This window comes from Rattus norvegicus, chromosome 9, assembly GCF_021556685.1.
Source record: "Rattus norvegicus strain SHRSP/BbbUtx chromosome 9, alternate assembly SHRSP_T2T, whole genome shotgun sequence".
Classification (NCBI taxonomy): domain Eukaryota; kingdom Metazoa; phylum Chordata; class Mammalia; order Rodentia; family Muridae; genus Rattus; species Rattus norvegicus.
The window spans coordinates 20033430-20177608 of NC_141542.1; the positions used below are offsets into that span (position 1 = coordinate 20033430).

The 144179-nt window shown below is 41.9% G+C and overlaps 5 protein-coding genes and 3 pseudogenes across 7 annotated transcripts; all 8 read right to left on the minus strand.

Annotated features, from left to right (window-relative positions):
• Window positions 1-10734: 10734 nt before the first annotated feature.
• Window positions 10735-18399, minus strand: LOC148003426 (disks large homolog 5-like). Its single transcript, XM_087567912.1, has 5 exons — window positions 18339-18399; window positions 17975-18134; window positions 16512-16643; window positions 15659-15842; window positions 10735-11538 (listed from the first exon to the last, which is right to left on the minus strand). Exons 1-5 carry the CDS (start codon window positions 18397-18399, stop codon window positions 11533-11535), a joined length of 543 nt encoding a protein of 180 aa, XP_087424038.1. The 3' UTR covers window positions 10735-11532.
• Window positions 18400-21647: 3248 nt separating this feature from the next.
• Window positions 21648-64416, minus strand: LOC148003427 (uncharacterized). 3 transcript variants are annotated; one of them, XM_087568652.1, is made up of 6 exons: window positions 64230-64416; window positions 33145-33413; window positions 28887-29046; window positions 27426-27557; window positions 26574-26757; window positions 21648-22435 (listed from the first exon to the last, which is right to left on the minus strand). In XM_087568652.1, the coding sequence occupies exons 2-6, from the start codon at window positions 33233-33235 to the stop codon at window positions 22430-22432; spliced, it is 573 nt and encodes a 190-aa protein (XP_087424778.1). In that variant the 5' UTR covers window positions 33236-33413; window positions 64230-64416; the 3' UTR covers window positions 21648-22429. The 3 variants fall into 3 exon arrangements, with proteins under 3 accessions (XP_087424778.1, XP_087424779.1, XP_087424777.1); XM_087568653.1 differs by lacking the exons at window positions 33145-33413; window positions 64230-64416 and adding an exon at window positions 31625-31683; XM_087568651.1 differs by lacking the exons at window positions 33145-33413; window positions 64230-64416 and adding an exon at window positions 29774-29955.
• On the minus strand, window positions 45252-53152 carry LOC148003428 (disks large homolog 5-like). The gene is made up of 5 exons (XM_087568654.1): window positions 52976-53152; window positions 52097-52256; window positions 50630-50761; window positions 49777-49960; window positions 45252-46044 (listed from the first exon to the last, which is right to left on the minus strand). Exons 1-5 carry the CDS (start codon window positions 53103-53105, stop codon window positions 46039-46041), a joined length of 612 nt encoding a protein of 203 aa, XP_087424780.1. The 5' UTR covers window positions 53106-53152; the 3' UTR covers window positions 45252-46038.
• LOC148003429 (reticulocalbin-1 pseudogene) lies at window positions 59018-59890 on the minus strand (annotated as a pseudogene).
• A 22224-nt stretch (window positions 64417-86640) lies between the features above and the next one.
• Window positions 86641-87446, minus strand: LOC148003430 (reticulocalbin-1 pseudogene; annotated as a pseudogene).
• A 7167-nt stretch (window positions 87447-94613) lies between these two features.
• Window positions 94614-101092, minus strand: LOC148003431 (disks large homolog 5-like). Its single transcript, XM_087568655.1, has 5 exons — window positions 100870-101092; window positions 99992-100151; window positions 98526-98657; window positions 97673-97856; window positions 94614-95405 (listed from the first exon to the last, which is right to left on the minus strand). The coding sequence occupies exons 1-5, from the start codon at window positions 100997-100999 to the stop codon at window positions 95400-95402; spliced, it is 612 nt and encodes a 203-aa protein (XP_087424781.1). The 5' UTR covers window positions 101000-101092; the 3' UTR covers window positions 94614-95399.
• A 6034-nt stretch (window positions 101093-107126) lies between these two features.
• Window positions 107127-108161, minus strand: LOC148003432 (reticulocalbin-1 pseudogene; annotated as a pseudogene).
• Window positions 108162-132550: 24389 nt separating this feature from the next.
• LOC148003433 (uncharacterized) lies at window positions 132551-140758 on the minus strand. Its single transcript, XM_087568656.1, has 5 exons — window positions 140569-140758; window positions 139695-139851; window positions 138574-138705; window positions 137726-137909; window positions 132551-133635 (listed from the first exon to the last, which is right to left on the minus strand). Exons 1-5 carry the CDS (start codon window positions 140696-140698, stop codon window positions 133630-133632), a joined length of 609 nt encoding a protein of 202 aa, XP_087424782.1. The 5' UTR covers window positions 140699-140758; the 3' UTR covers window positions 132551-133629.
• Between the last annotated feature and the right edge of the window lie 3421 nt (window positions 140759-144179).

Below are 144179 nucleotides of genomic sequence, written 5' to 3' on the forward strand. Positions count from 1 at the left end.
GTTTATTATATAGAGCTGGCCAGGAAGCAGGGCTGTTGCACAGGGAAACAAGTAGGTGGGCATTACATGCAGATAAACAAGGAGGGGAGGACTATGCATATGTAACTGACAAGGGGTAGATTTAGCTAATCTCAGTAGGAGCAGTCTCTGCAGGGAGCAGTCTTCAGGCTGTAAACATCCAGATGGGGCCAGGGAGAAAGGTAGAGTAGACTTTTTCTGCACACGCTATCAATGTCATCCTGGGAAGGCTTTTGCATGTCTCTGAGCCTCAAGGGGCATGGGGGCCTTTGCCTTTTCCCCATGGATAAACGGCTTTGGGTCCATGGCATGGTCATATCAGGTTTATAGCACACATCCACTTAGGGCTGCACTTCCTCAGGGCTTCCTCTGTTCCCACAGTGAGATCTCAAAAGAAAAACAGAAACCAACAAACAAAATATGTGCTCAGTGAACTGGTTAATTCCCTAACTTATATGGATCCAGTGTCCTAAGTCTAGGACTTCCTCAAAGGCTACAGAAAATCCTGTGGACCTAAATAAGCAAGAAAAAAAAAAACAAAGACCCTTGTCCCCTCCACAAAAAATGAATGGGAGAAAAAATTATTAAAGTTTTCATAGAAAATTGTTTAAGAAAAACACACGGGAATTGTACTTAATAGAGTTAGTGTGCTGAGATGTGAGGCCCACTCACAGCATGCAGCATTTGGAAGTCTCAGACAACTTAACAGAAGAGGACTCCTAATTATTTTTTGTGACCACTCTCCATATACTACTCACAGCTTAATACTAACCTTCATAATTGAGTTGGGGACAGTATTCACCATAGCAGATAATTGAAGCATTTGTGCACACAGACACATACAAACACACACACACACACAGACACACACACACACACACAAACATGCACACAAAACACACACACTCACACACACACTCACACACATACACACACACTCACACATACACACACACAAAACACACACAAAACACAAAAAAAACACACACACAGTCAGGAGCACACACAAGAGAAATGCATATTCTATGAAGTTTCTTGGCATATTTTTATTTGTAAGCCTCAATGCTGGAGTATTCTTGGTTTTGCATAAAGTGGGGGGAAAAGTCAGGCTTCATTTTCCCCCTTTTGAAATGACAGATATCTGTGTGTTAAACAGACTCTGATGGCTGTCCAGGCTGCCTCGGCCTATTTGACAGCATCCAGGTCACCTTGGTCAGGACAGTGGTTGCTCTTCTTATTGGCAACTGGTTTGCATCACAAGAGTTTTCCACATCCTTACCAATATTAGAAGTTTGGTGACACAAGCAGCTGGACAAACAGTAAAATTATTGTGGTTTTGCCTTTCTGGAGGACATTAAAATTTACATGGTTTGCATATGGCTTTTTTTTCTTAGCATTTAGTCCTGCTTTAGCACTGTTCAAATGTGGCCATGCAGCCAGCATCCCTTTGCTCCCGGCTCTCAGCACCCCATTCCCGTCACTGATCTGATGCATACTTGGTCCCAGAGATGGACAGCAGAGGGACTTGACACACAGCGTCCACTCTGCTCCACTGCTTTGCTTTTTGTAAATTCTTTACAATGGCTATTTCTTGATTTAGTATTCCTATGACCATGACATGTCTTGATATTTTGAGATACGATCTTATTACGCAGCCCAGGGTGGCCTTGATTTCCCAAATCTCTGGCCTTAGTCTTCCACCATTCCCTGATTCTCAGTTTGTTACTAGAGGTAGTTAAATGGCCCCATTTCCAAATCAAATGTTCTTCTGGCTTCATGACTTTGCCCTTTCCACAGACTTTTATTAATTATGCAAAGTAGATGGTGTTTAATGTTTAAATACTAGATATATTAACTCGTCAGACCCCAAGACAACTCTGTGAATTAAACACTCATTATCATCCTCACTGGGCTGATAAGGGAATTGAGTCACACAAGGTAAAATAACTTCTCCAGGGTTGAACATCCAATGGGTGTGAGAGCCAAGCTTTGAGTCCAACTACAAAGTAGATCGGCCTATAATATGTCTGCTGCTGCTGTATATTCAAATGGTAAATTCTGTACCCTAAGGTCTCGTTGCTCCAAGACAAGGAGATCCTCATGTATACCAGATTTTCTTTCTTTTTTTTTTGCCTCCTAAGTTATCCCTGATTGGTTAATAAAATCCCTACAACATGGGCTGGGCAGAAGAGAGGGGACAGAGCAAAGTTTCCCTGGGCCTGGGGGCTCAGGCAGGGTCCACAAGGAGAGGGAAAAGACATGGAGGAGAAGGAAGGAGACAGCACCCCATAGGGTAGGTGGATCGTGAGTGTATTACCATGAGGGGCAGCCTGTCAGAACAGGAGTGAACCAGGCAGAGCATGGCAAGCAATACCTTGGGGTTATGGACAGGGAAGCAGAAAAAATAGCACAGAGGGTTGATGTCTGCCCAGCTCTAGTACTTTAAGGCTTATTCTAAATCTAAAAGTTTTGTGTCTTTTATTTGGAAACTAAATGATCTACGGTGGGGGAGAAACCCCCTAATAATATTTACTGTAGCAATGGCCACTCAATTATTGTGGTATTTTAAATATAACACACATTGAATTTCACAATTCAGATGCAAGGCTTTTTATATTTCCAATGTGACTGTACACCTGAGGTCATGTCTAGGTATAGAGACAGAACATGGCAGAAATGCCTAGAACATTTTAAGGTCATCACACTGACCACATGAAAGCCACAGGCTATACAGACTATGATGGATGGGGAGAAGGCTTAGTGCTCTCTGGAGTCCCCTTCCCTAGTCTTGGGATAAGACTTCCAGTAAGCCAAGACCATACTCCTCTTTCATTTCTCAAGGAGCCAGGGGTAGACCCACATATATGATTTCTTTGCCTGCAGTGTTTTTTTCCAAGCGCTGCCCTGTTTGAGGACTTGGCAAAGGTAAGCACCATCAGAGGAAGGCCAGCATATGAATTCTGTATAACTCTGCTCTGACAGCATGTAGCACAATCCTATCATGTACTGGAAGCCTTGCTAGAAATATTAATCAACCTCTAGGATCAAAAGGAAACAACCCGAGGGCCATATGGCTGTAAATCAAGTCTGAAACCATAGCCCAGTATGGAAGTTCAGCCTTGGATCTTACATCAAACAGCGATAGCATCCAAAAGAAAAACGAAACTGAAATGGCAAGGTGACTGGTAATGACCTCATGGCAAGGATATCTAAGTCATGTGGAAAGATCCCAGTGCAAAGACACATGTCCACGAAGCTTTCACCAAGAATCACTATTCTGTGTTCTACAACATTATATATACACACACACAAAGAATACTCATTTATGGTCAGTTATGGGGATTGATTCTCTGGGAATCTGACTTTGAGATTGACATAGATGTATAAAGGTGTTTGACAAGTGCTCTTGGGGACCATGGCTGTGACAAAGAGGAGAGAAGAGGATGGGGCAGAGAGCACTCTGGCTCTAATGCAGTCACAAGGGTATGCAGGCAGCCCTGTTTGGGGCTCAGGAGCTGGCCTGACCCTGAAGTCTTAGCCTGCACTGGAACAAGCAGGAGGCCCGGCCTTAAAGTCTCCATTGGCTAAGGACGAGGTTCCTGGTCAGAACCCAGTTACCACATTGTAACCACATAGCCATCCCTTCTCCAATATCATTCTTCCTGAATTTCCAAGTCCTATCATGAGGATATTTGGAGCTCCACTCTGATCTTTTACTCATAGCAAACATAAAAATCAGGTGGATGGGCAGGGAGTGGAATGGCCTAAGGTTAGGCTAAACCTCAATTTTAATGTGTCCATAAGTTCCGGAGGGAGTCCATTGGCATTGTCATGTGTGGCTTCTGTGTTCTTATCCCGGGTGAGCTGACTCTGTGATACGATGCCACCTCACCTCACAGATGTCAGGGTGAAAATCATGTATGACTTTTCTGGGAAGAACTCTGCCTTTTCCTACCATCTGGAGTTATACAACATCTCTATGCACAGCTCAGAAGAGAGGGGTGGAGATTGTGGAGGCCTTAGAAGTTGAGGATCTTTTCTGATTAAGGCACATATTTTTTCCTATGTAATTTTCCCCTTGTTCTTTCCCTAATGATGGTTGACTTCATTCCTGGCCTGAAGTAAACTGGATTCCAAGGTATTGGATTAGGGAAGCCCCTATTTTTGAGATGACAGGCCCAGCAAGGGATCCCACTGCATACAGGTTCCTATTCCCAAGGAAGTTGTTGCTCCAGAATCACAGCATGGGGGCAGCAGCACAGGATATCTCCCAGCTTTCTCTCCTGCACCTGCTGCAACTGTAATAAGGCTGTTTGTTTGTTTGTTTGTTTGCTTTTTATTGGAAATACCTAAAAGCTGGTCAGAGTTAATACATGCCTTTAATACCAGCACCCACAAGGTATTTTTGTTTTTGCTTTTGTTTTTGTTTAATTTCATTTCATAATTTCTCTATATTTGTTGTTAGGATTCTTATTGTTTTCTTTGGTAATTCCCTCTAGCTATTCAATTTGTATATAGAATGTAAAGCCATGCTCTGCATGGTCCTCTTATTCATGTTAAGGATTTTATTCTTACCACCAATGCCACAGATGAACACAATATTTACTTTCAAATCAGGGAAACAGGCATAAAGAGGAGAGCTATGTTGTTTGGTCTCAGGTAAGCAGGCAATCAGGAGTGTAGGATGGCTTCCCAACGTTTTGGATTAGGTAAGCTTCTGTTATTGAGATGAAAGGCCTCTGCTGAAACCTTCAGTTAAGTAACAGAGAGCCTGGAAAGACTGAAAGAGTGGTTGCACCTTGAAGGTGAAGGCTGGCACTTCAGTGCCTCTGCAGCCTGAGGCAGAGTAATTTTGGGAAGACAAGAGCACTTGGCCAGAGATCATAGGGGACTGCATTTTGCTTGAGCCCTGAGACCTGGATGAGAGGAGGCATCCACATTCCTGATAAAGGGAAGCAGAGTCACATAGATGTGAGGGAACAATGGATCTGTGATCTGCATGTTATCCATTTCATTTATCTTTGCTGTGTACATAGTATATGTAAACGACAAGGGCATCCTACTTTATCACATCTAGTCTCTCTAGATGTTAAAGCATGTGCAAGTGTAAACACAGTAGAGTTAGTTCAGCAATACATTGTGTCCCATTCTGTTAAAGACCTTTATTTTATTTCTATTTATATATTTTTTCTTTTTCACTTTACGTTCTGCTCACTGACTACTGATACTTAATTACTCTCTCCCACAAACCTTCCCCAATTCTCCTGGCACAGTCTTCTCTGAGTGTATGAGGGCCAACTGTCTCAGTACCTCCCTTCTTTTAACAAAGCCTTTCCTGGGGGCATTGGTGAGGATGCTGGTTTTGAATGCCTTGGTCTTGGCTTTGTTCATGCTCCAGTTGGCTGGCTTTGAGAAGTTTGTGAAGAACTGTCTGTGAACTTGGTACTTCATCCAGGTGGTACACAAGAGGTAGTGGTTTTGTTAATATTTTTGAGAGTATATTTCAATCAAACCTCTCCTACTAATATCCTAACAATGACAAAGGTAATGGGAGGCTACACATCTATTTCATTAGTTTTCAGTTCTTCTCAGAGCAGCAGTGTAGAAGCCCACAAAGCTGGCATAGTGAAGTGAGGTCACGCAGGGGTCCTAAGAGCACAGTCCTACTTTCTTAGAGTAACTCCTAGGGACTTACCATATCCATACACCCGTAGCTCCATATGCACTGGACCCCAGTGAAGTGCTCAACATTCATTGCTTTTTTACTCAGTTTGCCACAAATGTTAGAAATCTGAAAAGTTCAGCAAATTTGAAGGTGTGAAAAACTCCCAGTGACTGGAGTAAGCTCAAACAGTCTGTGACAACGAAGAAATGATTAAGTATCCAAGAGAGAAGACCCTCACCAGGATCGTAGTCCTATTCCAGTAAGAATATTTAATAATAAGGCTTCAGGTGAAAAGATAAATTAGGAGGTCTAGGCCAAATATTTTATCCTCTGCCCTCAGGGTTGCAGCCATTCTGTCAGACTTTCCTGGCCCTCTCACAGGATCAGAGTTCTCACCTGGAAGCAGGAATATCTGGAAGGCACATAATACATATCCACAGACTCCTCTTTGGGTTCAAACTGACAGGCAACTTCAAGGCTTAAAGTTATTCTCTCTCTCTCTCTCTCTCTCTCTCTCTCTCTCTCTCTCTCCCTCTCCCTCTCCCTCTCCCTCTCTCTCTCTCTCTCTCTCAGCTTGAGGCTGCACACACTCTGCATTCTTTTGTGCACTCTGCCTTTTTTATTGCAGTTTTCTTTTCTCAAACTCCCACAATCATTCACACATCTGTTCATTACCCTTTCATTCTCACACACACTCTTCATACACACCTAACACATATCTCACACACACCACATGCACTCTCCTGTCACGCACACACGCACTCTTCATACACACCTCATACATATCTCACACACACCACATGCACTCTCCTGTCACGCACACACACAATCTTCATACACACCCCACATTCTCCCCTCACTCACTTTCACATTCTCTTCTCATGCTCTCTCTCTGGCTCTCACATTTGTTCTTACATTTGCTCTGTGATTTACTCTCTCATTCACTCCCTCATGCTCTCTCTCATTTACTCTTCACATGTTCTACAGAACTACAGCCTTTCTCTTAACCCAGTCCTTTATTAATAATCCAAAAGCAGGTAGAAAAAAGAGATTTTATAATCATTGCCAAATCAAATGCAAAGAATGACTACATCACACCAAGAACTAAGAATTACAACTGTTCTCCAAAGTTTCAGGCTTGCCCTATACCAAGGCCTGTGGCCAATATAATAATAATAATCGTAAACTTATCATTATTTAAACTTTAACTCTTTACTTTTATACTTCAGAGTCCAAAGCTCCGAGGTCAGCTACCTGCACTTTCCTGTGAAGCTCTAATGATAAATGACATAGGCAAAACTGCCAGGCAGTGGCCAGAAAGAATCAAGGTAACCCTTAGCACACTAATTCCACTAGCGTTCTGTTCCTTGCACACAATGACTCTCATAAGGGTTCCAGTAGTTAGACTTAGTTTACTAGTATATTATTTTATATATTCTATACTTCCTTAACCAGTCTATAATATTATGTAAAACTTACTTCCTAACTTCAATAACTTTTTCCTTTCTTAGGGTCCCAATGTTGGCTCAAATTCATTTTCTCTCATTTTCTTCAAGCTGTCTTTGCAAGTCAAACCCTAATCTAGAACTACAATTCTGCAGTTATTACATTTTTTCCAAGATGAGAATACACAGTATCCACCTGGGCCACTAGGGCTGTGCTGTGCTGTGCCCCTATGCATCAATTTCCAATTGTCTAAGAATCATAATATCAAGGAACATCTAGTTTCACAGAATTCACCAGAGCAGAAGGAGAAAGAAGTAGGAAAGTCAGATATAATACAATAATTGTGCACACCAAGGCCAACTGATAGGCAGTCACACAAATGAAATCTATACAGCCGTTGTCCAGGGCTAAGGTTTGGAGAAATGGAAACAACCAGTTTTTACAAAAAGCTACTGCGGGCTACTGAGATGTCTCCATTGTATGTTGTCCCCAGCATTAACCAAAACTCAGACAACAAAGGGAGGTCAAAAGGATACAGATTGGAAAGGAAGAAGTCAAAATATCACTGTTGCAGAGGATAGGGTAGTATACATGGGACACCCCAAAATTTACAACAGAGAACTCCTAAGCCTGATAAACAACTTCAGCAAAGTGGTTGGGTATAAAATTAACTCAAACAAATCAGTAGCCTTCCTCTACACAAAAGATAAACAAGCTGAGAAAGAAATTAGGGAAATGACACCTTTCATAGTAGTCCCAAATCATATAAAAATACCTCAGTGTGACTTTTATCAAACCAGTGAAAGATCTGTGTGACAAGAACTTCATGATATGAAGAAAGAAATTGAAGAAGATCTCAGAAAATGGAAAGATCTCCCATGTTCATGGCTTGGCAGTATGAAGATAGTAAAAATGGCCATTTTCCCAAAGTGACCTACAGTTGCAATGCCATCTCCATCAAAATTCGATTCCAATTCTTCATAGGGTTAGACAGAACAATTTGCAAATTCATTTGGAATAACAAGTAACGCAGGATAGCTAAAACTATCCTCAACAATAAAAGGACTTCCTTGGGAATCACCATCCCTGAACTCAAGCAGTTTACAGAGCATTAGTGATAAAACTGTATGGTATTGTTACAGAGACAGGAAGATAGACCAGTGGAATAGAACTGCAGACCCAGAAATGAACCAGCATACCTATGGTCCCTTGATTTTTGACAAAGGAGACAAAAGCATCCAGTGGAAAAAGGATAGCATTTTTAGCAAAGGGTGCTGGTTCAAATGGAGGTCAGCATATGGAGGAGTACAAATCATCCCCTTCTTATTACCCTGTGTAAAGCTTAAGTCCAGGTGGATCAAGGACCTCTACATCAAACCAGATCACTCAAACTAATAGAAGAATCTTGAACACATGGACACTGGAAAAAATTTCCTGAACAAAACACGAATGGCTTATGCTCTAAGATCAAGAATAGACAAATGGGACCTCATAAAGCTACAAAGCTTCTGTAAGACAAAGGACACTGTGGATAGGACAAAACAGCAACCAACAGACTGGGAAAAGACCTTTACTAATCCTACAACTGATAGAGGGCTTATATCCAAAATATACAAAGAACTCATGAAGTTGGACTGTAGGGAGACTAATAACCCTATTAAAAATTGCAGTTCAGAGCTAAACAATAATTCATAGCTGAGGAATATGGAGTGGCTGAGAAGCACCAAAAGAAATGTTCAACATCTTTAGTTATAAGGGGAATGCAAATCAAAACAACCCCAAGATTCCAACTCACACCAGTCTGAATGCCTAAGATAAAACACTCAGGCGATAGAAGATGCTTTTGCGGATGTGAAAAAGAGGAACACTCCTCCAATGTTGGTGAGATTGCAGACTGGTACAACCATTCTGGATATCAGTCTGGAGGTTCCTCAGAAAATTAGACATTGCACTAGCTGAGGACCCAGCTATACTTCTCTTGCACATATACCCAAAAGAAGCTCCAACATACAACAGGGCACATGCTCCACCATGTTCATAGCAGCCTTATTTATAATAGTCAGAAAATGAAAAGATCCCAGATGCCCTTCAACAGAGGAATGGAAACAGAAAGTGTGGTACATCTACACAATGGACTACTACAGATATATAAAAAACAATGACTTCATGAAATTCATAGACAAAGAGAACGAACTAAAACATATTTTCCTGAGTGAGTTAATCCAATGACAGAAATACACACATTGTATGCACACATTGATAAGTGGATATTAGCCCAAATGCTCAAATTCTCCAAGATTCACAGACCAAATGAAATTCAGGAAGGATGACCAAAATGCCGATTCTTCACTCCTTCCTTTAAAGGAGAAGAAGAATCCCTATTGAAGGGATAGGGATGCAAAGTTTAAAACAGAGCCTACAGGAATGGCCATTCAGAGTCTACCCCACTTGTGGCCTGTACATATACAGCCTTCAAACTAGATAAGGTGGATGAAGCTAAGAAGTGCAGGCTGATAGGAATTGGATATAGATGTCTCCTGAGAGGCACAGCCAGATCATGTCAAATACAGTGGCAAATGCTAGCAGCAAACCATTGAACTGAGAACCGGACCTCAGTTGGAGGAATTACAGAAAGATTGAAAGAGCTGAAGGGACTCGCAACCCCATAAGGACAACCATGCCTGCCAAGCAGAGATCCCAGAGACTAAACCACTACCCAATCACTATACAGGGACTGTGCCATGGCCTCATCTGCATGTGTATCAGAGGATGGTCTTCTTGGGCACAAATGGAATGAACAGCCCTTGGTCTTGCCTAGGCTGGGAAAGTGTATGGCTGGTGAAGGGAATACTTTTATAGCAGAGGTGGAGGGCGATGGTATTCAGACTTATTTCTGGAAAACAAGGAAGGAATAACATTTGAATTCGAAATGAAAAATATCCAACTAAAAATCAACAACAACAAAATGGTATTTTGAGCTTCGAATCAAAATAAGCCACAGTCAGGAAACAGAGAATTGTATGCCTATGGTTTTCTTCAAATATGCTCAGGGCCCAGGTAGGTTCTGGGTCCAGGCTGGACCAAGCAGATTCCTGCCACTGACTGCTCTTCTATTCCTGTTTCCAGAGGCACCATGCAGATTAATATTGGGCCAGAGATGTGGGCAGAGCTGGTCAGAAGTGGCTTTGTTTCCTGTGGTCTCAGGATTATCTGCATTCCTGGGTGTTCATCATTTTCTGCCCCGGGATTTGGGTGCAGGATTCCCGATGGCTTTAAACTCCCTCATACCATGTTTATATGTCCTGGGAGGTGTTACAGAAAAATTAATGTTTATCCTATTAATTTGGTCAAAACTGCCATCGACAGAGTATAATTTAGAGGTAACTATATATTTGACAGCAAGCATACACAGTGGGTAATGTATGCATGATGAAGTTGAAATTCAGAGTTGGAAACACAGTGAACAGTGACTGTATGACTGCCTTTGAATCTCAGTCTGACTGGGAAGTGATTTGATGCCCAGTCCCCATGAGAATGCAGAGATCCATCCCTCCCTGATAGCTGTGGGACTTCAGATGTTGACACTAATGATCAATAAAGAAATTTTTTAAGAGTGAAGAGTTTGAGACCACTCCTTTATTGACCAGAATACATCCAATTTACTTGATAGTAACCAGATGCAGGTAGTCAATATATACAGTCTATATCCTTATCAAAATAGAAAAGCAAATGAACAAAACAACAACAGATAAATAACAAATCTTCAAATGAATAGAAGGAAAACCAAATAACCAAAACAATTAAAAATTAACCAAACTTTAAATAGAGGAATTGCACTAAGCATTTTTTGCTGCTCCTTTTGCAGAATAGACTTATAGCCTGTGGCTTGCCTTGGAGACATAGTAGACAAGCAGTTAGTGATGGTAATAATCTTTTCAAGAGGAGTGGAAGTAGGACTGTTTTGTTGGAGTGGGGGTATTAAGGAAAAAGCCTACCAATACTGAGTATAAATGATATTACAGACTTTGTCACAAAGACATTCCAATATTGTGATCTGATCTCCATGAAACTCTTCTGGATGACACATCAGAACAAGTACAAATTTACACGTGCACAGTCTTTCTGGATGACCAGCAGCTCTTGATTGATGTGCATCAGCACTTCTCTGAGTCCCTCAAAAAGTGTGCACTTGCTGGAGTGAGGCAAGGTGAAAATACAGCGTATTCAATCCAAAGAAATCAAACTAAAGGAGGAAAATGCAGTCTACAATTGCTATGGACACTACAGATGAGATGCAATAGTGGTGTATTTGCTGTGCACACTTAGTTCTCCTCCTGTAGCTCTTCTCTCCAAGGGAGATCTTGTCCTGGACTGTGTCATGTTCGAGTTTCTGCTGGAGAATTTCAGACCTACCAGAGCAAGGGAAAAAAAGTTTAGTGAGTGGTTGTCAATTCAGCTCTCCCTCATGCATCAGCTCTATTCAGTTGGATAATCCAGCATGACCTGTCAGCTGAGGTCAGTCCCTCCATCCCCAAATGTCATAGAGTACCTGCGCTTGGATTTATATCTCAGCTTTTAACACTGCTAGAATTTGAACTGTGGACTATGCACTGTACTGGGATTAAGAGAAAAATGAGCATTTTTTCCCACTGGTCCAGGTATATGACATTGAATAATAACATTGTAGCTATGTCTGAATCTGAGTTCAAGAGAGGTATGAGCATCCTAGAATACCATGTGGATTCCTTCTGGAGAACATGCCCACAATTGAGGTGAAATTTCTGATTATGTCAGCACTGAAGGAACCGGTCTAGTTTCCATTTGTAACCACTGAATCTGCAAATACACAGAGAAGCCATCTCACTTCAAATTCATGCTCACCGCACAGATCTTGTAATCACTGAGAATGTGCTCCATGCAAATCTTCCCAGCGTACACATGGACATTAAAGGTGATTGTGATGTAGAAACAGAACAGCACCCCTGTAAGTCTATGGCTAGTGCAAGGCAGTTTGTGAGAGGACAGAAGAGAAAATGTCCTCAGATCTTTCCGGAGAGATCACAGGAAGAAAGGAGTAGAACATAGCAAGAAATCCAGAGGATCATATATATATTGTTTCATGGGCAAAATTCACATGAACTGTACCAGAACAATACTCTGAGTAGCTCTTTAACTGCCTGAGGCTGAAATCCAGGTGGGGTGGTCATCCACCCAAAAAGGGTATTTATATAGGGAAGGATATTCAAATGGCCTCTTCCAGCCTATGTTCCTACCTGAACATTAATGCTTAATGTAAAGATTCCCCAGGATTCACTGGAGGCATAAAAACAAATGTTGAGTGGGATATGTACATAGTGGCCAGAGCCTATAGACAGCTCAGTCAGTGATGTGCTGTCCTCCCATAAACCGTCATAGACTCAGGGTTCTTTTTCCATTAACAATCTGGCTTAGCAAGTCCCAAAGGCTGTGTAGAGCTGTCTTGTTGCTCAGCAAAGGATCATATGTTGGTGGTGGACTAGACTCTTGTTCTTGTTCACTCTTTCAGACTTTCTCCAAAGTGTGCAACTTCTTCTAATCGGAGCTGTCTTTACCATAGCCTGAGTGACTTCATGCCCAAAGCTAGAATCATAGGAAATCTCCATAACCAGGATCCAAATCAACAAATTTTCTCCCCGTAATGTGATTGTTCCACAGATAATTTGAATAAGTAAGTAAAAGCTTGCATGGATTAACTCACACTGAATGAGAATCTATGGAAGGGCTCCATCGTATGGTACACTTTATTCCTTGGCTGATGGACGTCTGGATAGATTCTCCTTCAAGGTTACACTGGGACCACTACAACATTGATGCTCCCTAGTTGCAATGGCAATACCTACTCCTTGTTGTGGAATCACTGGGTTAACTAAAACTTCTGTTCCACTTTCTGAACATGGCTTCTCATAGGGCTACCTGTTCTTACACTGTCAGACCCATTTGAAGCTCATCATTTCTCCTAACCCATTGAGGCTGAAATTAACTGAGAGACAATGATGTTGATCGACAGCACTTGCAGAATGCTACACAGATAACATAGGGGAACGCTTTGGATTATCTGTGCACCTAAAGGGGCTCCTGATACTGCCCTATTCTTGCACCACAGCATAGCTATGGGACTTTTTCTGGATGAAGATACAATTCCAAGCAACTCAAATTCTCAATGAATAAAATCCAAGCCAAACTCCCAGGGGAAGTTGTAGTGTGCCAAGGTAGCTCGAAAGAAATGGTAGCAGGCAATGTGGAAAGCAACCTTGGAGAAGACACAGTGAGTGACACAACCTTCCAGTGGGCTTTCACAATTCACAAAGAACAGAGAAGCAACATAAACTCATGTTATAAACTTTTTATAGAGAAGCCTTGCCCTTACCTCCCAGTACTCCATTCCTTTGATGTGCTCCAAAGGATTTCAATGCAGATCAGAAGTTTTGCCCCTAATCACTTGAAAATCTAACTTTACAGGTGTTTTTGTGTCCTCTTTTTGGGGGTTGCATTTCTAAAGGATTTTATTGTCCTGCTTCTACACCATAACAAAAAGGGACCTGCAAGCCCTAGGCCTGTACCATTTGTTACCCCTGTGAAACGGGACTCTCTTGAACATATTTCCACTCCTCCCCCAGACTTCACAAGATAATTCTGTTCTGAAATTTTTGGAAACAGAATAAATTAGTAATTTAAGTGTCCTTTTGCTGTACAGAGCTAGATGGAGATGCCAAATGACTGGGCAGCTCTATTTCATGTTTCATGGATGTAAAGTGAATGCTTAAGAGTACTTTTCTCATGAAACTTGGAATTGAGGGAAATACACGTTCACTACTGCAAACACACACACACACACACACACATACCCACACACACACAAACACAGACACACAGATACACACTCGCATGCACAAATGAAAACTTTGCTCTTATGCAGCTCATTTCCTGTTGAGTGAGGAATTAGTGGGAACAATGCTGTGTACAAGTCTCTTAGACTCAAGCAGGCTGTGCTGCCCTGCCCTGTACTCATTTCCACTTCAGGAAACCTTTCTATGCAGATACTCGCTGGTCCGACAAGTAAGTTACATGTTCTGCACAGATAGCCTAAACAACACAACATCAAATCCCCAAGAGAGAGATTTCTAGGAAAAGACTCCATCGAGCTCTATGCTGACTCATCATAGGCCCCTCACTAAAGCTACCCTGTTTCCTTCATAGAAGACTTTGGAAGCATCGGAGAAGACAGTAACTCACGGTCAGTTACCAGGAACATTTGATCACATTAGAGTTCCTGTGATATTAAAACAACCTCAATGTCAGTCAGAAAAAGGCTAAATAAATAACATACAGTGAATTTTCTGAAATGCAGCACTGTGTACAATATTGAGAGGGAACCTATCCTGAAAGAATGCAGTGCCCATGATATAGTCAGCAAAGCAATGTCAGCAGAGAGTTGCACTCTAGGATTCCATGCAAGATCATGGTGAAGCCAATAAGACAATCCAGAATCTTCCCGGGGGATAACTCTGTTCAGGTAAAGTGAAGAAATCTAATCCTTATTTTTAAAATAGCTGAATGGTTTAAGAATGTGTTGAGACAAATAAGAGAGGGGGCTCCACTTGGAACTGGACGAATGATGCGAAGACTGCTGGCCAGCACAAAACAGGAAGCTTCATGTTTGTTGAGAGACCTAAGCTTAAAGGACTAAGTTAGATAATGACTGGACAAAACTGCATGTCATGAACTGGCCTCCCCGCATGCTCCCTAAGATGCAGGTCAGCACAGAAATGCAACTTTCTTGGTGAGAATTGGGGGTACATACGGATAACTTTGTTCTTGAAGTCTCAAGTCTCTCATGCCAACCCTCAGCCTTTGAGAAACCTTTTCCCCATCCTTGCTCTTCTAACCAGCTTCAGGTTGTAAGGCCCAGTTATGAACTCTCCAGGAGCACTCAAATAAGACAGGACTGACATGCTGATACACAGGCTCTGTAGTTACCCAAGATCTATGAAGCATGAAGTCACCATCTTCATATACAGGGACATGAGGGGAGGAAGAACAAAAGCCACCACAAATGACAATGAGAACCATTTCTTTGGCATTTCCACCAGGCTCTCCTCCTTGAAAACTACTTACTTCCTGAGTCTCACACGATCCCTGTAAAGAAAATGAGCTCCAGTCTTTTGCTTCATCCCTCAAATCCCTGCTCTAGTCTAAAGAGGGGCTCCCACATAGCACCCTCCATACATAATGGCATGTAGTGCTGTGCTGTGTGATCAACCTATCTCCCTTAATGAAGTGCAGATCTCGAAGAGCAGGAGCATTTGCTTTCCAAACATGCAGTTTCTTGAAAAGGGGCTATCTCCACAGAAAGCCTTGTAAACCATCACATGAATGAACACTTGGATGAGACCTAGGTCAGGACATGGATCAATCAATGGACAGTTACATTGGTTTGTCTATGTTTATGGTAAGACCTGAGGACAACCTGACCCTGAGCCCTAACCCTACCTGCTGTTGCTTGGCTCTGGGGTCACAGATGTTCATTCCGGCCTCTTCACAGAGCCTCTTTGTCTCCACAGAGGATGATGGCAGTTCAGTCTGCTCCACCAGCAGTTCTCTCTTCTCATTCAGCAAAATCTGTATATTGTTCTTCAATTGAGCTTGTTCACGCAGGAGCTGGGAGTGCCTGATGCTGAACCACAAACAAATAATGGTAAATCCCAGCCAGCTTCTATTTGCCTGTCACTCCTGCAAGTCCAATCATCCCTTCAAGGGTCCTCATCCTCAGAAATCCCCAGAATAGAGCCATACTATAGAGGTTAGCACCAATTAGAGGAGGTCAAATCCAGAATCCACATTCCACAAGAATCAAAGTACGTCTGAAAATCCTGACACTAAGACGGTTTATATAAATCAAGGAAGAAGAGATGGTCCATAAGGGAGCTCGTATGTCCATGGTATGGTGAAACCATCTTCACGTTGTGGGGAAAGCCCCTCTGAGGGGTAGTTGAAGACCCAATAGCTATAGAGTCTTTCCATGTGTTTCTCATGGATCACAGATCTTTAAATCTCCTGTCAGAGTCCTAGAGATTCAGAGTTGATTGCTATTCCCATCATGGTGCAAACCTTTTCTATCTAGAGGAACTTTAACTGGGAAAATAACAATTGGACGGTCTTCTACACCCCTCACATGTACGACAACTGAATCCAAGAGCTACAAATCTAAGACCCTTGCCAGGAGGCAGCCTTCTTGTTAAGAGTCAGACACTACAGAACCAGAGCCCTGACTTTTGTTCAAAGTCATACAGGACAGAAGCATTCCCTGCCTAGTGCTGGGTTCTCATCTCTGTCAGCGACTCACCGGTAGGAACTGTTCACTTGTATGAGCTCCTTGTACCTCTCCATGGCATCACTTATTGAGTTGGTCATCATTTGCATAGACATCATTCTCATCTCATGTTCAGATTGAAGGACTGGCAATTCGACATGCAGCCTGGGTTAGGTCATGGCCAAAGGAACAAATAATGTTTTGAACTCACGATTTCAGAATTAGGTGAAATGTAAATAAAAATATATAATAAAAAATTTCAAAATCAAGAAATGGTGGAAGGGAAGAAAATGGCAAACTCAAAAACCAGACCAAAACACAACAATGAGACTCAACCACAGAAAATATTTCTATGTAAATAAGCAAACATTTGTTTTGTAATAAGGACTCCTTGGAATCCTGAGAGATATGGTTCTGCAAAGACTCACTATATAGGAGGGGGCAGAGCCTGAGAGCTGCCTGTTTGGGAATAACAACTGTCAAGACCACAGTGACCATTTCTAGGTCACAATAAACAATCCCTGGATAGTTAAAAAAATAAAAAAACTAAAGATCAAAGCAGGTGAAACAAATTAGGTAAAATCAGACTGTTCTCTCTATTACTTAAACTCAGTATGTTCCACATACTTGCTCCTTCAAAGTATTTGTACTGGTTAAGTTTATTATCCTGGGCACAGGAAAACAGAGTCACGGTACCAGTTGGAGGGACCTGACCTTCAAGAGCTGGCCAGGTGAGCATGATGGAATTGACTAGTTAAGGAAGAAGATTCCTCCAGTCTGTGCCACAGCTTTGGGCCCAAGAGAGAGCTGTGATGACATTTCTCTTGTTTTGAAAGCAGGTATACTCAATCCTTGGTTTCTATCATTACATGAATTCCCAGAGGGCATAACTAAGTTTGACAGGGAAGAGGATTTATAGCACCTCCTCCCCTCTGGAGAGTTCTGTGTGCCACCAAGGTATACAGAAGGAGCAAAGTGCTGTGTTGATTAATGTGGGCCTCCATGTACTCATCACTATCATGACCTGCAAACTGTTGATCAAACAAATCCTCAGACCCAATCAAAGGTCCCAGACGTCCTGATCCAGAGTAAACCACCAACAAATACTGCCACATATATACACACCAACCCATATCCAAACACATTTAGAATGCCAACTACATCCATGGAGGTGCCATAGAATCAGTGTATAATGAACAAATTCAGAGGAAAGAGTGATAACGTGCAGGCATTTCATTCACACACACAGTTGCAGCAAGTGTGACAAGGTCCTTCTAGCTGTTGACAGAACCAATGCTAATCCAAGAGGCTCAGGGTCAAGTACAAAAGAGGTTGACCCTAAACACACAGCACCTAGCTCATCTCACAAGCAAATGCCTGCCAAATCTCCTTCAAATCCAGGATGAGAGGTGAAACTCTCTCGTGCTATGAGTAAATCTTGAGGTAGCAGAGAGAGAGCGCAAGACAGTGAATAGGTTACTGGGCATAATGACTACCTGTGGTCCCACTCATCATAGATATAAAGATCCAGGATTTGATAAAGTTCATCCCTCTCGAATTGACACTTCTGGATTTCAAATTTGAGTTCCTCCAGTTCCTTTAGACACTCCTCTTGCTTACTGATGACATTTTGGGATGATGCCTTCCTACCAAAACCTGTACACAGATAAACCCAAGTGAATTTGCATATTTGAACCAATGGGCAGAATAGATCATTCTGAATCCGAAAAGGAGGTTGAGGAAGGGGAAATGGTAGAGACTGGGTGAATCCGTGAAAGAGCAGAAAAGCTTTCTTAAAGGTTGATTCTTAAGCTATGTCCCTCTTCCCAACCTCTAATGCCATACACGTGCCACACTCACTATTACACAACCCGCGGCACTGAAAGTTATAATCTGACTGAGACATAAACATCTGCGACATTGTTATGTCAGATGTGGTGCAGATAATCCTGGAGTTCATAATGACTTCATAATGTTTAGCACCATCAAGCTCTAACCAAGTGTGGTCCAGCCCAAAGTGTCTGAGAACTCAATTCATGACTAGGGGTGCATCCTTCCTTGTTCTCGCCATCAAGACTTATGTAACCTACAGTAATCTAGAGGATGAAGTGCTTCAACTCCCAAACATGGATGGTCACATTGTTAATCTCACAGTGCCTCCTCCTGCCAATCATTGACACTCACAGTTAAAAAGCATATAAAATTAATTCAAACAAACCAGTAGCCTTCCTCTACACAAAAGATAAACAAGTTGAGAAAGAAATTAGGGAAATGACACCTTTCATAATAGTCCCAAATCATATAAAAATACCTCAGTGTGACTTATATCAAACAAGTGAAAGATCTGTGTGACAAGAACTTCATGATATGAAAGAAATTGAAGAAGATCTCAGAAAATGGAAAGATCTCCCATGTTCATGACTTGGCAGTATGAAGATAGTAAAAATGGCCATATTCCCAAAGTGACCTACAGTTGCAATGCAATCTCCATCAAAATTCGATTCCAATTCTTCATAGGGTTAGACAGAACAATTTGCAAATTCATTTGGAATAACAAGTAACGCAGGATAGCTAAAACTATCCTCAACAATAAAAGGACTTCCCTGGGAATCACCATCCCTGAACTCAAGCAGTTTACAGAGCATTAGTGATAAAACTGTATGGTATTGTTACAGAGACAGGAAGATAGACCAGTGGAATAGAACTGCAGACCCAGAAATGAACCAGCATACCTATGGTCCCTTGATTTTTGACAAAGGAGACAAAAGCATCCAGTGGAAAAAGGATAGCATTTTTAGCAAAGGGTGCTGGTTCAAATGGAGGTCAGCATATGGAGTAGTACAAATCATCCTCTTCTTATTGCCCTGTGTAAAGCTTAAGTCCAGGTGGATCAAGGACCTCTACATCAAACCAGATCACTCAAACTAATAGTAGCAAAAGCGGGGAAGAATCTTGAACACATGGACACTGGAAAAAATTTCCTGAACAAAACACGAATGGCTTATGCTCTAAGATCAAGAATAGACAAATGGGACCTCATAAAGCTACAAAGCTTCTGTAAGACAAAGGACACTGTGGTTAGGACAAAACAGCAACCAACAGACTGGGAAAAGACCTTTACTAATCCTACAACTGATAGAGGGCTAATATCCAAAATATACAAAGAACTCATGAAGTTGGACTGCAGGGAGACTAATAACCCTATTAAAAATTGAAGTTCAGAGCTAAACAAAGAATTCATAGCTGAGGAATATGGAGTGGCTGAGAAGCACCAAAAGAAATGTTCAACATCTTTAGTTATAAGGGGAATGCAAATCAAAACAACCCCGAGATTCCACCTCACACCAGTCTGAATGGCTAAGATAAAACACTCAGGCGACAGAAGATGCTTGCACGGATGTCAGAAAGAGGAACATTCCTCCATTGTTGGTGAGATTGCAGACTGGTACAACCATTCTGGATATCAGTCTGGAGGTTCCTCAGAAAATTAGACATTGCACTAGCTGAGGACCCAGCTATACTTCTCTTGCACATATACCCAAAAGAAGCTCCAACATACAACAGGGCACATGCTCCACCATGTTCATAGCAGCCTTATTTATAATAGTCAGAAAATGAAAAGATCCCAGATGCCCTTCAACAGAGGAATGGAAACAGAAAGTGTGGTACATCTACACAATGGACTACTACAGATATATCAAAAACAATGACTTCATGAAATTCATAGACAAAGAGAACGAACTAAAACATATTTTCCTGAGTGAGTTAATCCAATGACAGAAATACACACATTGTATGCACTCATTGATAAGTGGATATTAGCCCAAATGCTCAAATTCTCCAAGATTCACAGACCAAATGAAATTCAGGAAGGATGACCAAAATGCCGATTCTTCACTCCTTCCTTTAAAGGAGAAGAAGAATCCCTATTGAAGGGATAGTGATGCAAAGTTTAAAACAGAGCCTACAGGAATGGCCATTCAGAGTCTACCCCACTTGTGGCCTGTACATACACAGCCTTCAAACTAGATAAGGTGGATGAAGCTAAGAAGTGCAGGCTGATAGGAACTGGATATAGATATCTCCTGAGAGGCACAGCCAGATCATGTCAAATACAGTGGCAAATGCTAGCAGCAAACCATTGAAACGAGAACCGGACCTCAGTTGGAGGAATTACAGAAAGATTGAAAGAGCTGAAGGGACTTGCAACCCCATAAGGACAACCATGCCTGCCAAGCAGAGATCCCAGAGACTAAACCACTACCCAATCACTATACAGGGACTGTGCCATGGCCTCATCTGCATTTGTATCAGAGGATGGTCTTCTGGGGCACAAATGGAATGAACAGCCCTTGGTCCTGCCTAGGCTGGGAAAGTGGATGGCTGGTGAAGGGAATACTTTTATAGCAGAGGTGGAGGGCGATGGTATTCAGACTTATTTCTGGAAAACAAGGAAGGAATAACATTTGAATTCGAAATGAAAAATATCCAACTAAAAATCAACAACAACAAAATGGTATTTTGAGCTTCGAATCAAAATAAGCCACAGTCAGGAAACAGAGAACTGTATGCCTATGGTTTTCTTCAAATATGCTCAGGGCCCAGGTAGGTTCTGGGTCCAGGCTGGACCAAGCAGGTTCCTGCCACTGACTGCTCTTCTATTCCTGTTTCCAGAGGCACCATGCAGATTAATATTGGGCCAGAGATGTGGGCAGAGCTGGTCAGAAGTGGCTTTCTTTCCTGTGGTCTCAGGATTATCTGCATTCCTGGGTGTTCATCATTTTCTGCCCCGGGATTTGGGTGCAGGATTCCCGATGGCTTTAAACTCCCTTATACCATGTTTATATGTCCTGGGAGGTGTTACAGAAAAATTAATGTTTATCCTATTAATTTGGTCAAAACTGTCATCGACAGAGTATAATTTAGAGGTAACTATATATTTGACAGCAAGCATACACAGTGGGTAATGTCTGCATGATGAAGTTGAAATTCAGAGTTGGAAACACAGTGAACAGTGACTGTATGACTGCCTTTGAATCTCAGTCTGACTGGGAAGTGATTTGATGCCCAGTCCCCATGAGAATGCAGAGATCCATCCCTCCCTGATAGCTGTGGGACTTCAGATGTTGACACTAATGATCAATAAAGAAGGTTCTTAAGAGTGAAGAGTTTGAGATTACTCCTTTATTGACCAGAATACATCCAATTTACTTGATAGTAACCAGATGCAGGTAGTCAATATATACAGTCTATATCCTTATCAAAATAGAAAAGCAAATGAACAAAACAACAACAGATAAATAACAAATCTTCAAATGAATAGAAGGAAAACCAAATAACCAAAACAATTAAAAATTAACCAAACTTTAAATAGAGGAATTGCACTAAGCATTTTTTGCTGCTCCTTTTGCAGAATAGACTTATAGCCTGTGGCTTGCCTTGGAGACATAGTAGACAAGCAGTTAGTGATGGTAATAATCTTTTCAAGAGGAGTGGAAGTAGGACTGTTTTGTTGGAGTGGGGGTATTAAGGAAAAAGCCTATGAATTCTGAGTATAAATGATATTACAGACTTTGTCACAAAGACTTTCCAATATTGTGAACTGATCTCCATGAAACTCTTCTGGATGACCCATCAGGACAAGTACAAATTTACACGTGCACAGTCTTTCTGGATGACCAGCAGCTCTTGATAGATGTGCATCAGCACTTCTCTGAGTCCCTCAAAAAGTGTACACTTGCTGGAGAGAGGCAAGGTGAAAATACAGCGTATTCAATCCAAAGAAATCAAACTAAAGGAGGAAAATGCAGTCTACAATTGCTATGGACACTACAGATGAGATGCAATAGTGGTGTATTTGCTGTGCACACTTAGTTCTCCTCCTGTAGCTCTTCTCTCCAAGGGAGATCTTGTCCTGGACTGTGTCATGTTCGAGTTTCTGCTGGAGAATTTCAGACCTAGCAGAGCAAGGGAAAAAAAGTTTAGTGAGTGGTTGTCAATTCAGCTCTCCCTCATGCATCAGCTCTATTCAGTTGGATAATCCAGTATGACCTGTCAGCTGAGGTCAGTCCCTGCATCCCCAAATGTCATAGAGTACCTGCGCTTGGATTTATATCTCAGCTTTTAACACTGCTAGAATTTGAACTGTGGACTATGCACTGTACTGGGATTAAGAGAAAAATGAGCATTTTTTCCCACTGGTCCAGGTATATGACATTGAATAATAACATTGTAGCTATGTCTGAATCTGAGTTCAAGAGAGGTATGAGCAACCTAGAATACCATGTGGATTCCTTCTGGAGAACATGCCCAGAATTGAGGTGAAATTTCTGATTATGTTAGCACTGAGGGAACCCGTCTAGTTTCCATTTGTAACCACTGTATCTGCAAATACATAGAGAAGCAATCTCACTTCAAATTCATGCTCACTGCACAGATCCCGTAATTACTGAGAATGTGCTCCATGCAAATCTTCCCAGCGTACACATGGACATTAAAGGTGATTGTGATGTAGAAACAGAACAGCACCCCTGTAAGTCTATGGCTAGTGTAAGGCAATTTGTGAGAGGACAGAAGAGAAAATGTCCTCAGATCTTTCCGGAGAGATCACAGGAAGAAAGGAGTAGAACATAGCAAGAAATCCAGAGGATCATATATATTGTTTCATGGGTAAAATTCACATGAACTGTACCAGAACAATACTCTGAGTAGCTCCTTAGCTGCCTGAGGCTGAAATCCAGGTGGGGTGGTCATCCACCCAAAAAGGGTATTTATATAGGGAAGGATATTCAAATGGCTTCTTCCAGCCTGTGTTCTTACCTGAACATTAATGCTTAATGTAAAGATTCCCCAGGATCGGCTGGAGGCATAAAAACAAATGTTGAGTGGGATATGTACATAGTGGCCAGAGCCTATAGACAGCTCAGTCAGTGATGTGCTGTCCTCCCATAAACCGTCATAGACTCAGGGTTCTTTCCCCATTAACAATCTGGCTTAGCAAGTCCCAAAGGCTGTGTAGAGCTGTCTTGTTGCTCAGCAAAGGATCATATATTGGTGGTGGACTAGACTCTTGTTCTTGTTCACTCTTTCAGACTTTCCCCAAAGTGTGGAGCTTCTTCTAATCGGAGCTTTCTTTACCGTAGCCTGAGTGACTTCATGCCCAAAGCTAGAATCATAGGAAATCTCCATAACCAGGATCCAAATCAACAAATTTTCTCCCCCTAATGTGATTGTTCCACAGATAATTTGAATAAGTAAGTAAAAGCTTGCATGGATTATCTCACACTGAATCAGAATCTATGGAAGGGCTCCATCGTGTGGTACACTTTTACTCCTTGGCTGATGGACGTCTGGATAGAATCTCCTTCAAGGTTACTCTGGGACCACTACAACATTGATGCTCCCTAGTTGCAATGGCAATACCTACTCCTTGTTGTGGAATCACTGGGTTAACTAAAACTTCTGTTCCACTTTCTGAACATGGCTTCTCATAGGGCTACCTGTTCTTACACTGTCAGACCCATTTGAAGCTCATCATTTCTCCTAACCCATTGAGGCTGAAATTAACTGAGAGAAAATGATGTTAATCGACAGCACTTGCAGAATGCTACACAGATAACATAGAGGAGCGCTTTGTATAATCTGTGCACCTAAAGGGGCTCCTGAAACTGCCCTGTTCTTGCACCACAGCATAGCTCTGGGACTTTTTCTGGATGACGATACAATTCCAAGCAACTCAAATTCTCAATGAATAAAATCCAAGCCAACTCCCAGGGGAAGCTGTAGTGTGCCAAGGTAGCTGGAAAGAAATGGTAGCAGGCAATGTGGAAAGCAACCTTGGAGAAGACACAGCGAGTGACACAACCTTCCAGTGGGCTTTCACAGTTCACAAAGAACAGAGAAGGATCATAAATCAATGGATTTTATAGAGAAGCCTTGACCTTACCTCCCAGTACTCCATTCCTTTGATGTGCTCCAAAGGATTTCAATGCAGATCAGTAGTTGCCCCTAAACACTTGAAAATCTAACTTTACAGGTGTTTTTGTGTCCTCTTTTTGGGGGTTGCATTTCTAAAGGATTTTATTGTCCTGCTTCTACACCATAACAAAAAGGGACCTGCAAGCTCTAGGCCTGTACCATTTGTTACCCCTGTGAAACACGACTCACTTGAACATATTTCCACTCCTCCCCCAGACTTCACAAGATAATTCTGTTCTGAAATTTTTGGAAACAGAATAAATTAGTAATTTAAGTGTCCTTTTGCTGTACAGAGCTAGATGGAGATGCCAAATGACTGGGCAGCTCTATTTCATGTTTCATGGATGTAAAGTGAACGCTTAGAGTACTTTTCTCATGAAACTTGGAAATAGAGGAAAACACACGTTCACTGCTGCAAACACAAACAAACACACCCCCCCCACACACACATACCCACACACACACACACACCCACACACACACACAAACACAGACACACAGATACACACTCGCATGCACAAATGAAAACTTTGCTCTTATGCAGCACATTTCCTGTTGAGTGAGGAATTAGTGGGAACAATGCTGTGTACAAGTCTCTTAGACTCAAGCAGGCTGTGCTGCCCTGGCCTGTACTCATTTCCACTTCAGGAAACCTTTCCATGCAGATACTTGCTGGTCCGACAAGTAAGTTACATGTTCTGCACAGATAGCCTAAACAACACAACATCAAATCCCCAAGAGAGAGATTTCTAGGAAAAGACTTCATCAAGCTCTATGCTGGCTCATCATAGGCCCCTCACTAAAACTACCCTGTTTCCTTCATAGAAGACTTTGGAAGCATCAGAGAAGACAGTAACTCATGGTCAGTTTCCAGGAACATTTGATCACATTAGAGTTCCTGTGATATTAAAACAACCTCAATGTCAGTCAGAAAAAGGCTAAATAAATAACATACAGTGAATTTTCTGAAATGCAGCACTGTGTACAATATTGAGAGGGAATCTATCCTGAAAGAATGCAGTGCCCACTATATAGTCAGCAAAGCAATGTCAGCAGAGGGTTGCACTCTAGGATTCCATGCAAGATCATGGTGAAGCCAATAAGACAATCCAGAATCTTCCCGGGGGATAACTCTGTTCAGGTAAAGTGAAGAAATCTAATCCTTATTTTTAAAATAGTTGAATGGTTTAAGAATGTGTTGAGACAAATAAGAGAGGGGGCTCCACTTGGAACTGGACGAATGATGCAAAGACTGCTGGCCAGCACAAAACAGGAAGCTTCATGTTTGTTGAGAGACCTAGGCTTAAAGGACTAAGTTAGATAATGACTGGACAAAACTGCATGTCATGAACTGGCCTCCCCGCATGCTCCCTAAGATGCAGGTCAGCACAGCAATGCACCTTTCTTGGTGAGCATTGGGGGTACATACGGATAACTTTGTTCTTGAAGTCTCAAGTCTCTTATGCCAACCCTCAGCCTTTGAGAAACCTTTTCCACATCCTTGCTCTTCTAACCAGCTTCAAGTTGTAAGGCCCAGTTATGAACTCTCCAGGAGCACTCAAATAAGACAGGACTGACATGCTGATACACTGGCTCTGTAGTTACCCAAGATCTATGAAGCATGAAGTCAACATCTTCATATACAGGGACATGAGGGGAGGAAGAACAAAAGCCACCACAAATGACAATGAGAACCATTTCTTTGGCATTTCCACCAGGCTCTCCTCCTTGAAAACTACTTACTTCCTGAGTCTCACACGATCCCTGTAAAGAAAATGAGCTCCAGGCTTTTGCTTCATCCCTCAAAGCCCTGTTCTACTCTAAAGAGGGCTCGCACATAGCACCCTCCATACATAATGGCATGTAGTGCTGTGCTGTGTGATCAACCCATCTCCCTTAATGAAGTGCAGATTCTCGAAGAGCAGGAGCATTTGCTTTCCAAACATGCAGTTTCTTGAAAAGGGGCTATCTCCACAGAAAGCCTTGTAAACCATCACATGAATGAACACTTGGATGAGACCTAGGTCAGGACATGGATCAGTATATAGACAGTTACATTGGTTTGTCTATGGTTATGGTAAGACCTGAGGACAACCTGACCCTGAGCCCTAACCCTACCTGCTGTTGCTTGGCACTGGGGTCACAGATGTTCATTCCGGACTCTTCACAGAACCTCTTTGCCTCCACAGAGGATGCTGGCAGTTCAGTCTGCTCCACCAGCAGTTCTCTCTTCTCATTCAGCAAAATCTGTATATTGTTCTTCAATTGAGCTTGTTCACGTAGGAGCTGGGATTGCCTGATGCTGAACCACAAACAAAAAATGGTAAATCCCAGCCAGCTTCTATTTGCCTGTCACTCCTGCAAGTCCAATCATCCCTTCAAGGGTCCTCATCCTCAGAAATCCCCAGAATAGAGCCACACTATACAAGTTAGCACCAATTAGAGGAGGTCAAATCCAGAATCCACATTCCACATGAAGCAAAGTACTTCTGAAAATCCTGACACTAAGACGGTTTATATAAATCAAGGAAGAAGAGATGGTCCATAAGGGAGCTCGTATGTCCATGGTATGGTGAAACCATCTTCACGTTGTGGGGAAAGCCCCTCTGAGGGGTAGTTGAAGACCCAGTAGCTATAGAGTCTTTCCATGTGTTTCTCATGGATCACAGATCTTTAAATCTCCTGTCAGAGTCCTAGAGATTCAGAGTTGATTGATATTCCCATCATGGTGCAAACCTTTTCTATCTAGAGGAACTTTAACGGGGAAAATAACAATTGGAGGGTCTTCTACACCCTTCACATGTAGGACAACTGAGTCCAAGAGCTACAAATCTAAGACCCTTGCCAGGAGGCAGGCTTCTTATTAAGAGTCAGACACCATGGAACCAGAGCCCTGACTTTTGTTAAAGTCATACAGGACAGAAGCATTCCCTGCCTAGTGCTGGGTTCTCATCTCTGTCAGCGACTCACCGGTAGGAACTGTTCACTTGTATGAGCTCCTTGTACCTCTCCATGGCATCACTTATTGAGTTGGTCATCATTTGCATAGCCATCATTCTCATCTCATGTTCAGATTGAAGGACTGGCAATTCGACATGCAGTCTGGGTTAGGTCATGGCCAAAGGAACAAATAATGTTTTGAACTCACGATTTCAGAATTAGGTGAAATGTAAATAAAAATATATAATAAAAAATTTCAAATTCAAGGAATGGTGGAAGGGAAGAAAGTGGCAAAGTCAAAAACCAGAACAAAACCCAACAGTGAGACTCAATCCACAGAAAATATTTCTGTGTAAATAAGCAAACATTTGTTTTGAAATAAGGACTCCTTGGAATCCTGAGAGATATGGTTCTGCAAAGACTCACTATATAGGAGGGGGCAGAGCCTGAGAGCTGCCTGTTTGGGAATAACAACTGTCAAGACCACAGTGACCATTTCTAGGTCACAATAAACAATCCCTGGATAGTTAAAAAAATAAAAAACTAAAGATCAAAGCAGGTGAAACAAATTAGGTAAAATCAGACTGTTCTCACTATTACTTAAACTCAGTATGTACCACATACTTGCTCCTTCAAAGTATTTGTACTGGTTAAGTTTATTATCCTGGGCACAGGACAACAGAGTCACGGTACCAGTTGGAGGGACCTGACCTTCAAGAGCTGGCCAGGTGAGCATGATGGAATTGACTAGTTCAGGAAGAAGATTCCTCCAGTCTGCCACAGCTTTGGGCCTAAGAGAAAGCTGTGATGACATTTCTCTTGTTTTCAAAGCAGGTATACTCAATCCTTGGTTTCTATCGTTACATGAATTCCCAGAGGGCATAACTAAGTTTGACAGGGAAGAGGATTTATAACACCTCCTCCCCTCAGGAGAGTCCTGGGTGCCACCAAGGTATACAGAAGGAGCAAAGTGCTCTTTTGATCAGTGTGGGCCTCCACGTACTCATCACTATCATGACCTGCAAAGTGTTGATCAAACAAATCCTCAGACCCCATCAAAGGTCCCAGACGTCCTGATCCTGAGTAAACCACCAACAAATACTGCCACATACATACACACCAACCCATATCCAAACACATCTAGAATGCCAACTACATCCATGGAGGTGCCATAGAATCAGTGTATAATGAACAAATTCAGAGGAAAGAGTGATGACGTGCAGGCATTTCATTCACACACACAGTTGCAGCAAGTGTGACAAGGTCATTCTAGCTGTTGACAGAAGCAATGCTAATCCAAGAGGCTCAGGGTCAAGTACAAAAGAGGTTGACCCTAAACACACAGCACCTAGCTTATCTCACAAGCTAATGCCTGCCAAATCTCCTTAAAATCCAGGATGAGAGGTGAAACTTTCTCGTGCTATGAGTAAATCTTGAAGTAGTAGAGAGAGAGCGCAAGACAGTGAACAGGTTACTGGGCATAATGACTACCTGTGGTCCCACTCATCATAGATATAAAGATCCAGGATTTGATAAAGTTCATCCCTCTCGAATTGACACTTCTGGATTTCAAATTTGAGTTCCTCCAGTTCCTTTAGACACTCCTCTTGCTTACTGATGACATTTTGGGATGATGCCTTCCTACCAAAACCTGTAGACAGATAAACCCAAGTGAATTTGCATATTTGAACCAATGGGCAGAATAGATCATTCTGAATCCGAAAAGGAGGTTGAGGAAGGGGAAATGGTAGAGACTGGGTTAATCCCTGAAAGAGCAGAAAAGCTTTCTTAAAGGTTGATTCTTAAGCTATGTCCCTCTTCCCAACCTCTAATGCCATACACGTGCCACACTCACTATTACAGGACCCCTGGCACTGAAAGTTATAATCTGACTGAGACATAACCATCTGCGACATTGTTATCTCATATCAGATGTGGTGCAGTTAATCCTGGAGTTCATAATGACTTCACAATGCTTAGCACCATCAAGCTCTAACCAAGTGTGTCCAGCCCAAAGTGTCTGAGAACTCAATTCATGACTAGGGGTGCATCCTTCCTTGTTCTTGCCATCAGACACTTATGTAACCTACAGTAATCTACAGGATGAAGTGCTTCAACTCCCAACCATGGATGGTCACATTGTTAATCTCACAGTGCCTCCTCCTGCCATTCGTTGACACTCACAGTTAAAAAGCTTCAAGAAAAGACACTGAAGTCTTACAACTTTATGGCTTTCTCTCAAATTAAAGATCAGAAACTCCTGCCTCTTGGTTTGCCTTTGAAAAATCCCAAGGCTCCTGCTTGTAAGGCCTAGTCTTAGAAGGCACATCTCAAACCTACCTCCTTGAGGATGTTCCCCAACTCTGCCCACGACTCACCAAGCCTTCCCCAGAATGATTTCCTCTTTCCTGTTTCACTAGAGAGGGGGTCAGCTTCCCTCTGACCTGGTGCGGTCTCTCCTTGATCAACACTTTCCTTCCGAAATAGCCTGAGCAGCTGGTGAAACATGCCTGCTTGTGAACCCAAAGGGAACTGAAGTAATATGCCAAAGGCAGTTGGTGTCACCACAACACTGGTGACATCACAGAAGATTCTAGGGTTCTCTTAGATACAATAGAGTGTCCAGTGAACGGCTTACTGGTGATGTCACTGGAAAGTTCTATGGCCTACCTACTAACCAGCTCTCCCCACACTGATGAATTTCTGTGGGGACCCTTTCCTCCAGTCTCCCATGTGCCACTGGGAATACCATTTGGCAACCTCTATTTCAAAGCTAGATATTTCTCTCTGCTTCATTAGAAGTCAACAATGCTTTTGCTGGGGAGGGTTGCTTACAACCCTGAATTGGAGAACAGATTTTTCTTAGCACCCAAATCTCTAGGGACCAAGGAGGAGGGAGATTTTTCTTAAAAGTAAATCTATTACTTGAGACAATGCATGTGACACACGTTTCCATTCCTGAGCTTTTCCCTTTTTCTGGAGGCCAATATATTTCTTCTATACCCCTGAGTGTATAAAACCTGGAATATTTGCTTACTGTGCAGTCCTTGACAGCCGACATTGTTTCCATTTACATATCCATGTATTTCACAAAATCAATCGTCTATAATCCTATTTTTTTGCAATAAAAACTCCTTTTCCTTGGGAACATAGGGATCAACTACAGGGCATATATAAAACAATAAATTTCTGTCTGTTTTATATATTATGTAGCACATCCTCCCTTTCTCAAATATAACTAGACAATTAAATTGGACATCAGTGAGCAAATGTCAACCTGGACCTTGTGTTACTACATTGTAACTATATAGCCATCACTTCTCCAATATCATTCTTCGTGAATAGACAAGTCTAGGCATGAGAATATTGGGGGCTGCACCATGATCTTTTACTTGTAGCAAACATAAGAATCAGGAGGATGGGAAGGGAGTGGAATGGCCTGAGTTCAGGTTGAACCTCAATTTTAATGGGTCCATACGTTCAGGAGGGAGTCTATTTGGCATTGTGATATATGGATTCTGTCTTCTTATCATAGGTGTTATAATAATTCAACATGAATGTGTGCTATAATGCCACCCCACCTCAGAGATGTAAGAGTGAAAATCATGTCTGACCTTTCTGGGAAGAACTCTGCCTTTTACTACCATCTGGAGTTATACAACATCACTATACAAAGCTCAGAAGAGAGGGGTGCAGATGTGCGGGCATTAGAAGTTGAGGATCTTTTCTTCTGATTGAGCCACTTGTTTTTCCTATGTACTTTTTCCCTTGCTCTTTTACTAATGGTGGCTGACTTCTTTCCTGGCCTGAGGTAAACTGGAGTCCAATCTTTTGGATTACTGAACCTTCTGTTTTTGAGATGACAGTCCCACCAAGGGTCCTACTGCATACAGAAGGTATGAATAAGTCTCAGGGGCTGGAGTAAGTTAAAAACGTCTGTGACAACAAAGAACTGATTAAGAAAACAAGAGCCCAGCTGCTCATCAAGATCACAGTTGTATGATAGTAAGAAAATGTGAATAGGGCATCAGGTGAAAAGATAAATTAATTAGGAGGTCATAGGCCTAGAAGGGGTAGCCTTTGCTCTCAGTGGAGCTGCCCTTCTTTCTGCCATTCCTCGCCCTCTGCCACAGGACCAGAGACTTCCCCATACAACTGGCTGGCCTTGCCAAAGACCTGGCAGGGCTTCTCCCTGTAGAATAGGACATGTAGAGTCCTTGACGACTCACCAAGAGGTCTCCTCCACACAGGTTCCTTGTTGTCAAAGGGAAATGTTCTTGCAGAATGCTGCCATGGCAGCAGGAATTTCAACCTGGCTGCTCTTGGTCCAGCTCACTGGGTGTTGGCCTGAGGCCCAGGGGTATCTGGGGAAAGAAGCAGCACACACTACCTCACAGCTCTCTCTTTGTTGGATGCAACAGCTAGGACTGTGATAGGATTTTTGTTTCTTTGTGTGTTTATTAGAAATACCTACAAAGCTGATTAAAGATGCAACATGCCTTCATACCCAGCATTCAGAATGTTTTTACATCGTTGTTGTTCCTGTTTTATGTTTGGATTTTGTTTTTTAATCCCCTCAGGAAATTTCCCTGTGCTTAGAATGTTAAGCACATGCTCGGGAGGGATCGATTATTCAAGTTCGGCAAAGCTTTTGTTCTCACCATCACTCCACAGATGATGCCATTTCTTACTTTGAAATAAGAAAACAGTTATAGAGAAGTAAATTAACCTGTAAGCTATCACAGAAGAAACACATCATGATTGTGGAATGGCACCCCAGTATTTTGTATTTCCTAAGTTATTTTTATTTTAAATTTTTTATTGGATTTTTTTGGGTACATTTCATCTTTTTTAAATCCTTAAAGGTATCTTTTATTCCTCTCCTCCCATTTGCAAGGTGGAATTTCACGTGTGATTGTTAGTCCAGATAGTTTGGTCAATGGCTTAGATATCACCCTGGTCTAGTTTCCTTGGCATAAGCTGAGTTAGAAGCAGGCTCAAAGGTTCAGGACCAACAAATAATGAATTCCACTACATCTGGATCCCTAGACTCACAGCCAGGAAGGGACTGGATTTGCATTCACTATTTAAAAAAAAGATGCAGTTCATTAACATGTAAAAAATTTCTCAAGTATATTAAAGTGTTTACCATCGTCATACAGTTTTTCAAATACCTGGCATTCATCTTTTTCCAAAACCTAAAATTTCTTTCTTATTCACATTTTTTGATTATTCTTTGGTATTAGTATCATTTTTTTTAAATTTCAGTTTTTTTAATAGATACATATGTTTTATTCAAACGTTATTCCCTTTCCCAGCTTTTGGTCCATAAGCCCCCCTGCCGTGCCCTCTCCCATATGTATGGTCCCCCAATCCATGCCACTTAGAAACCCATTCCCGGACATTTCCCTGCACTCAGGGTCCCACCTTTTTAAGAACAAGGGCTTCCCCTTCCACAGGTGCCCCAACAAGGCTATTCTCTCCTACATATGCAGTTGGACCCCTGGGTCAGTCCATGTATAGTCTTTTGCTAGTGGTTTATTTGGTGGGCATTGCTGTTCTTATGGGGTTGCAAGTCCTTCAGCTCTTTGAATCCTTCTTCTAATTCCCATAAACGGCGTCCTGTTCTCAGTTCAGCAGTTTACTGCCAGCACTGACCTCTTTATTTGACATGCCCTGGATGTGTATCTCAGGGGAGATATATATCCGGTCACTTTCAGTAATCACTTTTTATATTCATCAATCTTACCTAGTTTTGGTGGCTGTATACATATGGGCCACATGTGGGGCAGACTCTGAATGGCTGTTCCTTCAGTCTCTGCTTTAGATTTGGCCTCCATATCCCCTCCTATGGATATTTTTGTTCCCCATTTTAAGAAGGAGTGGGAACATCTGCACTTTGGTCATCCTTCTTCTTGAGTTTCCTGAGATCTGTAGACTGCATCTTGGGTAATTTGAGGTTTTGGTCAATATCCACTTATCAATGAGTACATACTGTCAATGAGGGGTGCTGAGTATCTGGAAGAGAATGAGGGACTAGAGATGTGAAGAAGGACTCCACGACAAGAGTCTGATCAAGGCGACAATTTTATTTTTCCCCAAGGCTGAATTTGTACCATAAAAAGGGTAACAGAGAGAGGAGAGAAGTAAGAAACATTTACCCACGCCAAGGACACAATATTCATGTGGTCAGGGAATCGGCTGATGTTGACAGGTTGTCAGAAAGGTCACAGGTTTGTCATATCTATTAGTCAGCAGGATGTTGGTTTTTCAGAAAGGTTACAGGTCATGACATTGGGTATCTTAACGTCACACGTTATCATATGATTATTCATCTTGACCAGCACATTTGTATTAGTCTTCTGCAGCTGGCTGGGGATTTTCCATGAACCCCGTCATATTTAATGCTAACCATAATAATAACATCAATAATGGAGGGATTCAAGGCCATCGCTCCCAAGAGCATACCAAGTGTGTTTTTCTGTGATTGGATTACCTCACTGTGGATGATATTTTCTAGTTCTTTCCATTTGTCTATGAATTGAAGGTAGTCATTGTTTTTGATAGCTGAGTGGTACTCCATTGTGTAGATATACCACATTTTTCGAATAAATTCCTCTGTTGAAGGGCATCTGGGTTCATTCCAGCTTCTGGCTATTATGAATAAGGCTGCTATGAACATAGTGGATCATATGTGTTTGTTTTATGTTGGAGTATCTTTTGGGTATATGCCCAGGACAGGTATAGCTGTGTGCTCAGGTAGTGCAATGTCCAATTTTCCAGGAACGTTCAGACTGATTTCCAGAGTTCTTGTACTAGTTTGCAATCCCAGCAACAATGGACGAGTGTTCCTCTTTCTCCACATCCTCGCCAGCATCTGTTGTTACCTGATGTTTTGATCTTAGACATCCTGACTGGTGTGAGGTGGATTCTTAGGGTTGTTTTGATTTGCATTTCTCTGATGACTAAGGATGTTGAGCATTTCTTTAGGTGCTTTTCAGCTATTCTATATTCCTCAGCTGAGAATGTTTTCTTTAGTTCCGAACCCCATTTATTAACAGGGGTGTTTGGCTCTCTGTACTCTAACTTCTTCTGTTTTGTGTATACTTTGGATATAAGCCCTCCATCAGATGCAGGATTGGTAAAGATTTTTTCCCAATCTGTTGGTTGCCTTTTTGTCCTAATGACACTGTCCTTTGCCTTACAGAAGCTTTTCAGTTTTATGAGGTCCCATTTGTCGATTCTTGATCTTAAAGCATAAGCCATTGGTATTTTGTTCAGGCAATTTTCCTTAGTGCTCATGTCTTCGAGACTCTTCCCTACTTTTTATCCATTACTTTTACTGTATCTGGTTTGATGTGGAGGCCCTTGATCCACTTGGACTTAAGCTTTGTACAGGGTAATAAGAATGGGTCAACTTGCATTCTTCTACATGTTGACCTCCAGTTGAACGAGCACCATTTGTTAAAAATGCTATCTTTCTTCCATTGGATGTTTTAACTCCTTTGTCAAAGATCAAATGACCATAGGTGTGTGGGTTCTTTTCTGTGTCTTCAATTATGTTCCACTGATCTGCCTGTCTGTATGCCAATACCATACACACTATTGCTCTGTAATACTGCTTGAGGTCAGAGATGGTGATTCCCCCAGAAGGTCTTTTATTGTTGAGTAGAGTTTTGCTATCCTGGGTTTTATGTTATACCAAATGACGGCAAATTGCACTTTCTACCTTTATAAAGAATTGAGTAGGAATATTGTTGGTGATGGCATTGAATCTGTAGATTGCCTTTGGCAAAATGGTCATTTTTTTACCATATTCATCCTGCCAATCTATGAGCATGGGAGATCTTTCCATCTTCTGAGATCTTCAATTTCTTTCTTCAGAGATTTGAAGTTCTTGTCATACAGAGTTTTTACTTGCTTGGTTCAAGTAACAGCAAGTTATTTTATATTATTTGGGACTGTTGTGAAGGGTGTCATTTCCCTAATTTCTTTCTCAGCCTGTTTACCCTTTGAGTAGAGGAAGGCTACTGAATTGTTTGGGTTGATTTTATACCCGGACAGTTTGCTGAAGTTGTTGATCAGGTTAAGTAGTTCTCTGGTAGAATTTTGGTGTTGCTTAAGTGGACTATCATATCATCTTCAAATATTAGTGTTTTGTTCATCCCTTCTAATTTTTCCCTTTGACCTACTTTCATTGTTTGATTGCTATGGCAAGGACTTTAAGTACCATATTGAAAAAGTAGGGAAAGAGTGGGCAGCCTTGTCTCGTCCCTGATTTTAGTGGGATTCCTTCAATTTTCTCAGTTTCGTTTGATATTAGCTAGTGGTTGGATGTATTTTGCATTTTCCTATATTTAGATATGGGCCTTTAATTCCTGATCTTTCCAGGACTTTATTAATAAAATGGTACTGAATTTTGTCAAATGATTTCTCAGCATCTAATGAAATGATCATGTGGGTTTTTTCCCTTTGAGTTTGTTTATAAGGTAAATTTCATTGATGGATTTCTGTATATTAAACCATCTCTGCATCCTTGCCATGAGGCCTACTTGATCATGATGGATGATTGTTTGGATGTGTTCTTGGATTCAGTTTGCAAGAATTTTATTGAGCATTTTTGCATCAATATTCATAAAGGAAATTGGTCTGAATTTCTCTATCTTTGTTGTATCTTTGTATGGTTCAGGTATAAGAGTAATTGTGGCTTCATGGAAGGAATTTGGTAGTGCTCTGTCTGTTTGTATTTTGCGGAGTATTTTGGACAGTATTGGTATGAACTCTTCTATGAAGGTCTGATAGAATTCTGCACTAAATCCATCTGGTCCTGGGCTCTTTTTGGATGGAAGATGTTTAATAACAGTTTCTATTTCTTTATGAGTTATGGGGTTGTTTAGATGGTTCATTTGTTCCTGATTTAACTGTGGTACCTGGTATCTGTATAGAAAATTGTCCATTTCCTCCACATTTTCCAGTTTTGTTGAATATATGTTTTGTAGTAGGATCTGATGATCTTTTTAATTTCTTCAGATTTTGTTGTTATGTCTCCCTTTTATTTCTTATTTTATTAATTTGGATACACTCTCTATGACCTCTGGTTAGTATGGCTAAGTGCTTATTTATCTTGTTGATTTTCACAAAGATCCATCTCCTGGGATTGATGACTTTTGATACTCGGTTTTGTTTCTTCTTGTTTGATTTCAGCCCTGAGTTTGATTATATCCTGCCTTCTACTCAATTTTTTTTTCTAGAGCTTTTAGGTGTGCCGTCAAGCTGCTGACATATGCTCTCTCCTGTTTCTTTTTGCAGGCACTCAGAGCTGTGAGTTTTCCTCTTAGCGTTGCTTTTATTGTGTCCTATAAGATTGGGTATGTTGTACCTTCATTTTCATTAAATTCTAAGAAATCTTTAATTTCTTTCTTATGTCTCCAATGACCAAGTTGTCATTGACTTCAACTTCCATGTATATGTGGGCTTTCTGTACTTTTTGTTGTTATTGATCAGCAGCCTTAGTGCGTGGTTTTTTGAAAGGATGCATGGGATTATTTCTATCTTCCTGTACCTGTTGAGGCCTGTTTTGTGACCGATTATATGGTCAATTTTGGAGAAGGTACCATGAGATGCTGAGAAGAAGATATATCCTTTGGTTTTAGGGTGGAATGTTCTATAAATATATGTTAAATCCATTTGGTTCATAACTTCTGTTAGTCTTTCTATGTCTCTGTTTAATTTCTGTTTCCCTGACTGTCCACTGATGAAAGTGGGGTGTTTAAATCTCCTACTATTATTGTTTGGTGCAATGTATGATTTTTTTGAGCTTTAGAAAGGTTTCTCATTGTTTAGGGACACAACTGCTATATACTTGACAAATATAGCAATAACCCAGAACATCCGCAGGAAGCTGTGACCATTGGCCACATGAGGATGACTGTCTTTCAAAATTCATCATGATTTTTGATAAGATCTTCCACATAATTGGTGGCTTGGCTTCCCACAAACATGGTCCAGTTGTCTAGAATCTCCTCCTTGGACAGTGTCTCATGCTTGTTTTTGTCTGACTCATACACCAGATGGTGGGCCTCAATCTGTGCATGGTCATAGTCCTGAGGAAGGATCCAATGGTGAATCTCATCCTACTCCAGCTTCCCATACTTCTTTAGATCTGGCAAATCATTGAACTGCTCCCCAGACAAAACCCAGTCTGTCTCAGGGCAATTGTCCTCATGGGAAAAAGATGTCCACAATGTACTCATCCTAGTCCACAAACCCATCCCCGTTCTTGTCGATATCCTCCAGGGTTTCCAGAACTACAATCTCCTCATATGTTCTAAATCCTCTTAGTGCAGAAAAGCAATGAACCCGTCCTGAGTAGCTGTCAGGTCACCTTCAAGGCCTTAAACCTCCTCTCATTTCATCTCGTGGAGGCAACTTTTTAAAGTTGTGATGAGCAGAGCTATCTTGGAATTCAGCAAGGTTTCCCAGGTAGTAGCCATAGGTGGCCTGCCTGTATTCTTCCCAGGAGATCTTTTCCTCTATGTCGCTATCATAATCCTTCCAGAGTTTAGCCACATTATGGTAGATGTATCTTTTCTGTACATGTTTGATCCAAACTTTCAGGTCTTCAGAAGTAACAAGGCCACCTCCATCATTGTCAATTGGATCAACAATTTCCCCAGCCTCTCCTGCTCTCGTCCAGGCTTAGCTATCAAAGGTCTTGGAGTCCTCCTTGCCCAGGAAGACCTCATGATTGTACAGGAAGCTGTGCTTGTCCTCTGGTGGCAACTGGCCCTGCTCTGAATCGGGACAAACCATGTGCTCCTTGCTCATCATGCTCTTGGCCCTGAACGCCAGGACCAGTGCCAGCAGCAGCCCATGGAGTGTCCCAGGCTGACACCATGCACCACAGTTGCGATCAAAGGGAGGCAGCAGGGAAGTAGGAACTCAGAGCACCTTAGCCTCTGTCCATCCAGAGAGGGCTTTTGTTACATTTCCAATGTTATCCCTTTTACTGGTTTCCCATCCAAAAAACCCATTATAACACGCCTCCCCCTTCTATTATGAGGGTCTTACCACACCCACCGAAACATCCAGGTCTACCTGCCTCCCTGTTCGGGTTTCCCCTACACTGGGGCATCAAGCCTTGACAAGACCAAGGGCTTCTCCTCCCATTTGTGCCCAAGAAGGCCATCCTCTTCTACATATGCAGCTGTAGCCATGAATCTGTCCATGTGTACTCTTTCGATGGTGGTTTTGGCCCTGGGAGCTCTGGGTGTTTCTTAGTGTTGTTCTTATGGGGCTGTAAACCCCTTCAGCTCCCTCAATCCTTTCTCTTACTCCTCCATTGGGGACCCTGCTCTCAGCTGAATGGTTGGCCGCAAGCATCTGCCTCTGTATTTGTCATGCTCTTTACCCCACTCTTTTGAGCAGATCACCACAGAGCAACGAAGATGTATTGTCTTGGAGTGATGATGTATAGACAAATAGATGATTTCTTAATTCCTAATGATGGTTCTATAAGAATTCTTAAAATTAGATTAGTAATTTTAAGCTTTTATAATAGGACTGCTATTATATTCTTTCTGGTAATCAAAATTGCATTGAGAACCCTGCCATTCTTAAAGTGTAATGAGTGAATTGCTTCTGCAATACCAAGCAGGCATCTACAAATTATAGCCCATTCTAAGAGGGTATTAACCAATTAACCAAGGTTCATAAAAAGAGAACCAATGATTTACTATAGGTGAAAGGACTGAACATAAATAATTGACTGGATTTGCCTATAGGTAATTTCACTTATTCTTTTCTCATAAAAATTACAGCTTTTACTCTCCATGAACTTGCAGAGCCAGTAACAGATGGTGACAGTTTATCCTGATGATTACTCTTCACAGATATGCATGTAAACATTCTCTGTCGTAAACTGATTATCCAACTTATGATTTGAATTCCTGTGCAAACTTGTGGTGAACTTTTCACCATGTGATGCTGTGTTCAGAAAGATATACAAATGCTGCGGACAAAGAGAGAGAAAGCTTTTTAGACAGAACTGAACAGAACAGAAGAGAACTGAAGAAGAACTTAGAAGTAAAGGCATAGCGTTGAGAGTAAGGCATTGAGAGTAAGGAAATCATTGTGTGATAAGAGCAAGAGGAAAGGAGATAAGAAGAAGAGAGCAAGGAGAACCTTTAAAGCTAAACTTTATGGAGGCAAACTTTTGTAGAAATTTTAGGAAAACTGAAGAACTTAGAAATAAAGGTTAAAATCACTGCTCTTCAGCCTTCAGCCTGGCTCACTGGCTAGCCTCTGCTCTTCAGTCAGGTTCACTGGCTAGCCTCTGCTCTTCAGCCTGGCTCAGTGGCTAGCCTCTGATCTTCAGTTAGGCTCACTGGCTAGCCTCTGCTCTTCACTCAGGCTCACTGGCTAGCCTCTGCTCTTCAGTCAGTCTCACTGGCTAGCCTCTGCTCTTCACTCAGGCTCACTGTCTATCCTGTCCTCTTCAGCTTGCTTGGCTCATTGGCCTATGGGGCCCTAGCACATCGCTTAACCATCTGCTCATGACTGCCTGACCACAATGACAACCTGACTGCCCTGACTTCTTAAAGTCGTCCTTTAGAAAGAGCACAAGAAACCAAAGAGAAAAACCACAGGGACCTTTTCCAATGGGCTTTTTTCAACCTTAAGTACTTTCCTTATTTCTTTAAAAAAGTGAAATATAATTCCTGTAATTCATATGGCCAAGAGAGCTGTGCAGTAGTCATTGCTTTATGGAATTTGGTGCTAAATCAAAAGATTCCTTTATTCTATTACGACGTTATCTGTATGTTGTAAGATGTATCTTTGGAAAACACAACACCAAATTCCTAAAATCTAGATGTTTTAAGACGTCAGCTCATGGACAAACATAACTGCTTACCTATCTAGACTGGCCTTTTTTGCTATACTGCAAGTACAATCAATTTTCCACATTACTTCCATGATTTTCAAGAATGATTAAGAGAAAAATAAGTTGAACATAATGGCCAGAAAGGGGATTCTGTCAAGTTGTCTTGTGTGGGACTAGATACCAAGCTATGACTGGTAAGCCTAAAATCACCTGTTCCCGAAACTGACAGAACTTACAGAAAATACATACTTTCTTATCATTCCTCTGCCCCGATGGTCAGAGATTTATTGAGCACCTACTACGATCCTAGCACTGTGCATCTAAGGGTGTAATGGTTAATCAAAAACTTAATAAAAAGCTTAATTAAGGAATAAAGAAAAATGAACCATAATTTTGAAACTCAGAATTCAATATAGGCAAAACCACCATTTCTTTTTTTTTTTTATTAACTTGAGTATTTCTTATATACATTTCGAGTGTTATTCCCTTTCCCAGTTTCCGGGCAAACTTCCCCCTCCCCCCTCCCCTTCTTAATGGGTGTTCCCCTCCCCATCCTCCCCCCTTGCTGCCCTCCCTCCAACATTCTAGTTCACTGGTGGTTCAGTCTTAGCAGGACCCAGGGCTTCCCCTTCCACTGGTGCTCTTACTAGGATATTCATTGCTACCTATGAGGTCAGAGTCCAGGGTCAGTCCATGTATATAGTCGTTAGGTAGTGGCTTAGTCCCTGGAAGCTCTGGTTGCTTGGCATTGTTGTACATATGGGGTCTCGAGCCCCTTCAAGCTCTTCCACTTCTTTCTCCGATTCCTTCAACGGGCATACTATTCTCAATTCAGTGGTTTGCTGCTGGCATACGCCTCTGTGTTTGCTGTATTCTGGCTGTGTCTCTCGGGAGAGATCTACATCCCACTCCTGTCGGCGTGCACTTCTTTGCTTCATCCATCTTGTCTAATTGGATGGCTGTATATGCATGGGCCACATGTGGGGCAGGCTCTGAATGGGTGTTCCTTCTCTGTCTGTTTTAATCTTTGCCTCTCTATTCCCTGCCAAGGGTATTCTTGTTCCCCTTTTAAAGAAGGAGTGAAGCATTCACATTTTGATCATCCGTCTTGAGTTTCATTTGTTCTAGGCATCTAGGGTAATTCGAGCATTTGGGCTAATAGCCACTTATCAATGAGTGCATACCATGTGTGTTTTTCTGTGATTGGGTTACCTCACTCAGGATGATATTTTCCAGTTCCGAACATTTGCCTGCGAATTTCATAAAGTCATTGTTTTTGATAGCTGAGTAATATTCCATTGTGTAGATGTACCACATTTTCTGTATCCATTCCTCTGTTGAAGGGCATCTGGGTTCTTTCCAGCTTCTGGCTATTATAAATAAGGCTGCTATGAACATAGTGGAGCATGTGACTTTTTTATATGTTGGGGCATCTTGTGGTTATATGCCCAAGAGAGGTATAGCTGGATCCTCAGGCAGTTCAATGTCCAATTTTCTGAGGAACCTCCAGACTGATTTCCAGAATGGTTGTACCAGTCTGCAATCCCACCAACAATGGAGGAGTGTTCCTCTTTCTCTGCATCCTAGCCAGCATCTGCTGTCACCTGAGTTTTTGATCTTAGCCATTCTCACTGGTGTGAGGTGAAATCTCAGGGTTGTTTTGATTTGCATTTCCCTTATGACTAAAGATGTTGAACATTTCTTTAGGTGTTTCTCAGCCATTCGCCATTCCTCAGCTGTGAATTTTTGTTTAGCTCTGAACCTGCGGCAGGCTTTTGAGGTGTCTCCATCCAGGCCCTCTGCTGGCAGTCCCTGTCATTGTATGTTGTCCCCAGCATTAGCCAGAGCAATCAGACAACAGGAGGAGGTCAAAGGGATACAGATTGGAAAGGAAGAAGTCAAAATATAACTATTGCAGAGGATAGGATAGTATACATGAGACACCCCAAAAGTTACACCAGAGAACTCCTAAGTCTGATAAACAACTTCAGCAAAGTGGCTGGGTATAAAATTAACTCAAACAAATCAGTAAACTTCCTCTACACAAAAGATAAACAAGCTGAGAAAGAAATTAGGGAAATGACACCTTTCATAATAGTCTCAAATTATACAAAAATACCTCAGTGTGACTTTTATGAAGCAAGTGAAAGATCTGTGTGACAAGAACTTCCAGTATCTGAAGAAAGAAATTGAAGGTCTCAGAAGATGGAAAGATCTGCCATGCTCATGGCTTGACAGGATGAAGATAGTAAAAATGGCCATTTTTCCAAAAGTGACCTACAGATTGAAAGCAACCCCCATCAAAATGCCAAATCAATTGTTCATAGGGTTAGAAGAAATAATTTGCAAATTCATTTGGAATAACAAGTAACGCAGGATAGCTAAAACTATCCTCAACAATAGAGGACTTCCCTGGGAATCACCATCCATGAACTCAAGCAGTTTACAGAGCATTAGTGATAAAAACTGTATGGTATTGGTACAGAGACAGGAAGATAGACCAGTGGAATAGAACTGCAGACACAGAAATGAACCAGCACACCTATGGTCACTTGGTTTTCGACAAAGGAGACAAAAGCATCCAGTAGAAAAAAGATAGCATTTTCAGCAAATGGTGCTGGTTCCACTGGAGGTCAGCATATGGAAGAGTCCAAATCATCCCCTTCTTATTGCCCTGGACAAAGCTTAAGTCCAGGTGGATCAAGGACCTCTACATCAAACCAGATACACTCAATCTATAGAAGCAAAAGTGGGGAAGCATCTTGAACACAAGGACACTGGAAAAAATTTCCTGAGCAAAACATGAATGGCTTATGCTCTACGATCAAGAGTAGTCAAATGGGACCTCATAAAGGTACAAAGCTTCTGTAAGGCAAAGGACACTGTGGTTAGGACAAAACACAAAACAACAGATTGAGAAAAGACCTTTACCAATCCTACAACTGATCGAGGGTTAATATCCAAAATTTAGAAAGAACTCATGAAGTTGGACAGTTGGAATGTAGGGAGACTAATAACCCTATTAAAAATTGTGGTTCAGAGCTGAACAAAGAATTCACAGCTGAGGAATATGAAGTCACTGAGAAGCATCAAAAGAAATGTTTAACATCTTTAGTTATAAGGGAAATGGAAATCAAAAAAACCCCGAAATTCCTCCTCACACCAGTCTGAATGGCTAAGATAAAACACTCAGGTGACAGAAGATACTTGCAGGGATTTGAGAAGGAGGAACACTCCTCCATTGTTGGTGAGATTGCAGACTGGTACAACCATTCTGGATATCAGTCTGGAGGTTCCTCAGAAAATTAGACATTGCACTAGCTGAGGCCCAGCTATACCTCTCTTGCACATATACCCAAAAGATGCTCCAACATACAACAACGCACACCCTCCACTATGTTCATAGCAGCCTTATTAATAATAGTCATAAAATGAAAAGATCCCAGATGCCCTTCAACAGAGGAATGGAAACAGAAAGTGTGGTACATCTACACAATGGAGTACTACAGAGGTATCAAAAACAATGACTTCATGAATTTCATAGGCAAAGAGAATGAACTAAGACATATCATCCTGAGTGAGTTAACCCAATCACAGAAACACACACATGGTATGCACTCATTGATAAGTGGATATTAGCCCAAAGGCTCAAATTCTCCAAGATTCACAGACCAAATCAAATTCAGGAAGGATGACCAAAATGCTGATTCTTCACTCCTTCCTTTAAAGGAGAAGAAGAATCCCTATTGAAGGGAGAGGGATGCAAAATTTAGAACAGAGCCTGGAGGAATGGCCATTCAGAGTCTACCCCACGAGTGGCCTATACACATACAGCCTTCAAACTATATAAGGTGGATGAAGCTAAGAGGTGCAGGTTGACAGGAACTGGATATAGATGTCTCCTGAGAGGCACAGCCAGATCATGTCAAATACAGAAGCGAATGCTAGCAGCAAACCTTTAAACTGAGAACTGGACCTCAGTTGGAGGAATTACAGAAAGATTGAAAGAGCTGAAGGGACTTGCAACCCCATAAGGACAACCATGCCTGCCAACCAGAGTTCCCAGTGACTAAACCAGTACCAATCACTATACAGGGACTGTGCCATGGCCTCATCTGCATGTGTATCAGAGGATGGTCTTCTTGGGCACAAATGGAATGAGCAGCCCTTGGTCCTGCCTAGGCTGGGAAAGTGGATGGCTGGTGAAGGGAATACCTTATAGAAGAGGGGGAGGGCGATGGTATTCAGACTTATTTCTGGAAAAAAAGGAAGGAATAACATTTGACTTCGAAATGAAAGATATCCAACTAAAAATCAACAACAACAAAATGGTGTTTAGAGCTTCAAATAAAAAATGTCACAATCAGGAAACACAGAATTGTATTCCTCTGGTTTTCTTCAAATATGCTCAGGGCCCAGGTAGGTTCTGGGCCCAGGCTGAACCAAGCAGGTTCCTGCCGCTGACTGCTCCTCTATTCCTGTTTCCAGAGGCATCATGCAGATTAATATTGGGCCAGAGATGTGGGCAGAGCTGGGCAGAAGTGGCTTTCTATCCTGTGGTCTCAGGATTATCTGCATTCCTGGGTGTTCAACACCCTCTGCCCCGGGATTTGGGTGCAGGATTCCCGATTGCTTTAAAATCCCTTATACCATGTTTATATGTCCTGGGAGATATTACAGAAAAATTAATGTTTATCCCATTAATTTGTTCAACATGTTCATCCACAGAGTATAATTTAGAGGTAACTATATATTTGACAGCAAGCATACACAGTGGGTACGATATGCATGATGAACTGGAAATTCACAGAGTTGGAAACACAGTGAACAGTGACTGTATAATTGCCTTTGAATCTCAGTAAGACTGATGCACAGTGCCCATGAGAATGCAGAGATCGATCCCTCCCTGATAGCTGTGGGACTTCAGATGTTGACATTAGTGATCAATAAAGAAGGTTCTTAACAGTGAAGAGTTTGAGATTACTCCTTTATTTACCAGAATACATCCAATTTACTTGATAGTAACCAGATGCAGGTAGTCAATATATACAGTCTATATCCTTATCAAAATAGAAAAGCAAATGAACAAAACAACAACAACACATAAATAACAAATCTTCAAATGAATAGAAGGAAAACCAAATAACCAAAATAATCAAAACTCAAGCAAACTTTAAATAGAGGAATTGCGCTGAGCATTCTTTTGCTGCTCCTTTTGCAGAATTGGCTTATAGCCTGTGGCTTGCCTTGGAGACATAGTAGACAAGCAGTTACTGATGGTAATAATATTTTCAAGAGAAGTGGAAGTAGGTCTGTTTTGTTGGAGTGGGGGTATTAAGGAAAAAGCCTACCAATACTGAGTATAAATGATATTACAGACTTTGTTTCATAGTCTTTCCAATGTTGTGAACTGATCTCCATGAAACTTTTCTGGATGACCCATCAGGACAAGTAGAAATTTACACGTGCACAGTCTTTCTGGATGACCAGCAGCTCTTGATTGATGTGCATCAACACTTCTCTGAGTTCCTCCCAAAAGTGTACACTTGCTGGAGAGAGCTGAGGTGAAAGTAAGGCCTATTCAATCCAAAGAAGTTAAACTAAAGGAGGAAAATGCAGTCCACAATTGCTCTGGACATTACAGATGAGATACATTAGTGGTGTATTTGCTGTGCACACTTAGTTCTCCTCCTGTAGCACTTCTCTCCAAGGGAGATCTTGTCCTGGTCTGTGTCATGTTCGAGTTTCTGCTGGAGAATTTCAGACCTAGCAGAGCAAGGGAATAAAGGTTTAGTGAGTGGTTGTCAATTCAGCTCTCCCTCTTACATCAGCTCTGTTCAGTTGGACAATCCAGCATGACCTGTCAGCTGAGGTCAGTCCCTGCATCCCCAAGTGTCATAGAGTACCTGGGCTTGGATTTATATCTCAGCTTTTCAAACTGCTAGAATTTGAACTGTGGATTATGCACTGTACTGGGGTTAAGAGAAAAATGAGCATATTTTGTCACTGGTCCAGGTTTATTATATTGAATAATAACATTGTAGCTGGGTCTGAATCTGAGTTCAAGAATGGTATGAGCAACCTAGAATACCATGTGGATTCCTTCTGGAGAACATGTCCAGAAATGTGGTGAAAGTTCTGATTATGTTAGCACTGAAGGAACCTGCCTATGTTCAATTTGTAACCACTGAATCTGCAAATACACAGAGAAGCCATCTCATTCCAAATCCATTCTCACTGAACAGATCCTGTAATCACTGAGAATGTGCTCACAGCAAATCCTCACAGCATACACAAGGAACAGTAAAGTTTATTGTGATGGAGATACATAACAGCACCCCTGTAAGACTATGCTTATTGTAATGCAATTTGTGAGACGACAGAAGAAAAAATGTTCTCAGACCTTATCAGAGAGTTAACAGGAAGAAAGAAGTACAAAATACAAAGAAATCCTGAGGATTATACATATCCTGTCATGGACAAAATTTACATAAACTGTACCAGAACAATACTCTGGGTAGTTCTTTAGGTGACTGAAGGTGAAAACCTTGTCAGTTGTCAGCCATCCAAAAAGGATAGTTATATAGGGACAGGAAATCCAATTGGCTTCTTCGTCTGTGTTCCTGCCTGATCTCAAAAATATCAGAATGCTTCTACAATGTTCCTCCCAAGCCACTTTCCTGGGTGATCGGTTCTTTCTGCTTCAGAATGTCCTGCATTCTTTCCTCTAATCCTTCCTTATTCTGGTCATCAGATGAGTGTACTGTCAATGGAAGCATGCATGCATGTGTGCACACACAAACACACACACAGACACACAGACACACTAATACTAACTAGCAAACACACAAGCCATTTGTGTTTACACAATATAAACATAGTACATTGCAGTGTTTACTTTCCCTTTTAATGCTTAATATAATGATTCCCCAGGATACTTTGCAGGCCTAAAAACAAATGTTGAGTGGGTTATGAACATAGTGGTCATAGCCTATAGACAGCTCAGTCAGTGATGTGCTGTCCTCCCATGAACCGACATAGAATCAGGGTTCTTTCCCTATTATCAATCTGGCTTAGCAAGTTCCCAAGGCTGTGTAGAGCAGTCTTGTTTCCCAGCACATGATCATATGTTGGCGGTGGACTAGACTCCTGTTCTTGTTCACTGTTTCAGACTTTCCCCATAGAGTACAGCTTCTTCTAATAGGAGCTCTCTTTACCATAGCCTGAGTGACTTCATGCCCAAAGCTATGCCCCAGAATCATAGGAAATCTCCATAACCAGGATCCAAATGAACAATGTTTCTACCTCTTATGTGATTGTGTCACAGATATTTGGAGTAAATAAATAAATGCTTACATGGATTATCTCACACTGAGTCATAATCCATTGAAAGGCTCCAACCTCTCATACAGTTTCCCTCCTTGGACCACTACAACCCAGATGTGCTCTAGTTGCACACCTATTCTTTTCTCTGGGATCTCTAGGTCAACTAAGACTTCTGTTCCACTTAAAGAACATGGCTTCTCACAGGCCTTTCTGATCGTCCACTAACAGACCCGTCTGAATTTCATCATTTCTCCTGACTCCATTAAGGCTGAAATTAACTGAGAGAAAATGATGTTGATTGACAGCACTTGCAGAATGCTACACAGATAACATAGGGGAGCGCTTTAGATTATCTGTGCACCTAAAGGGGCTCCTGAAACTGCCCTGTTCTTGCACCACACCATAGCTATGGGGCTTTTGCTGGATGACGATACAACTCCAAGCAACTCAAATTCTCAATGAATAAACTCCAAGCCAAACTCCCAGCGGAAACTGTAGTGTGCCAAGGTAGCTGGAAAGAAATGGTAGCAGGCAATGTGGAAAGCAACCTTGGAGAAGACACAGTGAGTGACACAACCTTCCAGTGGGCTTTCACCATTCACAAAGAACAGAGAAGGATCATAAATCAATGGATTTTATAAAGCAGCCCCCCTTACCTCCATGTACTCCATTCCTTTGAGGTGCTCCAAAGGATTTCGATGCAGACCAGTCATTTTTCCCTAATCACTTGAAAATCTAACTTTACACGTGTTTTGGGTTCTTTTGCTGTACAGAGCTAGGTGGAGATTCCAAGTGATTGGGGTGCTATATTTGATATTCATGGAGGCAAAGTGAACTCTTAGATTCTTTTTCTCACGAAACAGGGCAATAGAGACTCACCTGTGCAATTATGCACAGGGAAACACACACACACACACACACACATACACACACACACACACACACACAAAAGAACCCATAGTAGAGACACTTGGAAAATCATCCAGAATTAAACCCACAACATGAGCATAAATATGCTGAGCCACAGCTGGTACACACAAACACACACACACACATACACACACTCACACACACACAGAGTCACATATAAACACCCTAACACACACTCACAGACACACTCACACACACTCAAACACACATACACACATACACACACTCACACACACATACACCCAGTCACACACATACTCTATCACACACCCATACAGACACACACACAAACAAGCACAAACAGACACACACACACACACTCACACACACACACACACACACACACACACACACACACACACACACACACACACACACACACACACCAAAAATCGCAAGTCGGCAGAAAACAATGAAGATCCCATCATACTGGAGGAACAACATAATATAGACTATTCAAAGCAGGTATTTTAAGATAGAATCACTACTCAGCCATTTTTCCTGAAAGGAACAAAAAGGCCTAGATAGCACTCTTCTTGATGAGAATGGGGGTAGATAAATCTGTTCTTGAAGTCTCAAATCTCTCATGCCAATTGTCAGGTTTTGAGAACACCTTTCCACATCCCTGCTTTTCCAAGCATCTACAGAGTATAAGGTCAAGATATGAACTCTCCAGCAACACTCGAACAAAACAGGACTGACATGCTGCTACTCTTTCTCTGTCAGGTACCATGATTTAGGAAGCATGAAGAGATGGTCTTGATACACAGGGAAAATGGTGGAGAAAGAACAAATCCACCAAAAGATGACAATGACAACCATTTCTTTGGCATTTCCACCAGGCTCTCCTCCTTCTAAACTATTTAGTTCCTGGAATCTCACAGGACCCCTGCAAAGAAAATGGGCTCTGGGCTTTTGCTTCATCCCTCAAAGCCCTGCTCTAGTCTAAAGAGGGGCTCCCACATAGCACCCTCCACACATATGGCATGTAGTGCTGTGATGTGTGATCAACCCATCTCCCTTAATAAACTGCAGATTCTCGAAGAGCAGGAGCATTTGCTTTCCAAACACACAGTTTCTTGAAGAGGGGCTATCTCCACAGAAAGCCTTGTAAACCATCACATGAATGAACACTTGGATGAGACCTAGGTCAGGACATAGATCCCTCAATAGACAGCTACATTGGTTGTCTATGTTTATGGTAAGACATGAGGACAGCCTGATCCTGAGTCCTAACCCTACCTGCTGTTGCTTGGCACTGGGGTCACAGATGTTCATTCTGGCCTCTTCACAGAGCCTCTTTGCCTCCACAGAGGATGCTGGCAGTTCAGTCTGCTCCACCAGCAGTTTTCTCTTCTCATTCAGCAAACTCTGTATATTGTTCTTCAATTGAGCTTGTTCATGCAGGAGCTGGGAGTGCCTCACACTGAACCACAAACAAAAAATGGTAAATCCGTGCCAGCTTCTATTTGCCTGTCACTCTTGCCAGTACAATCATCCCTTTAAGGGTCCTCATCCCCAGAAGTCCCCAGCCTAGAGCTACACTATACAAGTTAGCACCAATTAGAGGAAGTCAAATCCAGAGGACACATTCCCTGTGAATGAAAGTACTTCTGAAAATCCTGACACTAAGACGGTTTATATAAATCAAGGTAGAAGAAATGGACCATAAGGGAGCTCATATGTCCATAGTATGCTGAAACCATCTGCAAGTAGAGGTCAAATCCCCTCTGAGGGAGGATAGAAGACCCAATAGCTATATAGTCTTTCCATGTGTTTCTCATGGATTACAGATCTTTAAATCTCCTGTCAGAGTCCTAGAGATTCAGAGTTGATTGATATTCCCATCATGGGGCAAACCTTTTCTATCTAGAGGATCCTTAATGGGGAAAATAACAATTGGAGGGTCTTCTACACCCTTCACATGTAGGACAACTGAGTCCAAGAGCTACAAATCTAAGACCCTTGCCAGGAGGCAGGCTTCTTGTTAAGAGGCAGACACCATGGAACCAGAGCCCTGACTTTTGTTCAAAGTCATACAGGACAGAAGCATTCCCTGCCTAGTGCTGGGTTCTCATCTCTGTCAGCGACTCACTGGTAGGAACTGTTCTCTTGTATGAGCTCCTTGTACCTCTCCATGGCATCACTTATTGAGTTGGTCATCATTTGCATAGCCATCATTCTCATCTCATGTTCGGACTGAAGTACTGGCAATTCGACATCCAGCCTGGGTTAGGTCATGGCCAAAGGAACAAATAATGTTTTGAACTCATGATTTCAGAATTAGGTGAAATGTAAATAAAAAATATATAATAAAAAAGTTCAAATTCAAGGAATGGTGGAAGGGAAGAAATTGGCAAAGTCAAAAACCAGACCAAAACCCAACAGTGAGACTCAATCCACAGAAAATATTTCCATGTAAATAAGCAAATTTTGTTTTGAAATAAGGACTCCTTAAAATCCTGGGGAGATATGGTTCTGCAAAGACTTACTATATAGGAGTGGGCAGAGCCTGAGACCTGCCTCTTTGGAATAACAACTGTCAAGAATTTATTCCCACAGTGACCCTTTCTAGGTCACAATAAACCATCACTGGATAGTTAAAAAAATAAAAAACTAACGATCAAAGCAGGTGAAACAAAATAGGTGAAATCAGACTGTTCTCTCAATTACTTAAACTCAGTATGTACCACATACTTGCTCCTTCAAAGTATTTGTACTGGTTAAGTTTATTATCCTGGGCACAGGACAACAGAGTCACGGTACCAGTTGGAGGGACCTGACCTTCAAGAGCTGGCCAGGTGAGCATGATGGAATTGACTAGTTCAGGAAGAAGATTCCTCCAGTCTGCCACAGCTTTGGGCCTAAGAGAAAGCTGTGATGACATTTCTCTTGTTTTCGAAGCAGGTATACTCAATCCTTGGTTTCTATCGTTACATGAATTCCCAGAGGGCATAACTAAGTTTGACAGGGAAGAGGATTTATAACACCTCCTCCCCTCAGGAGAGTCCTAGGTGCCACCAAGGTATACAGAAGGAGCAAAGTGCTCTTTTGATCAGTGTGGGCCTCCACGTACTCATCACTATCATGACCTGCAAAGTGTTGATCAAACAAATCCTCAGACCCCATCAAAGGTCCCAGACGTCCTGATCCTAAGTAAACCACCAACAAATACTGCCACATACATACACACCAAACCATATCCAAACACATCTAGAATGCCAACTACATCCATGGAGGTGCCATAGAATCAGAGTATAATGAACAAATTCAGAGGAAAGAGTGATGACGTGCAGGCATTTCATTCACACACACAGTTGCAGCAAGTGTGACCAGGTCCTTCCAGCTGCTGACAGAACCAACGCTAATCCAAGGAGCTCAGGGTCAAGTACAAAAAGGCTGACCTTAAACACACAGCACCTAGCTTATCTCAAAGGTAATGCCTGCCAAATCTCCTTAAAATCCAGGATGAGAGGTGAAACTCTCTCATGCTATGAGGAAATCTCGGGTTAGCAGAAAGAGAGCACAAGACAGTGAACAGGTTACTGGGCATAATGACTACCTGTGGTCCCAATCATCATAGATATAAAGGTCCAGGATTTGGTAAAGTTCATCCCTCTCGAATTGACACTTCTGGATTTCAAATTTGAGATCCTCCAGTTCCTTTAGAAGCTCCTCTTGCTTGCTGATGACACTTTGGGATGATGCCTTCCTACCAAAACCTGTAGATAGATAAACCAAAGTGAATTTGAATATTTGATGGCCCACAGACAGAAAAGATCATTCTGAATCCCAAAAGGAGGTTCAGGAAGGGGAAATAGTAGAGACTGGGTGAATCCCTGGAAGAGCAGAAAAGCTTTCTTAAAGGTGGATTTTTAAGCTATGTCCCTCTTCCCAACCTCTAATGCCATACACCTGCCACACTCACTATTACAGGACCCTTCACCCTGAACAGTATAACCTCACTGATACATAAACATCTGGGACATTGTTCTCTCATATCAGATGTGGTGCAGTTAATCCTGGAATTCATAATGCTTAGCACCATTAAGCTCTAATCATCTGTGTTGCAGCCCAAAGTGTCTGAGCACTCAATTCATGACTAGGGGTGCATCCTTCCTTGTTCTCGCCATCAGAGACTTATGTAACCTACAGTAATCTAGAGGATGAAGTGCTTCAACTCCCAACCATGGATGGTCACATTGTTAATCTCACAGTGCCTCCTCCTGCCATTCATTGACACTCACATTTAAAAAACTTCAAGAAAAGACACTGACGGCTTACCACTTTCTGGCTTTCTCTCAAATTAAAGATTAGGAACTCCTGACTCTTGGTTTGCCTTTGAGAAATCCCAAGGCTCCTGCTTGTAAGGCCTAGTCTTAGAAGGCACATCTCAAACCTACCTCCTTGAGGATGTTCCCCAACTCTGCCCAGGACTCACCAAGCCTTCCCCAGAATGATTTCCTCCTTCCTGTTTCACTAGAGAGGGGGTCAGCTTCTCTCTGACCTGGTGTGGTCTCTCCTTGATCTCCCCTTTCCTTCCGAAATAGCCTGAGCAGCTGGCGAAACATGCCTGCTTGTGAACCCAAAGGGAACTGAAGAAAGATCCCAAAGGCAGTTGGTGTCACCACAACACTGGTGACATCGCTGAAGATTCTAGGGATCTCTTAGATACAATAGAGTGTCCAGTGAAGGGCTTACTGATGATGTCACTGGAAATTTCTATGGCCTACCTACTAACCAGCTCTCCACAAAGTGATGAATTTCTGTGGGGACCCTTTCCTCCAGTCTCCCATGTGTCACTGGGAATACCATTTGGCAACCTCTATTTCAAAGCTAGATATGTCTCTCTGCTTCATTAGAAGTCAACAATGCTTTTGCTGGGGAGAGTTGCTTACAACCCTGAATTGGAGAACAGATTTTTCTTAGCACCCAAATCTCTAGGGGCCAAGGAGGAGGGAGATTTTTCTTAAAAGTAAATCTACTACCCGAGACAATGCATGTGACATACATTTCGATTCTTAAGCTTTTCCCTTTTTGTGGAGGCCAATATGTTTCTTCTTTACCTCTGAGTGTATAAAACCGAGAAATAGTTGATTAGTGTGCAGTCCTTGACAGCTGACATTGTTTCCAATTACACAGCCATGTATTTCACAAAATCAATGGTCTATAATCCTATTTTTTTGCAATAAAAACTCCTTTTTCTTGGGAACATAGGGACCAACTACAGGGCATATATAAAATAATAAATTTCTTTCCCTTTTATATATTAAGTAGGGCATCCTCCCTTTCTCAAATATAACAAGACAATTAAATTTGATGTCAGTGAGCAAATGTCAACTTGGAGCTTGTGTTACTACATTGTAACTATATAGCCATCACTTCTCCAATATCATTCTTCCTGAATAGGCAAGTCTAGGCATGAGAATATTGGGGGCTGCACCATGATCCTTTACTCCTACCAAACATAAGAATCAGGAGGAGGGGAAGGGAGTGGAATGGCCTCAGTTCAGGTTGAACCTCAATTTTAATGGGTCCATAAGTTGAGGAGGGAGTCCATTTGGCATTGTGATATGTGGATTCTGTCTTCTTATCCTAGGTTTTATAATCCGACCTGAATGTGTGCTATAATGCCACCCCACCTCACAGATGTAAGAGTGAAAATCATGTTTGACCTTTCTGGGAAGAGCTCTGCCTTTTACTACCATCTAGAGTTATACAACATCACTTTACAAAGCTCAGAAGAGAGGGGTGCAGATGTGCACCCCTTAGAAGTTGAGGATCTTTTCTTCTAATTAAGGCACTTGTTTTTCCTATGTAATTTTTCCCTTGCTCTTTTACTAATGGTGGCTGACTTCTTTCCTGGCCTGAGGTAATCTGGAGTCCAATCTTTTGGATTACTGAACCTTCTATTTTTGAGATCACAGGCCCACCAAGGGTCCTACTGCATACAGAAGGTATGAATAAGTCTCAGGGGCTGGAGTAAGTTAAAAACGTCTGTGACAACAAAGAACTGATTAAGAAAACAACAGACCAGCTGCTCATCAAGATCACAGTTGTATGATAGTAAGAAAATGTGAATAGGGCATCAGGTGAAAGGACAAATTAATTAGGAGGTCATAGGCCTAGAAGGGTTAACCTTTGCTCTCAGTGGAGCTGCCATTCTTTCTGCCATTCCTCACCCTCTGCCACAGGACCAGAGACTTCCCCAAACAACTGGCTGGCCTTGCCAAAGACCTGGCAGGGCTTCTCCCTGTAGAATAGGACATGTAGAGTCCTTGACGACTCACCAAGAGGTCTCCTCCACACAGGTTCCTTGTTGTCAAAGGGAAATTTTCCTGCAGAATCCTGCCATGGCAGCAGGAATTTCAACCTGGCTGCTCTTGGTCCAGTTCACTGGGTACAGGCCTGAGGCCCCGGGGTATCTGGGGAAAGAAGCAGAAGGCACTACCTCACAGCTCTCTCTTTGTTGGATGCAACTGCTAGGACTGTGATAGGATTTTTGTTTCTTTGTGTGTTTATTAGAAATACCTACAAAGCTGATTAAAGTTGTAACATGCCTTCATACCCAGCGTGCAGAATGTTTTTAAATCGTTGTTGTTCCTGTTTTATGTTTGGATTTTGTTTTTTAATCCCCTCAGGAAATTTCCCTGTGCTTAGAATGTTAAGCACATGCTCGGAAGGGATCGATTATTCAAGTTCGGCAAAGCTTTTGTTCTCACCATCACTCCACAGATGATGCCATTACTTACTTTCAAATAAGAAAACAGTCATAGAGAAGTAAATTAACTGGTAAGCTATCACAGAGGAAACACATCATGATTGTGGAATGGCACCGCAGTATTTTGAATTTCCTAAGTTATTTTTATTTGAAACTTTTTTATTGGATTTTTTGGCTACATTTCATTTTTTTTAAATCCTTAAAGGTATCTTTTATTCCTCTCGTCCCATTTACAAGGTGGAATTTCACCTGTGATTATTAGTCCAGATAGTTTGGTCAATGGCTTAGACAGCACCCTGGCCTAGTTTCCTTGGCATAAGCTGTGTTAGAAGCAGACTCAAAGATTCAGGACTCAACAAATAATGAATTCCACTACATCTGGATATCTAGCCTCACACCCAGGAAGGGACTGGATTTCCATTCACTATTTAAAAAAAAGATGCAATTCAGTAACATGTAAAAAATTTCTCACATATATTAAAGTGTTTACCATGGTCATACAGTTTTTCAAATACCTGGCATTCATCTTTTTCCATGTCCTAAAATTACTTTCTTATTCACATTTTCTTTTTTTCTTGATTATTTCTTACTATTATTATCATTTTTTAAAATTTTGGTTTTTAATAGATATATACTTTTTATTTACATTTCAAAACTTATTCCCTTTCCCAGTTTTTGGTCCATAAGCCCCCCTCCCGGGACCCTTCCCCATATGTATGGTCCCCCAATCCACGCCCCTTGAAACCCCTTCCCGGACATTCCCCTGCACTGAGGGTCCAACCTTGTTAAGAACAAGGGTGTCCACTTCCACAGGTGCCCCAACAAGGATATTCTCTCCTACATATGCAGTTGGACCCCTGGGTCAGTCCATGTATTGTCTTTTGCTAGTGGTTTATTTGGTTGGCATTGCTGTTCTTATGGGGTTGCAAGCCCTTCAGCTCTTTGAATCCTTCCTCTAATTCCCATAAAGGGCGTCCTGTTCTCAGTTCAGTAGTTTACTGCTAGCACTGACCTCTTTATTTGACATGCTCTGGATGTGTCTCTCAGGGGAGATGCATATCCAGTCCCTTTCAGTAAGCACTTTTTAGCTTCATCAATCTTACCTAGTTTTGGTGGCTGAATATATATGGGCCACATGTGGGGCAGACTCTGAATGGCTGTTCCTTCAGTCTCTGCTTTAGATTTGGCCTCCATATCTCCTTAGTGCTCATGTCTTCGAGACTCTTCCCTACTTTTTATCTATTACTTTCAGTGTATCTGGTTTGATGTGGAGGTCCTTGATGCACTTGGACTTAAGCTTTGTACAGGGCAATAAGAATGGGTCAACTTGCATTCTTCTACATGTTGACCTCCAGTTGATCCAGCACCATTTGTTAAAAATACTATCTTTCTTCCATTGGATGTTTTACCTCCTTTGTCAAAGATCAAATGACCATAGGTGTGTGGGTTCATTTCTGTGTCTTCAATTATGTTCCACTGAGCTGCCTGTCTGTATGCCAATACCATACACACTATTGCTCTGTAATACTGCTTGAGGTCAGAGATGGTGATTCCCCCAGAAGGTCTTTTATTGTTGAGTAGAGTTTTGCTGTCCTGGGTTTTATGTTATACCAAATGACGGCAAATTGCCATATTCATCCTGCCAATCTATGAGCATGGGAGATCTTGACATCTTCTGAGAGCTTCTTCAATTTCTTCAGAGATTTGAAGTTCTTGTCATACAGATTTTTTACTTGCTTGGTTCAAGTAACAGCAAGTTATTTTATATTATTTGGGACTGTTGTGAAGGGTGTCATTTCCCTAATTTCTTTCTCAGCCTGTTTACCCTTTGAGTAGAGGAAGGCTACTGAATTGTTTGGGGTAATTTTATACTCGGACAGTTGGCTGAAGTTGTTGATCAGGTTAAGTAGTTCTCTGGTGGAATTTTGGTGTTGCTTAAGTAGACTATCATATCATCTTCAAATATTAGTGTTTTGACTTCATCCCTTCTAATTTTTTCCCTTTGACCTACTTTCATTGTTTGATTGCTATGGCTAGGACGTTAAGTACCATATTGTACTTAAGTAGGGAAAGAGTGGGCAGCCTTGTCTAGTCCCTGATTTTAGTGGGATTCCTTCAGTTTTCTAAGTTTAGTTTGATGTTAAGTACAGGTTTGATGTATTTTGCATTTTCCTATATTTAGATTCAGGCCTTCAATTCCTGATCTTTCCAGGACTTTATTAATGAAAGGGTAATGAATTTTGTCAAATGATTTCTCAGCATCTAATGAAATGATCATGTGGTTTTGACTTTGTTTATATGATGAATTTCGTTGATGGACTTCCGTATATTAAACCATCCCTGCATCCTTGCCTTGAGGCCTACTTGACCATGATGGATGATTGTTCGGATGTGTTCTTGGATTCAGTTTGCAAGAATTTTATTGAGCATTTTTGATCAATATTAATAAATAAAATAGGTCTGAATTTCTCTGTCTTTGTTGTATCTTTGTGTGGTCTAGGTATAAGAGTAATTGTGGCTTCATAGAAGGAGTTTGGTAGTGCTCTGTCTGTTTCTATTTTGCGGAATAGTTTGGACAGTATTGGTATGAAGTCTTCTATGAAGGTCTGATAGAATTCTGCACTAAATCCATGTAGTCCTGGGCTCTTTTTGGATGGGAGATGTTTAATAGCAGTATCTATGTCTTTATGAGTTATGGGGTTGTTTCGATGGTTTATTTGTTCCTGATTTAACTGTGGTACCTGGTATCTGTATAGAAAATTGTCCATTTCCTCCACATTTTCCAGTTTTGTTGAATATATGTTTTTGTAGTAGGATCTGATGATCTTTTTATTTCTTCAGATTTTGTTGTTATGTCTCCCTTTTATTTCTGATTTTATTAATTTGGATACACTCTCTGTGACCTCTGGTTAATATGGCTAAGCGTTTATGTATCTTGTTGATTTTCTCAAAGAACCAGCTCCTGGGTTTGCTGATTCTTTTGATACTCGGTTTTGTTTCTTCTTGTTTGGTTTCAGCCCTGAGTTTGATTATTTCCTGCCTTCTACTCCTCTAGGGTTTATTTAATTTTTTCTAGAGCTTTTAGGAGTGCTGTCAAGCTGCTGGCATATGCTCTCTCTTGTTTCTTTTTGCAGGCACTCAGAGCTATGAGTTTTCCTCTTAGCGCTGCTTTTATTGTGTCCCATAAGTTTGGGTATGTTGTATCTTCATTTTCATTAAATTCTAAGAAGTCTTTAATTTCTTTCTTATGTCTCCAATGACCAAGTTGTCATTGACTTCAACTTCCATGTATATGTGGGCTTTCTGTCCTATTTGTTGTTATTGATCAGCAGCCTTAGTCCGTGGTTTTTTGATACTTGGCATGGGATTATTTCTACCTTCCTGTATCTGTTGAGGCCTGTTTTGTGACCAATTACATGGTCAATTTTGGAGAAGGTACAATGGGATGCTGAGAAGAAGGTATATCCTTTGGTTTTAGGGTGGAGTGTTCTATAAATATATGTTAAATCCATTTGTTTCATAACCTGTTAGTCTTTCTGTGTCTCTGTTTAATTTCTATTTCCCTGATCTGTCCATTGATGAAAGTGGCATGTTTATATCTCCTACTATTATTGTTTGTGGTGCAATGTATGACTTTTTTGAGCTTTAGAAAGGTTTCTTATTGTTTAGGGACAGAACTGCTATATACTTGACAAATATAGCAATCACCCAGAATAACCGTAGAAAGCATGTGACTGTTGGCCACATGAGGATGAGTTTCTTTCAAAGATCATCATGATTTTTGGTAAGATCTTCCCTGTAATTGGTGGCATGGCTTCCCACAAACATGGTCCAGTTGTCCAGAATCTCCTCCTTGGTCAGCATCTCATCCTTGTTTTTATCTGACTCATATACCAGATGCTGGGTCTCAGCCTGTGCACGGTCATAGTCCTGAGGGAGGATCCAATGGTGAATCTCATCCTAATCCAGTTTCGCATCCTTGTTCAGATCTGGGAAATCATTGAACTGCTCCCCAGACAAAACCCAGTCGGTCTCAGGGCAATTGTCCTCATGGGAAAAAGATGTCCACAATGTACTCATCCTAGTCCACAAAACCATCCCCGTTCTTGTCGATATTCTCCAGCGTTTCCAGAACTACAATCTCCTTCATATGTTCTAAATCCTCTTAGTGCAGAAAAGCAATGAACCCGACCTGAGTAGCTGTCAGGTCACCGTCAAGGCCTTAAACCTCCTCTCATCTCGTGGAGGCAACTTTTTAAAGTTGTGATGATCAGAGCTATCTTGGAATTCAGCAAGGTTTCCCAGGTAGTAGCCATAGGTAGCCTGCTTGTATTCTTCCCAGGAGATTTTTCATCTATGTCCCTATCATAATCCTTCCAGAGTTTAGCCACATTTTGGTTGATGTATCTTTTCTGTACCTGTTTGATCCAAACTTTCAGGTCCTCAGTAGTAACAAGGCCGCCTCCATCACTGTCAATTGGATCAACAATTTTCCCCAGCCTCTCCTGCTCTCTTCCAGGCTTAGCTATCAAAGGTCTTGGAGTCCTCCTTGCCCAGGAAGACCTCATGATCGTACAGGAAGCTGTGCTTGTCCTTTGGTGGCCATTCGCCCAGCTCTGAATCGGGACAAACCATGTGCTACTTGCTCATCATGCTTTTGGCCCTGAACGCCAGGACCAGTGCCAGCAGCAGCCCATGGAGAGTCCCAGGCTGACACCATGTACCACAGTCGCGATCAAAGGGAGGCAGCAGGGAAGTAGGGGCTCAGAGCACCTTAGCAGCTGTCCATCCCCAGAGAGGGCTTTTGTTACATTTCAAATGTTAACCGTTTTCCTGTTTTCCCATCTACAAAACCCCTTATAAAACCACCTCGTCCTTCTACTATGAGGGTGTTACCAGACCCACCGCACTACCCAGGCCTACCTGCCTCCCTGATCTGGGTTCCCCTACACTGGGGCATCAAGCCTTGACAAGACCAAGGGCTTCTCCTCCCATTTGTGCCCAAGAAGGCCATCCTCTTCTACATATGCAGCTGTAGCCATGGGTCTGTCCATGTGTACTCTTTGGATGGTGGTTTCAGCCCTGGGAGCTATGGGTGTTTCTTACTGTTTTTCTTATGGGGCTGTAAACCCCTTCAGCTCCCTCAATCCTTTCTCTTACTCCCCCATTGGGGACCCTGATCTCAGCTAAATGGTTGGCTGCAAGTATCTGCCTCTGTATTTGTCATGCTCTTTACCCTAGTCTTTTGAGCAGATCACCACAGAGCAACGAAGATGTATTGTCTTGGCATGATGATGTACAGACAAATAGATGATGTCTTAATTCCTATAATTCTTATAATTCTATAACAATTCCTAAAATGAGATTAGTAATTTTAAGCTCCTTTATAATGAGAATGCTATTAAGTTTTCTCTGGTAATCAAAATTGCATTGAGAACTCTTCTTCTTAAAGTGTCATGAGTGAATTGCTTCTGCAATACCAAGCAGGCATCTACAAATTAGAGCCCATCCTAAGAGGGTATAAACCAATTAACCAAAGTTCATAAAAAGAGAACTAATGATTTACTATAGGTGCAAGGACTGAACATAAATAATTGACTGGATTTGCCTATAGGTAATTTCACTTATTCTTTTCTCATAAATATTACAGCTTTTAACTCTCCATGAATGTGCAGAGCTAGTGACAGATGGTGACTGTTTATCCTGATGATTACTCTTCATGGATATGCATGTAAACATTCTCTGTCGTAAACTGATTATCCAACTTATGATTTGAATTCCTGTGCAAACTTGTGGTGAACTTTTCACCATGTGATGCTGTGTTCAGAAAGATATACAAATGCTGAGGACAAAGAGAGAGAAAGCTTTTTAGACAGAACTGAACTGAAGAGAACAGAACTCAAGAAGAACTTAGAAGTAAAGGCATAGCGTTGAGAGTAAGGCATTGAGAGTAAGGAAATTATTGTGACATAAGAGCAAGAGGAAAGGAGATAAGAAGAAGAGAGCAAGGAGAACCTTTAAAGCCAAACTTTATGAAGGCAAACTTTTGTAGAAATTTTAGGAAAACGGAAGAACTTAGAAATAAAGGTTAAAATCACTGCTCTTCAGCCTTCAGCGAGGCTCACTGACTAGACTGTGCTCTTTAGTCAGGCTCACTGGCTAGCCTCTGCTCTTCAGCCTGGCTCACTGGGTAGCCTCTGCTCTTCAGTCAGGCTCACTGGCTAGCCTCTGCTCTTCAGTCAGGCTCACTGGCTAGCCTCTGCTCTTCGGCTGGGCTCACTGGCCTATGGGGCCCTAGCACATCGCTTAACCATCTGCTCATGACTGCCTGACCACACTAACCACCTGGCGGCCCTGACTTCTTAAAGTCGTCTTCTAAAAGAGCACAAGAAACCAAAGAGAAACACCACAGTAAACTATTCCAATGGGCTTTGCTTAACCTTAAGTAATTTCATTATTTCTTTAAAAGAGTGAAATATAATTTCGGCTATTCATATAGCCAAGAGAGCTGTGCAGTAGTCATTGCTTTATGGAATTTGGTGCTAAATCAAAAGATTCCTTTATTCTATTACGATGTTATCTGTATGCTGTACGATGTATGTTTAGAAAACACAACACTAAATTCCTAAAATATAGATGTTTTAAGACATCAGCTCATGGAGAAACATAACTGCTTACCTATCTATACTGGCCTTTTTTGCTATACTGCAGGTACAATCAATTTTCCACACTAATTCCATGATTTTCAAGAATGATTAAGAGAAAAATAAGTTGAACATAATGGCTAGAAAGGGGGTTCTGTCAAGTTGTCTTATGTGGGACAAGATACCAAGCTGTAACTGGTCAACCTAAAACCACCTGTTCCCAAAACTAGCAGAACTTACAGAAAATACATACTTTCTTATCATTCCTCCTCCCCGATGGTCAGTGATTTATTGAGCACCTACTCTGATCCTAGCCCTGTGTATCTAAGGGTGTAATGGTGAATAAAAAACTTAATAAAAAGCCTCATTAAGGAATAAAGAAAAATGAAACATAACTTTGAAACTCAGAATTCAATATAAACAAAACCACGATATCTTTAACTGGTGATTTCTGAAAACTTCATCATTTTTCCCATGGGCTTCTATAGTAATGATACTGAGTCTTGATTTGGTAAATCACAAAAAGCAAGTCACTCTTCTTTCTTGGCTCCCACAACTGTCAAAGGGAACAACACTGTCGCTGTCCATTGTGCTTCCCTATCAATCCTGCTATGGATGGTAATACATTCCAGTCTTTTCAATGTGAAAACAGGCCGCCACTTGAGGGCAAAGGTTATTACAATTACCCAAACTGGTATATTCTCTAAAATTTTCACATAGCATTTTACTGATATCACAATGTAAATTCACCACAAATATTTAACCAATGAAAATATTGAATAGCTCTGCAAATAGGAGCGATAATCATATATACTTGAAAACAACTATCATGGAAACAAACGACGTAATAGGAGAAAAGTTACATCACTTAAAGGTACAGAAGCAGCAAAAAAGACACTACATTTCTTGGTTTGAATGTTAGGTGATACACTTGATCTCTAAAGACAGGAAATGTACTTGATCTTTAAGCCCTTCAACTGTGCCCTGTCCACACAGAAACTGCAGTAGATGACAATCTTTGTAAGATTTATTTATTTATATGTGAGACAATGCAGCTGTCTTCAGACACAACAGAAGAGGACATCAGTACTCATTACAGATGGTTGTGAGCCACCATGTGGTTGCTGGGATTTGAACTCAGGACCTCTGGAAGAACACTTGGTGCTCTTACCCACTGAGCCATCTCTCCAGCCCTCACAATGGCCTCTTACACAGCATCACAGTGGTCTATTTCACTAGATGGCTCCAGGGTGATAACAGACAAACTTTCACAGTTCCTGAGCACTTCTGAGTTCAAACACCACCAGTGCCAACTCTGTGCTGTTGGCACATTCTGACCTTCTCCTAAGGGTTGTCAGCCACAAAAGGGACGGGTTAGCACCAGACAGCATTCACTGCCCAATCCTAAAAACCCCCTCAATTCTGAAAAAGCCACATTCCATGCTTGCTCCATATTTGAGGAAGCCAAATGGTTGATCTGCCTCAAGGCTCTTCTTTTCTTAGCTCATCAACTTTCTTTTTCCACTTCTTGTCACAAGAAGTATTTTTTTATGCTGCAACTACACTGCAATATTTGAAGGAAACCACCATAAACTCTGGGTATCACCTCTTGAATTTTAAAATTTACAAAACAATTCATGGCTTTCTATTCAGCACCATGGAAAATAAACAAAAACAAGCAAAACCATTCCAAAGGAACTTGCTGATCTGGAGGCCTGCTCCTGGCAGGCAGGAAAGAATTAAATTATGCAGAACTGTAATCTCTCAGAGCTCTGGAGGCTAAAAAAGAGGAAATCTCTGTTTATGTTCCCTTTCTCCGAGTAATTGAAGGAGGGTATTTTACATCCTCCAAATACAATCTCTTGCAATGGGCAACCAATTACAAAGCAGATCAGAAGAAATCTATTAAATAATAATTCATTGCCTGAGCTTTTAAGGAAATATTTTCCCACGATCCCCGTCCTTTAGCATACAATAGAAAAATTACAGGGAGTGTGCCACCAGGCTAAGCTGCCTCTGAAAAGCCTGTCCTGCCCTGGCAGGTACAGGTCATTTAATTCCAAGTCATCTGGAGAGGTGTGACAGCCCCAAGTTGCTCTGGGGATGTCAGAGCACAGCTCTCATGCACACTCCACAGCACCTCTCCACTCTTTCCCAATGCCATAGGCTTTCCAATCCCTGCTTCAACTCTCCATCCATCCCTGAACCCTCCCTTCCCCTACCCAATGGGCTCCCTTTGCATTGCCTCCTTCTGCCACTGCTTTCCCAGGGCGGGGGTGGGGGGGCCCAGAAGGAGCCTAAGGACTGGCCGGCGCGGGTCTCCTACCTACCTTGATGATGCTGCTCTTAAGGTGCAGCCCGCCCTGCTTGAGGCTTGCTGTCCCTGGGGAGCAGACCTGAGGTCGGGCTAGGGGTCCGCGCGGGCGCCAGGCCTCCAGGTCCCCTGGCAGGACTAGCCTCAACTTCTTCCCTGGACACTGCAAGGGTGGAGTCGCTGTTGGAAACCCCGCCACTGTCTTAGCGCGCCTTCCCGTGGCCGAGGTGACCCCCAATGCCGCTAATGCCCCCTTCCCTGGCCGCTTCTTCAGCTTTTTCTTTTCTTTTTTTCTTTCTCTTTTTGTTCACGATGTGGCGCCTGCGAAGAGCTCGCCTCCAGCATGGAGGACATCCTGCAGGCAGAATCACCTCTGGGGCCTGCCGGGGTCGGAGAGGGAGAGAGAGGAGTCAGCTTGGGCGGCGGCGCCCGGGCTGCCAGCACCCGCGGAAGGAAAACTCGCCCAGGTACACGCGCTGCTGCCGGCGCCAAATATAACGCGGGCGCCCCGCCCCCTCAGGCCCCGCGCTCACCCACGAGCTCCTCGTGCCCTGAGGCCCGGCTCGGGCGCGGTCGAGCTGCGGGGTGGGAAGGACACGTGTGCCCACTCCGTGGCGCAGACAACACGGGGAGGCGCGACACGCGGAGGCGCGTGGTGTGGAGCTCCGAGCTCCGCTCAGGCCCGCCAGTCCACTCTCAGGGTCCCCGGAAGCCGGGGCTGCTTCTTTGGGCCACCAGGCCCACCATGACTAACCTGAGGCCATCACAGCAGGAGCTTCCTGGTGCCCCAGGCTGGAGGCTTGGGCATGGTGATTGTGGTTGCCACTCTCCTAGGCTGGCTCAGCAGGGCGCAAGCCACCACCTGCTGTCCTCGCCTGAAGGCATCTTGATGGGGCTGAGAGCCCACATCCAGCAGGCGAGCCTCAGTGCTCAGGGCCATGGTCTTGGGTCTGCACCTTGTTGCCAGCCCCTCACACATATGGTGGCATCACACATATGGCTCCTTCTACCAACCGCCACTAATCACCATTTGGACATTCCATCACAGTGTTCTCAAGAAGAAAGATTGTAAACAAACACGAAAAGAATGAAATTTAAAATCTTTTTTATCAGGCTGGAGAGATGGCTTGGTGGTTAAGAGCGCTGCTTCTCCATTGCTCCCAAGTTCAATTCCCAGCAACCACATGGTGACCCACAACTATCTGTAGTGGGATCCAAAGCCCTCTTCTGTCTGAAGCTCTCTTCTGACATGCAGGCACACTCGCAGACAGAGTGCTCATGTACATAAATAAATAAATCTTTAAAAATAAAACCTTCTAATCAGTTAATGTATCTACATCTAGAAGCTAGAAAAGGGTCACAGCAATATTAAAAATAACTCAGAAATAGTAAAGGGATGTACGAGAGTCACAAAATTCACTGGGCAAGATGGTGTATGCCTGGAATCCCAACACTCACAAGGCTGAGGTAGGTGGATTGCCTTGAGTTCAAGGCTAGACTAAAGTGTGAGTCCTTGTACTAGAAAACAGAACAATTGGGGAGGGGATGGAGAGAGAGACAGAGAGACAGAGAGACAGAAGAGACAGAGAGACAGAGAGACAGAGAGGGAGACAGAGACAGAGAGACAGAGATAGAGATAGATAGATAGATAGATAGATAGAGAGAGAGAGAGAGAGAGAGAGCTTGATGTCATTTCCTGCACTGATGACAAGCTACTGAAGAATGTGAATGTCTCCTATCAAGCACCGAGAGTGCTAATGACAGAATGGGTTTCTTATTAAGATATCATAAAATGTAGATGAAAAGTAAAGGAATGTATAATAAATAAAAGAGAAATCAAACATCGGAAACCTAAATTTAGAAGACTGTATATGTTTAAGTCACAGGGAGGGAATGGGACGATGTGGGGGAGAGAATAATCAGAATAAATTATATATGTGTATGAATATGGAAACTAAGAGCAATCAATGAAAAGAGAAAAGCAGGTTTATTTTACGATGAAATTGAGTTCCCATATGACACTATGTAACATTTTGTAAATTGATTATATGAATTAACAGCAATAAAAATCAATTGTTATTAAAGATGTGGTTGTGTTCATATTAATTGGAAATGTTTTAAATTCTTTTTATTTATTTGCTTATTTATTGATTGATTTTTTTTTTAAGATAGGGTTTTCCTATATAGACCAGGTCGACCTCAAAAAACAGATCCACCTGCTTATGCCTTCAAAGTGTTAGGATCAAAAGTGTATACTCACACATGAAAGTTACATTCTTAAAGTGATAAAAAAGAAAGTACAGTTATCAACATGGTACAATTATTGAACAGTGATCAAGTGAATGGAAATATCAGAAACACATTTAAGGCATTAGGTCACTGTTGTTAAACGGATCTTAAGCAGCATATATAATTCAAATCATCCAGGAGACACATTTCGAAAAAAAACAAGAAACTGGGTAAAGATGATTTAAATTTTTTAATCTATTAAAAATTTTAAAGTGCATTCGATATGAAAGTGTAAGTGATATACTTCACATTTTTGCTTATATACCATCTTCAATTTTATGTGCATTCTGCAAATATTGTCCATGTTTATTCAGGCTCTTAATATTTCCCCATGACTGATAACATTCACAGAAATCATATTGAGCAAAATGTATATGTTGACGTATAATAGAATTGTATTCTACACAGTATAGCATAGAAATATGTATACATAACTTCCCATATATGTGTGTATATACATATGTAAATGGCTCAAGAAAATGAGTATCACTTTATCATTGTAGTATTATTTTCATCAAAATCCTGAGAACATTGAAATGGCATCAAATACTGACCAGATTGGCAAAAAACAAAAAAAAAAACAAAAAAAAAAAAAGAAAAAAAAACTCCAAAAAATAAAACTCTTATAAAGAATCTAATCACACTAGCAAAACATGCAAAAATATTAAAGTCTCAATGAAAAAAAAAAGCCAAGATGAAATACTGTATATTTTCTCAACTCTAGGATAATGTATTTTTGTACAACTATCCATAAAAAGCCTGAATTTTGAAGAATTCAAAAGTAGTGCAGTATAATTATGCAGTGGTCAATACTGTTGCATACCATTTTACATAACTGCATACACTCTCGTTCTTTTGTTCCGTGGTCTAGCAACGAACTCGGGTAGATTTATGGGGAACTCTGGTAGATTTATGGGGAACTCGGGTAGATTTATGGGGAACCATTGCACTGTAGACTTAAACTGGATTAATTTGGGGATGAGTAAGTCGTATTTTGTTAAAATCGCTTTAAAAATAAACCTTTGGATATTAGTACAGCAAGTAATTCTCCCTGAAGGAAAAACCAGACACCAAGAACCTAGACCACTGCTATCCAGGAGAAATTTCTAGATGATAGAAATATTCTATATCTGCTGTGTTTCTGGCTGTGGATTCTGGCTGGCTATTTGCCTCCTGGTTTGCCCGCTGTGACTAAAGAGGCAGATTTTAGTTCTAAGTTCAGTTCATCTCAAATAGCCATGTGTGACCAGTGGGTGCCATTTGGACAGTGTAGCCACAGAAAACTGAAGCAGTGTAACCAAAGACTCACCTAGGAGTCAGTTGACCTCCTAGAAGGTGACTTGGGAAAACGTTGGCAATGATAGCCTCTTGGGGAGCTCACCTTCACCAAAAGCAAACTGTGAATCCTTTACTCTTCTGCAATAGTCAGAATGTAACTGGACTCACACCCATCCCAACCCTCACCAAATACACTTGAGAGGGAGCTGAACCCACTGTGTGCTTTAGATTTCAGTTTAGAAAGCACTTCCTTCAAAGTGGAGCAGACTGAGATTGCCAAGTCCTTTGTGTGGCTCCAGGGACTTGGGCCTGACCAGGGGTGAGGAGGAAATGAAGAATGACATTGGACACACATTCATGGAGAAGGCTGGGTCCGTGAGCTGGAGAAAATGCAGCATCCCAGAAGCTCAGCATGCTTATTATATAGAGTTAGCCAGGAAGGAGGGCTGTTGCTAGGGGCAGCAAGGAGGTGGGCATTACATGCAGATAAACAAGGAGGGGAGGACTATGCATATGTAACTGACAAGGGGCAGATTTAGCTAATCTCAGTAGGAGCAGTCTCTGCAGGGAGCAGTCTTCAGGATGTAAATATCCAAATGGGGCCAGGGAGAAAGGTAGAGTAGACTTTTTCTGGACACACTATCAATGCCATCCTGAGAAGTCTTTGTCATGTCTCTGAGCCTCAAGGGGCATGGGGGCCTTTGCCTTTTCCCCGTGGATAGATGGCTTTGGTTCCGTGGCATGGTCATATCATTTTTACAACACACATCCACTTAGGGCTGCAGTTCCTCAGGACTTCCTCTGCTCCCACAGTGAGATCTCAAAAGAAAAACAGAAACCAAACAAAGAAAAAATGTGCTCAGTGAACTGGCTAATTCCCTAAAGTATATGGATCCAGGAAGTCCTAAGTCTAGGACTTCCTCAAATCCTACAGAAAATCCTGTGGACCTAAAATAAGCAAGAAAAAGAAAAGAAAAAAAAAAAAGAAAAACAAAACAAAACAAAACAAAGACCCTTGTCCCCAACACAAAAAATGAATGGGAGAAAAAATTATTAAAGGTTTTCAAAGAAAATTGTTTAAGAAAAACACAGGGGAATTGTACTTAATAGAATTAGTGTGCTGAGATGTGAGGCCCACTCACAGCATGCAGCATTTGGAAGTCTCAGACAACTTAACAGAAGAGGACTCCTAATTATTCTTTGTGACCACTCTCCACATACTATCACAGCTTAATACTAACCTTCATAATTGAGTTGGGTATACTATTCACCATAGCAGATAATTGAAGCATTTTTGCACACAGACACAAACACACACACACACAGACACACACACATGCACACAAAACACACACACTCACACACACTCACACACATACACACAGACACACACACATGCACACAAAACACACACACTCACACACACATTCACACACATACACACAGACATACACACATGCACACAAAACATACACTCACACACACACTCACACATACACACACACTCACACATACACACACAAAACACACACAAAACACAAACAAAACACACACACTCAGGAGCACACACAAGAGAAATGCATATTCTATGAAGTTTCTTGGCATATTTTTATTTGTAAGACTCAATGCTGGAGTATTCTTGGTTTTGCATAAAGTGGGGGAAAAGTCAGGCTTCATTTTCCCCGTTTTGAAATGACAGATATCTGTGTGTTAAACATACTCTCATGGCTGTCCAGGCTGCCTCGGCCTATTTGACAGCATCCAGGTCACCTTGGTGAGGACAGTGGTTGCTCTTCTTATTGGCAACTGGTTTGCATCAGAAGAGTTTTTCACATCCTTACCAATATTAGAAGTTTGGTGACACAAGCAGCTTGACAAACAGTAAAATTATTGTGGTTTTGCCTTTCTGGAGGACATTAAAATTTACATGTTTTGCATATGGCTTTTTTTCTTAGCATTTAGTCCTGCTTTAGCACTGTTCAAATGTGGCCATGCATCTAGCATCCCTTTGCTCCAGGCTCTCAGCACCCCATTCCCGTCACTGATCTGATGCATACTTGGTCCCAGAGATGGACAGCAGAGGGATTTGACACACAGCGTCCACTCTGCTCCACTGCTTTGCTTTTTGTAAATTCTTTACAATGGCTATTTCTTGATTTATTATTACTACGACCATGACTTGTCTTGATATTTTGAGATACGATCTTATTATGCAGCCCAGGCTGGCCTTGATTTCCCAATTCTTTGGCCTTGGTCTTCCACCATTCCCTGATTCTCAATTTGTTATTAGAGGTAGTTGTATGGCCCCATTTCCAAATCAAATGTTCTTCTGGCTTTATTACTTTGCCCTTTCCACAGACTTTTATTAATTATGCAAAGTAGATGATGTTTAATGTTTAAATACTAGATATATTAACTCATCAGTCCCCAAGACAACTCTGTGAATTAACACTCGTTATCATCCTCACTGTGCAGATAAGGGAATTGAGTCACACAAAGGTAAAATAACTTCTCCACGGTTGAACATCCAATGGGTGTGAGAGCCAAGCTTTGAGTCCAACTACAAAGTAGATCGGCCTATAATGTGTCTGCTGCTGCTGTACATTCAAATGGTAAATTCTGTACCCTAAGGTCTGGTTGCTCCAAGACAAGGAGATCCTCATGTATACCAGGTTTTCTTTCTTTCTTTCTTTCTTTCTTTCTTTCTTTCTTTCTTTCTTTCTTTCTTTTTTTTTTTTTTGCCTCCTAAGTTATCCCTGATTGGTTAATAAAATCCCTACAACATGGGCTGGGCAGAAGAGAGGGGACAGAGCAAAGTTTCCCTGGGCCTGGGGGCTCAGGCAGGGTCCACAAGGAGAGGTAAAAGACATGGAGGAGAAGGAAGGAGACAGCACTCCATAGGGTAGGTGGATCGTGAGTGTATTACCATGAGGGGCAGCCTGTCAGAACAGGAGTGACCCAGGCAGAGCATGGCAGGCAATACCTCGGGGTTATGGACAGGGAAGCAGAAAAAATAGCACAGAGGGTTGATGTCTGTCCAGCTCTAGTTCTTTAAGGCTTATTCTAAATCTAAAAGTTTTGTGTCTTTTATTTGGGAACTAAATGATCTAAGGTGGGGGAGAAACCCCATAATAATATTTACTGTAGCAATGGCCACTCAATTATTGTGGTATTTTAAATATAAAACACATTGATTTTCACAATTCAGATGCAAGGCTTTTTATATTTCCAATGTGACTGTACACCTGAGGTCATGTCTAGGTATAGATTGAACATGGCAGAAATACCTAGAACATTTTAAGGTCACCACACTGACCAAATGAAAGCCACAGGCTATACAGACTATGATGGATGAGGAGAAGGCTTAGTGCTCTCTGGGAGTCCCCTTCCCTAGACTTGGGATAAGACTTCCAGTAAGCCAAGACCATATTCCTCTTTCATTTCTCAAGGAGCCAGGGGTAGACCCACATATATGATTTCTTTGCCTGCAGGGTTGTTTTTTCTAAGCGCTGCCCTGTTTGAGAACTTGGTAAAGGTAAGCACCATCAGAGGAAGACCAGCATATGAATTCTGTATAACTCTGCTGTGACAGCATGTACCTATCAAGTACTGGAAGCCTTGCTGGAAATATTAATCAACCTCTAGGATCAAAAGGAAACAACCCGAGGGCCATATGGCTGTAAAGCAAGTCTGGAACCATAGCCCAGTATGGAAGTTCAGCCTTGGATCTTACATCAAACAGCTTTAGCATCCAAAAGAAAAACGAAACTGAAATGGCAAGGTGACTGGTAATGACCTCATGGCAAGGATATCTAAGTCATGTGGAAAGATCCCAGTGCAAAGACACATGTCCACGAAGCTTTCACCAAGAATCCCTATTCTGTGTTCTACAACATTATATATACACACACACAAAGAATACTCATTTATGGTCAGCTATGGGGATTGATTCTCTGGGAATCTGACTTTGAGATTGAAATAGATGTATAAAGGTGTTTGACAAGTGCTCTTGGGGACCATGGCTGTGACAAAGAGGAGAGAAGAGGATGGGGCGGAGAGCACTCTGGCTCTAATGCAGTCACAAGGGCATGCAGGCAGCCCTGTGTGGGGGTCAGGAGCTGGCCTGACCCTGAAGTCTTAGCCTGCACTGGAACAAGCAGGAGGCCCGGCCTTAAAGTCTCCATTGGCTAAGGACGAGGTTCCTGGTCAGAACCCAGTTACCACATTGTAACCACATAGCCATCCCTTCTCCATTATCATTCTTCCTGAATTTCCAAGTGCTATCATGAGGATATTTGGGGCTCCACTCTGATCTTTTGCTCATAGCAAACATAAAAATCAGGAGGATGGGCAGGGAGTGGAATGGCCTAAGGTTAGGCTAAACCTCAATTTTAATGGGTCCATACGTTCAGGAGGGAGTCCATTTGGCATTGTCATCTGTGGCTTCTGTGTTCTTATCCTGGGTGAGCTGACTCTGTGATATGATGCCACCTCACCACACAGATATCAGGGTGAAAATCATGTATGACTTTTCTGGGAAGAACTCTGCCTTTTCCTACCATCTGGAGTTATACAACATCTCTATGCACAGCTCAGAAGAGAGGGGTGGAGATTGTGGAGGCCTTAGAAGTTGAGGATCTTTTCTGATTAAGGCACATATTTTTTCCTATGTAATTTTTCCCTTACTCTTTCCCTAATGATGGCTGACTTCGTTCCTGGCCTGAAGTAAACTGGATTCCAAGGTTTTGGATTAGAGAAGTCCCCATTTTTGAGATGACAGGTCCAGCAAGGGATCCCACTGCATACAGGTTCCTATTCCCAAGGAAGTTGTTGCTGCAGAATCACAGAATGGGGGCAGCAGCACAGGATATCTCCCAGCTTTCTCTCCTGCACCTGCTGCAAGTGTAATAAGGCTGTTTGTTTGTTTGTTTGCTTTTTATTGGAAATACCTAAAAGCTGGTCAGAGTTAATACATGCCTTTAATACCAGCACCCACAAGGTATTTTTGTTTTTGCTTTTGTTTTTGTTTAATTTCATTTCATAATTTCTGTAATTGATGTTAGGATTCTTATTGTTTTCTTTGGTAATTCCCTCTAGCTATTCAATTTGTATATAGAATGTAAAGCCATGCTCTGCATGGTCCTCTTATTCATGTTAAGGATTTTATTCTTACCACCAATGCCACAGATGAACACAATATTTACTTTCAAATCAGGGAAACAGGCATAAAGAAGAGTGCTATGTTGGTTGGTCTCAGGTAAGCAGGCATTCAGGAGTGTAGGATGGCTTCCCAATGTTTTGGATTAGGTAAGCTTCTGTTATTGAGATGAAAGGCCTCTGCTGAAACCTTCAGTTGAGTAACAGAGAGCCTGGAAAGACTGAAAGAGTCTTGCACCTTGAAGGTGAAGGCTGACCCTTCAGTGCCTCTGCAGCCTGAGGCAGAGTAATTTTGGGAACACAAGAGCACTTGGCCAGAGATCATATGGGACTGCATTTTGCTTGAGCACTGAGACCTGGATGAGCAGAGGCCTCCACAGTCCTGATAAAGGGAAGCAGAGCCACATAGATGTGAGGGAACAATGGATCTGTGATCTGCATGTTATCCACTTCATTTATCTTTGCAGTGTACATAGTATATGTAAACGACAAGGGCATCCTACTTTATCACATCTAGTCTCTCTAGATGTTAAAGCATGTGCAAGTGTAAACACGGTAGAGTTAGTTCAGCAATACATTGTGTCCCATTTTGTTAAAGACCTTTATTTTATTTCTATTTATATATTTTTTCTTTTTCACTTTACGTTCTGCTCACTGACTACTGATACTTAATAACTCTCTCCCACAATCCTTCCCCAATTCTCCTGGCACAGTCTTCTCTGAGTGTATGAGGGCCAACTGTCTCAGTACCTCCCGTATTTTACCAAAGTCTTTCCTGGGGGCCTTGTTGAGGATGCTGGTTTTGAATGCCTTGGACTTGGCTTTCTTCATGCTCCAGTTTGCTGGCTTTGAGAAGTTTGTGAAGAACTGTCTGTGAACTTGGTACTTCATCCAGATGGTACACAAGAGGCAGTGGTTTTGTTAATATTTTTGAGAGTATATTTCAATCAAACCTCTCCTACTAATATCCTAACAATGACAAAGGTAATGGGAGGCTACACATCTATTTCATTAGTTTTCAGTTCTCCTCAGACCAGCAGTGTAGAAGCCCACAAAGCTGGCAAAGTGAAGTGAGGTCACGCAGGGGTCCTAAGAGCACAGTCCTACTTTCTTAGAGTAACTCCTAGGGACTTAACATATCCATACACCCGTAGCTCCATATGCACTGGACCCCAGTGAAGTGCTCAACATTCATTGCTTTTGTCACTCAGTTTGCCACAAATGTTAGAAATCTGAAAAGTTCAGCAAATTTGAAGGTGTGAAAAACTCCCAGTGACTGGAGTAAGCTCAAACAGTCTGTGACAACGAAGAAATGATTAAGTATCCAAGAGAGAAGACCCTCACCAGGATCGTAGTCCTATTCCAGTAAGAAAATTTAATAATAAGGCTTCAGGTGAAAAGATAAATTAGGAGGTCTAAGCCAAATATTTTATCCTCTGCCCTCAGGGTTGCAGCCATTCTGTCAGACTTTCCTGGCCTCTCACAGGATCAGAGTTCTCACCTGGAAGCAGGAATATCTGGAAGGCACATAATACATATCCACAGACGACACTTTGGGTACAAACTGACAGGCAACTTCAAGGCTTAAAGTTATTCTCTCTCTCTCTCTCTCTCTCTCTCTCTCTCTCTCTCTCTCTCTCTCTCTCTCTCAGCTTGAGGCTGCACACACTCTGCATTCTTTTGTGCACTCTGCCTTTTTTATTGCAGTTTTCTTTTCTCAAACTCCCACAATCATGCACACGTCTGTTCATTACCCTTTCATTCTCACACACACTCTTCATACACACCTCACACATATCTCACACACACCACATGCACTCTCCTGTCACGCACACACACAATCTTCATACACACCTCACATTCTCTCCTCATTTTCACATTCTCCTCTCATGCTCTCTCCCTGGCTCTCACATTTGTTCTTACATTTGCTCTGTGATTTACTCTCTCATTCACTCCCTCATGCTCTCTCTCATTTACTCTTCACATGTTCTACAGAACTACAGCCATTCTGTCAGACTTTCCTGGCCTCTGTCACAGGATCAGAGTTCTCACCTGGAAGCAGGAATATCTGGAAGGCGCATAATACATATCCACAGACTACTCTTTGGGTACAAACTGACAGGCAACTTCAAGGCTTAAAGTCATTCTCTCTCTCTCTCTCTCTCTCTCTCTCTCTCTCTCTCTCTCTCTCTTTCTCTCTGTCTCTCTCTCTGTCTCTCTCTCTCTCTCTCTCTCACACACACACACACACACACATTTTGTGGCTACACACACTTAACATTCTTTTGTGCACTCTGCCTTTTTAATTGCAATTTTCTTTTCTCATACTCCCACGATCATGCACACGTCTGTTCATTACCCTTTCATTCTCACACACACTCTTCATACACACCTCATACATATCTCACACATACCACATGCACTCTCCTGTCACGCACACACACAGTCTTCATACACACCTCATACATATCTCACACACACCACATGCACTCTCCTGTCACGCACACACACAATCTTCATACACACCTCATACATATCTCACACACACCACATGCACTCTCCTGTCACGCACACACACAGTCTTCATACACACCTCACACATATCGCACAAACACCACATGCACTCTCCTGTCACGCACACACACAATCTTCATACACACCTCATACATATCTCACACACACCACATGCACTCTCCTGTCACTTACACAAACACTCTTCATACACACCTCACACATATCTCACACTCACCACATGCACTCTCCTGTCACGCACACACAATCTTCATACACACCTCATACATATCTCACACACACCACATGCACTCTCCTGTCACGCACACACACAATCTTCATACACACCTCACATTCTCTCCTCACTCATTCTCACATGCTCTCCTCATGCTCTCTCCCTGGCTCTCACATTTGTTCTCAGAATCGCTCTCTCATTAGCTCCCTCATTCACTCTTCACATTCTCTCTCCACTCACTCTTCACATGCTCTTCTCATGCTCTCTCATTCGCTCTCACATTTGTTCTTACATTTGCTCTGTCATTTACTCTCTCATTCACTCGCTCATGTTCTCTCTCATTTACTCTTCACATGTTCCGTAGCCTTTCTCTTGCCCCAGTCCTTTATTAATAATCCAAAAACAGGTAGAAAAAAGACATTGTGTAATCATTGCCAAATCAAATGCAAAGAATGACTACATCTCACCAAGAACTAAGAATTACAACTGTTCTCCAAAGTTTCAGGCTTGCCCTATTCCCAGGCCTGTGGCCAATATAATAATAATAATTGTAAACTTATCATTATTTAAACTTTAACCCTTTACTTTTATACTTCAGAGTCCAAAGCTCCGAGATCAACTAATTGCATTTTCCTGTGACACTCTAATGATAAATGACATAGGCAAAACTGCCAGGCAGTGGCTAGAAAGAATCAAGGTAACCCTTAGCACACTAATTCCACTAGCGTTCTGTTCCTTGCACACAATGACTCTCATAAGGGTTCCAGTAGTTAGACTTAGTTCACTAGTATATTATTTTATATATTCTATACTTCCTTAACCAGTCTATAATATTATGTAAAACTTATTTCCTAACTTCAATAACTTTTTCCTTTCCTAGGGTCCCAATGTTGGCTCTAATTCATTTTCTCTTATTTTCTTCAAGCTGTCTTTGCAAGTCAAACCCTAATCTAGAACTACAATTCTGCAGTTATTACATTTTTTTCCAAGATGAGAATACACAGTATCCACCTGGGCCACTAGGGCTGTGCTGTGCTGTGCCCCTATGCATCAATTTCCAATTGTCTAAGAATCATAACATCAAGGAACATCTAGTTTCACAGAATTCACCAGAGCAGGAGGAGAAAGAAGTAGAAAAGTCAGATATAATACAATAATTGTACACACCAAGGCCAACTGATAGGCAGTCACACACAAATGAAATCTATACAGCCGTTGTCCAGGGCTAAGGTTTGGAGAAATGGAAACAACCAGTTTTTACAAAAAGCTACTGCTGGCTACTGAGATGTCTCCATTGTATGTTGTCCCCAGCATTAGTCAGAACTCAGACAACAAAGGGAGGTCAAAAGGATACAGATTGGAAAGGAAGAAGTCAAAATATCACTGTTGCAGAGGATAGGGTAGTATACATGGGAAACCCCAAAAGTTAAAACAGAGAACTCCTAAGCCTGATAAACAACTTCAGCAAAGTGGGTGGGTATAAAATTAACTCAAACAAATCAGTAGCCTTCCTCTACACAAAAGATAAACAAGCTGAGAAAGAAATTAGGGAAATGACACCTTTCATAATAGTCCCAAATCATATAAAAATACCTCAGTGTGACTTTTATCAAACAAGTGAAAGATCTGTGTGACAAGAACTTCATGATATGAAGAAATAAATTGAAGAAGGTCTCAGAAAATGGAAAGATCTCCCATGTTCATGGCTTGGCAGTATGAAGATAGTAAAAATGGCCATTTTCCCAAAGTGACCTACAGTTGCGATGCAATCTCCATCAAAATTCGATTCCAATTCTTCATAGGGTTAGACAGAACAATTTGCAAATTCATTTGGAATAACAAGTAACGCAGGATAGCTAAAACTATCCTCAACAATAAAAGGACTTCCTTGGGAATCACCATTCCTGAACTCAAGCAGTTTACAGAGCATTAGTGATAAAACTGTATGGTATTGGTACAGAGACAGGAAGATAGGCCAGTGGAATAGAACTGCAGACACAGAATTGAACCAGCACACCTATGGTCCCTTGATTTTTGACAAAGGAGACAAAAGCATCCAGTGGGAAAAGGATAGCATTTTTACCAAAGGGTGCTGGTTCAAATGGAGGTCAGCTATGGAGGAGTACAAATCATCCCCTTCTTATTGCCCTGTGTAAAGCTTAAGTCCAGGTGGATCAAGGACCTCTACATCAAACCAGATCACTCAAACTAATAGAAGCAAAAGCGGGGAAGAATCTTGAACACATGGACATTGGAAAAAAATTTCCTGAACAAAACACGAATGGCTTATGCTCTAAGATCAAGAATAGACAAATGGGACTACATAAAGCTACAAAGCTTCTGTGCTCTAAGATCAAGAATAGACAAATGGGACCTCATAAAGCTACAAAGCTTCTGTAAGACAAAGGACACTGTGGTTAGGACATAACAGCAACCAACAGACTGGGAAAAGACCTTTACTAATTCTACAACTGATAGAGGGCTAATATCCAAAATATACAAAGAACTCGTGAAGTTGGACTGCAGGGAGACTAATAACCCTATTAAAAATTGAAGTTCAGAGCTAAACAAAGAATTCATAGCTGAGGAATATGGAGTGGCTGAGAAGCACCAAAAGAAATGTTCAACATCTTTAGTTATGTGGGAAATGCAAATCAAAACAACCCTGAGATTCCACCTCACACCAGTCTGAATGGCTAAGATAAAACACTCAGGTGACAGAAGATGCTTTTGCGGATGTGAAAAAGAGGAACACTCCTCCAATGTTGGTGAGATTGCAGACTGGTACAACCATTCTGGATATCAGTCTGGAGGTTCCTCAGAAAATTAGACATTGCACTACCTGAGGACCCAGCTATACTTCTCTTGCACATATACCCAAAAGATGCTCCAACATACAACAGGGCACATGCTCCACCATGTTCATAGCAGCCTTATTTATAATCGTCAGAAAATGAAAAGATCCCAGATGCCCTTCAACAGAGGAATGGAAACAGAAAGTGTGGTACATCTACACAAAGGACTACTACAGATATATCAAAATCAATGACTTCATGAAATTCATAGACAAAGAGAATGAACTAAAACATATCCTCCTGAGTGAGTTAACCCAATGACAGAAATACACACATGGTATGCACTCATTGATAAGTGGATATTAGCCCAAATGCTCAAATTACCCAAGATTCACAGACCAAATGAAATTCAGGAAGGATGACCAAAATGCTAATGCTTCACTCCTTCCTTTAAAGGAGAAGAAGAATCCCTATTGAAGGGATAGGGATGCAAAGTTTAAAACAAAGTTCAGGAAGAAGATTCCTCCAGTCTGTGCCACAGCTTTGGGTCCAAGAGAAAGCTGTGATGACATTTCTCTTGTTTTGAAAGCAGGTATACTCAATCCTTGGTTTCTATAGTTACATGAATTCCCAGAGGGCATAACTAAGTTTGACAGGGAAGAGGATTTATAGCACCTCCTCCCCTCAGGAGAGTCCTGGGTGTCACCAAGGTATACAGAAGGAGCAAAGTGCTCTTTTGATCAGTGTGGGCCTCCCCGTACTCATCACTATCATGACCTACAAAGTGTTGATCAAACAAATCCTCAGACCCCATCAAAGGTCCCAGACGTCCTGATCCTGAGTAAAACACCACATATACTTCCACATACATACATACCAACCCATATCCAAACATTTTAGAATGCCAACTACATGCATGGAGGTGCCATAGAATCAGTGTATAATGAACAAATGCAGAGGAAAGAGTGATGACGTGCAGGCATTTCATTCACACACACAGTTGCAGCAAGTGTGACCAGGTCCTTCTAGCTGTTGACAGAACCAATGCCTCTCCAACCACCTAAGGCTAAACTACAAGACAGGTTAACCCTAAACACACACAGCACCTAGCTTATCTCAAAGGTAATGCATGCCAAGGCTCCTTAAAATCCAGGATGAGAGGTGAAACTCTCTCGTGCGATGAGGAAATCTCGGGTTAGCAGAAAGAGAGCACAAGACAGTGAACAGGTTACTGGGCATAATGACTACCTGTGGTCCCAATCATCATAGATATAAAGGTCCAGGATTTGGTAAAGTTCATCCCTCTCGAATTGACACTTCTGGATTTCAAATTTGAGTTCCTCCAGTTCCTTTAGAAGCTCCTCTTGCTGACTGATGACACTTTGGGATGATGCCTTCCTACCAAAACCTGTAGACAGATAAACCCAAGTGAATTTGCATATTTGATGGCCCACAGGCAGAAAAGATCATTCTGAATCCCAAAAGGAGGTTCAGGAAGGGGAAATAGTAGAGACTGGATGAATCCCTGGAAGAGCAGAAAAGCTTTCTTAAAGGTGGATTTTTAAGCTATGTCCCTCTTCCCAACCTCTAATGCCATACACGTGCCACTCTCACTATTATAGGACCCCTCACCCTGAACAGTATAACCTGACTGATACATAAACATCTGGGACATTGTTATCTCATATCAGATGTGGTGCAGTCAACCCTGGAGTTCATAATGCTTAGCACCATTAAGCTCTAATCATCTGTGTTGCAGCCCAAAGTGTCTGAGCACTCAATTCATGACTAGGGGTGCATCCTTCCTTGTTCTCGCCATCAGAGACTTATGTAACCTACAGTAATCTAGAGGATGAAGTGCTTCAACTCCCAACCATGGATGGTCACATTGTTAATCTCACAGTGCCTCCTCCTGCCATTCATTGACACTCACATTTAAAAAGCTTCAAGAAAAGACACTGAATGCTTACCACTTTCTGGCTTTCTCTCAAATTAAAGATTAGGAACTCCTGACTCTTGGTTTGCCTTTGAGAAATCCCAAGGCTCCTGCGTGTAAGGCCTAGTCTTAAAGGCACATCTCAAAACTACCTCCTTGAGGATGTTCACCAACTCTGCCCAGGACTCACCAAGCCTTCCCCAGAATGATTTCCTCCTTCCTGTTTCACTAGAGAGGGGGTCAGCTTCTCTCTGACCTGGTGTGGTCTCTCCTTGATCTCCCCTTTCCTTCCGAAATAGCCTGAGCAGCTGGCGAAACATGCCTGCTTGTGAACCCAAAGGGAACTGAAGAAAGATCCCAAAGGCAGTTGGTGTGACCACAACACTGGTGACATCACTGAAGATTCTAGGGATCTCTTAGATACAATAGAGTGTCCAGTGAAGGGCTTACTGATGATGTCACTGGAAAGTTCTATGGCCTACCTACTAACCAGCTCTCCACAAAGTGATGAATTTCTGTGGGGACCCTTTCCTCCAGTCTCCCATGTGTCACTGGGAATACCATTTGGCAACCTCTATTTCAAAGCTAGATATGTCTCTCTGCTTCATTAGAAGTCAACAATGCTTTTGCTGGGGAGAGTTGCTTACAACCCTGAATTGGAGAACAGATTTTTCTTAGCACCCAAATCTCTAGGGGCCAAGGAGGAGGGAGATTTTTCTTAAAAGTAAATCTACTACCCGAGACAATGCATGTGACATACATTTCGATTCTTAAGCTTTTCCCTTTTTGTGGAGGCCAATATGTTTCTTCTCTACTTCTGAGTGTATAAAACCGAGAAATAGTTGATTAGTGTGCAGTCCTTGACAGCTGACATTGTTTCCAATTACACAGCCATGTATTTCACAAAATCAATGGTCTATAATCCTATTTTTTTGCAATAAAAACTCCTTTTTCTTGGGAACATAGGGACCAACTACAGGGCATATATAAAATAATAAATTTCTTTCCCTTTTATATATTAAGTAGGGCATCCTCCCTTTCTCAAATATAACAAGACAATTAAATTTGATGTCAGTGAGCAAATGTCAACTTGGAGCTTGTGTTACGACATTGTAACTATATAGCCATCACTTCTCCAATATCATTCTTCCTGAATAGGCAAGTCTAGGCATGAGAATATTGGGGGCTGCACCATGATCCTTTACTCCTACCAAACATAAGAATCAGGAGGATGGGAAGGGAGTGGAATGGCCTCAGTTCAGGTTGAACCTCAATTTTAATGGGTCCATAAGTTGAGGAGGGAGTCCATTTGGCATTGTGATATGTGGATTCTGTCTTCTTATCCTAGGTTTTATAATCCGACCTGAATGTGTGCTATAATGCCACCCCACCTCACAGATGTAAGAGTGAAAATCATGTTTGACCTTTCTGGGAAGAGCTCTGCCTTTTACTACCATCTAGAGTTATACAACATCACTTTACAAAGCTCAGAAGAGAGGGGTGCAGATGTGCACCCCTTAGAAGTTGAGGATCTTTTCTTCTAATTAAGGCACTTGTTTTTTCTATGTAATTTTTCCCTTGCTCTTTTACTAATGGTGGCTGACTTCTTTCCTGGCCTGAGGTAATCTGGAGTCCAATCTTTTGGATTACTGAACCTTCTATTTTTGAGATCACAGGCCCACCAAGGGTCCTACTTCATACAGAAGGTATGAATAAGTCTCAGGGGCTGGAGTAAGTTAAAAACGTCTGTGACAACAAAGAACTGATTAAGAAAACAACAGACCAGCTGCTCATCAAGATCACAGTTGTATGATAGTAAGAAAATGTGAATAGGGCATCAGGTGAAAGGACAAATTAATTAGGAGGTCATAGGCCTAGAAGGGTTAACCTTTGCTCTCAGTGGAGCTGCCATTCTTTCTGCCATTCCTCACCCTCTGCCACAGGACCAGAGACTTCCCCAAACAACTGGCTGGCCTTGCCAAAGACCTGGCAGGGCTTCTCCCTGTAGAATAGGACATGTAGAGTCCTTGACGACTCACCAAGAGGTCTCCTCCACACAGGTTCCTTGTTGTCAAAGGGAAATGTTCCTGCAGAATCCTGCCATGGCAGCAGGAATTTCAACCTGGCTGCTCTTGGTCCAGTTCACTGGGTACAGGCCTGAGGCCCCAGGGTATCTGGGAAAGAAGCAGCACGCACTACCTCACAGCTCTCTTTGTTGGATGCAACTGCTAGGACTGTGATAGGATTTTTGTTTCTTTGTGTGTTTATTAGAAATACCTACAAAGCTGATTAAAGTTGTAACATGCCTTCATACCCAGCGTGCAGAATGTTTTTAAATCGTTGTTGTTCCTGTTTTATGTTTGGATTTTGTTTTTTAATCCCCTCAGGAAATTTCCCTGTGCTTAGAATGTTAAGCACATGCTCGGAAGGGATCGATTATTCAAGTTCGGCAAAGCTTTTGTTCTCACCATCCACTCCACAGATGATGCCATTACTTACTTTCAAATAAGAAAACAGTCATAGAGAAGTAAATTAACTGGTAAGCTATCACAGAGGAAACACATCATGATTGTGGAATGGCACCGCAGTATTTTGAATTTCCTAAGTTATTTTTATTTGAAACTTTTTTATTGGATTTTTGGCTACATTTCATTTTTTTTAAATCCTTAAAGGTATCTTTTATTCCTCTGGTCCCATTTACAAGGTGGAATTTCACCTGTGATTGTTAGTCCAGATAGTTTGGTGAATGGCTTAGACATCACCCTGGCCTAGTTTCCTTGGCATAAGCTGTGTTAGAAGCAGACTCAAAGATTCAGGACTCAACAAATAATGAATTCCACTACATCTGGATACCTAGCCTCACACCCAGGAAGGGACTGGATTTCCATTCACTATTTAAAAAAAAGATGCAATTCAGTAACATGTAAAAATTTCTCACATATATTAAAGTGTTTACCATGGTCATACAGTTTTTCAAATACCTGGCATTCATCTTTTTCCAAATCCTAAAATTACTTTCTTATTCACATTTTCTTTTTTTCTTGATTATTTCTTACTATTATTATCATTTTTTAAAATTTTGGTTTTTAATATATATACTTTTTATTTACATTTCAAAACTTATTCCCTTTCCCAGTTTTTGGTCCATAAGCCCCCCTCCCGGGACCCTTCCCCATATGTATGGTCCCCCAATCCATGCCCCTTGAAACCCCTTCCCGGACATTCCCCTGCACTGAGGGTCCAACCTTGTTAAGAACAAGGGTGTCCACTTCCACAGGTGCCCCAACAAGGATATTCTCTCCTACATATGCAGTTGGACCCCTGGGTCAGTCCATGTATTGTCTTTTGCTAGTGGTTTATTTGGTTGGCATTGCTGTTCTTATGGGGTTGCAAGCCCTTCAGCTCTTTGAATCCTTCCTCTAATTCCCATAAAGGGCGTCCTGTTCTCAGTTCAGTAGTTTACTGCTAGCACTGACCTCTTTATTTGACATGCTCTGGATGTGTCTCTCAGGGGAGATGCATATCCAGTCCCTTTCAGTAAGCACTTTTTAGCTTCATCAATCTTACCTAGTTTTGGTGGCTGAATATATATGGGCCACATGTGGGGCAGACTCTGAATGGCTGTTCCTTCAGTCTCTGCTTTAGATTTGGCCTCCATATCTCCTTAGTGCTCATGTCTTCGAGACTCTTCCCTACTTTTTATCTATTACTTTCAGTGTATCTGGTTTGATGTGGAGGTCCTTGATGCACTTGGACTTAAGCTTTGTACAGGGCAATAAGAATGGGTCAACTTGCATTCTTCTACATGTTGACCTCCAGTTGATCCAGCACCATTTGTTAAAAATACTATCTTTCTTCCATTGGATGTTTTACCTCCTTTGTCAAAGATCAAATGACCATAGGTGTGTGGGTTCATTTCTGTGTCTTCAATTATGTTCCACTGAGCTGCCTGTCTGTATGCCAATACCATACACACTATTGCTCTGTAATACTGCTTGAGGTCAGAGATGGTGATTCCCCCAGAAGGTCTTTTATTGTTGAGTAGAGTTTTGCTGTCCTGGGTTTTATGTTATACCAAATGACGGCAAATTGCCATATTCATCCTGCCAATCTATGAGCATGGGAGATCTTGACATCTTCTGAGAGCTTCTTCAATTTCTTCAGAGATTTGAAGTTCTTGTCATACAGATTTTTTACTTGCTTGGTTCAAGTAACAGCAAGTTATTTTATATTATTTGGGACTGTTGTGAAGGGTGTCATTTCCCTAATTTCTTTCTCAGCCTGTTTACCCTTTGAGTAGAGGAAGGCTACTGAATTGTTTGGGGTAATTTTATACTCGGACAGTTGGCTGAAGTTGTTGATCAGGTTAAGTAGTTCTCTGGTGGAATTTTGGTGTTGCTTAAGTAGACTATCATATCATCTTCAAATATTAGTGTTTTGACTTCATCCCTTCTAATTTTTTCCCTTTGACCTACTTTCATTGTTTGATTGCTATGGCTAGGACGTTAAGTACCATATTGTACTTAAGTAGGGAAAGAGTGGGCAGCCTTGTCTAGTCCCTGATTTTAGTGGGATTCCTTCAGTTTTCTAAGTTTAGTTTGATGTTAGGTACAGGTTTGATGTATTTTGCATTTTCCTATATTTAGATTCAGGCCTTCAATTCCTGATCTTTCCAGGACTTTATTAATGAAAGGGTAATGAATTTTGTCAAATGATTTCTCAGCATCTAATGAAATGATCATGTGGTTTTGACTTTGTTTATATGATGAATTTCGTTGATGGACTTCCGTATATTAAACCATCCCTGCATCCTTGCCTTGAGGCCTACTTGACCATGACGGATGATTGTTCGGATGTGTTCTTGGATTCAGTTTGCAAGAATTTTATTGAGCATTTTTGATCAATATTAATAAATAAAATAGGTCTGAATTTCTCTGTCTTTGTTGTATCTTTGTGTGGTCTAGGTATAAGAGTAATTGTGGCTTCATAGAAGGAGTTTGGTAGTGCTCTGTCTGTTTCTATTTTGCGGAATAGTTTGGACAGTATTGGTATGAAGTCTTCTATGAAGGTCTGATAGAATTCTGCACTAAATCCATGTAGTCCTGGGCTCTTTTTGGATGGGAGATGTTTAATAGCAGTATCTATGTCTTTATGAGTTATGGGGTTGTTTCGATGGTTTATTTGTTCCTGATTTAACTGTGGTACCTGGTATCTGTATAGAAAATTGTCCATTTCCTCCACATTTTCCAGTTTTGTTGAATATATGTTTTTGTAGTAGGATCTGATGATCTTTTTATTTCTTCAGATTTTGTTGTTATGTCTCCCTTTTATTTCTGATTTTATTAATTTGGATACACTCTCTGTGACCTCTGGTTAATATGGCTAAGCGTTTATGTATCTTGTTGATTTTCTCAAAGAACCAGCTCCTGGGTTTGCTGATTCTTTTGATACTCGGTTTTGTTTCTTCTTGTTTGGTTTCAGACCTGAGTTTGATTATTTCCTGCCTTCTACTCCTCTAGGGTTTATTTAATTTTTTCTAGAGCTTTTAGGAGTGCTGTCAAGCTGCTGGCATATGCTCTCTCTTGTTTCTTTTTGCAGGCACTCAGAGCTATGAGTTTTCCTCTTAGCGCTGCTTTTATTGTGTCCCATAAGTTTGGGTATGTTGTATCTTCATTTTCATTAAATTCTAAGAAGTCTTTAATTTCTTTCTTATGTCTCCAATGACCAAGTTGTCATTGACTTCAACTTCCATGTATATGTGGGCTTTCTGTCCTATTTGTTGTTATTGATCAGCAGCCTTAGTCCGTGGTTTTTTGATACTTGGCATGGGATTATTTCTACCTTCCTGTATCTGTTGAGGCCTGTTTTGTGACCAATTACATGGTCAATTTTGGAGAAGGTACAATGGGATGCTGAGAAGAAGGTATATCCTTTGGTTTTAGGGTGGAGTGTTCTATAAATATATGTTAAATCCATTTGTTTCATAACCTGTTAGTCTTTCTGTGTCTCTGTTTAATTTCTATTTCCCTGATCTGTCCATTGATGAAAGTGGCATGTTTATATCTCCTACTATTATTGTTTGTGGTGCAATGTATGATTTTTTTGAGCTTTAGAAAGGTTTCTTATTGTTTAGGGACAGAACTGCTATATACTTGACAAATATAGCAATCACCCAGAATAACCGTAGAAAGCATGTGACTGTTGGCCACATGAGGATGAGTTTCTTTCAAAGATCATCATGATTTTTGGTAAGATCTTCCCTGTAATTGGTGGCATGGCTTCCCACAAACATGGTCCAGTTGTCCAGAATCTCCTCCTTGGTCAGCATCTCATCCTTGTTTTTATCTGACTCATATACCAGATGCTGGGTCTCAGCCTGTGCACGGTCATAGTCCTGAGGGAGGATCCAATGGTGAATCTCATCCTAATCCAGTTTCGCATCCTTGTTCAGATCTGGGAAATCATTGAACTGCTCCCCAGACAAAACCCAGTCTGTCTCAGGGCAATTGTCCTCATGGGAAAAAGATGTCCACAATGTACTCATCCTAGTCCACAAAACCATCCCCGTTCTTGTTGATATCCTCCAGGGTTTCCAGAACTACAATCTCCTCATATGTTCTAAATCCTCTTAGTGTAGAAAAGCAATGAACCCGACCTGAGTAGCTGTCAGGTCACCGTCAAGGCCTTAAACCTCCTCTCATCTCGTGGAGGCAACTTTTTAAAGTTGTGATGAGCAGAGCTATCTTGGAATTCAGCAAGGTTTCCCAGGTAGTAGCCATAGGTGGCCTGCCTGTATTCTTCCCAGGAGATCTTTTCCTCTATGTCGCTATCATAATCCTTCCAGAGTTTAGTCACATTATGGTAGATGTATCTTTTCTGTACCTGTTTGATCCAAACTTTCAGGTCTTCAGTAGTAACAAGGCCGCCTCCATCACTGTCAATTGGATCAACAATTTTCCCCAGCCTCTCCTGCTCTCGTCCAGGCTTAGCTATCAAAGGTCTTGGAGTCCTCCTTGCCCAGGAAGACCTCATGATCGTACAGGAAGCTGTGCTTGTCCTCTGGTGGCCACTGGCCCTACTCTGAATCGGGACAAACCATGTGCTCCTTGTTCATCATGCTCTTGGCCCTGAACGCCAGGACCAGTGCCAGCAGCAGCCCATGGAGTGTCCCAGGCTGACACCATGCACCACAGTTGCGATCAAAGGGAGGCAGCAGGGAAGTAGGGACTCAGAGCACCTTAGCCCCTGTCCATCCAGAGAGGGCTTTTGTTACATTTCCAATGTTATCCCTTTTACTGGTTTCCCATCCAAAAAACCCCTTATAACACGCCTCCCCCTTCTACTATGAGGGTCTTACCACACCCACCCAAACATCCAGGTCTACCTGCCTCCCTGTTCTGGTTTCCCCTACACTGGGGCATCAAGCCTTGACAAGACCAAGGGCTTCTCCTCCCATTTGTGCCCAAGAAGGCCATCCTCTTCTACATATGCAGCTGTAGCCATGGGTCTGTCCATGTGTACTCTTTCGATGGTGGTTTTGGCCCTGGGAGCTCTGGGTGTTTCTTAGTGTTGTTCTTATGGGGCTGTAAACCCCTTCAGCTCCCTCAATCCTTTCTCTTAGTCCTCCATTGGGGACCCTGCTCTCAGCTGAATGGTTGGCCTCAAGCATCTGCCTCTGTATTTGTCATGCTCTTTACCCCACTCTTTTGAGCAGATCACCACAGAGCAACGAAGATGTATTGTCTTGGAGTGATGATGTATAGACAAATAGATGATTTCTTAATTCCTAATGATGGTTCTATAAGAATTCTTAAAATTAGATTAGTAATTTTAAGCTTTTATAATAGGACTGCTATTATGTTCTTTCTGGTAATCAAAATTGCATTGAGAACCCTGCCATTCTTAAAGTATCATGAGTGAATTGCTTCTGCAATACCAAGCAGTCATCTACAAATTAGAGCCCATTCTAAGAGGGTATTAACCAATTAACCAAGGTTCATAAAAAGAGAACCAATGATTTACTATAGGTGAAAGGACTGAACATAAATAATTGACTGGATTTGCCTATAGGTAATTTCACTTATTCTTTTCTCATAAAAATTACAGCTTTTACTCTCCATGAACGTGCAGAGCCAGTAACAGATGGTGACAGTTTATCCTGATGATTACTCTTCATGGATGTGCATGTAAACATTCTATGTCGTAAACTGATTATCCAACTTATGATTTGAATCCCTGTGCAAACTTGTGGTGAACTTTTCACCATGTGATGCTGTGTTCAGAAAGATATACAAATGCTGCAGACAAAGAGAGAGAAAGCTTTTTAGACAGAACTGAACAGAACAGAACAGAACTGAAGAAGAACTTAGAAGTAAAGGCATAGCATTGAGAGTAAGGCATTGAGAGTAAGGAAATCATTGTGTGATAAGAGCAAGAGGAAAGGAGATAAGAAGAAGAGAGCAAGGAGAACCTTTAAAGCCAAACTTTATGGAGGCAAACTTTTGTAGAAATTTTAGGAAAACTGAAGAACTTAGAAATAAAGGTTAAAATCACTGCTCTTCAGCCTTCAGCCTGGCTCACTGGCTAGCCTCTGCTCTTCAGTCAGGCTCACTGGCTAGCCTCTGCTCTTCAGCCTGGCTCAGTGGCTAGCCTCTGATCTTCAGTCAGGCTCACTGGCTAGCCTCTGCTCTTCAGCTAGGCTCACTGACTAGCGTCTGCTCTTCAGTCAGGCTCACTGGCTAGCCTCTGCTCTTCAGTCAGGCTCACTGGCTAGCCTCTGCTCTTCAGTCAGGAGTGGCTAGCCTCTGCTCTTCAGTCAGGCTCACTGTCTAGCCTGTCCTCTTCAGCTTGGCTCATTGGCCTATGGGGCCCTAGCACATCGCTTAACCATCTGCTCATGACTGCCTGACCACAATGACAACCTGACTGCCCTGACTTCTTAAAGTCGTCCTCTAGAAAGAGCACAAGAAACCAAAGAGAAAAACCACAGGGACCTTTTCCAATGGGCTTTTTTCAACCTTAAGTATTTTCGTTATTTCTTTAAAAAAAGTGAAATATAATTTCTGTAATTCATATGGCCAAGAGAGCTGTGCAGTAGTCATTGCTTTATGGAATTTGGTGCTAAATCAAAAGATTCCTTTATTCTATTACGACGTTATCTGTATGTTGTAAGATGTATCTTTGGAAAACACAACACCAAATTCCTAAAATCTAGATGTTTTAAGACGACAGCTCATGGACAAACATAACTGCTTACCTATCTAGACTGGCCTTTTTTGCTATACTGCAGGTACAATCAATTTTCCACATTACTTCCATGATTTTCAAGAATGATTAAGAGAAAAATAAGTTGAACATAATGGCCAGAAAGGGGATTCTGTCAAGTTGTCTTGTGTGGGACCAGATAACAAGCTATGACTGGTAAGCCTAAAATCACCTGTTCCCGAAACTGACAGAACTTACAGAAAATACATACTTTCTTATCATTCCTCTGCCCCGATGGTCAGAGATTTAATGAGCACCTACTAAGATCCTAGCACTGTGCATCTAAGGGTGTAATGGTTAATCAAAAACTTAATAAAAAGCTTAATTAAGGAATAAAGAAAAATGAACCATAATTTTGAAACTCAGAATTCAATATAGGCAAAACCACCATTTCTTTTTTTTTTTATTAACTTGAGTATTTCTTATATACATTTCGAGTGTTATTCCCTTTCCCGGTTTTCGGGCAAACTTCCCACTTCCCCCCTCCCCTTCTTAATGGGTGTTCCCCTCCCCATCCTCCCCCCTTGCTGCCCTCCCCCCAACAATCTAGTTCACTGGTGGTTCAGTCTTAGCAGGACCCAGGGCTTCCCCTTCCACTGGTGCTCTTACTAGGATATTCATTGCTACCTATGAGGTCAGTGTCCAGGGTCAGTCCATGTATATAGTCTTTAGGTAGTGGCTTAGTCCCTGGAAGATCTGGTTGCTTGGCATTGTTGTACATATGGGGTCTCGAGCCCCTTCAAGCTCTTCCACTTCTTTCTCCGATTCCTTCAACGGGCATACTATTCTCAATTCAGTGGTTTGCTGCTGGCATACGCCTCTGTGTTTGCTGTATTCTGGCTGTGTCTCTCGGGAGAGATCTACATCCTGCTCCTGTCGGCCTGCACTTCTTTGCTTCGTCCATCTTGTCTAATTGGATGGCTGTATATGCATGGGCCACATCTGGGGCAGGCTCTGAATGGGTGTTCCTTCTGTGTCTGTTTTAATCTTTGCCTCTTTATTCCCTGCCAAGGGTATTCTTGTTCCCCTTTTAAAGAAGGAGTGAAGCATTCACATTTTGATCATCCGTCTTCAGTTTCATTTGTTCTAGGGATCTAGGGTAATTCGAGCATTTGGGCTAATAGCCACTTATCAATGAGTGCATACCATGTGTGTTTTTCTGTGATTGGGTTACCTCACTCAGGATGATATTTTCCAGTTCCGAACATTTGCCTACGAATTTCATAAAGTCATTGTTTTTGATAGCTGAGTAATATTCCATTGTGTAGATGTACCACATTTTCTGTATCCATTCCTCTGTTGAAGGGCATCTGGGTTCTTTCCAGCTTCTGGCTATTATAAATAAGGCTGCTATGAATATAGTGGAGCATGTGACTTTTTTATATGTTGGGGCATCTTGTGGGTATATGCCCAAGAGAGGTATAGCTGGATCCTCAGGCAGTTCAATGTCCAATTTTCTGAGGAACCTCCAGACTGATTTCCAGAATGGTTGTACCAGTCTGCAATCCCACCAACAATGGAGGAGTGTTCCTCTTTCTCTGCATCCTCGCCAGCATCTGCTGTCACCTGAGTTTTTGATCTTAGCCATTCTCACTGGTGTGAGGTGAAATCTCAGGGTTGTTTTGATTTGCATTTCCCTTATGACTAAAGATGTTGAACATTTCTTTAGGTGTTTCTCAGCCATTCGGCATTCCTCAGCTGTGAATTTTTGTTTAGCTCTGAACCTGCTTCAGGCTTTTGAGATGTCTCCATCCAGGCCCTCTGCTGGCAGTCCCTGTCATTGTATGTTGTCCTCAGCATTAGCCAGAGCAATCAGACAACAGGAGGAGGTCAAAGGGATACAGATTGGAAAGGAAGAAGTCAAAATATAACTATTGCAGAGGATAGGATAGTATACATGAGACACCCCAAAAGTTACACCAGAGAACTCCTAAGTCTGATAAACAACTTCAGCAAGTACCTGGGTGTAAAATTAACTCAAACAAATCAGTAGACTTCCTCTACACAAAAGATAAACAAGCTGAGAAAGAAATTAGGGAAATGACACCTTCCATAATAGTCTCAAATTATATAAAAATACCTCAGTGTGACTTTTATGAAGCAAGTGAAAGATCTGTGTGACAAGAACTTCCAGTATCTGAAGAAAGAAATTGAAGGTCTCAGTAGATGGAAAGATCTGCCATGCTCATGGCTTGACAGGATGAAGATAGTAAAAATGGCCATTTTTCCAAAAGTGACCTACAGATTGAAAGCAACCCCCATCAAAATGCCAAATCAATTGTTCATAGGGTTAGAAGAAATAATTTGCAAATTCATTTGGAATAACAAGTAACGCAGGATAGCTAAAACTATCCTCAACAATAGAAGACTTCCCTGGGAATCACCATCCATGAACTCAAGCAGTTTACAGAGCATTAGTGATAAAAACTGTATGGTATTGGTATAGAGACAGGAAGATAGACCAGTGGAATAGAACTGCAGACACAGAAATGAACCAGCACACCTATGGTCACTTGGTTTTCGACAAAGGAGACAAAAGCATCCAGTAGAAAAAAGATAGCATTTTCAGCAAATGGTGCTGGTTCCACTGGAGGTCAGCATATGGAAGAGTCCAAATCATCCCCTTCTTATTGCCCTGGACAAAGCTTAAGTCCAGGTGGATCAAGGACCTCTACATCAAACCAGATACACTCAATCTATAGAAGCAAAAGTGGGGAAGCATCTTGAACACAAGGACACTGGAAAAAATTTCCTGAGCAAAACATGAATGGCTTATGCTCTACGATCAAGAGTAGTCAAATGGGACCTCATAAAGGTACAAAGCTTCTGTAAGGCAAAGGACACTGTGGTTAGGACAAAACACAAAACAACAGATTGAGAAAAGACCTTTACCAATCCTACAACTGATCGAGGGTTAATATCCAAAATTTAGAAAGAACTCATGAAGTTGGACAGTTGGAATGTAGGGAGACTAATAACCCTATTAAAAATTGTGGTTCAGAGCTGAACAAAGAATTCACAGCTGAGGAATATGAAGTCACTGAGAAGCATCAAAAGAAATGTTTAACATCTTTAGTTATAAGGGAAATGGAAATCAAAAAAACCCCGAAATTCCTCCTCACACCAGTCTGAATGGCTAAGATAAAACACTCAGGTGACAGAAGATACTTGCAGGGATTTGAGAAGGAGGAACACTCCTCCATTGTTGGTGAGATTGCAGACTGGTACAACCATTCTGGATATCAGTCTGGAGGTTCCTCAGAAAATTAGACATTGCACTAGCTGAGGCCCAGCTATACCTCTCTTGCACATATACCCAAAAGATGCTCCAACATACAACAACGCACACCCTCCACTATGTTCATAGCAGCCTTATTAATAATAGTCATAAAATGAAAAGATCCCAGATGCCCTTCAACAGAGGAATGGAAACAGAAAGTGTGGTACATCTACACAATGGAGTACTACAGAGGTATCAAAAACAATGACTTCATGAATTTCATAGGCAAATAGAATGAACTAAAACATATCATCCTGAGTGAGTTAACCCAATCACAGAAACACACACATGGTATGCACTCATTGATAAGTGGATATTAACCCAAATGCTCGAATTCCCCAAGATTCACAGACCAAATGAAATTCAGGAAGGATGACCAAAATGCTGATTCTTCACTCCTTCCTTTAAAGGAGAAGAAGAATCGCTATTGATGGGGTAGGGAGGCAAAGTTTAGAACAGAGCCTGGAGGAATGGCCATTCAGAATCTACCCCACGAGTGGCCTATACACATACAGCCTTCAAACTAGATAAGGTGGATGAAGCTAAGAGGTGCAGGTTGACAGGAACTGGATATAGATGTCTCCTGAGAGGCACAGCCAGATCATGTCAAATACAGTGGCAAATGCTAGCAGCAAACCATTGAACTGAGAACTGGACCTCAGTTGGAGGAATTACAGAAAGATTGAAAGAGCTGAAGGGACTTGCAACCCCATAAGGACAACCATGCCTGCCAACCAGAGTTCCCAGTGACTAAAAGAGAACCAATCACTATACAGGGACTGTGCCATGGCTCCATCTGCATGTGTATCAGAGGATGGTCTTCTTGGGCACAAATGGAATGAGCAGCCCTTGGTCCTGCCTAGGCTGGGAAAGTGGATGGATGGTGAAGGGAACACCTTTATAGAAGAGGGGGAGGTCGATGGTATTCAGACTTATTTCTGGAAAACAAGGAAGGAATAACATTTGACTTCGAAATGAAAAATATCCAATTAAAATTCAACAACAACAAAATGGTGTTTAGAGCTTCAAATAAAAAAAGCCACAATCAGGAAACAGAGAATTGTATGCCTCTAGTTTTCGTCAAATATGCTCAGGGCCCAGGTAGATTCTGGGCCCAGCCTGAACCAAGCAGGTTCCTGCCGCTGACTGCTCCTCTATTCCTGTTTCCAGAGGCATCATGCAGATTAATATGGGGCCAGAGATATGGGAAGAGCTGGTCAGAAGTGGCTTTCTTTCCTGTGGTCTCAGGATTATCTGCATTCCTGGGTGTTCAACACCCTCTGCCCCGGGATTTGGGTGCAGGATTTCTGACTGCTTTAAAATCCCTCATACCATGTTTATATGTCCTAGGAGATATTACAGAAAAATTAATGTTTATCCCATTAATTTGTTCAACATGCTCATCCACTGAGTATAACTTAGAGGTAACTATATATTTGACAGCAAGCATACACAGTGGGTACGATATGCATGATGAACTGGAAATTCACAGAGTTGGAAACACAGTGAACAGTGACTGTATAATTGCCTTTGAATCTCAGTAAGATTGATGAACAGTGCCCATGAGAATGCAGAGATCGATCCCTCCCTGATAGCTGTGGGACTTCAGATGTTGACATTAGTGATCAATAAAGAAGGTTCTTAAGAGTGAAGAGTTTTAGATTACTCCTTTATTTACCAGAATACATCCAATTTACTTGATAGTAACCAGATGCAGGTAGTCAATATATACAGTCTATATCCTTATCAAAATAGAAAACAAAATGAACAAAACAACAACAACACATAAATAACAAATCTTCAAATGAATAGAAGGAAAACCAAATAACCAAAATAATCAAAACTCAAGCAAATGTTAAATAGAGGAATTTCGCTAAGCATTCTTTTGCTGCTCCTTTTGCAGAATTGGCTTATAGCCTGTGGCTTGCCTTGGAGACATAGTAGACAAGCAGTTACTGATGGTAATGATCTTTTCAAGGGGTGTGGAAGTAGGTCTGTTTTGTTGGAGTGGGGGTATTAAGGAAAAAGCCTACCAATACTGAGTATAAATGATATTACAGACTTTGTTTCATTGTCTGTCCAATGTTGTGAACTGATCTCCATGAAACTCTTCTGGATGACCCATCAGGACAAGTACAAATTTACACGTGCACAGTCTTTCTGGATGACCAGCAGCTCTTGATTGATGTGCATCAACACTTCTCTGAGTTCCTCCAAAAGTATACACTTGCTGGAGAGAGCTGAGGTGAAAGTAAGGCCTATTCAATCCAAAGAAGTTAAACTAAAGGAGGAAAATGCAGTCCACAATTGCTATGGACATTACAGATGAGATACAATAGTGGTGTATTTGCTGTGCACACTTAGTTCTCCTCCTGTAGATCTTCTCTCCAAGAGAGATCTTGTCCTGGTCTGTGTCATGTTCGAGTTTCTGCTGGAGAACTTCAGACCTAGCAGAGCAAGGGAATAAAGGTTTAGTGAGTGGTTGTCAATTCAGCTCTCCCTCTTACATCAGCTCTGTTCAGTTGGATAATCCAGCATGACCTGTCAGCTGAGGTCAGTCCCTGCATCCCCAAGTGTCATAGAGTACCTGGGCTTGGATTTATATCTCAGCTTTTCAAACTGCTAGAATTTGAACTGTGGAATATGCACTGTACTGGGGTTAAGAGAAAAATGAGCATATTTTGTCACTGGTCCAGGTTTATTATATTGAATAATAACACTGTAGCTGGGTCTGAATCTGAGTTCAAGAATGGTATGAGCAACCTAGATTACCATGTGGATTCCTTCTGGAGAACATGTCCAGAAATGTGGTGAAAGTTCTGATTATGTTAGCACTGAAGGAACCTGCGTAGGTTCAATTTGTAACCACTGAATCTGCAAATACACAGAGAAGCCATCTCACTTCAAATCCATTCTCACTGAACAGCTCCTGTAATCACTGAGAATGTGCTCACAGCAAATCCTCACAGCATACACAAGGAACAGTAAAGTTTATTGTGATGGAGATACATAACAGCACCCCTGTAAGACTATGCTTATTTTAATGCAATTTGTGAGACGACTGAAAAAAAATGTTCTCAGATCTTATCAGAGAGTTAACAGGAAGAAAGAAGTACAAAATACAAAGAAATCCTGTGGATTATACATATCCTGTCATGGACAAGGTAGCTGGAAAGAAATGGTAGCAGGCAATGTGGAAAGCAACCTTGGAGAAGACACAGTGAGTGACACAACCTTCCAGTGGGCTTTCACCATTCACAAAGGACAGAGAAGGATCATAAATCAATGGATTTTATAAAGCAGCCCCCCTTACCTCCATGTACTCCATTCCTTTGATGTGCTCCAAAGGATTTTGATGCAGACCAGTCATTTTTCCCTAATCACTTGAAAATCTAACTTTACACGTGTTTTGGGTTCTTTTGCTGTACAGAGCTAGGTGGAAATTCCAAGTGATTGGGGTGCTATATTTGATATTCATGGAGGCAAAGTGAACTCTTAGATTCTTTTTCTCATGAAACAGGGCAATAGAGACTCACCTGTGCAATTATGCACAGGGAAACACACACACACACACACACATACATACACACACACACACACACACACACACACACACACACACACAAAAGAACCCACACTAGAAACACTTGGAAAATCATCCAGAATTAAACCCACAACATGAGCATAAACATGCTGAGCCACAGCTGGTACACACATACACACATACACACACTCACACACACATACACCCACTCACACACACATACTCTATCACACACCCATACAGACACACACACAAACAAGCACAAACAGACACACACACACACACACACACACACACACACACACACACACACCCCAAAAATCGCAAGTCGGCAGAAAACAATGAAGATCCCATCATACTGGAGGAACAACATAATATAGACTATTCAAAGCAGGTATTTTAAGAGAGAATCACTACTCAGCCATTTTTCCTGAGAGGAACAAAAAGGCCTAGATAGCACTCTTCTTGATGAGAATGGGGGTAGATAACTCTGTTCTTGAAGTCTCAAATCTCTCATGCCAATGTCAGGTTTTGAGAACACCTTTCCACATCCCTGCTTTTCCAAGCATCTACAGAGTATAACGTCAAGATATGAACTCTCCAGCAACACTCGAACAAAACAGGACTGACATGCTGCTACTCTTTCTCTGTCAGGTACCATGATTTAGGAAGCATGAACAGATGGTCTTGATATACAGGGAAAATGGTAAAGAAAGAACAAATCCACCAAAAGATGACAATGACAACCATTTCTTTGGCATTTTCACCAGGCTCTCCTCCTTCTAAACTATTTAGTTCCTGGAATCTCACAGGACCCCTGCAAAGAAAATGGGCTCTGGGCTTTTGCTTCATCCCTCAAAGCCCTGCTCTAGTCTAAAGAGGGGCACCCACATAGCACCCTCCACACATATGGCATGTAGTGCTGTGATGTGTGATCAACCCATCTCCCTTAATAAACTGCAGATTCTCGAAGAGCAGGAGCATTTGCTTTCCAAACACGCAGTTTCTTGAAGAGGGGCTATCTCCACAGAAAGCCTTGTAAACCATCACATAAATGAACACTTGGATGAGACCTAGGTCAGGACATAGATCCCTCAATAGACAGCTACATTGGTTATCTATGTTTATGGTAAGACATGAGGACAGCCTGACCCTGAGTCCTAACCCTACCTGCTGTTGCTTGGCACTGGGGTCACAGATGTTCATTCTGGCCTCTTCACAGAGCCTCTTTGCCTCCACAGAGGATGCTGGCAGTTCAGTCTGCTCCACCAGCAGTTTTCTCTTCTCATTCAGCAAAATCTGTATATTGTTCTTCAATTGAGCTTGTTCACGCAGGAGCTGGGAGTGCCTCACGCTGAACCACAAACAAAAAATGGTAAATGCCTGCCAGCTTCTATTTGCCTGACACTCTTGCAAGTACAATCATCCCTTTAAGGGTCCTCATCCCCAGAAATCCCCAGACTAGAGCCACACTATACAAGTTAGCACCAATTAGAGGAAGTCAAATCCAGAGGACACATTCCCTGTGAATGAAAGTACTTCTGAAAATCCTGACATTAAGACGATTTATATAAATCAAGGTAGAAGAAACGGTCCATAAGGGAGCTCATAGGTCCATAGTATGCTGAAACCATCTGCAAGTAGAGGTCAAATCCCCTCTGAGGGAGGATAGAAGACCCAATAGCTATATAGTCTTTCCATGTGTTTCTCATGGATCACAGATCTTTAAATCTCCTGTCAGAGTCCTAGAGATTCAGAGTTGATTGATATTCCCATCATGGTGCAAACCTTTTCTATCTCGAGGATCCTTAATGGGGAAAATAACAATTGGAGGGTCTTCTACACCCTTCACATGTAGGACAACTGAGTCCAAGAGCTACAAATCTAAGACCCTTGCCAGGAGGCAGGCTTCTTGTTAAGAGTCAGACACCATGGAGCCAGAGCCCTGACTTTTGTTCAAAATCATACAGGACAGAAGTATTCCCTGCCTAGTGCTGGGTTCTCATCTCTGTCAGCGACTCACCGGTAGGAACTGTTCACTTGTATGAGCTCCTTGTACCTCTCCATGGCATCACTTATTGAATTGGTCATCATTTGCATAGCCATCATTCTCATCTCATGTTCGGATTGAAGTACTGGCAATTCGACATCCAGCCTGGGTTAGGTCATGGCCAAAGGAACAAATAATGTTTTGAACTCACGATTTCAGAATTAGGAGAAATGTAAATAAAAAATATATAATAAAGAGTTCAAATTCAAGGAATGGTAGAAGGGAAGAAATTGGCAAATTCAAAAACCAGACCAAAACCCAACAGTGAGACTCAATCCACAGAAAATATTTCCATGTAAATAAGCTAATTTTGTTTTGAAATAAGGACTCCTTAGAAGCCTGGGGAGATATGGTTCTGCAAAGACTTACTATATAGGAGTGGGCAGAGCCTGAGACCTGCCTGTTTGGAATAAGAACTGTCAAGAATTTATTCCCACAGTGACCCTTTCTAGGTCGCAGTAAACCATCACTGGATAGTTAAAAAAATAAAAAACTAACGATCAAAGCAGGTAAAAAAAATTAGGTGAAATCAGACTGTTCTCTCAATTACTTAAACCCAGTATATAGCACATACTTGCTCCTTTGAAGTAGTTGTACTGATTAACCTTATTATCCTGGGCACAGGACAACAGAGCCACGGTACCAATTGGAGGGACCTGACCTTCAAGAGCTGGCCAGGTGAGCATGATGGAATTGACTAGTTCAGGAAGAAGATTCCTCCAGTCTGAGCCACAGCTTTGGGCCCAAGAGAAAGCTGTGATGACATTTCTCTTGTTTTGAAAGCAGGTATACTCAATCCTTGGTTTCTATCGTTACATGAATTCCCAGAGGGTATAACTAAGTTTGACAGGGAAGAGGATTTATAGCACGTCCTCCCCTCGGGAGAGTCCTGGGTGCCACCAAGGTATACAGAAGGAGCAAAGTGCTCTGTTGATCAATGTGGGCCTCCACGTACTCATCACTATCATGACCTGCAAAGTGTTGATCAAACAAATCCTCAGACCCCATCAAAGGTCCCAGACGTCCTGATCCTGAGTAAACACCACATATACTTCCACATACATACATACCAACCCATATCCAAACACATGTAGAATGACAACTACATGCATGGAGGTGCCATAGAATCAGTGTATAATGAACAAATTCGGAGGAAAGAGTGATGACGTGCAGGCATTTCATTCACACACACAGTTGCAGCAAGTATGACCAGGTCCTTCCAGCTGCTGACAGAACCAATGCTAATCCAAGGATCTCAGGGTCAAGTACAAAAAGGCTGGCCCTAAACACACAGCACCTAGCTTATCTCAAAGGTAATGCCTGCCAAGGCTCCTTAAAATCCAGGATGAGAGGTGAAACTCTCTCGTGCTATGAGGAAATATCGGGTTAGCAGAAAGAGAGCACAAGAATGTGAACAGGTTACTGGGCATAATGACTACCTGTGGTCCCAATCATCATAGATATAAAGGTCCAGGATTTGGTAAAGTTCATCCCTCTCGAATTGACACTTCTGGATTTCAAATTTGAGTTCTTCCAGTTCCTTTAGAAGCTCCTCTTGCTTGCTGATGACACTTTGGGATGATGCCTTCCTACCAAAACCTGTAGATAGATAAACCCAAGTGAATTTGCATATTTGATGGCCCACAGGCAGAAAAGATCATTCTGAATCCCAAAAGGAGGTTCAGGAAGGGGAAATAGTAGAGACTGGGTGAATCCCTGGAAGAGCAGAAAAGCTTTCTTAAAGGTGGATTTTTAAGCTATGTCCCTCTTCCCAACCTCTAATGCCATACTCGTGCCACACTCACTATTACAGGACCCCTCACCCTGAACAGTATAACCTGACTGATACATAAACATCTGGGACAATGTTATCTCATATCAGATGTGGTGCAGTTAATCCTGGAGTTCATAATGCTTAGCACCATCAAGCTCTAATCAATGTGGTCCAGCCCAAAGTGTCTGAGAACTCAATTCATGACTAGGGGTGCATCCTTCCTTCTTCTCGCCATCAGAGACTTATGTAACCTACAGTAATCTAGAGGATGAAGTGCTTCAACTCCCAAACATGGATGGTCACATTGTTAATCTCACAGTGACTCCTCCTGCCATTCATTGACACTCACAGTTAAAAAGCTTCAAGAAAAGACACTGAAGTCTTACAACTTTATGGCTTTCTCTCAAATTAAAGATCAGGAACTCCTGACTCTTGGTTTGCCTTTGAGAAATCCCAAGGCTCCTGCTTGTAAGGCCTAGTCTTAGAAGGCACATCTCAAACCTACCTCCTTGAGGATGTTCCCCAACTCTGCCCAGGACTCACCAAGCCTTCCCCAGAATGATTTCCTCCTTCCTGTTTCAGTAGAGAGGGGGTCAGCTTCCCTCTGACCTGGTGTGGTCTCTCCTTGATCTCCCCTTTCCTTCCGAAATAGCCTGAGCAGCTGGCGAAACATGCCTGCTTGTGAACCCAAAGGGAACTGAAGAAAGATCCCAAAGGCAGTTGGTGTCACCACAACACTGGTGACATCACTGATGATTCTAGGGATCTCTTAGATACAATGGAATGTCCAGTGAAGGGCTTACTGATGATGTCACTGGAAAGTTCTATGGCCTACCTACTAACCAGCTCTCCACAAAGTGATGAATTTCTGTGGGGACCCTTTCCTCCAGTCTCCCATGTGTCACTGGGAATACCATTTGGCAACCTCTATTTCAAAGCTAGATATGTCTCTCTGCTTCATTAGAAGTCAACAATGCTTTTGCTGGGGAGAGTTGCTTACAACCCTGAATTGGAGAACAGATTTTTCTTAGCACCCAAATCTCTAGGGGCCAAGGAGGGGGCAGTTTTTTCTTAAAAGTAAACCTACTACCCGAGACAATGCATGTGACATACATTTCGATTCTTAAGCTTTTCCCTTTTTGTGGAGGCCAATATGTTTCTTCTATACCTCTGAGTGTATAAAACCGAGAAATAGTTGATTAGTGTGCAGTCCTTGACAGCTGACATTGTTTCCAATTACATATCCATGTATTTCACAAAATCAATGGTCTATAATCCTATTTTTTTGCAATAAAAACTCCTTTTTCTTGGGAACATAGAGACCAACTACAGGGCATATATAAAATAATAAATTTCTTTCCCTTTTATATATTAAGTAGGGCATCCTCCCTTTCTCAAATATAACAAGACAATTAAATTGGACGTCAGTGAGCAAATGTCAACTTGGAGCTTGTGTTACTACATTGTAACTATATAGCCATCACTTCTCCAATATCATTCGTCCTGAATAGGCAACTCTAGGCATGAGAATATTGGGGGCTGCACCATGATCCTTTACTCCTACTAAACATAAGAATCAGGAGGATGGGAAGGGAGTGGAATGGCCTCCGTTCAGGTTGAACCTCAATCTTAATGGGTCCATAAGTTGAGAAGGGAGTCCATTTGGCATTGTGATATATGGATTCTGTCTTCTTATCATAGGTGTTATAATTCTACCTGAATGTGTGCTATAATGCCACCCCACCTCACAGATGTAAGAGTGAAAATCATGTTTGACCTTTCTGGGAAGAGCTCTGCCTTTTACTACCATCTAGAGTTATACAACATCACTTTACAAAGCTCAGAAGAGAGGGGTGCAGATGTGCGGGCCTTAGAAGTTGAGGATCTTTTCTTCTAATTAAGGCACTTGTTTTTCCTATGTAATTTTTCCCTTGCTCTTTTACTAATGGTGGCTGACTTCTTTCCTGGCCTGAGGTAAATTGGAGTCCAATCTTTTGGATTACTGAACCTTCTATTTTTGAGATGACAGGCCCACCAAGGGTCCTACTGCATACAGAAGGTGTGAATAAGTCTCATGGGTTGGAGTAAGTTAAAAACGTTTGTGACAACAAAGAACTGATTAAGAAAACAAGAGACCAGCTGCTCATCAAGATCACAGTTGTATGATAGTAAGAAAATGTGAATAGGGCATCGGGTGAAAAGATAAATTAATTAGGAGTTCATAGGCCTAGAAGGGTTAACCTTTGCTCTGAGTGGAGCTGCCATTCTTTCTGCCATTCCTCGCCCTCTGCCACAGGACCAGAGACTTACCCAAACAACTGGCTGGCCTTGCCAAAGACCTGGCAGGGCTTCTCCCTGTAGAATAGGAAATGCAGAGTCCATGAGGACTCACCAAGAGGTCTCCTCCACACAGGTTCCTTGTTGTCAAAGGGAAATGTTCCTGCAGAATCCTGCCATGGCAGCAGGAATTTCAACCTGGCTGCTCTTAGTTCCAGCTCACTGGATGCAGGCCTGAGGCCCAGGGGTATCTGGGGAAAGAAGTAGCAGGCACTACCTCACAGCTCTCTCTTTGTTGGATGCAACTGCTAGGACTGTGATAGGATTTTTGTTTCTTGTGTGTATATTAGAAATACCTACAAAGCTGATTAAAGTTGTAACATGCCTTCATACCCAGCGTGAAGAATGTTTTTACATCGTTGTTGTTCCTGTTTTATGTTTGGATTTTGTTCTTTAATCCCCTCAGGAAATTTCCCTGTGCTTAGAATGTTAAGCACATGCTCGGGAGGGATCGATTATTCAAGTTAGCCAAAGCTTTTGTTCTCACCATCCACTCCACAGATGATGCCATTTCTTACTTTGAAATAAGAAAACAGTCATAGAGAAGTAAATTAACCTGTAAGCTATCACAGAATAAACACATCATGATTGTGGAATGGCACCCCAGTATTTTGTATTTCCTAAGTTATTTTTATTTTAAACTTTTTTTTCTTTTTCTTTTTTTTTCCTTGTTTTTTTTTTCTTTTTTTCCCGGAGCTGGGGATCGAACCCAGGGCCTTGCGCTCGCTATGCAAGCACTCTACCGCTGAGCTAAATCCCCAACCCCTATTTTAAACTTTTTTATTGGATTTTTTTGGTACATTTCATTTTTTTTTAAATCCTTAAAGATATCTTTTATTCCTCTCCTCCCATTTACAAGGTGGAATTTCACCTGTGATTGTTAGTCCAGATAGTTTGGTCAATGGCTTAGATATCACTTTCGCCTAGTTTCCTTGGCATAAGCTGTGTTAGAAGCAGACTCAAAGGTTCAGGACTCAACAAATAATGAATTCCACTACATCTGGATACCTAGACTCACAGCCAGGAAGGGACTGTATTTCCATTCACTATTTAAAAAAAAAGATGCAATTCAGTAACATGTAAAAAAATTCTCACATATATTAAAATGTTTACCATGGTCATACAGTTTTTCAAATACCTGGCATTCATCTTTTTCCAAGTCCTAAAATTTCTTTCTTATTCACATTTTCTTTTTTTCTTGATTATTTCTTACTATTATTATCATTTTTTAAAATTTTGGTTTTTAATAGATATATACTTTTTATTTACATTTGAAACCTTATTCTCTTTCCCAGTTTTTGGTCCATAAGCCCCCCTCCCGGGACCCTTCCCCATATGTATGGTCCCCCAATCCACGCCACTTGAAACCCCTTCCCGGACATTCCCCTGCACTGAGGGTCCAACCTTGTTAAGAACAAGGGCTTCCACTTCCACAGGTGCCCCAACAAGTCTATTCTCTCCTACATATGCAGTTGGACCCCTGGGTCAGTCCATGTATAGTCTTTTGCTAGTGGTTTATTTGGTTGGCATTGCTGTTCTTATGGGGTTGCAAGCCCTTCAGCTCTTTGAATCCTTCCTCTAATTCCCATAAAGGGGGTCCTGTTCTCAATTCAGTAGTTTACTGCAAGCACTGACCTCTTTATTTGACATGCCCTGGATGTGTCTCTCAGGGGAGATGCATATCCAGTCCCTTTCAGTAAGCACTTTTTAGCTTCATCAATCTTACCTAGTTTTGGTGGCTGTATATATATGGGCCACATGTGGGACAGACTCTGAATGGCTTTTCCTTCAGTCTCTGCTTTAGATTTGGCCTCCATATCTCCTTAGTGCTCATGTCTTCGAGACTCTTCCCTACTTTTTATCTATTACTTTCAGTGTATCTGGTTTGATGTGGAGGTCCTTGATCCACTTGGACTTAAGCTTTGTACAGGGTAATAAGAATGGGTCAACTTGCATTCTTCTACATGCTGACCTCCACTTGATCCAGCACCATTTGTTAAAACTGCTATCTTTCTTCCATTGGATGTTTTACCTCCTTTGTCAAAGATCAAATGACCATAGGGGTGTGTGTTCATTTCTGTGTCTTCAATTATGTTCCACTGAGCTGCCTGTCTGTATGCCAATACCATACAAACTATTGCTTTGTAATACTGCTTGAGGTCAGAGATGGTGATTCCCCCAGAAGGTCTTTTATTGTTGAGTATAGTTTTGCTATCCTGGGTTTTATGTTACGGCAAATTGCACTTTGTACCTTTATAAAGAACTGAGTAGGAATATTGTTGGTGATGGCACTGAATCTGTAGATTGCCTTTGGCAAAATGGCCATTTTTTACCATATTCATCCTGCCAATCTATGAGCATGGGAGATCTTTCCATCTTCTGAGATCTTCTTCAATTTCTTCAGAGATTTGAAGTTCTTGTCATACAGATTTTTTACTTGCTTGGTTCAAGTAACAGCAAGTTATTTTATATTATTTGGGACTATTGTGAAGGCTGTCATTTCCCTAATTTCTTTCTCAGCCTGTTTACCCTTTGAGTAGAGGAAGGCTACTGAATTGTTTGAGTTAATTTTATACCCGGACAGTTTGCTGAAATTGTTGATCAGGTTAAGTAGTTCTCTGGTGGAATTTTGGTGTTGCTTAAGTAGACTATCATATCATCTTCAAATTTTAGTATTTTGACTTCATCCCTTCCAATTTTTATCCCTTTGACCTACTTTCATTGTTTGACTGCTATGGCTAGGACTTTAAGTACCATATTGAAAAAAGTAAGGAAAGAGTGGGCAGCCTTGTCTAGTCCCTGATTTTAGTGGGATTCCTTCAATTTTCTCAGTTTAGTTTGATATTAGCTACTGGTTGGATGTATTTTGCCTTTTCCTATATTTAGATATGGTCCTTGAATTCCTGATCTTTCCAGGACTTTATTAATGAAAGTTTACTGAATTTTGTCAAATGATTTCTCTGCATCTAATGAAATGATCATGTCGGTTTTTTTCCTTTGAGTTTGTTTATATGGTGAATTTTGTTGATGGATTTCTGTATATTAAACCATCCCTGCATCCTTGCCATGAGGCCAACTTGATCATGATGGATGATTGTTTGGATGTGTTCTTGGACTCAGTTTGCAAGAATTTTATTGAGCATTTTTTTCATCAATATTCATAAATCAAATTGGTCTGAATTACTCTATCTTTGTTGTATCTTTGTGTTGTTTAGGTATAAGAGTAATTGTGGCTTTATAGAAGGAATTTGGTAGTGCTCTGTCTGTTTCTATTTTGCGGAATAGTTTGGACAGTATTGGTATGAAGTCTTCTATGAAGATCTGATAGAATTCTGCACTAAATCCATCTGGTCCTGGGCTCTTTTTGGATGGAAGATGTTTAATAACAGTTTCTATTTCTTTATGAGTTATGGGGTTGTTTAGATGGTTCATTTGTTCCTGATTTAACTGTGGTACCTGGTATCTGTATAGAAAATTGTCCATTTCCTCCACATTTTCCAGTTTTGTTGAATATATGTTTTGTAGTAGGATCTGATGATCTTTTTAATTTCTTCAGATTTTGTTGTTATGTCTCCCTTTTATTTCTGATTTTATTAATTTGTATACACTCTCTGTGACCTCTGGTTAGTATGGCTAAGTATTTATTTATCTTGTTGATTTTCACAAAGAACCAGCTCCTGGGTTTGCTGATTCTTTTGATTCTCGGTTTTGTTTCTTCTTGTTTGATTTCAGCCCTGAGTTTGATTATATCCTGCCTTCTACTCAATTTTTTTTCTAGAGCTTTGAGGTGTGCTGTCAAGCTGCTGACATATACTCTCTCCTGTTTCTTTTTGCAGGCACTCAGAGCTGTGAGTTTTCCTCTTAGTGTTGCTTTTATTGTGTCCTATAAGATTGGGTATGTTGTACCTTCATTTTCATTAAATTCTAAGAAATCTTTAATTTCTTTCTTATGTCTCCAATGACCAAGTTGTCATTGACTTCAACTTCCATGTATATGTGGGCTTTCTGTACTTTTTGTTGTTATTGATCAGCAGCCTTAGTGCGTGGTTTTTTGAAAGGATGCATGGGATTATTTCTATCTTCCTGTACCTGTAGAGGACTGTTTTGTGACCGATTATATGGTCAATTTTGGAGAAGGTACCATGAGATGCTGAGAAGAAGGTATATCCTTTGATTTTAGGGTGGAATGTTCTATAAATATATGTTAAATCCATTTGTTTCATAACTTCTCTTAGTCATTCTATGTCTCTGTTTAATTTCTGTTTCCCTGATCTGTCCACTGATGAAAGTGGGGTGTTTAAATCTTCTACTATTATTGTTTGGTGCAATGTATGATTTTTTTGAGCTTTAGAAAGGTTTCTCATTGTTTAGGGACACAACTGCTATATACTTGACAAATATAGCAATAACCCAGAACATCCGCAGGAAGCTGTGACCATTGGCCACATGAGGATGACTGTCTTTCAAAATTCATCATGATTTTTGGTAAGATCTTCCATGTCAGTGGCTTGGCTTCCCACAAACATGGTCCATTTGTCTAGAATCTACTCCATGGACAGCATCTCATGCTTGTTTTTGTCTGACTCATACACCAGATGCCGGGCTTCAGCCTTTGCATGGTCATAGTCCTGAGGAAGGATCCAATGGTTAATCTCATCCTAGTCCAGCTTCCCATCCTTGTTCAGATCTGGGAAATCATTGAACTGCTCCCCAGACAAAACCCAGTCTGTCTCAGGGCAATTGTCCTCGTGAGAAAAAGATGTCCACAATGTATTCATCCTGGTCCACAAAACCATCCCCGTTCTTGTCGATATCCTCCAGGGTTTCCAGAACTACAATCTCCTTCCTATGTTCTAAATCCTCTTAGTGCAGAAAAGCAATGAACCCGTCCTGAGTAGCTGTCAGGTCACCTTCAAGGCCTTAAACCTCCTCTCATCTCGTTGAGGCATCTTTTTAAAGTTGTGATCATCACAGCCATCTTGGAAATCAACAAGGTGTCCCAGGGAGTAGCCATAGGTGGCCTGCTTGTATTTTTCCCAGGAGATTTTACAACTATGTCCCTATCATAATCCTTCCAGAGTTTAGCCACATTATGGTAGATGTATCTTTTTTGTACCTGTTTGATCCAAACTTTCAGGTCTTCAGTAGTAACAAGGCCACGTCCATCACTGTCAATTGGGTCAACAATTTTCCCCAGCCTCTCCTGCTCTCGTCCAGGCTTAGCTATCAAAGGTCTTGGAGTCCTCCTTGCCCAGGAAGACCTCATGATCGTACATGATGCTGTGCTTGTCATCTGGTGGCCACTGGCCCAGCTCTGAATCCGGACAAACCATGTGCTCCTTGCTCATCATACTCTTGGCCCTGAACGCCAAGTCCAGTGCCAGGAGCAGCCCATGGAGAGTCCCAGGCTGACACCATGCACCACTGTCTGGATCAAAGGGAGGCAGCAGGGAAGTAGGGGCTCAGAGCACCTTAGCACTGTCCATCCCCAGAGAGGGCTTTTGTTACATTTCAAATGTTATCCCTTTTCCTGGTTTCCGATCCACAAAACCCCTTATTAATACCTCCTCCCCCTTCTACTATGAGGGTGTTACCACCCACCCAACCACCCAGGCCTACCTGCCTCCCTGTTCTGATTTCCCCTACACTGGGGCATCAAGCCTTGACAAGACCAAGGGCTTCTCCTCCCATTTGTGCCCAAGAAGGCCATCCTCTTCTACATATGCAGCTGTAGCCATGGGTCTGTCTGTCCATGTGTAAACATTGGATGGTGGTTTCAGTCCTGGGAGCTCTGGGTGTTTCTTATTGTTGTTCTTATGGGGCTGTACACCCCTTCAGCTCCCTCAATCCTTTCTCTTACTCCTCCATTGGGGACCCTGCTCTCAGCCAAATGGTTGGCTGCAAGCATCTGCCTCTGTATTTGTCATGCTCTTTACCCCACTCTTTTGAGCAGATCACCACGGAGCAATGAAGATGTATTGTCTTGGCGTGATGATGTACAGACAAATAGATGATTTCTTAATTCTTAATGATGGTTCTATAAGAATTCCTAAAATTAGATTAGTATTTTAAGTTTTTAAAATAGGACTGCTATTATGTTTCTCTGGTAATCAAAATTGCATTCAGAACCCTGCCATTCTTAAAGTGTCATGAGTGAATCGCTTCTGCAATACCAAGCAGGCATCTACAAATTATAGCCCATCCTAAGAGGGTATAAACCAATTAACCAAAGTTCAGAAAAAGAGAACTAATGATTTACTATAGGTACAAGGACTTAACATAATTGACTGGATTTGCCTATAGGTAATGTTCCTTATTCTTTTCTCATAAAAATTACAGCTTTTAACTCTCCATGAACGTGCAGAACTAGTGACAGATGATGATGGTTTATCCTGATGATTACTCTTCATGGATATGCATGTAAACATTCTCTGTCGTAAACTGATTATCCAACTTATGATTTGAATTCCTGTGCAAACTTGTGGTGAACTTTTCACCATGTGATGCTGTGTTCAGAAAGATATACAAATGCTGAGGACAAAGAGAGAGAAGCTTTTTAGACAGAACTGAACTGAAGAGAACAGAACTCAAGAAGAACTTAGAAGTAAAGGCATAGCGTTGAGAGTAAGGCATTGAGAGTAAGGAAATTATTGTGTCATAAGAGCAAGAGGAGGCAGCAGCTCTCTGCTCCCAGACCCGGTGAGAGAGAGACCCAACCGCCTGGTCAGGTGGGCACTCCTGAGTCTGCAGAGCGGTAGAGACCACCAACACTGCTCACCCCTGCCCACATCCCTGGCCCAAGAGGAAACTGTATAAGGCCTCTGGGCTCCCGTGGGGGAGCGGCAGGACCCCTGCCAGAGACACCGCCGGACCCTGAAGGAAACAGACCGGATAAACAGTTCTCTGCACCCAAATCCCGTGGGAGGGAGAGCTAAACCTTCAGAGAGGCAGACAAGCCTGGGAAACCAGAAGAGACTGCTCCCTGCACACACATCTCAGACGCCAGAGGAAAAAGCCAAAGACCATCTGGAACCCTGGTGCACTGAAGCTCCTGGAAGGGGCGGCACAGGTCTTCCTGGTTGCTGCCACTGCAGAGAGCCCCTGGGCAGCACCCCACGAGCGAACCTGAGCCTCGGGACCACAGGTAAGACCAACTTTTCTGCTGCAAGAAAGCTGCCTGGTGAGCTTGGGACACACGGAAGCAGAATTTCTCTAGGACCGGGCACGTTCTGTGTTTACCGGAAGTCCCACACCCGCGGATCCCGGCCCGCAGCAGCTCTCTGCTCCCAGATCCGGTGAGAGAGAGACCCAACCCCCTGGTCAGGTGGGCACTCCTGAGGCTGCAGAGCGGAAGAGACCACCAACACTGCTCACCCCTGCCCACATCCCTGGCCCAAGAGGAAACTGTATAAGGCCTCTGGGCTCCCGTGGGGGAGCGGCAGGACCCCTGCCAGAGACACCGCCGGACCCTGAAGGAAACAGACCGGATAAACAGTTCTCTGCACCCAAATCCCGTGGGAGGGAGAGCTAAACCTTCAGAGAGGCAGACAAGCCTGGGAAACCAGAAGAGACTGCTCCCTGCACACACATCTCGGACGCCAGAGGAAAAAGCCAAAGACCATCTGGAACCCTGGTGCACTGAAGCTCCCGGAAGGGGCGGCACAGGTCTTCCTGGTTGCTGCCGCTGCAGAGAGCCCCTGGGCAGCACCCCACGAGCAAACCTGAGCCTCGGGACCACAGGTAAGACCAAATTTTCTGCTGCAAGAAAGCTGCCTGGTGAACTCAAGACACAGGCCCACAGGAACAGCTGAAGACCTGTAGAGAGGAAAAACTACACGCCCGAAAGCAGAATACTCTGTCCCCATAACTGACTGAAAGAGAGGAAAACAGGTCTACAGCACTCCTGACACACAGGCTTATAGGACAATCTAGCCACTGTCAGAAATAGCAGAACAAAGTAACACTAGAGATAATCTGATGGCGAGAGGCAAGCGCAGGAACCCAAGCAACAGAAACCAAGACTACATGGCACCATCGGAGCCCAATTCTCCCATCAAAACAAACATGGAATATCCAAACACACCAGAAAAGCAAGATCTAGTTTCAAAATCATTTTTGATCATGATGCTGGAGGACTTCAAGAAAGACGTGAAGAACTCCCTTAGAGAACAAGTAGAAGCCTACAGAGAGGAATCGCAAAAATGCCTGAAAGAATTCCAGGAAAACATAAATAAACAAGCAGAAGCCCATAGAGAGGAGACACAAAAATCCCTGAAAGAATTCCAGGAAAACACAATCAAACAGTTGAAGGAATTGAGGATGGAAATAGAAGCAATCAAGAAAGAACACATGGAAACAACCCTGGATATAGAAAACCAAAAGAAGAGACAAGGAGCTGTAGATACAAGCTTCACCAACAGAATACAAGAGATGGAAGAGAGAATCTCAGGAGCAGAAGATTCCATAGAAATCATTGACTCAACTGTCAAAGATAATGTAAAGCGGAAAAAGCTACTGGTCCAAAACATACAGGAAATCCAGGACTCAATGAGAAGATCAAACCTAAGGATAATAGGTATAGAAGAGAGTGAAGACTCCCAGCTCAAAGGACCAGTAAATATCTTCAACAAAATCATAGAAGAAAACTTCCCTAACCTAAAAAAAGAGATACCCATAGACATACAAGAAGCCTACAGAACTCCAAATAGATTGGACCAGAAAAGAAACACCTCCCGTCACATAATTGTCAAAACACCAAACGCACAAAATAAAGAAAGAATATTAAAAGCAGTAAGGGAAAAAGGTCAAGTAACATATAAAGGCAGAGCTATCAGAATCACACCAGACTTCTCGCCAGAAACTATGAAGGCCAGAAGATCCTGGACTGATGTCATACAGACCCTAAGAGAACACAAATGCCGGCGCAGGTTACTGTATCCAGCAAAACTCTCAATTAACATTGATGGAGAAACCAAGATATTCCATGACAAAACCAAATTTACACAATATCTTTCTACAAATCCAGCACTACAAAGGATAATAAATGGTAAAGCCCAACATAAGGAGGCAAGCTATACCCTAGAAGAAGCAAGAAACTAATCGTCTTGGCAACAAAACAAAGAGAATGAAAGCACACAAACATAACCTCACATCCAAATATGAATATAACAGGAAGCAATAATCACTATTCCTTAATATCTCTCAATATCAATGGCCTCAACTCCCCAATAAAAAGACATAGATTAACAAACTGTATACGCAACGAGGACCCTGCATTCTGCTGCCTACAGGAAACACACCTCAGAGACAAAGACAGACACTACCTCAGAGTGAAAGGCTGGAAAACAACTTTCCAAGCAAATGGTCAGAAGAAGCAAGCTGGAGTAGCCATTCTAATATCAAATAAAATCAATTTCCAACTAAAAGTCATCAAAAAAGATAAGGAAGGACACTTCATATTCATCAAAGGAAAAATCAACCAAGATGAACTCTCAATCCTAAATATCTATGCCCCAAATACAAGGGCACCTACATACATAAAAGAAACCTTACTAAAGCTCAAAACACACATTGCACCTCACACAATAATAGTGGGAGATTTCAACACACCACTCTCATCAATGGACAGATCATGGAAACAGAAATTAAACAGTGATGTAGACAGACTAAGAGAAGTCATGAGCCAAATGGACTTAACGGATATTTATAGAACATTCTATCCTAAAGCAAAAGGATATACCTTCTTCTCAGCTCCTCATGGTACTTTCTCCAAAATTGACCATATAATTGGTCAAAAAACGGGCCTCAACAGGTACAGAAAGATAGAAATAATCCCATGCGTGCTATCGGACCACCACGGCCTAAAACTGGTCTTCAATAACAATAAGGGAAGAATGCCCACATATACGTGGAAATTGAACAATGCTCTACTCAATGATAACCTGGTCAAGGAAGAAATAAAGAAAGAAATTAAAAACTTTTTAGAATTTAATGAAAATGAAGATACAACATACTCAAACTTATGGGACACAATGAAAGCTGTGCTAAGAGGAAAACTCATAGCGCTGAGTGCCTGCAGAAAGAAACAGGAAAGAGCATATGTCAGCAGCTTGACAGCACACCTAAAAGCTCTAGAACAAAAAGAAGCAAATACACCCAGGAGGAGTAGAAGGCAGGAAATAATCAAACTCAGAGCTGAAATCAACCAAGTAGAAACAAAAAGGACCATAGAAAGAATCAACAGAACCAAAAGTTGGTTCTTTGAGAAAATCAACAAGATAGATAAACCCTTAGCCAGACTAACGAGAGGACACAGAGAGTGTGTCCAAATTAACAAAATCAGAAATGAAAAGGGAGACATAACTACAGATTCGGAGGAAATTAAAAAAATCATCAGATCTTACTATAAAAACCTATATTCAACAAAATTTGTAAATCTTCAGGAAATGGACAATTTCCTAGACAGATACCAGGTATCGAAGTTAAATCAGGAACAGATAAACCAGTTAAACAACCCCATAACTCCTAAGGAAATAGAAGCAGTCATTAAAGGTCTCCCAACCAAAAAGAGCCCAGGTCCAGACGGGTTTAGTGCAGAATTCTATCAAACCTTCATAGAAGACCTCATACCAATATTATCCAAACTATTCCACAAAATTGAAACAGATGGAGCCCTACCGAATTCCTTCTACGAAGCCACAATTACTCTTATACCTAAACCACACAAAGACACAACAAAGAAAGAGAACTTCAGACCAATTTCACTTATGAATATCGACGCAAAAATACTCAATAAAATTCTGGCAAACCGAATTCAAGAGCACATCAAAACAATCATCCACCATGAACAAGTAGGCTTCATCCCAGGCATGCAGGGATGGTTTAATATACGGAAAACCATCAACGTGATCCATTATATAAACAAATTTAAAGAACAGAACCACATGATCATTTCATTAGATGCTGAGAAAGCATTTGACAAAATTCAACACCCCTTCATGATAAAAGTCCTGGAAAGAATAGGAATTCAAGGCCCATACCTAAACATAGTAAAAGCCATATACAGCAAACCAGTTGCTAACATTAAACTAAATGGAGAGAAACTTGAAGCAATCCCACTAAAATCAGGGACTAGACAAGGCTGCCCACTCTTTCCCTACTTATACAATATAGTTCTTGAAGTTCTAGCTAGAGCAATCAGACAACAAAAGGAGATCAAAGGGATACAGATCGGAAAAGAAGAGGTCAAAATATCACTATTTGCAGATGACATGATAGTATATTTAAGTGATCCCAAAAGTTCCACCAGAGAACTACTAAAGCTGATAAACAACTTCAGCAAAGTGGCTGGGTATAAAATTAACTCAAATAAATCAGTTGCCTTCCTCTATACAAAAGAGAAACAAGCCGAGAAAGAAATTAGGGAAACGACACCCTTCATAATAGACCCAAATAATATAAAGTACCTCGGTGTGACTTTAACCAAGCAAGTAAAAGATCTGTACAATAAGAACTTCAAGACACTGAGGAAAGAAATTGAAGAAGACCTCAGAAGATGGAAAGATCTCCCATGCTCATGGATTGGCAGGATTAATATAGTAAAAATGGCCATTTTACCAAAAGCAATCTACAGATTCAATGCAATCCCCATCAAAATACCAATCCAATTCTTCAAAGAGTTAGACAGAACAATTTGCAAATTCATCTGGAATAACAAAAAACCCAGGATAGCTAAAGTTATCCTCAACAATAAAAGGACTTCAGGGGGAATCACTATCCCTGAACTCAAGCAGTATTACAGAGCAATAGTGATAAAATCTGCATGGTATTGGTACAGAGACAGACAGATAGACCAATGGAATAGAATTGAAGACCCAGAAATGAACCCACACACCTATGGTCACTTGATTTTTGACAAAGGAGCCAAAACCATCCAATGGAAAAAAGATAGCATTTTCAGCAAATGGTGCTGGTTCAATTGGAGGGCAACATGTAGAAGAATGCAGATCGATCCATGCTTATCACCCTGTACAAAGCTTAAGTCCAAGTGGATCAAGGACCTCCACATCAAACCAGACACACTCAAACTAATAGAAGAAAAACTAGGGAAGCATCTGGAACACATGGGCACTGGAAAAAATTTCCTGAACAAAACACCAATGGCTTATGCTCTAAGATCAAGAATCGACAAATGGGATCTCATAAAACTGCAAAGCTTCTGTAAGGCAAAGGACACTGTGGTTAGGACAAAACGGCAACCAACAGATTGGGAAAAGATCTTTACCAATCCTACAACAGATAGAGGCCTTATATCCAAAATATACAAAGAACTCAAGAAGTTAGACCGCAGGGAAACAAATAACCCTATTAAAAAATGGGGTTCAGAGCTAAACAAAGAATTCACAGCTGAGGAATGCCGAATGGCTGAGAAACACCTAAAGAAATGTTCAACATCTTTAGTCATAAGGGAAATGCAAATCAAAACAACCCTGAGATTTCACCTCACACCAGTGAGAATGGCTAAGATCAAAAACTCAGGTGACAGCAGATGCTGGCGAGGATGTGGAGAAAGAGGAACACTCCTCCATTGTTGGTGGGATTGCAAACTGGTACAACCATTCTGGAAATCAGTCTGGAGGTTCCTCAGAAAATTGGACATTGAACTGCCTGAGGATCCAGCTATACCTCTCTTGGGCATATACCCAAAAGATGCCTCAACATACAAAAGAGACACGTGCTCCACTATGTTCATCGCAGCCTTATTTATAATAGCCAGAAAATGGAAAGAACCCAGATGCCCTTCAACAGAGGAATGGATACAGAAAATGTGGTACATTTACACAATGGAATATTACTCAGCTATCAAAAACAACGAGTTTATGAAATTCGTAGGCAAATGGTTGGAACTGGAAAATATCATCCTGAGTGAGCTAACCCAATCACAGAAAGACATACATGGTATGCACTCATTGATAAGTGGCTATTAGCCCAAATGCTTGAATTACCCTAGATCCCTAGAACAAACGAAACTCAAGACGGATGATCAAAATGTGAATGCTTCACTCCTTCTTTAAATGAGGAAAAAGAATACCCTTGGCAGGGAAGAGAGAGGCAAAGATTAAAACAGAGACTGAAGGAACACCCATTCAGAGCCTGCCCCACATGTGGCCCATACATATACAGCCACCCAATTAGACAAGATGGATGAAGCAAAGAAGTGCAGACCGACAGGAGCCGGATGTAGATCGCTCCTGAGAGACACAGCCAGAATACAGCAAATATAGAGGCGAATGCCAGCAGCAAACCTCTGAACTGAGATTAGGTCCCCTATTGAAGGAATCAGAGAAAGAACTAGAAGAGCTTGAAGGGGCTCGAGACCCCAAAAGTACAACAATGCCAAGCAACCAGAGCTTCCAGGGACTAAGCCAGTACCTAAAGACTATATATGGACTGACCCTGGACTCTGACCCCATAGGTAGCAATGAATATCCTAGTAAGAGCACCAGTGGAAGGGGAAGCCCTGGGTCCTGCTAAGACTTAACCCCCAGTGAACTAGTCTATGGGGGGAGGGCGGCAATGGGGGGAGGGTTGGGAGGGGATCACTCATAAGGAAGGGGAGGGGGGAGGGGGATGTTTGCCCGGAAACCGGGAAAGGGAATAACACTCGAAATGTATATAAGAAATACTCAAGTTAAAAAAAAAAAAAGAGCAAGAGGAAAGGAGATAAGAAGAAGAGAGCAAGGAGAACTTTTTAAGCCATACTTTATGGAGGCAAACTTTTGTCTTTTAGGAAAACTGAAGAACTTATAAATAAAGGTTAAAATCACTGCTCTTCAGCCTTCAGCCTGGCTCAGTGCCTAGCCTCTGCTCTTCAGTCCGGCTCAGTGGCTAGCCTCTGCTCTTCAGTCAGGCTCAGTGGCTAGCCTCTGCTCTTCAGTCAGGCTCACTGGCTAGCCTCTGCTCTTCAGTCAGGCTCACTGGCTAGCCTCTGCTCTTCAGTCAGGCTCACTGGCTAGCCTCTGCTCTTCAGTCAGGTTCACTGGCTAGCCTCTGCTCTTCAGTCAGGCTCACTGGCTAGCCTCTGCTCTTCAGTCCAGCTCACTGGCTAGCCTCTGTTCTTCAGTCAGGCTCACTGGCTAGCCTCTGCTCTTCAGCTGGGCTCACTGGCTAGCCTCTGCTGTTCAGACTGGCTCACTGGCTAGCCTCTGCTCTTCAGTCAGGCTCACTGGCTAGCCTCTGCTCTTCAGACTGGCTCACTGGCTAGCCTCTGATCTTCAGTCAGGCTCACTGGCTAGCCTCTGCTCTTCAGTCAGGCTCACTGGCTAGCCTCTGTTCTTCAGACTGGCTCACTGGCTAGCCTCTGCTCTTCAGTGAGGCTCACTGGCCTATGGGGCCCTAGCACATCGCTTAACCATCTGCTCATGACTGCCTGACCACACTGACCACCTGACCGCCCTGACTTCTTAAAGTTGTCCTCTAGAAAGAGGACAAGAAACCAAAGAGAAACACCACAGGGACCTTTTCCAATGGGCTTTTTTCAACCTTTAGTACTTTCGTCATTTCTTTAAAAAAGTGAAATATAATTTCTGCTATTCATATGGCCAAGAGAGCTGTGCAGTAGTCATTGCTTTATGGAATTTGGTGCTAAATCAAAAGATTCCTTTATTCTATTACGATGTTATCTGTTTGCTGTACGATTATGTTTAGAAATCACAACACTAAAATCCTAAAATCTAGATGTTTTAAGACATCGGCTCTTGGACAAACATAACTGCTTACCTATCTAGACCGGCCTTTTATGCTATACTGCAGGTACAATCAATTTTCCACACTACTTCCATGATTTTCAAGAATGATTAAGAGTAAAATAAGTTGAACATAATGGCCAGAAAGGGGGTTCTGTCAAGTTGTCTTATATTGGACAAGATACCAAACTTTGACTGGTAAGCCTAAAACCACCTGTTCCCAAAACTAACAGAACTTACAGAAAATACATACTTTCTTATCATTCCTCCTCCCCAATGGTCAGTGATTTATTGAGCACCTACTACAATCCTAGCACTGTGCATCTAAGGGTGTAATGGTGAATAAAAACTTAATAAAAAGCCTCAGTAAGGAATAAAGAAAAATGAAACATAACTTTGAAACTCAGAATTCAATATAAGCAAAACCACCATTTCTTTAACTGGTGATATCTGAAAACTTCATCATTTTTTCCATGGGCTTCTACAGTAATGATACTCAGTCTTGATTTTGTAAGTTACAAAAAGCAAGTCACACTTCTTTCTTGGCTCCCACAACTGTCAAAGAGTACAGAACTGTCACTGTCCATTTTGCTTCCCTATCAATCCTGCTATGGATGGTAATGAATTCCAGTCTTTTCAATGTGAAAACAGGCCACCACTTGAGGGGAAAGGTTATTAAAATTGCCCAAACCGGTATATTCTCTAAAATTTTCACATAGCATTTTACTGATATCACAATGCAAATTCACCACAAATATTTAACCAATGAAAATATTGAATAGCTCTGCAAATAGGAGCGATAATCATATATACTTGAAAACAACTATTATGGAAACAAAGGACGTACTAGGAGAAAAGATACATCACTAAAAGCTACACAAGCAGCAAAAAAAGACACTACATTTCTTGGTTTGAAAGTTAGGTGATACACTTGATCTTTAAAGACAGGCAATGTACTTGATCTTTAAGCCCTTCAACTGTGCCCTGTCCACATAGAAACTGCAGTAGATGACAATCTTTTGTAAGATTCATTTATTTATATGTGAGACAATGCAGCTGTCTTCAGACACACGAGAAGAAAGCATCAGTACTCATTACAGATGGTTGTGAGCCACCATGTGGTTGCTGGCATTTAAACTCAGGACCTCTGGAAGAACACTTGGTGCTCTTACCCACTGAGCCATCTCTCCAGCCCTCACAATGGCCTCTTACACAGCATCACTTGGTCTATTTCACTAGATGTCTCCAGGGTGATAACAGAGAAACTTTCACAGTTCCTGAGCACTTCTGAGTTCAAATACCACCAGTGCCCACTCTGTGCTGTTGGCACATTCTGACCTTCTCCTAAGGGTTGTCAGCCACAAAAGGGACAGGTTAGCCCCAGACAGCATTCACTGCCCAATCCTAAAAACCCCCTCGATTCTGAAAAAGCCACATTCCATGCTTGCTCCGTATTTGAGGAAGCCAAATGGTTGATCTGGCTCAAGGCTCTACTTTTCTTAGCTCATCAACTTTCTTTTTCCACTTCTTGTCACAAGAAGTATTTTTTTATGCTGCAACTACACTGCAATGTGTGAAGGAAACCACCATAAACTCTGGGTGCCACCTCTTGAAATTTAAAATTCACAAAACAATTCGTGGCTTTCTAATCAGCACCATGGAAAATAAACAAAAACAAGCAAAACCATTCCAAAGGAACTTGCTGATCTGGAGACCTGCTCATAGCAGGTAGGAAAGAATTAAATTATGCAGAAGTGTAAGCTCTCAGAGCTTTGGAGGTTAAAAAAGAAGAAATCCCTGTTTATGTTCCCTTTCTCCAAGTAATTGAAGGAGGGTCTTTTACATCCTCCAAATACAATCTCTTGCAAGGGGCAACCAATTACAAAGTAGATCAGAAGAAATCTATTAAATAATACATTCATTGCCTGAGGTTTTAAGAAAATATTTTCCAACGATCCCCGTCCTTTAACAGCACACTCCAGATTACCTCTCCATTCTTTCCCAATGCCATGGGCTTTCCAACCCCTAATTCAGCTCTCCATACATCCCTGAACCCTCCTTTCCCCTACCAAATGGGCTCACTTTGCATTGCCTCCTTCTGCCACTGCTTTCCCAGGGCGGGGGAGGGGGGCCAGAAGGAGCCTAAGGACGGACGCGGGTCTCCTACCTACCTTGATTCTGCTGCTCTGGCGGTGCAGCCCGCCCTGCTTGCTGCTTGCTGTCCCTGGGGTCCAGACCCGAGGTCGGGCAATGGGTCCACTCAAGCGGCAGGCCTCGAGGTCCCCTGGCAGGGCTGGCCTGGGCTTTGTCCTTGGACACTGGGAGGCTGCAGTCTCCATTGGAAACGCCGCCGCTATCATAGCGCGCCCTCCGCTGGCGGAGGTGACCCCCAACGCCGCTAAGGCCCCCTTCCCTGGCCGCTTCTTCTGCTTTTTCTTTTCTTTTTTTCTTTCTCTTTTTGTTCGCGATGTGGCGTGGGAAGAGCTCGCCTCCAGCAAGGAGGACATCGTGCAGGCAGAATCACCTCTGGGCCCTGCCGGGGTCGGACAGGGAGAGAGAGGAGTCAGCTTGGGCGGCGGCGCCCTGGCTGCCAGCACCTGCTGAAGGAAAACTCGCCCAGGCACAGGCGCTGCTGCTGGCACCGAATATAATGATAGAAATATTCTATATCTGCGGTGTTTCTGGCTATGGATTCTGGCTGGCTGTTTGCCTCCTGGTTTGCCTGCTGTGACTAAAGAGGCAGATTTTAGTTCTAAGTTTAGTTCATCTCAAATAGCCATGTGTGACCAGTGGGTGCCATTTGGACAGTGTAGCCACAGAAAACTGAAGCAGTGTAACCAAAGACTCACCTAGGAGTCAGTTGACCTCCTAGAAGGTGACTTGGGAAAACGTTGGCAATGATAGCCTCTTGGGGAGCTCACCTTCACCAAAAGCAAACTGTGAATCCTTTACTCTTCTGCAATAGTCATAATGCAACTGGTCTCACACCCACCCCAACCCTCACCAAAGACACTTGAGAGGGAGCTGAACCCACTGTGTGCTTTAGATTTCAGTGTAGAAAGCACTTCCTTCAAAGTGGAGCAGACTGAGATTGCCAAGTCCTTTGTGTGGCTCCAGGGACTTGGGCCTGACATGGGTGAGGAGGAAATGAAGAATGACATTGGACACACATACATGGGGAAGGCTGGTTCCGTGAGCTGGAGAAAATGCAGCATCCCAGAAGCTCAGCATGTTTATTATATAGAGTTGGCCAGGAAGCAGGGCTGTTGCACAGGGCAGCAAGGAGGTGGGCATTACATGCAGATAAACAAGGAGGGGAGGACTATGCACATGTAACTGACAAAGGGCAGATTTAGCTAATCTCAGTAGGAGCAGTCTCTGCAGGGAGCAGTCTTCAGGTTTTAAATGTCCAGATGGGGCCAGGGAGAAAGGTAGAGTATACTTTTTCTGCACACACTATCAACACCATCCTGAGAAGGCTTTGTCATGTCTCTGAGCCTCAAGGGGCATGGGGGCCTTTGCCTTTTCCCCATGGATAAATGGCTTTGGGTCCTTGGCATGGTCATATCATGTTTACAGCACACATCCACTCAGGGCTGCACTTCCTCAGGGCTTCCTCTGTTCCCACAGTGAGATCTCAAAAGAAAAACAGAAACCAAACAAACAAAAAATGTGCTTAGTAAACTGGTTAATTCCCTAAACTGTACAGATCCAGTGTCCTAAGTATAGGACTTCCTCAAAGGCTACAGAAAATCCTGTGGACCTAAAATAAGCAAAAAACAAACAAACAAAAGAACCCAAAAAAAACAAAAACCAAACAAAGACCCTTGCCCCCCACAAAAAATGAATAGGAGAAAAAATTATTAAAGGTTTGCATAGAAAATTGTTTAAGAAATCCACATGGGAATTGTACTTATAGAGTTAGTGTGCTGAGATGTGAGGCCCACTCACAGCATGCAGCATTTGGAAGTCTCAGACAACTTAACAGAAGAGCACACCTAATTATTCTTTGTGACCACTCTCCACATACTACTCACAGCTTAATACTGACCTTCATAATTGAGTTGGGGACAGTATTCACCATAGCAGATAATTGAAGCATTACTGCACACAGACACAGACACAGACACACACACACTCATACACACAGTCACACACACACACACACACAAAACACACACACTCACATGCATACACACACACTCACACATACAAGCACACACTCACACACATACACACATAGACACACAGACACACCTACAAGCACACACACATACACACACACATACACACAAAACACATACAAAACACACTCAGTAGCACACAAAAGAGAAATGTATATTCTATGAAGTTTCTTGGCATATTTTTATTTGTAAGACTCAATGCTGGAGTATTCTTGGTTTTGCAAAAAGTGGGGGGAAAAGTCAGGCTTCATTTTCCCCCTTTTGAAATGACAGATATCTGTGTGTTAAACATACTCTGATGGCTGTCCAGGCTGCCTCGGCCTGTTTGACAGCATCCAGGTCACCTTGGTCAGGACAGTGTTTGCTCTTCTTATTGGCAGCTGGTTTGCATCACAAGAGATTTTCACATCCTTACCAATGTTAGAAGTTTGGTGACACAAGCAGCTTGACAAACAGTAAAATTATTGTGGTTTTGCCTTTCTGGAGGACATTAAAATTTACAAGTTTTGCATATGGCTTTTTTTCTTAGCATTTAGTCCTGCTTTAGTGCTGTTCAAATGTGGCCATGCAGCCAGCATCCCTTTGCTCCAGGCTCTCAGCACCCCATTCCTGTCACTGATCCGATACATACTTGGTCCCAGAGATGGGCAGCAGAGGGATTTGACACACAGTGTCCACTCTGCTCCACTGATTTGCTTTTTGTAAATTCTTTACAATGGCTATTTCATGATTTATTATTACTACAAACTTGACTTGACTTGATATTTTGAGATAGGATCTTATTACGCAGCCCAGGGTGGCCTTGATTTCCCAATCCTCTGGCCTTAGTCTTCCACCATTCCCTGATTCTCAGTTTGTTATTAGAGGTAGTTGAATGGCCCCATTTCCAAATCAAATGTTCTTCTGGCTTTATTATTTTGCCCTTTCCACAGACTTTTATTAATTATGCAAAGTAGATGGTGTTTCATGTTTAAATACTAGATATATTGACTCATCAGTCCCAAAGACAACTCTGTGAATTAAACACTCCTTATCATCCTCACTGTGCAGATAAGGGAATTGAGTCACACAAAGGTAAAATAACTTCTCCACAGTTGAACATCCAATGGGTGTGAGAGCCAAGCTTTGAGTCCAACTACAAAGTAGATCGGCCTATAATGTGTCTACTGCTGCTGTATATTCAAATGCTAAATTCTGTACCTTAAGGTCTGGTTGCTCCAAGACAAGGAGATCCTCATGTATACCAGATTTTCTTTTCTTTTTTCTTTTTTTTTTTTTTTTGCCTCCTAAGTTATCCCTGATTGGTTAATAAAATCCTTACAACAAGGGCTGGGCAGAAGAGAGGGGACAGAGAAAGTTTCCCTGGGCCTGGGGGCTCAGGCAGTGTCCACAAGGAGAGGGAAAAGACATGGAGGAGAAGGAGACAGCACCCCATAGGGTAGGTGGATCGTGAGTGTATTACCATGAGGGCCAGCCTGTCAGAACAGGAGTGGCCCAGGCAGAGCATGGCAAGCAATACCTCGGGGTTATTGACAGGGAAGCAGAAAAAATAGCACAGAAGGTTGATGTCTGCCCAGCTCTAGTCCTTTAAGGCTTATTATAAATCTAAAAGTTTTGTGTCTTTTATTTGGGAACTAAATGATCTATGGTGGGGTAGAAACCCCCTAATAATATTTACTGTAGCAATGACCACTCAATTATTGTGGTATTTTAAATATAAAACACATTGAATTTCACAATTCAGATGCAAGGCTTTTTATATTTCCAATGTGACTGTACACCTGAGGTCATGTCTAGGTATAGAGACATAACATGGCAGAAATACCTAGTTCATTATAAGGTCACCACACCGACCAAATGAAAGCCACAGGCTATACAGACTATGATGGATGAGGAGAAGGCTTAGTGCTCTCTGGAGTCCCCTTCCCTAGACTTGGGATAAGACTTCCAGTAAGCCAAGACCATATTCCTCTTTCATTTCTCAAGGAGCCAGGGGTAGACCACATATATGATTTCTTTGCCTGCAGAGTTTTTTTTTTCCAAGCGCTGCCCTGTTTGAGGACTTGGCAAAAGTAAGCACCATCAGAGGAAGGCCAGCATATGAATTCTGTATAACGCTGCTCTGACAGCATATAGCACAATGCTATCAAGTACTGGAAGCCTTGCTGGAAAGATTAATCAACCTCTAGGATCAAAAGGAAACAACTCGAGGGCCATATGGCTGTAAAGCAAGTCTGAAACCATAGCCCAGTATGGAAGTTCAGCCTTGGATCTTACATCAAACAGCGATAGCATCCAAAAGAAAAACGAAAATGAAATGGCAAGGTGACTGGTAATGACCTCATGGCAAGGATATCTAAGTCATGTGGAAAGATCCCAGTGCAAAGACACATGTCCAGGAAGCTTTCACCAAGAATCCCTATTCTGTGTTCTACAACATTATATATATATATACACACACACAAAGAATACTCATTTATGGTCAGCTATGGGGATTGATTCTCTGGGAATCTGACTTTGAGATTGACATAGATGTATAAAGGTGTTTGACAAGTGCTCTTGGGGACCATGGCTGTGACAAAGAGGAGAGAAGAGGACAGGGTGGAGAGCACTCTGGCTCTAATGCAGTCACAAGGGTATGCAGGCAGCCGTGTGTGGGGCTCAGGAGCTGGCCTGACCCTCAAGTCTTAGCCTGCACTGGAACAAGCAGGAGGGCCGGCTTTAAAGTCCCCATTGGCTAAGGACGAGGTTCCTGGTCAGAACCTGAAAGAATAAAAAAAAATGCAGCTAAGAAGTCAGAAGTTTAAAAAAGCCCTAATTACCTCAAATTCCAAACCCTGCCCTCTACATGTACTAGGTGACCATAAAGTTAGATTAAAATCTCAGAGAATAATCTTGAGAAGCAGGAAGCTTATCCTTGTGGTTTTTCACTGGTATTCTCGACATTTTCCAATGACGCCCTCCCTACCCGCTGGGGTTGAGGTTTCTTCCTTTAAATTCCCCCTGTGTTAGTTACTGGGCGTCGAACTCCACTGCCCCTGCGTGGGATACAAGTCTCGACCCCAGTGCACTGGTTCCTATCAATAAACCTCATGTTTATTACAGCAAGGACGGTTTCATGTGAGTTCTTGGGGGGTCGCATCATCCCGAGACTTGAGTGAGGGTCTCCCTGCTCTGGGGGTCTTTCAAACCTAGATACCACATTGTAACCACATTGCCATCCCTTCTCCAATATAGTTCTGTAGAACTAGAGTTTTTAAAAAGGTTACTCATTGTCAGAGTCCGGATGTGCAGGGCCGGACGTGCCTGAGGGAGAGCCAGAGATAGGACTTGCCAAACCAGCTATCAGCCCCAAGGACATTGACCATCTGTAGCCACCCCCTCCCCTTCCTTCACCCCCCTGAGTGAGATGAGCCACCCTACCTGCCTGCCAAGCTGCTAGAGAGCACGTACTCCTTGCTGATGTAATTTTGCGCCCAAAAGTAACTGTGCACCATTTGAATTGACCAATCATGTGTCACCGCGTGAATGCTCCTATATAAACCACCGAGTTTGGAAGCTCGGGGTCGATTCCTCTGTCTCCTGTGTGAGATACATGTCGACCTAGGATCTCGCTAAGACACGGGATCTCGTTAATAAAGCTACCTCTTGCTGTTACATCAAGAATGGCTACTCGTGATTCCTGGGGGCACCCCACCCCGCGATCGGAGCAAGAGACACGGCTCCCCGTTTTTGGGGTATACTCTTTCAGTTCTTCCTGAATCTCCATCAAATCATGAGGATATTTGGGGCTACACTCTGATCTTTTACTCAGAGCAAACATAGAACTCAGGTGGATGGGCAGGGAGTGGAATGGCCTAAGGTTAGGCTAAACCTCAATTTTAATGGGTCCATAAGTTCAGGAGGGAGTCCATTTGGCATTGTCATCTGTGGCTTCTGTGTCCTTATCCCGGGTGTGCTGACTCTGTGAAACGATGCCACCTGACCTCACATATGTCAGGGTGAAAATCATGTATGACTTTTCTGGGAAGAACTCTGCCTTTTCCTACCATCTGGAGTTATACAACATCAATATGCAAAGCTCAGAAGAGAGGGGTGGAGATTGTGGAGGCCTTAGAAGCTGAGGATCTTTTCTGATTAAGGCACATATTTTTTCCTATGTAATTTTCCCCTTGCTCTTTCCCTAATGATGGTTGACTTTATTCCTGGCCTGAAGTAAACTGGATTCCAAGGTTTTGGATTAGGGAATCCCCTCTTTTTGAGATGACAGGTCCAGCAAGGGATCCCACTGCATACAGGTTCCTATTTCCAAGGAAGTTGTTGCTGCAGAATCACAGCATGGGGCCAGCAGCACAGGATATCTCCCAGCTTTCTCTCCTGCACTTGCAGCACTTTTAATAAGGCTGTTTGTTTGTTTGCTTGCTTTTTATTGGAAATGCCTACAAAGCTCGTCAAAATTAATACAAGCCTTAAATTCCAACACCCACAAACTATTGTTGTTTTTGCTTTTGTTTATGTTTTATTTCATTTCATTATTTCTGTAATTGTTGTTAGGATTCTTATTGTTTTCTTTGGTAATTCCCTCTACGTATTCAATTTGCAAGTAGGATGTAAAGCCATGCTCTGCATGGTCCTCTTATTCATGTTAAGGATTTTATTCTTACCACCAAGACCACAGATGAGCACAATATTTACTTTCAAATCAGGAAAACAGGCAGAAAGAAGAGAGCTATGTTGTTTGGTCTCAGGTAACCAAACAATGAGGAGTGTAGGATGGCTTCCCAATGTTTTGGATTAGGTAAGCTTCTGTTATTGAGATGAAAGGCCTCTGCTGAAACCTTCAGTTGAGTAACAGAGAGCCTGGAAAGACTGAAAGAGTGGTTGCACCTTGAAGGTGAAGGCTGGCACTTCAGTGCCTCTGCAGCCTGAGGCAGAGTTCTGTTGTGAACACAAGAGCACTTGGTCAGAGATCATAGGGGACTGCATTTTGCTTGAGCCCTGAGACCTGGATGAGAGGAGGCCTCCACAGTCCTGATAAAGGGAAGCAGAGTCACATAGATGTGAGGGAACAATGGATCTGTGATCTGCATGTTATCCACTTCATTTATCTTTGCTGTGTACATAGTATATGTAAACAACAAGGGCATCCTACTTTATCACATCTAGTCTCTCTAGATATAAAGCATGTGCAAGTGTAAACAGAGTAGAGTTAGTTCAGCAATACATTGTGTTCCATTTTGTTATAGACTTTTATTTTATTTCCATTTATATATTTTTTCTTTTTCACTTTACGTTCTGCTCACTGACTACTGATACCTAATTACTCTCCCACAATCCTTCCCCAATTCTCCTGGCACAGTCTTCTCTGAGTGTATGAGGGCCAACTGTCTCAGTATCTCCCTACTTTTACCAAAGCCTTTCCTGGGGGCATTGGTGAGGATGCTGGTTTTGAATGCCTTGGACTTGGCTATCTTCGTGCTCCAGTTTGCTGGCTTTGGAAAGTTGGTGAATAACTGTCTGTGAACTTGGTACTTTATCTAGATGGTACACAAGAGGCAATGGTTTGTTAATATTCTTGAGAGTATATTAAATCAAACCTTTCCTACTAATATCCTAACAATAACAAAGGTAATAGGAGGCTATACATCTATTCCATTAGTTTTCAGTTCTTCTCAGATCTGCAATGTAGAAGCCCACAAAGCTGGCAAAGTGAAGTGAGGTCACGCAGGGTTCCTAAGAGCACAGTCCTACTTTCTTAGAGTAACTCCTACGGACTTACCATATCCATACACCCATAGCTCTATATGCACTGGACCCCAAGGAAGTGCTCAACATTCATTGCTTTTGTCACTCAGTTTGCCACAAATGTTAGAAATCTGAAAATTTCAGGAAACTTGAAGGTGTGAATAAGTCCCAGTGACTGGAGTAAGCTCAAACAGTCTGTGACAACGAAGAACTGATTGAGCATCCAAGAGACAAGACGCTCACCAGGACCACAGTTGTATCCCAGTAAGAAAATTTTAACATTAAGGCTTCAGGTGAAAAGATAAATTAGGAGTTCTAGGCCGAAAACTTTTATCCTCTGGCCTCAGGGTTGCAGCCATTCTTTCAGACTTTCCTGGCCTCTCACAGGATCAGAGTTCTCACCTGGAAGCAGGAATATCTGGAAGGTGCACAATACATATCCACAGACTCCTCTTGGGTACAAACTGATAGGCAATTTCAAGGCTTAATTCATTCTCTCTGTCTCTTTCTCTGTCTGTCTGTCTCTCTCTCTCTTTCTTTCTCTCTCTCTCACAGTTTGCTGCTGCACACACACTGCATTCTTTTGTGCACTCTGCCTTTTTTATTGCAGTTTTCTCTTTTCAAACTCCCACAATCATGCACACGTCTGTTCATTACCCTTTCACTCACACACACAATCTTCATACACAGCTCATACATATCTGACAGACACCACATGCACTCTCCTGTCAGCACACACACAGTCTTCACACACACCTCACACATATCTCACACACACCACATGCACTCTCCTGTCACGCACACACACTCTTCATACATACCTTATACATATCTCACACACACCACATGCACTCTCCTGTCACCCACACACACACTATTCATACACACCTCATACATATCTGACAGACACCACATGCACTCTCCTGTCACGCACACACACACTCTTCATACACACCTCACACATATCTCACACACACTACATGCACTCTCCTGTCACTCACACACACAATCTTCACACACACCTCACATTCTCTCCTCACTCATTCTCATATGCTCTCCTCATGCTCTCTCCCTGGCTCTCACATTTGTCCTCAGAATCGCTCTCTCATTAGCTCCCTCATTCACTCTCCACATTCTCTCTCCACTCACTCTTCACATGCTCTTCTCATGCTCTCTCATTTGCTCTCACATTTGTTCTTACATTTGCTCTGTCATTTACTCTCTCATTCACTCCCTCATGCTCTCTCTCATTTACTCTTCACATGTTCTGTAGCCTTTCTCTTGCCCCAGTCCTTTATTCATGATGCAAAAGAGGGTAGAGAAATGAAATTTTTTAATCATTGCCAAATCAGATGCAAAGAATGACTACATCTCACCAAGAACTTAGAACTACAACTGTTCCCCAAAGTTTCAGGCTTCCCCTATACCCAGGCCTGGGGCCAATATAATAATAATTGTAAACTTATCATTATTTAAACTTTAATTCTTTACTTTTATACTTCAGAGTCCAAAGCTACGAGGTCAGCTAATTGCATTTTCCTGAGACTCTCTAATGATAAATGACATAGGCAAAACTGCCAGGCAGTGGCCAGAAAGAATCAAGGTAACCCTTAGCACAGTAATTCCACTAGCGTTCTGTTCCTTGCACACAATGACTCTCATAAGGGTTCCAGTAGTTTGACTTAGTTTGCTAGTATATAATTTTATATATTCTATACTTCCTTAACTAGTCTGTAATGTTATATAAGACTTATTTCCCAACTTCAATAACTTTTTCCTTTCCTAGTGCCCGATTGTTGACTCTAATTCATTTTCTCTTATTTTCTTCAAGCCGTCTTTGCAAGTCAAACCTTAATCTGGGACTTCAATTGTGCAGTTATTACATTTTTTTCCAAGATAAGAATACACAATATGCACCTGGGCCGTTAGGGCTATGCTGTGCTGTGCCCCTATGCATCAATTTCCAATTATCTAAGAATCATAACCTCAAGGAACATCTAGTTTCACAGAATTCACCAGAAAGACGTAGGAAAGTCAGACATAATAGAATAATTGTACACACTAAGGCCACCTGATAGGCAGTCACACACAAATGAAATCTATACAGCCGTTGTCCAGGGCTAAGGTTTGGAGAAATGGAAACAACCAGTTTTTAAAAAGAGCTACTGCAGGCTACTGAGATGTCTCCATCCCGAACTGCTGCAGGCAGCCTCTTATTTCAGATGGTGGGTTCATGGAGAGATGTGTCTCCTGCTTCTCAGGTTTCCAGAAGCCACCCTACTTTACAAGGAGCGGCTGCAGGCTTCTGAGATGATTCCATACCGGCCTACTGCCTGCGGTCACAGTCATTGTATGTTGTCCCCAGCATTAGCCAGAGCAATCAGACAAAAAGAGGAGATCAAAGGGATGCAGATTGGAAAGGAGGAAGTCAAAATATCACTATTGCAGACGACAGAAGAGTACACTTGATTCACACCAAAAGTTACACCAGAGAACTCCTAAGCCTGATAAACAACTTCAGCAAGTACCTGGGTGTAAAATTAACTCAAACAAAGAAGTAGCCTTCCTCTACACAAAAGATAAAGAAGCTGCGAAAGAAATTAGGGAAATGACACCTTTCATAACAGTCCCAAATAATATAAAAATACCTCATTGTGACTTTTATCGAACAAGTGAAAGATCTGTGTGACAAGAACTTCATGATCTGAAGAATGAAATTGAAGAAGATATCAGAAAATGGAAAGATCTTCTATGCTCATGGCTTGGCAGGATGAAGATAGTAAAAATGGCCATTTTACCCAAAGTGACCTACAGATTCAATGCAATCCCCATCAAAATTCCAATCCAATTCTTCATAGGGTTAGACAGAACAATTTGCAAATTCACTTGGAATAACAAAAGAACCCAGGATCGCTAAAATTATCCCCAACAATAAAGGACTTCCCTGGGAATCACCATCCCTGAACTCAAGCAGTATTACAGAGCATTAGTGATAAAAACTGTATGGTATTGGTACAGAGACAGACAGATAGACCAGTGGAATAGAACTGCAGACCCAGAAATGAACCCACACACCTATCTATGGGCACTTGATTTTTGACAAAGGAGACAAAACAATCCAGTGGAAAAAATATACTTTTTCAGCAAATGGTGCTGGTTCAACTGGAGGTCAGCATATGGAAGAGGACAAATCATCCCCTTCTTATTGCCCTGGACAAAGCTTAAGTCCAAGTGGATCAAGGACCTCTACATCAAACCAGATACACTCAAACGAAGAGAAGCAAAAGTGGGGAAGAATCTTGAACACGAGGACACTGGAAAAAATTTCCTTAACAAATATGAATGGCTTCTGCTCTAAGATCAAGAGTAGACAAATGGGATCTCATAAAACTGCAAAGATTCTGTAAGGCAAAGGACACTGTGGTTAGGACAAAACACCAATCAACAGATTGGGAAAAGACCTTTACTAATCCTACAACTGATAAAGGGCTAATATCCAAAATATACAAAGAACTCATGAAGTTGGACTGCAGGGAGACTAATAAACCTATTAAAAATTGAGGTTCAGAGCTGAACAAGAATTCATAGCTGAGGAATAGGGAATGGCTGAGAAGCACCAAAAGAAATGTTCAACATCTTTAGTTATAAGGGAAATGCAAATCAAAACAACACTGATATTTCACCTCACACCAGTCTGAAGGCCTAAGATCAAACACTCAGTTGACAGAAGATGTTTGTGTAGATGTGAGAAAGAGGAACACTCCTCCATTGTTGGTGAGATTGCAGACTGGTACAACCATTCTGGATATCAGTCTGGAGGTTCCTCAGAAAATTAGACATTGCACTAGCTGAGGACCCAGCTGTACCTCTCTTGCACATATACCCAAAAGATGCTCCAACATACAACAAGGCACATGCTCCAGTATGTTCATAGCAGCCTTATTTATAATAGTCAGAAAATGAAAAGATCCCAGATGCCCTTCAACAGAGTAATGGAAACAGAAAGTGTGGTACATCTACACAATGGAGTACTACAGTGATATCAAAAACAATGACTTCATGAAATTCATAGGCAAATAGAATGAACTAGAAAATATCACCCTGAGTGAGTTAACACAATATAAAACACACACATGGTATGCACTCATTGACAAGTGGATATTACCCCAAATGCTCGAATTCCCCAAGATTCACAGAACAAATCAAATTCAGGAAGGATGACCAAAGTGTTGATGCTTCACTCCTTCCTTTAAAGGAGAAGAAGAATCACTATTGAAGGGATGGGGAAGCAAAGTTTACCGCAGAGCCTGGAGGAATGGCCATTCAGAGTCTACCCCACATGTGACCTATACATATACAGCCTTCAAACTAGATAACGTGGATGAAGCTAAGAGGTGTAGGCTGATAGGAACTAGATATAGATGTCCCCTGAGAGGCACAGCCAGAGCATGTCAAATACAGTGGCGAATGCTAGCAACAAACCATTGAACTGAGAACTGGACCTCAGTTGGAGGAATTACAGAAAGATTGAAAGAGCTGAAGGGACTTGCAACCCCATAAGGACAACCATGCCTGCCAAGCAGAGATCCCAGAGACTAAACCACTACCCAAACACTATACAGGGACTGTGCCATGGCTCCATCTGCATGTGTATCAGAGGATGGTCTTCTTGGGCACAAATGGAATGAGCAGCCCTTGGTCCTGCCTAGGCTGGGAAAGTGGATGGATGGTGAAGGGAACACCTTATAGAAGAGGGGGAGGGCGATGGTATTCAGACTTATTTCTGGAAAACAAGGAAGGAATAACATTTGAATTCAAAATGAAAAATATCCAATTAAAATTCAACAACAACAAAATGGTGTTTAGAGCTTCAAATAAAAAAAGCCACAATCAGGAAACAGAATTGTATGCCTCTGGTTTTCTTCAAATATGCTCAGGGCCCAGGTAGGTTCTGGGCCCAGGCTGAACCAAGCAGGTTCCTGCCGCTGACTGCTCCTCTATTCCTGTTTCCAGAGGCATCATGCAGATTAATATTGGGCCAGAGATGTGGGAAGAGCTGGGCAGAAGTGGCTTTCTGTTCTGTGGCATCAGGATTATCTGCATTCCTGGGTGTTCAGCATTTTCTGCCCCGGGATTTGGGTGCAGGCTTCCCGATTGCTTTAAAGTCCCTTATGCCACGTTTATATGTCCTGGGAGATATTACAGAGAAATTAATGTTTATCCCATTAATTTGTTCAACACTCTCATCGACAGAGTATAATTTAGAGGTAACTATATATTTGACAGCAAGCATACACAGTGGGTAATATATGCAATATGAAGTTGAAATTCACAGAGTTTGGAACACAGTGAACAGTGACTGTATAATTGCCTTTGAATCTCAGTCTGACTGGGAAGTGATTTTGATGCCCAGTCCCCATGAGAATGCAGAGATCCATCCCTCCCTGATAGCTGTGGGACTTCAGATGTTGACACTAGTGATCAATAAAGAAGGTTCTTAAGAGTGAAGAGTTTGAGATTACTCTTTTTTTCACCAGGATACATCCAATTTACTTGATAGTAACCAGATGCAGGTAGTCAATATATACAGTCTATATCATAATCAAAATAGAAAACCAAATGAACAAAACAACAACACATAAATAACAAAACTTCAAATGAATAGGAGGAAAACCAAATAACCAAAATAATCAAAACTCAGCCACACTTTAAATAGAGGAGCTGCGCTAAGCATTTTTTGCTGCTCCTTCTGCAGAATAGATTTATAGCCTGTGTCTTTCCTTGGAGACACAGTAGACAAGCAGTTACTGGTGGTAATAATCTTTCCAAGAGGAGTGGAAGTAGGTCTGTTTTGTTGGAGTGGGGGTATTAAGGACAAAGCCATCCAATACTGAGTAGAAATGATATTACAGACTTTGTCTCAAAGTCTTTCCAATGTTGTGAACTGATCTCCATGAAAATCTTCTGCATGACCCATCAGGACAAGTACAAATTTACACATCCACAGTCTTTCTGGATGACCAGCAGCTCTTGATTGATGTGCATCCACACTTATCTGAGTCCCTCCAAAAGTGTACACTTGCTGGAGGGAGGGGAGGTGAAAGTACGGCCTATTCAATCCAAAGAAATCAAACTAAAGGAGGAAAATGCAGTCCACAATTGCTATGGACATTACAGATGAGACGCAATAGTGGTGTATTTGCTGTGCACACTTAGTTCTCCTCCTGTAGCACTTCTCTCCATGGGAGATCTTGCTCTGGTCTGTGTCTTGTTCGAGTTTCTCCTGGAGAATTTCAGACCTAGCAGAGCAAGGGAAAAAGGTTTAGTGAGGGGTTGTCAATTCAGCTCTCCCTCTTACATCAGCTCTATTCAGTTGGACAATCCAGCATGACCTGTCAGCTGAGGTCAGTCCCTGCATCCCCAGGTTTCATAGAGTACCTGGGCTTGGATATATATCTCAGCTTTTAAAACTGCTAGAATTTGAACTGTGGACCATACACTGTATTGGAATTTAGAGAAAAAATGAGCGTATTTTTCCACTGGTCCAGATATATTATGTTGAGTAATAACATTGTAGCTATGTCTGAATCTGAGTTCAAAAGAGGGATGAGCAACCTAGAATACCATGTGGATTCCTTCTGGAGAACATAACTAGAATTGAGGTAAAAGTTCTGATTATGTTTGCAGTGAAGGAACCTGCCTAGGTTCCATTTTAAGCACTGTACCTGCAAATGCACAGAGAAGACATCTCACATCAAATCCATGGGAATTGCATAGATCCTGTAATCACTGAGAATGTGCTCCATGCAAATCTTCCCAGTGCACACACGGACATTAAAGGTGATTGTGATGTAGAAACAGAACAGCACCCCTGTAAGTCTATGGCTAGTGCAAGGCAGTTAGTGAGAGGACAGAAGAGAAAATGTCCTCAGATCTTTCCAGAGAGATCACAGGAAGAAAGGAGTAGAACATAGCAAGAAATCCAGAGGATCATATATATTGTTTCATGGGCAAAATTCATATGAACTGTACCAGAACAATACTCTGAGTAGCTCTTTAGCTGCCTGAGGCTGAAATCCATGTAGGTGGTCATTCACCCAAAACAGGTACTTATATAGGGAAAGGATATACAAATGGTTTCTTCCAGCCTGTGTTCCTACCTGAACATTAATGCTTAAAGTAAAGACTCCCCAGTATACGCTGGAGGCATAAAAACAAATGTTGAGTGGGATATGTACATAGTGAATAGAGCCTATAGATAGCTCAGTCAGTGTTGTGCTGTCCTCTCATAAACTGACATAGACTCAGGGTTCTTTCCCTATTACCAATCTTGCTTTGCAAGTTCCCAGGGCTGTGTAGAGCAGTCTTGTTCCCCAGCAAAGGATCATATGTTGGTGGTAGACTAGACTCTTGTTCTTGTTCACTGTTTCAGACTTTCCCCAAAGTGTGCAGCTTCTTCTAATCTGAGCTGTCTTTACCATAGCCTGAGTGACTTCATGCCCAAAGCTAGAATCATAGGAAATCTCCATAACCAGGATCCAAATCAACAATTTTTCTCCCCGTAATGTGATTGTGCCACAGATATTTTGAGTAAGTGCGTAAAAGCTTGCATGGATTTTCTCAGACTGAATCAGAATCTATGGAAGGGCTCCACCCTATGGTACACTTTTACTCCTTGGCTGATGGACCTCTGGATAGATTCTCCTTCAGGGCTACTCTGGGACCACTACAACACTGATGTGCCCTAGTTGCAATGGCAACACCTACTCCTTGTTGTGGAATCACTGGGTTAACTAAACCTTCTGTTCCACTTTCTGAACATGGCTTCTCATAGGGCTACCTGTTCTTACACTCCCAGACCCATCTGAAATTCATCATTTCTCCTAACTCCATTGAGGCTGAAATTAACTGAGAGAAAATGATGTTGATTGACAGCACTTGCAGAATGCTACACAGATAACATAGGGGAGAGCTTTAGATTATCTGTGCACCTAAAGGGGCTCCTGACACTGCACTGTTCTTGCACCACAGCATAGCTATGGGACTTTTGCTGGATGACAATACAATTCCAAGCAACTCAAACTCTCAGTGAATATAATCCAAGCCAAACTCCCAGGGGAAGTTGTAGTGTGCATAGGTAGCTGGAAAGAAATGGTAGCAGGCAATGTGGAAAGCAACCTTGGAGAAGACACAGTGAGTGACACAACCTTCCAGTGGGCTTTCACAATTCACAAAGAATAGAGAAGCCGCATAAACTCATGGATTTTATAGAGAAGCCTAGCACTTACCGCCCTGTACTCCTTTCCTTTGATGTGCTCCAAAGGATTTCAATGCAGATCAGTAGTTTTGCCCCTAATCACTTGAAAATCTAACTTTACAGGTGTTTTTGTGTCCTCTTTTTGGGGGGTTGCACTTCTACAGGACTTTATTTTCCTGCTTCTACACCATAACTAAAAGGGACCTGCAAGCTCCAGGCCTGTACCATTTGTTACCACTGTGAAAAACGACTCACTTGAACATATTTCCCACTCCTCCCCCAGTCTTCACGAGATAATTCTGTTACGGTATTTTTGAAAACAGAATAAATTAATACCTTAAGTGTCCTTTTGCTGTACAGAGCTGGATGGAGATGCCAAATGACTGGGCAGCTGTATTTCATGTTTCATGGATGTAAAGTGAACTCTTTCGTAATGAGTACTTTTCTCATGAAACTTGGAAATAGAGGGAAACACATTCACTACTGCAAACACAAACACACATAAACACACAGAAAAACACAGATACTCACTTGCACGCACAAATGAAAACTTTGATCTTGTGCAGCACATTTCCTGTTGAGTGAGGATTTAGTGGGAGCTATGCTGTGTACAAGTCTCTTAGACTCAAGCAGGCTGTGCTGCCCTGGCCTGTACTCATTTCCACTTCAGGAAACCTTTCTATGCAGATACTTGCTGGTCCTACAAGTAAGTGACATGTTCTGCACAGATAGCCTAAACAACACAACATCAAATTCCCAAGAGAGAAATTTCTAGGAAAAGATACCATCAAGCGCTATGCTGACTCATCATAGACCCCTCACTAAAACTACCCTGTTTCCTTCATAGAAGACTTTGGAAGCATCAGAGAAGACAGTGTCTCATGGTCATTTACCAGGAACTTTTCATCACATTAGAGTTCATGTGATATTAAAACAACCTCAATGTCAGTCAGAAGGAGGCTAAAGAAATAACATACCCTGACTTTTCTGAAATGCAGCACTGTGTACAGTATTGAGAGGGAATCTATCCTTAAAGAATGCCATGCCCATGATATAGTCAGCAAAGCAATGTCAGCAGAGGGATGCACTCTAGGATTCCATGCAAGATCATGGTGAAGCCAATAAGACAATCCAGAATCTTCCCGGGGGATACCTCTGTTCAGGTAAAGTGAAGAAATCTAATCCTTATTTTGAAAATAGTTAATGTTTTAAGAATGTGTTGAGACAAATAAGAGACAGGGCTGTACCTGGAACTGGACCGGTGATGCAAAGACTGCTAGCCAGCACAAAACAGGAAGCTTCATGTTTGTTGAGAGACCTAGGCTTAAAGGACGAAGTTGGATAATGACTGGACAAAATTGCTTGTCATTAACTGGCCTCCCCGCATGCTTCCTAAGAGGCAGGTCAGCACAGCAATGCAACTTTCTTGGTGAGAATTGGGGGTATATACGGATAACTTTGTTCTTGAAGTCTCAAATCTCTCATGCCAACCCTCAGCCTTTGAGAAACCTTTTCCACATCCTTGGTCGTCTATCCAGCTTCAGATTGTAAGGCCCACATATGAACTCTCCAGGAGCACTCACATAAGACAGGACTGACATGCTGCTCCTCAGGCTCTGTAGTTACCCAAGATCTATGAAGCATGAAGACACCATCTTCATATACAGGGAGAAGAGGGGAGGAAGAACAAAAGCCACCACAAATGACAATGAGAACCGGTTCTTTGCCATTTCCACCAGCCTCTCCTCCTTGAAAACTACTTACTTCCTGGAGTCTCACAAGATTCCTGTAAAGAAAATGAGCTCCAGGCTTTTGCTTCATCTCTCAAAGCCCTGTTCTAGTCTAAAGAGGGGCTCCCACATAGCACCCTCCACACATAATGGCATGTAGTGCTCTGCTGTGTGATCAACCTATCTCCCTTAATAAACTGCAGATTCTCGAAGAGCAAGAGCATTTGCTTTCCAAACATGCAGTTTCCTGAAGAGGGGCTATCTCCACAGAAAGCCTTGTAAACCATCACATGAATGAACACTTGGATGAGACAGAAGACAGTACATGGATCAGCCAATAGACAGTTTGTCTATGTTTATGGTAAGACATGAGGACCACCTGACCCTGAGGCCTAATCCTACCTGCTGTTGCTTTGCACTGGGGACACAGATGTTCATTCCGGCCTCTTCACAGAGCCTCTTTGCCTCCACAGAGGATGCTGGCTGTTCAGTCTGCTCCACCAGCAGTTCTCTCTTCTCATTCAGCAAAATCTGTATATTGTTCTTCAATTGAGCTTGTTCACGCAGGAGCTGGGAGTGCCTGATGCTGAACCACAAACAAAAAATGGTAAACCCAGCCAGCTTCTATTTGCCTGTCACTCTTGCAAGTCCAATCATCCCTTCAAGGGTCCTCATCCGCAGACATCCCCAGAATAGAGCCACACTATACAAGTTAGCACCAATTAGAGGAGGTCAAATCCAGAATCCACATTCAACATGAATCAAAGTACTTCTGAAAATCCTGACACTGAGACGGTTTATATAAATCCAGGAAGAAGAAATGGTCCATATGGGTGCTTATATGTCCATGATATGCTAAAACCATCTCACGTAGTGGGTAAATCCCCTCTGAGGGGTAATTGAAGTCCCAATAGCTATACAATCTTTCCATGTGTTTCTCATGGATCACAGATCTTTAAATCTTCTGTCAGAGTCCTAGAGATTCAGAGTTGATTGATATTCCCATCACGGTACAAAACTTTCTATCTAGAGGATCCTTAATGGGGAAAATACCAATTGGAGGGTCTTTACACCCTTCACATGTAGGACAACTGAGTCCAAGAGCTACAAACATAAGACCCTTGCCAGGAGGCAGGCTTCGTGTTAAAAGTCAGACACTACAGAACCAGAGCCCTGACTTTGGTCAATGTCATACAGGACAGGAGCATTCCCTGCCTAGTGCTGGGTTCTCATCTCTGTCAGCGACTCACCGGTAGGAACTGTTCACTTGTATGAGCTCCTTGTACCTCTCCATGGCCTCACTTATTGAACTGGTCATCATTTGCATAGCCATCATTCTCATCTCATGTTCGGATTGAAGTATTGGCAATTCGACATCCAGCCTGTTGTGGGGCATGGCCCAAGGAAAAAAATAACCATCTGAACTCAGGATTTCAGAATTAAGTGAATTGTAAATTAAAAAAACCCAATAAAAAATTGAAATTTAAGAAATGTGGGGAGAGAGAAGAATGTGGCAAACACAAAGACCAGAGCAAAAACACAACAGTGAGACTCCAACAACAATTCTTTCAAGGAAATATTTCTACGCAAATCAGCAAAGAGTTATTTTGAAATATGGACATTTCCTAAGACTGTGGAGATATGGTTCCCCCAAGACCATCTGTACTGTAGTGGCTTGGGTCTAACAGATAGTTGTGATGATATTTCTTTTGTTTTGAAAACAGGGATTCTCAAACCTTGTTTCCTATTGTTCCATGAATTCCCAGAGGGAATAACTACTTTGACAGTGTAGAGGATTTGTAACCCCTCCTTCCCTCAGGAGGGTCCTATCTACCACCTAAGTAAATACAGGGTGCAAAGTGCTCTGTTGATCCATGTGGGCATCCCCACTATCATGACCTGCAAACTATCCATCAGACATATCCTAAGATCCCATGAAACTCCCCAGACTCCCTGACCGAGAGCTTAATACCCACAAACACTTTCACATACTTACATACCAATCAATATACAAACACAAGCAGAATCCCAACTACATGCATGGAGGTGCCATAGAATCAGTGTATAATGAAAAAAATAAGAGGAAAAGAGTGAAGATGTGCAGGCATTTCATTCCCTCACTTACAGGCAGCAAGTGTGACCAGGTACTTTTAGCTGTTGACAGAAACAACGATAATCCAAGGAGCTCAGGGTCAAGTACAAAAGAGGTTGACCCTAAACACACAGGACCTAGTTTGTCTCACAAGCAAATGTCTTCCAAATCTCCTAAAATCCAGGATGAGAGGTAAACCTCTCTTGTGCTAAGAGGAAATCTTGGGTTAGCAGAGAGAGAGCACAAGACAGTGAACAGGTTACTGGCCATAATGACTACCTGTGGTCCCAATCATCATAGATATAAAGGTCCAGGATTTGATAAAGTTCATCCCTCTCGAATTGACACTTCTGCATTTCAAATTTGAGTTCTTCCAGTTCCTTTAGACGCTCCTCTTGCTTACTGACATTTTGGGATGGTGCCTTCCTACCAAAACCTGTAGATAGATAAACCCTAGTGAATTTGCATATTTGATGGCCCATGGGCAGAAAAGATCATTCTGAATCCCAAAAGGAGGTGAGGAAGGGGAAATGGTAAAGACTGGGTGAATCCCTTAAAGAGCAGAAAAGCTTTCTTAAAGGTGGATTCTTAAGCTATGTCCCTCTTCCCAACCTCTAATGCCATACACGTGCCACATTCACTATTACAGGACCCCTCACCCTGAATAGTATAACGTGACTGATACATAAACATCTGGGATGTTGTTATCTCATATCAGATGTGTTTCAGTTAATCCTGGAGTTCATACTGCTTAGCACCATCAGGCTCTAATCATGTGTGTTCCACCCAAAGTGTCTGAGAACTCAATTCATGACTAGGGGTGCATCCTTCCTTGTTCTCACCATCAGAGACTTATGTAACCTACAGTAATCTAGAGGATGAAATGCTTCAACTCCCAACCATGGATGGTCACATTTTTAATCTCACAGTGCCTCCTCCTGCCATTCATTGACACTCACATTTAAAAAGCTTCCAGAAAAGAAACTGAAGGCTTACCACTTTCTGGCTTTCTCTCAAATTAAAGATCAGGAACTCCTGACTCTTGGTTTGCCTTTGAGAAATCCCAAGGCTCCTGCTTGTAAGGCCTAATCTTAGAAGGCACATCTCAAACCTACCTCCTTGAGGATGTTCCCCAACTCTGCCCAGGACTCACCAAGCCTTCCCCAGAATGATTTCCATCCTTCCAAGGAAGATGAGAGGAGGTCATCTTCCTTCAGCCTTGGTGTGGTCTCTCCTTGATCAACACTTTCCTTCTGAAATAGCCTAAGCGGCTGGCGAAACATGCCTGTTTGTGAACCCAAAGGGAACTGAAGGAATATCCCAAAGGCAGTTGGTGTAACCACAACACTGGTGACATCACAGAAGATTCTAGGGATCTCTTAGATACAATAGATTGTCCAGTGAAGGGCTTACTGATGATGCCACTGGGAAGTTCTATGACCTACCTGCTGACTAGCTCTCCAAAAATTGATCAATTTCTGTGCGGACCCTTTCCTCCAGTCTCTCATACATCACTGGGAATACCATTTGGCAACCTCTATTGCTAAGCTAGATGTTTCTCTGTGCATCATTAGAAGTCAACAATGCTTTTGCTGGGGAGGGTTGCTTACAACCTGAATGAGAGAACAGATTTTTCTTAGCACCCAAATCTCTAGGGACCAAGAAACAGGGAGTTTTTTCTTAAAAGTAAATCTACTACTCGAGACAATGCATGTGACACACATTTCGATTCCTAAGGTTTTCCTTTTTATGGAGGCCAATACGTTTCTTCTAGACCTCTGAGTATATAAAACCTGTAAATATTTGCTAACTGTGCAGTCCTTGACAGTTGACATTGTTTTTATTTACATATCCATGTATTTCACAAAATCAATGGTCTATTATCTTATTTTTAGAATAAAAACATGTGGTGTGTGTGAGATATGTATGAGGTGTTTATGAAGATTGTGTGTGTGCGTAACAGGAGAGTGCATGTGGTGTGTGTGAGATATGTATGAGGTGTGTATGAAGACTGTGTGTGTGCATGAAAGGAGAGTGCATGTGGTGTGTGTGAGATATGTATGAGGTGTGTATGAAGATTGTGTGTGTGCATGACAGGAGAGTACATGTGATGTGTGTGAGATATGTGTGAGGTGTGTATGAAGAGTGTGTGTGTGTGTGTGACAGGAGAGTGCATGTGGTGTGTGTGAGATAAGTGTGAGGTGTGTATGAAGACTGTGTGTGTGCGTGACAGGAGAGTGCATGTGGTGTGTGTGAGATATGTATGAGGTGTGTATGAAGACTGTGTATGTGTGCGTGACAGGGGGGCATGTGGTGTGTGTGAGATATGTATGAGGTGTGTATGAAGGGTGTGTGTGTGCATGACAGGAGAGTGCATGTGATGTGTGTGAGATATGTATGAGGTGTGTATGAAGAGTGTGTGTGTGAGTGAAAGGAGAGTGCATGTGGTGTGTGTGAGATATGTATGAGGTGTGTATGAAGATTGTGTGTGAGAATGAAAGGGTAATGAGCAGACATGTGCATGATTGTGGGAGTTTGAGAAAAGAAAACTGGAATAAAAAAGCAGAGTGCACAAAAGAATGCAGAGTCTGTGCAGCCTCAAGCTGAGAGAGAAGGAGAGAGAGAGAGAGAGAGAGAGAGAGAGAGAGAGAGAGAGAGAGAGAGAGAGCAAACAACATAGCTCTCTTGTTTATGCCTGTTTTCCTGATTTGAAAGTAAATATTGACACCGCCGGAACCTGAAGGAAACAGACCAGATAAACAGTTCTCTGCACCCAAATCCCGTGGGAGGGAGAGCTAAACCTTCAGAGAGGCAGACAAGCCTGGGAAACCAGAAGAGACTGCTCCCTGCACACACATCTCAGACGCCAGAGGAAAAAGCCAAAGACCATCTGGAACCCTGGTGCACTGAAGCTCCCGGAAGGGGCGGCAAAGGTCTTCCTGGTTGCTGCCGCTGCAGAGAGCCCCTGGGCAGCACCCCACGAGCGAACTTGAGCCTCAGGACCACAGGTAAGACCAAATTTTCTGCTGCAAGAAAGCTGCCTGGTGAACTCAAGACACAGGCCCACAGGAACAGCTGAAGACCTGTAGAGAGGAAAAACTACACGCCCGAAAGCAGAATACTCTGTCCCCATAACTGACTGAAAGAGAGGAAAACAGGTCTACAGCACTCCTGACACACAGGCTTATAGGACAATCTAGCCACTGTCAGAAATAGCAGAACAAAGTAACACTAGAGATAATCTGATGGCGAGAGGCAAGCGCAGGAACCCAAGCAACAGAAACCAAGACTACATGGCACCATCGGAGCCCAATTCTCCCATCAAAACAAACATGGAATATCCAAACACACCAGAAAAGCAAGATCTAGTTTCAAAATCATTTTTGATCATGATGCTGGAGGACTTCAAGAAAGACGTGAAGAACTCCCTTAGAGAACAAGTAGAAGCCTACAGAGAGGAATCGCAAAAATGCCTGAAAGAATTCCAGGAAAACATAAATAAACAAGCAGAAGCCCATAGAGAGGAGACACAAAAATCCCTGAAAGAATTCCAGGAAAACACAATCAAACAGTTGAAGGAATTGAGGATGGAAATAGAAGCAATCAAGAAAGAACACAGGGAAACAGCCCTGGATATAGAAAACCAAAAGAAGAGACAAGGAGCTGTAGATACAAGCTTCACCAACAGAATACAAGAGATGGAAGAGAGAATCTCAGGAGCAGAAGATTCCATAGAGATCATTGACTCAACTGTCAAGGATAATGTAAAGCGGAAAAAGCTACTGGTCTAAAACATACAGGAAATCCAGGACTCAATGAGAAGATCAAACCTAAGGATAATAGGTATAGAAGAGAGTGAAGACTCCCAGCTCAAAGGACCAGTAAATATCTTCAACAAAATCATAGAAGAAAACTTCCCTAACCTAAAAAAAGAGATACCCATAGACATACAAGAAGCCTACAGAACTCCAAATAGATTGGACCAGAAAAGAAACACCTCCCGTCACATAATTGTCAAAACACCAAACACACAAAATAAAGAAAGAATATTAAAAACAGTAAGGGAAAAAGGTCAAGTAACATATAAAGGCAGACCTATCAGAATCACACCAGACTTCTCGCCAGAAACTATGAAGGCCAGAAGATCCTGGACTGATGTCATACAGACCCTAAGAGAACACAAATGCCAGCCCAGGTTACTGTATCCAGCAAAACTCTCAATAAACATTGATGGAGAAACCAAGATATTCCATGACAAAACCAAATTTACACAATATCTTTCTACAAATCCAGCACTACAAAGGATAATAAATGGTAAAGCCCAACATAAGGAGGCAAGCTATACCCTAGAAGAAGCAAGAAACTAATCGTCTTGGCAACAAAACAAAGAGAATGAAAGCACACAAACATAACCTTACATCCAAATATGAATATAACGGGAAGCAATAATCACTATTCCTTAATATCTCTCAATATCAATGGCCTCAACTCCCCAATAAAAAGACATAGATTAACAAACTGTATACGCAATGAGGACCCTGCATTCTGCTGCCTACAGGAAACACACCTCAGAGACAAAGACAGACACTACCTCAGAGTGAAAGGCTGGAAAACAACTTTCCAAGCAAATGGTCAGAAGAAGCAAGCGGGAGTAGCCATTCTAATATCAAATAAAATCAATTTCCAACTAAAAGTCATCAAAAAAGATAAGGAAGGACACTTCATATTCATCAAAGGAAAAATCCACCAAGATGAACTCTCAAT

Excerpts from the sequence above, each read along its gene's own strand:
- LOC148003427 (XM_087568651.1), bottom strand. The coding sequence starts at position 29,903 with ATGTTTCACCAGCTGCTCAGGCTATTTCGGAAGGAAAGTGTTGATCAA. Across the intron at positions 27,558-28,886 it reads TATGATGAGTGGGACCACAG|ACTGCATGTCGAATTGCCAG; the intron begins GTAGTCATTATG and ends GACCTAACCCAG. Across the intron at positions 26,758-27,425 it reads CAAGTGAACAGTTCCTACCG|CATCAGGCAATCCCAGCTCC; the intron begins GTGAGTCGCTGA and ends TTTGTGGTTCAG.
- LOC148003426 (XM_087567912.1), bottom strand. The coding sequence starts at position 18,399 with ATGTCGCAGATGTTTATGTCTCAGTCAGATTATAACTTTCAGTGCCGC. Across the intron at positions 18,135-18,338 it reads GTGCCGCGGGTTGTGTAATA|GTTTTGGTAGGAAGGCATCA; the intron begins GTGAGTGTGGCA and ends ATCTGTGTACAG. Across the intron at positions 16,644-17,974 it reads TATGATGAGTGGGACCACAG|GCTGCATGTCGAATTGCCAG; the intron begins GTAGTCATTATG and ends GACCTAACCCAG.
- LOC148003428 (XM_087568654.1), bottom strand. The coding sequence starts at position 53,105 with ATGTTTCGCCAGCTGCTCAGGCTATTTCGGAAGGAAAGGGGAGATCAA. Across the intron at positions 52,257-52,975 it reads ATCATTCTGGGGAAGGCTTG|GTTTTGGTAGGAAGGCATCA; the intron begins GTGAGTCCTGGG and ends ATCTATCTACAG. Across the intron at positions 50,762-52,096 it reads TATGATGATTGGGACCACAG|GCTGGATGTCGAATTGCCAG; the intron begins GTAGTCATTATG and ends GACCTAACCCAG.
- LOC148003433 (XM_087568656.1), bottom strand. The coding sequence starts at position 140,698 with ATGTTTCGCCAGCCGCTTAGGCTATTTCAGAAGGAAAGTGTTGATCAA. Across the intron at positions 138,706-139,694 it reads TATGATGATTGGGACCACAG|GCTGGATGTCGAATTGCCAA; the intron begins GTAGTCATTATG and ends GCCCCACAACAG. Across the intron at positions 137,910-138,573 it reads CAAGTGAACAGTTCCTACCG|CATCAGGCACTCCCAGCTCC; the intron begins GTGAGTCGCTGA and ends TTTGTGGTTCAG.
- LOC148003431 (XM_087568655.1), bottom strand. The coding sequence starts at position 100,999 with ATGTTTCGCCAGCTGCTCAGGCTATTTCGGAAGGAAAGGGGAGATCAA. Across the intron at positions 98,658-99,991 it reads TATGATGATTGGGACCACAG|GCTGGATGTCGAATTGCCAG; the intron begins GTAGTCATTATG and ends GACCTAACCCAG. Across the intron at positions 97,857-98,525 it reads CAAGTGAACAGTTCCTACCG|CGTGAGGCACTCCCAGCTCC; the intron begins GTGAGTCGCTGA and ends TTTGTGGTTCAG.